Raw genomic sequence first — 142,884 nt, forward strand, 5'->3', positions numbered from 1 at the left:
ACTGTGATAGCACCTGCCAGAACCAGAGCTGGCCTCTGGTGATTATGTGGGAATCATTATCTCTCTCTCTCTCTCTCTCTCTCTCTCTCTCTCTCTCTCTCTCTCTCCAAAAACTCATTTTATACCTGCCAACATCTGAGGGGAAGGGGGCAAAGGGGCAACGGCTTCTATAACAGGTAACACAGGGGAAATTGTGTGTGTGTTTACATGTGTGTATCAGGTGAGAAAGTCTGGGTACACCAACTAAAACGTCCGGCCTTTTTTGCAATGCATGGATTTGAATTTGAAGTAAATGTGATAAGATTAAGATTATATGGGATGACGGGGTGATCACCTGTTTTCAGCGTTATCTATGTATATTCAACCTCCGATATGAGCAAGTGAGGGATGGTAACTGACTGACGATAAACTAGATCCACATGTAAGAATCGTGAGGGGGGAACTCTTTTGATATTTCATGAGTTCATTTGTTGCTTGTATGGGACTAAACATGCATTCAATCACTTTATCCTCAAATCTGTTGCTTTTACTACTGACATTATTTGCTCCCTTTGATTTGTTAAACTAAGCCTATTTTCTCTTTTCGTTCATATTTGGATCCCTCCACGCACAATTATCAAATCAGTTTAAAACTGTAGAACCAAATCCCTCTTGGCTCACATCAAGTGAGGCTAAATCAGTGTGTCCTCGAGTCAGTTTGCCCTTAATTTCTTCGTCTTTTCTGCTTCACCCCATCTTTTGCACCTGTATCTTGCCGTCTGTTCCCAAACCTACCACCTGCTGATGTTCTCACGCGGCTCACATTCTGCAATAAGTGTATGTTTTCATTCTCATTTCGCTGACTGCAACTGTAGCTCCAGTGCTCTCCGACTTAACCCCAAATGTTCTGCCAAAATGTAATTAGTTGCTCAGGGAATTCAAATATTGTAGGAAATGTAATTTGCTCTTTCACTATTATTGAGATTTATATTAACTTTAATACAAAATGTTGATGTCTTATTCATGAATACTTGTAATCACTTGCATGTGGGAAATCCCATTGGTTAAAAAAAAAAGCACCTACATGTTTTGTGCTACTCTGGTTGAAATCAGTTATCTCTCTCTCTCTCTCCCCCACCCCCCATACTTCCTCCCATACCAAAAGACAGCAACATAAGTTGCTCTCACTTCCTCTCTGCTGACGACCATGTGTCTGTTGGTTTCAGCCAGGCAATTGGCACATCTGTGCTCACATCCCCTCTCACTTCTCTCATCGGCACACTTACTTGCTCCAACAAAAATGAGGTTGTAGTGTGTATGCGTGTGGGAGTGCTGTCATACGCACAGACCACTCCATCAGGGTTAGGGGTTAATGAGTTCTGAAGGGTCAAAGGTCAAGGAGGAGATGACTACAATGTTGCTAGAGTTTCACATGCGAGCCCCTTTCAGCTGTCCAAGCGTGTAGTTTACTTTGACATCTTTGATTCTAAATGTGAGATAGCAGTGTTTCAGCATGTGTCTTTTCCCAGGACGGGCTCGCTTTTTCTCTATCAGACTTACGCTTACTGTCCCTTGTGTCGTGTGGCGAGGGGATTACATTAAGTACCAAATAACATTTAAAAGTCAAACTGTCATGATCAAAGTAACTACCGTAGACCCTAATTCTTGTCTATTTCTTCAGAACGACTTTGATGCGGAAAAATTCTGGTGTATGCAAGAAATAAGAAGTAAACATAAGTTGGTGGGAAGAACTATCCACACTAAACTCGAAAACCAAATTCTGGTGCACATTTCTGGTGAAATAATCAATGGGAATTATATTTAAATGTTTATAGGAGGACATTGTTTCAATTTGGTTGTCGATTTTGACATTTTGCTGGTTAGTTACATTGTTCTTGATCCCAAAGCTAGTTTTTGCTCCTTTTTTATCATTAAAGACATTGAAAATCTGTGCATATTTGTTAATAGTTTCAGCTATTGGGCACTAATAGTGAACAATCCCAGCAGAATGAATGGTCAGCGTTGCAGTTTTTAGCTAATTGTTTTGATTTCTATTGAATGAAAGGTTGAGTCTCCCGGCTCTCAGAAGCATATAACACTTTTATGAAGCTTCAACCAGCTTATTGTCAAACAGTGGTGGACCAAACTGAGGCTTAAAGTCCAATTCAAATTTGACTTTCATTAATACCAGCGGACAATTGGGACTTTTTTAATCCCAGTTCTGCAAAATCATAGGACAATCTAAATTTCCCTTTAAACTGGCAACTTTGATGCAACCGGTTTTATGTAAATGTATCTTCTCTATATACATATGTTATGTCTATAAACAAGTGCATGTGAATATATTGTATATGAGGACAATGCATCGTGAGAAGATGTGGTTGACGGAATTATATTTTAAATATTGGGGATCCCGGTAGTTTAACTAGTGGTAAATTAGTGGGCACATCAGAATTTAATTTAAGAATTCTATCCCAAAATCTAATAATTGTCCACATTAAGTCCAGGTTTGTTGAACTGGCACCAGCAATTGTCATAACTGATGTCAACCATGACACCTTCGGCTGAATTTCCTGTTGCACTTTACTATGAACATCATAGCACACCAAACATGTTAAATAAAGAACATTTAAAAAAACATAGAGATGTATGCTGGCAAAGGGGATTCAATTCAACCAAATACGAGATTAGGTCATTTCGATTTGCAGCTCTCAACAGAGCGATGTTAGGAAAGACTTATTATTACTCATTATTAGTGCTGTGAAAAATAACGCGTTAACTCAGTTAATTAAATTACAGGTTTAACTTCGTTATTTTTTTTAACGCATTTAACGCATGCGCAGAATTAGCTTCCAATCCGTCTGTTGTTGGTCGTCTCGAACCAGCAGCATGTCATTCTGTCTCTACGTGTCACGTTAACACGACTCCGATCCCCGTCTCGCGTGCCGCAGAGCTCGGATGCCGGCGTGTGTGCGCACATCGGGACGAAAAAAAGTCACTTGCACCAATGTTTTAATGCAGGGGTGCTCAATATGTCGATCGCGGTCTTCGCGCATGAAAAGTCACGAGCACCCCCCTAACTGTTACTCATAAAATGTAGTCAAACAAAAACGGAGCAAATCACCGTGTTCATGGCCCGGGCAAAGACAGCGCGGTCTCCTGGCTTCAACACGTTACTGTCAGGGAAGACACAGCGCACCAAAAAAAAAGTGTTTTTGTAAAACTTTTTACCTTTTCTGATTCCGCTAGCTCTTTGCTAACTTCCGCTAGTACTTCCGCTAATACCTCCGCTAATACATCTACTTAGAAAGTGTATTCTGTACGTTTTCTCCGTCGAAATGTTGCAAGACCCGATTTGCTGCATTGATCGCGACTTTAGACATTGTGTGTTAGGGCTCCTCTTGTGAAAAATTATTACGAAATAAAAGAAAATGTATATGTTCTTTGCTGGGATACCAAACATGCCCATGTTTATTGACGTGGTCTGCGTGAGCAAGCCGTTTAAAGGGAAGGGGAGGGTCTTAAGGACGCCGGCATCCTCAGTGGAGTGGAAGAGGTTAACCCTCCTGTTACCTTTACATTTACTAACATATTTCAAGTTTCAAGTTTCAAGTTTTTATTGTCACATCCCCTTTTATACAAGTATAATCGGTTCGTGAAATTCTTATGTGCAAAACACCCGACAGCAGTAGCAGACTAAAAAAAAGAATAAGAATGAGAATAAACTATACAATATCCACACACAAAAAAGAAGAAAGTATTAACAATATATATATAAAACAATGTAATAGAATATACATCATGACAATATATATATATAAAACAATGTAATAAAATATACACTTTTTTGAGACTATATATATATATATATGTATATACATACAATATATATATAAACAATGTAATAAAATATACACCATGGCCATAGATATTCACAGAATATGTTCTAGTGTGTAGTGTTAATGAGGGTCTCAGTCCTTGTTCAGCAGCCTGATGGCCTGACTGAAGAAGCTGTCCCTCAGTCTGTTTGTGCGGCACTTGATACTGCGGTATCGCCTGCCTGACGGTAGAAGGGTGAACAGTTTGTGGCCGGGTGGTTATTGTCTTTCATCATCCGTTTGGCCCTGGCCACGCACCGCTTGGTGTATATGTCCAGGATGGAGGGAAGCTCACCTCCAACGATGTACTGTGCCGACCGCACCACCCTCTGTAGTGCCCTACGCTCCAGGGCGGTGCAGTTCCCGTACCAGACGGTGATGCAACCTGTCAGAACACTCTCGATGGTACTGGTGTAGAATGTTCTGAGGATGCGGGGGCCATGTTGAATTTCCTCAGTCGCCTAAGGAAATACAGGCGTTGTTGGGCCCTTTTCACCACGTGAGTGGTGTGCGTGGTCCATGTGAGGTCCTCGGAGATGTGCACGCCGAGGAACTTGAAGCTGCTGACCTCTCTACTGCAACTCCGTCTATGGAGATGGGGTGTGCTCTCCTCTCCGCTTCCTGTAGTCCACGATCAGCTCCTTGGTCTTCTTGACGTTGAGGACGAGGCTGTTCTCCTGGCACCACTGTACCAGTGATCCAACCTCCTCCCTGTAGGCTGTCTCGTCGTCGCGGTGATCAGCCCCAACACTGTTGTGTCGTCAGCAAACTTGATGATGACGTTGGAGCTGTGCATGGCCGTGCAGTCGTGGGTGTACAGGGAGTAGAGGAGAGGCTCAACACGCATCCCTGAGGGGCTCCCGTGTTGAGGGTCAGCGGCTCTGAGGTGGTACTGCCCATCCTCACCACCTGGCGGTGGCCCGACAGGAAGTCCAGTATCCAGCTGCACATGGTAGAGTGCAGGCCTAGACCTCTGAGCTTGGTGTCGAGCTTGGCGGGAACAATAGTGTTGAACGCTGAGCTGTAGTCCACAACCAGCATTCGCACACAACAGTTCCTCCCCTCCAGGTGGGAAAGGGCGGTGTGAAGTGCCATGGCAATTGCGTCGTCGGTGGATCTGTTTTGACGATATGCATATTTTACCCTCGGGGTCAATTTGACCCCAGCAATTAAAACCTCCAGAAAATTATTAGAATTAATATTGTTTCCCAAGTTTAAGTGTGAGGTACTTTATGTTTGTTTGTTGACTACCTAAATAGCCCATTAAATATATAAAACAGTTGATATTTCTTATAAGTTTGACACAGTGAAAAACAGCCTGGGGTCAAATTGACCCCAAAGAACACCGACATTAAACATTGAATGGGGTCAAATTGACCCGAAAGGTAACAGGAGGGTTAAACATTCTGTTTAGGATGAAGATGTATTAATGTTCCATATGGAAGAAAACTGCTAAATAACTGCTGAGTTGCAGCACCATTTTATAGAAGAATGTATAAATGTATATATCCGTCTTTTGTCATAAATCTCTATGTTCTCACAAAATATACCGAGAATATCGGTAATATGTGATTAATCATGATTAATCCACAAAAACCTGTGATTAACCCGATTAAAAATTTTAATCGTTTCACAGCCCTACTCATTATATTAAACACACACAACAGCTAAGCATGGGCAGATGGATGGACACGTGTCATTATAGCCACTGAGGAGCAAGGTGCACAGAAGCAAAGGATTCTGGGAAAGAGGAAAGGGGGTTAACCTAGAACAGGGGCTGCAAGGAGGGAAGGAGTGGCTGCTGGCCGCAGACACAGCTGGTTCCTGACAGCGGAAGCCCAGATAGAGGCCCAGGTCCTGTTGTCTGCTCCTGCTGCTATCACTGCAGCCAGTTGTAGTGCCTGGCCTCCCCAGGGTAACATGCAGAAACACACACACAAACTGTAACGTACTGACACACACTTGTTCTTTGAGCTGCAGTGGCAGACAGGGCAGGAGGAGGGCTCAGAGGAGAGCACAGCCCCTCAGCCAGAGCCACGAGGCAAGCTGACCTGCCACTGACATACCCACACACTCTCACACACACTCTGCTGGAAGGGAATGAAGAGAGACCCAGAACGGACCAGATAAACAGAAAACAAGAAAGAAAGGTAGAAGGACACACGAGATGAGCCAAGTACATCTGAATTGGAGAGCAACAGAGAATTGGAGCTGAGGAGCTGAGGACAAAGACTGTTACTGATGGGTATTGATATGCAACTATCCTGCATTTTTTTCAAACACACAGTTGTGTGCAGCAATGAGGCAAATAAAAAGTACCAGAGGAATCCAGGAATAGTACAAGGATCACAGTCTTTAATTAAGAGGTGAAAGGAAGGAGAGGAAGCAACCACTGGCTGTTTCTTGTTTCTCTCTGTGTGGAGCTTTGACAACAGCGACGTCCTTGTCCTTGCATGGCAGTGGGTCATACAATGATCTACAGGGACCTCAAAGGCAAACTGGCTGGATGTTATGAGGAACATATGGAGAAGAAGGTCAAGCAGGAAAGCCTTGTAGCATTTTGGAGCTCATAGAGTTGGTTTGCATTCATTGTCCTTTGCTACACTGCTTGGATATTGTGCTGTACACGAACAGTGCGTCACCTCACCGTGTAGCCCCTCACCTCGCAAAGGAATTGGAAAGTTGAGACCCTTGCCGTGGCGATTTGAAGATCCGAACATGTCCGCCAAAGTCCATTTGGAGCGCCAGAAGAAGGCCGACCTGAGAGCTGGGGCTTCCTCCGCTCCAGCGTTTGGTCCACGTGTCCCCACGGTCACACTGGTGAGCCACAGAGAGCTGAGGGACGAACACACCGGCAACCGACTCCAGCCGGGAAGCCTCGATCTGAACCTGGCAACCAGACGCTACTACAGATGCAGCGAAGGTAGGAGCTTGTTATCTTAAAGGACCTGTTTTATGAAATCTTTTGGCAGTGTGTTACAGTGATGAGTGATGGAGGGTCCCGCAGCTGTCAGGTCTCCTCATTAAGTTGGAGTGATTGACGGATAATCAGTTTGTGTTGACTTATTGCCGCATGCTGTAAGGGCAATGTGAGGTTTCCTCATCTTGCGACGAGACCTGTTATTTGATGATTGAAACTGAGGTTTGAAGGTTAGAATGACATCAAATGTTATCATCTAAATTGGTTTCCTTACACGAAGTGATTATGTGTAGAATGTTCTCAGCTTTGTTTCTCAGTGCATTTACTGTATTTTGGATACTTTTATAAAACAAACTCACTTTTGAGATCAAATTGAATTATGAATCAGGACCAAATTGGTTACCAGGAGCAATATTTCTCAACGTCATCCTCTTATTGTAACGCATTATGTTCTTCACATGAGCTGTCAAGCACAAATAAACTTGTCATTATTGTTAACAAGCCCAGTGGAGCACGTCTGTCTCGTGGCACTGGAGAGGCAAAAAGGTTCCTGGAGCATGGGGTGGGTGGGGGGTCTTCCTCTGGGCATCCCCATCCAGCTGCAAGGAACAGAGCTAGATTCTTGAGTTTCACTGTTCAGCTTCAATGGCTTCATCTGAGACTCGTGCAGGTCATGAGGGTGCATCAGAGAGAATGAATGACAGAGAGAAAACCTACAGATGAGCGATACTTGAAATACATCCAAGGAAAAAAAAGAGAGAAGAAAAAACGTAATTGATTCTTAAAGCATTGAAACAGTGAAGTAGTGCCTTTAGAATAGAATAGAATAGAATATACACTTTTATTTATCCCCAAGGGGAAATTAGTTCTCTGCATTTAACCCATCCTTAGTTATTAAGGAGCAGTGGGCTGCGGTGAAGCGCCCGGGAAGCAACTGGGGGTTCAGTGCCTTGCTCAAGGACACTTCGACTTGCAACTAATGGGGAGAGCGGGGATCGAACCCACAACCCTGCGGTTGCAGGACGGCCCTCTTACCCCACTGAGCTAGGTGAAAAAAAGAAAACCTTCACTTCATCCAGCAAAAGGTTCGGGGAAAGAGAGATGCATTAAGAATCAGACATTAAAGGCCCGATTTTATAGACTATAAATATGTAGAAACTGTAAGCCAGAGCAAGGACTAATACCCAACGTAGTGAATTACCTGCAGCGCCTGCCGTCTCTTGGCAGTAATGAGCTTTGTGAACGTTGTAGCGATAAGACCTCTATAATTAGGCTTAGTCATAAGCATCCCCCATGTAATTCTGTGATAAAAACCCAGTAGAACTGTGGTGTCAGTGCTCCAGCGTATTCGTCCCTCTCTCGCACACACACACACACACACACACACACACACACACATATAAACACAAACAAATGCATACACTGAGGAAATCAAAATGTGTCAATGTGAACTGTAGACACATCTTTTTGTCTCAAGTAGTTCACCTGATGTTAGTAACTTCTATGTGTGTGTGTATGTGTGTGTGTATGTGTGTGATTTTCCGGCGAAATGTTCACACTATATGTAAAAGAGTCAGTAATGTGTGTGTTTGTGTGTGTGTGTGTGTGTGTGTGTGTGTGTGTGTGTGTGTGTGTGTGTGAGAGAGGTGTTGTGAGCTGCAGCATAGGCTTCCTGTGAGGGAGCAGATGTCGCAGAGCTCAGGCACAGCTGCGACGGGCGATAACCGTGGTGGCAAGAATATGTCGGCACGCTGGCTCTTCTCCCTGGGTCTTATCAGCCGCGCACAGCATACAGACACACACACACACACACACACACACACTCATATAGACACTCTACAATAAGGAACTGCCACCCAGCACTAGCACGCCCTCACAGTGAGCCCAGATATAGAGGGAGGAAGGCAATGAGAGAGATGGAGAGAGGAAGAAAAGGAGAAAGGACTAAATCAAGGGACTTTGAGGGAAAAGGTGCAGAATCCCTGACAAAGCCTTGGCTCATGTCTGCTGTATCATAGACTTTATAATTTTTTGCCAATCCTAATCCTGTATCGGCTATGAATAGGCTATTCTTTACAGGGTTTTTTTTCTCACAAGTGGAGATAAAGTACACAACCTTCCCTAAAATTCATTGTAAGATCAAGTTGATTTCTGTACCAGTGTCCTTTTAATCGTCATACTTTTTTTAATCTGATGTATCTTGTGAACTTGAAGTTCGCTGCCTCCCATATTGTATGTGAACTCACGTTGTTATGCTTCTGTACAAGATTTGACCATTTTCATATTCTTTTCATACCCTTTCTGTGGGTTGGATTGTCTTGCAGTTTGCCCTGTCACCATATCTCAGCTGTTAAGCCGATAAACAATGTTATCACAGCCAGAATGACTTTACACAAATTAGACACATTTTGTATCAACATATTTACGAAAAATTTAATTTGATCACTGAGCCATTGCTTAACGATTGCATCACCGTATCACTGCCACAAATACAAGCAAATACATGTGGCAGATATCCTAAAAAAATGTGAGAAAGATATATTTGGATGATAAGGAATGTAAAAAAGTGAGAGGTCTGTGTGGGAGGAGAGGCAAGGTGATGAGGCGTGTGTGTGTGTTTGTGTGTGTGTGAGAGAGAGAAGTTATCCTCTCTGTTTCCTCAGTACCAGCTTTGTGGTTTCTATGAGGAACAGATGTTCACAACATGATGCAGTGCCTCATCCCCCTCTACTCTCTATCTCCAGTACCAGCACCACCAACTGTCTGCACACGCACAAACGCACACTCACACAAGCGCATATTCACATACTCACACATATGGTCTCTTGTGAAAAAAATATATATATAGCAGTGACTTTCTCAGTGTATGAGGGCATATTCACCTGCAGACTGTGGATTGTTTTTAACTGCATGTGTTGCCTCTCTCTCAGGCTGCATATCCTGTTCTTGAGTCAACACTTGATATAATCAGGTGTCGCTTCCTCTTTTTTCAGTTTGCACATCTGTCCGTCAGCTGTGACCCCAGCCGCCGATCTAACTCAGCCTGGTAGTCTGGCCGAAGAAAACCCACAGATGCATTCACTTTCTGTACCTGTATGCATGTAGAAGTTAAAGGCCACACACATATAAAGGTCCCCCTGCAGATACACATGACCTCATCAAAGTGTCTCACACTTTTCACCTCCTGTTTCCTGATTAGTCAGTAGAACTATGAACGTACAATTGAGGAAGTATCTTTTTTTGTATATATATCTACTGTTCTACTATCTAAGTACATGGAACAGGAAAAGAACAGTCCAGAACAGCCACAGTAATGCATTGTGTATTGCTCTTATTAGAGTTGTTTTGTGGCAGAAAACAACCCTGGAAGTAATGTATTTCAAAGGACATTATTGTATCCAAAGAATGGATTGAATTTTAAATTCACATCATGTCTGGATGATTCAAACAACCCAACACTTTGCTGCTCGATTGCAAACAAAATGTCAGGGGGTCTATGGGTGCAATTTGTAAAAGCAGCATTCCAGCGTATGTGCTTGAGTGGGTGGGTCAATGATCCGTTACACTGTGCCGTATCACAGATAGACTCTCTCTCTCTCTCTCGCGCACTCTCTCTCTCTCTGTGTGTCTCATCCTCTTTCACAACATTATGGAGCAGCTTGAGGACATGCACATATTAAAGATATTAACATACAAAGTGAGAGAACAACATCCTCTGAAGCACATCAACGGAGGGAAGTCTGTGTGACTCAAAGGGAGATCTCTCAACACAAACCCAATAATTGTTTTTCATCAGAGTTTCTATCAGCATAACATTTACAACTTTTGTTTCTGCTTTGACCAATTGAGTTCTCTCTCTCTCTCTCTCTCTATGGCTGCCTGCAACCTACAATAGTGACTTTAATGGCAGCCCCATAAAAGTGTGGTCTGTTGAAAGTGCACGAGAGAGGAGAGGATAGGAGAAGCGAGAAGAGCGCAGGAACACAATGGGTCTCGCGCTCAGGGCCTTATCTCCTGTCAACACACTAGCCTGTGACTGCCGCTAAAGGAACGGATTTACAATGTGTGAGTGGAGGAAATGCTGCAAACTTCTCTCTTGCCTTTACTCTGAGACACACACACACACACACACACATACACAGAAAGAGAGGGAGATAAATGGTCATTTCCATACCAGCACAATGACCAAATCTAGTTCTTCAACCATCCAGGAGATGCTGTCGACATAACAGAGTCCACAGCATGTGTTTGTGAGGTGACAGAGAGATAGTGGATCGAAAGAAAGGGGGAAACAAAGCCGTTTTCGCCATTAATACCGTCAAAGGGATTTCCAGTCACAATTTTATGGCGCTGAGGGTTCATCGAAGCAAGTTCCCACCTTGCGTGCGTGTGTTTCATTGTGCAGTTTATCAGGCCGGCCACATGGAGTGTCAGAGCTAACCCAGTGACCGCTCAACAAAAGGCCAAATTAAGAGGAGTGAGAGGCTGTCGAACAGGGAGGCTGACAGGTTGACTGACGCCGTTCCCGAGGAGAATAGCATCCTGTCAATCTTAGAGCTGTCACCTTGACAGGAATCCTTTCTTTGGATGCAACCCCCATCGCCAACCTTTCTGTCACTCAAGGCCACACACACACACACACACACACACACACACACACACACACACACACACACACACACACACATACCTCTTCCCTTTTCAGTATTCTGCATGGGATACAAATAAGCCACCTACAGTAACATCCTGAGATGCACACACACACACACACACACACACACATTGCTGCATGTGTACACAGCCCCCTAAGGTCATAACTCTGAAAGAGAGAAATATAGAGAGTGAGTTTCATAAACACTCCGTCCATCTCCTTGACAATTGTACTTCGACCGTGGTACTCTACACAGAGCCTTGTTATGGTCTTTGCATCTTTTTATGAGTGTAATGTTAGTGGGTTTCACTGTGTGTGTGTGTGTGTGTGTGTGTGTGTGTGTGTGTGTGTGTGTATGACCATGTTTACAGCTACAGACTTACAGTAAGTTGGCATATTGTGGTGTGAATTAAAACACTGCCACTGGACCTGAGGTTACCTGAAACTATTCCTTTACATGGGCCGGCGGGGGTTTGAAAAGTTGCAATCAAAGAGCTGTGGGGCTTCCCCCTGCTTGCTTGTTCAAATTATTTAATCAGGACTGGAGCAGTTTTTGAAAAGTCCTCCTGGCTCCATATAAAGGCAGCGTTTGTGTCGGGGGCTGGTGAGGCTGGTGAGACTGCAGTCGGGGCAGAACAGCTGTCTGTGTGTACTTTACAAGCTGGTCCTGTTTGTTCTGTAGACACAGGAGAGGTCAGAAGGGTGTCAGCTTTGTCTTCTGTCCCCCTCTACGGCTCTGTGTGTGTGTGTGTGTGTGTGTGTGTGTGTGTGTGTGTGTGTGTGTGTGTGTGTGTGTGCGTGTGTGTATGTGTGTGTGGGTGTATGTGTCCGGCATAGGGAGAGAGAGGCCAGGTGGGTGAGGCAAAGGGAGTAACACCCAGTGTGGACAGGTGGAGGATTCTCACTATGGGAACTAGAAGTACCTTTTCTCAGTCTCTCTGAGTAATTATGTCTGCTTATCTGATATATTTCTGTATTTATTCATAGTTGTTTTAAATTCATAAACATTACTGTAAATGCACCAAATTCAGCCAAAAGTGTATTTGTCATTTATATTAAGGCTCAAATGATTAGTCAATTAATACGTTGATTGACACAATTGTTTTTCTAATATTTTTCTCGGTCTTGAATGAAGTGCAAGAGTTTGCTGCTTTCTTCTGTTTTCTAACATTCTTAGTTAATACTGCTCAGGCAAACTGAACTTGTCTCTGAAAACATTCGGTATTTTTCTGTATTTTTCGAATATGTTTAGTTTCATGATTAATTAATTTATCCAAATATAATTTGCAGCTTAATCTTCAGTATCCTAGACAAGATATGCATCTTTAAATGAATATAAAACCTTGAAACTTCCTATTAAATAGGATATAAACATGCAGCAATATTTAAAATGTAAATATATAAGTTAGTAATAGATGCTATACACAGTAGGACAACTACTCATTATCAGGTTGTAATTTTTTTAAAGCAACACAGAAGCATAAAAAAATAGTGACACAAAAGAAACAATATGGCAGTGATAACAATACTATTTAGTCCGTCCATCTTCACAGCAATCCACCAGCTGACGATGACAATACAACACAATGACAACAATAAGTGTTACAAGCTTTGCATTCACTGGCTCGTGTTCACATGCAGACAGATATATTATTTAGTTTTAGTTCAGTTCTTTAAAATCTGTTCTTGCAACACGGAGAGCACAGTCTCGTGAACTCAACCGTGTTGTCCTGTTATGAGGAAACAGCGGCCCCCACGGGCAGACAGCGGGACTCAGACAGTTGTCATTCTCTCAGCTCTCTGATTTCACCACTGTGGTAGCATCTGAAATAATTAGTTTTACGCTGCCCTCTTCAAGTCATACATGCGTATCATTCTTATTATTTATATATTTTTCAATGCATTTCATTGTCAAATAAAAAAAAAATATATATATTCAAGTGTAAGAAATATCGTCTTGTAATATTTTGCAATATATTAGCCTACAATGGCGTAATTGTGTTTCTAATATGGGTTATTTGTAGGCTACAATTTGGATGAGCTTCAATTTGGAAAGGATTCCTGTGCAGAGCTGCCAGCTCGCGCCTCTGATGGAGAGAGAGAGAGAGAGAGAGAGAGAGAGAGAGAGAGAGAGAGAGAGAGAGAGAGAGAGAGAGAGAGAGAGAGAGAGAGAGAGAGAGAGAGAGAGAGAGAGAGAGAGAGAGAGAGAGAGAGAGAGAGAGAGAGAGAGAGGTTAGGAGCTCCAGATGAGATAGGAGGAGGAGGAGAGAGCCGCGGTTACTGCGTACAGTGAGCTCGTGAGCTCCGTTCATCAGTGAAGACAAAACAAGTCTGCAAACCCCCACAATTGTGAATTGACGGGACAAGAAACAGTCAATTATGTTCAGCTGACTGTGCGTGTTTTATGCGGGAGAAGTGGTTCTCGTTCAAACAACCATCCGAAGACAGGTCGGCGGCGGATCGGCGCGTCGGCGGCGGAGGAGCAGAACCGCACAGAGAAGCGCGGTAGGAGAGGAGCCGCTCTGTGGCCGGAGAGAAGCGGTGTTGTTTTTCAAGAAAAGAGGAGCAGAATTGATCGGATGTATAAAGACTTGTTCCTGACACCACGGACTGTGGCTGGGCTGTGAACTAAAGAAGAGGGGTTTAAAGTTGTCACGGGAGGAATAACCGGCGCACCCTGCACACAACGGGATCCGCATCTTAATCATTTGCGCTTTTTACACGGGAGACGCGAGGATTTGTGGACAAAGTAGAAACCCGGTTATACTTGTGGCTGCTCAATAACGAAAGCACGTTTTGTCAGTTGAAAGTATATTTTTTGTTCATATGATTTTTTTCCCTTCCTCAATGTGGGGTGGTTCAAATGAGCACGAGAGCGGATTTACATGACTGGGACAAGTTGTGATTTTTTTTCTTTTTCACCGTCAACACAAGAAGCTGTTTGCTATAAAACACACACAGTTCCTCCAAAACCAAAGACATCAATGTGCTTAAGGATCCAAGAGACTTGGCGAGAGAAATACCTCATAATTTATTATACCTGGAAAGTCAAAGCCCCGTTTGACCTCCCAAAGGAAAGTTACACATTTGTGTGAATGTGTTAGACTGTGGCTGCTGTCTCTTTCCTCTCAATATTTAGAAAAACAAACAAAAAAGGAATAACATCCGAACAATCTAGCAACTATTCCTGCACTATCTAGCCAAGGCTTTATCATTTATCCCAAATAATGAGGATTGAGATGATATAAAACCTGTTTTAGAAGCTATCTGATGTTGATGATCACCGCTACAATTATCTCAGCTTGACCTCGACCTTCACCAAGTAAGTACAACCTGCAAACTGTTGAAGCAAATCAATGAAAACATTTATTTAGTTATTTGTGAGAATTGTGTTGAAATACACAAGGTCTTAATGCACTAGGAACATTTGATACAATGGAAGGAGTGTGTCACATTCAAAGGCGTATACGGCTGAAATATCTCAAGTTTAAACTTTCACATTCTGGTCAACATGATTGTAGCTGTTAGAGCGGCGTGTTAATGTAAAGATGAAGAAAAAACAGGCTACCGTTCATAGGTCTATTTATTTTAATTGCCCCTTTGCTGTATTTATCCTTTATTTCTGTGAATATATCTATATTAATTTAAGAATTCTACATATTAATATGCATTCAAAGGGTTTAAGATGTATAGTGGAAGATATTGAAAAAGAAAATGTCTTATTATTATTTAATTGTTGCTTGTAATATGGAAGGTATATTGGGACATGCAAACTGAAGAGCAGAGTAGAATGGACATCTAAAAGTGAGTCTGATATTAGTTATTATATCATAATTATCATAACCAAGATATCCGCTTATCTCCTTGCATTTGCTTTTTTGTCTCTTGAGCGAAACGTGGTGAAAGAGCTGAGGCGGAGGCAGAGACAGAGACTGGAGAGGGTTCATGAGTTGTTTGCGCATCAGTCTGTGCTGCACATCAAAGTGATATCTTTGGTCTCTATGAACTTGGAGTCCTCCCGGACTGAATGGAGGCGATAGGTGTGAAGGGATACACTTAGACATTTACACTGACCTGAACTCCATGGTGCCTCCGATTACAACCCCCACCTTTTGTAATGATACTGTGGTGCATCACCGGTGTCCCCTTTTGTGGGAACAAAAAGAAGAGCAATCCTTTCTGGAGAGTGCAGGGTGTTTTTATTACTGTACCAACTTGTGGAGACATTAAAGGAGGAGGTAGAGGAAGTGTTGAACAGGAGTACTACGGAAACCCAAGAAATGAAACACAACCGCAAGGGGATTGAAAAAGCTGAAATCATGGTAGATAATATCTAGTGAGCCTTTGTGACTGTAGGGACACTCCCTGAGAAGAAACAAGATCAGCCAAAGGTTTCTACCCCCACTTGAACAGCCTTAAGCAGCATGCTCCTCTGCCTGTGAGTGCAACAGTAAAACACTCAGGCCATTTTCTCTGCAGGACACGGCCCTGTATAATTGGCCCTGGTAAATATCATCTGAATAATTGAACAGTTGATAATAGTCTTGAACAATAGATGGGAGGTTGCAGGGGTGAAACCGCAGTGCAGACACCCTGCCTCACCGCACATTATACCTCCATCACCACCAAGCGAGCGTCTCCGGCATCTTCTAGCGGCGGCCGCCCCATCGCTTAGCTGGGCCCGGCCAGCCGCTTGCTAAAGCCGATGTCCCCACTTCATCATTAAGTAGCTCTCTTAAAAGGCAGGCCATTCATTATGACCCCAGCATGCCGAGTGTTTATTCAGTTCCCATCTACCACAGGTGCATTGATGGGACGTCCTCTGTTTCATATGCAGAAGGAAACATACCACAGGGCTTTAAAAGAAACGGCAGCAGGCTAATTCACAGGCCAGTGGAGAGTCCGCATAAAGTCTGCTATTTAATGACGAAAAGAAGCGATATATACTTCACTGCCATTCATCACGGAGGGATTTCTCTTTCTTCTGACATTATTCTGTAATTCATTGCTGCTATTTCAGCCACATCATATCTTATGTTTTACCATCAAGGTATCAAAGGCCCAATCATGTTTGTACCCTTTCTAGCGGGTGCAAATGTTAACAAGTTTATCAGGAGCTGGTGAAAGTCAGTGCTGTTCATCATCTCTGTGTGACGCCACTCGTTTGATACCTGGACTTGATGCCGAAGGCTCTTTGTACTGCTTAGGTGTTTACTGTGTTAGTGTGTGGGCTCATTGCATGGGCTCCTTGTGTGCGTGTTTGGTAATTATTGTGATTTAAATGCGGGCAGTGCAGGTGAAACTGGCTGTCTCCTCATTAATGAGGAGAGCAGATGGCCTCGGGTGGGTGGGAGCTGCGAGCCCACAGCGAGCCAGTCAGGTGGTCAGCACAACACAGACACCTGGGCCATCACAAACAAGACAAGCCAAGCGGTTGACACAAGCCGAAGACATCTGGCCTGTGTGTGTGTGCATGTGTGTGTGTGTGTCTGTGTGTGTGTGTGTGTTTATGTGTCTGTGTACGCACAGCCCTCCTGAAAGTCAACCAATGGATATAGTTTTTTATCTCATATCAGGTGACCCCTTAATAAGGGGCAGTATCTACTTGTACACGCATTAGTTTGTGAAAGAGAAAGATATTAAATTATACAGGTAAGAGAAAAAGAGTAGTTTTTTTTTAAAGCAGAACATTTATTTTCTTCTTCTGCTTTCTATTCAGTCAATCACAAACATATCCCCAAGTTGGAAACCATTGCTGTACAACTTTTCCTTTTACACCAGGGTGTTTTTAAGATCTGGCAATGACACAAAGCTGCACAGTGTCAATGTGTGCAGCCTACTTGTGTTTATGTTTGTGTGTTCATGTTATATTAAGTGGTGAGCCTAATCTCTACAACTGTGTTATTGTACATAGAGTGCACCAGATGCCTCAAAACAAGGTGATTTGTCTCGCTCATATTTGTCCCTTTTGACATGTGCAAATATGATTCATCCCTCAATTCAAAGTGTTTATCAGCATTTATTTATTTGTGACTGATTTAAGAACCACTCGGACTATCTTTTTCTAAGATCCACTGATTGTAGGCAGTTGCACAGGTTTTTACTTCCAGGGCCAGAACATTAGACTTTAATAGATAAAGATACTTTGAAAATAAGAGGGAATGAAGAAAAAAAAGGAATTAAATCCTCTGTTAAGTTTGTGTATCAGAGAACAAATATCTCCAGTAAGATGAGAACTGCAGAAAGTGAGGGAGCCATAATTGTTGGTTATATTAGTCTTACCATTGACCCCCTTTGATTGTGTGTGTGTGTTCATGATAGGAGCACAAAAAGACTGTCCACTAAATTAGGATGTTTGTTAAAGTGAAGACAGCAACTCGTTATGAAGGTTGTTTGACTTTTGTTAATAGTTTTTGGGTTTGTTCAGGATGACAAATGAATACCAGCCTCTATAAGTGTACTTATTGTATAGTTAAAGTGAGTTTAATAAGATCAGTGTGTAAATGTGTGTAACTGTGTGATATGGGGGTAAGTGAGTAACCTAGAAGTGATGAAGGGGCGTACCCGGTGTTGAATCTCTATGGTTTTTACTGTTGTTTATCCTATTACACAGTTGGAAAGATAAGTGTGGTTATGGCCGCCTCCTGCTCTGTCTTCTGTCCTGTGTATGTGTGTGTGTGTGTGTGTGTTCTGGTCTGCCCTGGTCTGTTCCACATGTGTTTGACATTACTGTGACAAGGCTGCCCAGCCTCTCTGGGGAGATGGAGAATGTCAGAGACTAGAGCGAAGGAGCAAACAGCTTCCCAACATATGATGGAATGAGAAACACACTCACTGGATGGCTGACCTGCTGACGCCACAGCGTGGGAGCAGAGCAGAGGGTGGAGGCCAAGTAAAACCCAAAGTGTGTGAGTGTGTGTGAAATATCACTCTTCCTCTATTTTCCACGTTCGCTTCCCGGCATGTCCCCATATCCTCTCAGATTCTCAAGAAAAATAACAAGCACACCAACAAATACACGCTCATCATGTATTCCCTGCGAGGATGGTCATTACTCTGTTTTGCATCCACTGGAATGATCAGGTCTCCATCTTTTCTCCACATTTCCCTGTATGCCGAGCAGGGGAATTTATCCTCACTACCTTATATGTGGCATTCAAGGATGAAAACTTAACATTTATTGCTGAGCATTTATGGAAATTATGTTTTGAATTGATTCTTCATTTTACTAAAATTAGTTCAGCACATACAGCTCTGACAAATTGCACCCTCAATTATGCATTTGCAAAAGAGAGGCACATTTCCAGTGCTCAGAAATGCTCAATCCTGAATGCAAAAGGAAAAACATGTCACAACATTGATGAATTCACATGTAAAGTATAGCTGAATTGCTGGTAGCTATAGAAAAAAAGGCACTTCCTCCTCCTCCCTTCCGTGTCTTGTGCCTATTTCACCTCCCGCTCTCCCTCCTCACCTTTCACTTCCTCACTGACCTCTGACCTTCTTTTGACCCTCCTCTCTGCCTTGTCCAATTCTCTCAGCAGTGCCCTCTCACCTCCCACTCCCTCTGTCTCACGGTGGGAAGTGTGTTCAAATCAGAGTCAGACAGAGGAAGCAGCTGGGCTAATCTACAGAAGCGTTAAACTAAATTTTAATCAAACCAAACGGACAGGCCAACAGAGAAAATAGGAAGTTCATATCGCCGCCGCTACCCGATATAATGAATCCCTCCCTTTCCCTTTGCCCCACACCAAGGCCTTTATCACAGGCGTGGAGCAAACACGCACACAGGAACACAGACTGAAGTTATTAAGGCCTCTACTCTAAAGCGGTCCTTTATGGACGACTAGGGAAGTGCTGCAACACAGAAGCATGCATGCAGAGATTGGGAAGGAAGGCATGTCTCTCTCTCTCTCTGTGTACAGTGTTTGTGAAATTATAAAAAGACGTTATCTCCTGGAAACAGATCCTGTGGCACACAGATGGTTCCGTCTCTTCAAATGGGAAGCTGAGCAACTGAGTGCCGTTGTGTTACCAGTTAGTTGTACAGACCTTAATCTCGGCTCCAGCCTTCCTTCCTCTGCCTCCCTGTACACACACACACACACACACACACACACACACACACACACACACACACACACACACACACACACACACACACACACACACACACACACACACACACACACACACACACACACACACACACACACACACACACACACACACTTCGTAGTTCCTCTAGGAAATGGACATTTTAGCATCTCAGAAGTATTTGAAGTGCAGAGAGAGGAAGGTCAGAGATTTACTTGATGTGTCAAAGAGCAGTGGTCACAGAGAAGCGAGTCGCCGCCTGGCATTTAAAGGAGCCTCAGCAGGGTGTCGGGGTTGTGTTTGATGGTTTGTCTTTCAAGTATCTAAAAATTCCTCTCATTAGTAATGGGTCTGACCTCTGAGTTATAATTCAAGAGAAGGTCTCTCGACAGACTTTCAGATTATCATGAGTGTTGTGGTTATATTTGAGACCGTAGACAGTATCAATTACAGGTTTGTCATGGACTTTTCTAAAATGCAGTGCTATTGTTACCAGCAGATATTCTAAGAGGATGGAAGTAAAGTTAAAAACATCCCTATTGCCCGGCCATGTAATAATTTAGTCTCTGACAATACACAATCTCCTCTCACAACACATGTTATCAAACAGTAGTCTCGGAAGATCTGACCGGGATTGTATGCAGGATTGACCACTTCTACTTGATTTGGCTTGTTTTCCTGTCAACATGATAGAACTGTCACTAATTGGTCTTATACTTTGTGGCAATGCCAATGCACATTTTGGGAATGAATTAAACTATTCATACACTTACATATTATAATATAATTACTCAGATGATCCATAAAGGGACAGTTCCTTAATAGTACCATTGTTTGCTGTCCACTTACTTTGACCATGACAAGACAGCGGGTCATCCTAATTTGCCAATTAGCTCACATAATCAGCATGTTATTGGCCTGCAGTCGCTCTCCTCCTTCCATCGCTCGCTCTGTTTTTGTGGCGGCGTCCCGTAGTCGGCTCGCGTCCCAGAGGAGTAGCTGGTATTTATTTCAGCAGCTTCCAGCATGAGCTGGCTGTAGGCTAAATGGAGAAACTGTCAAGCTTCTCTCTAACCTGTCACATGAATGCCTCCCCCCGTCCCACCCATCCTCCTCCGCCACATTCTGTTTCCCACCGGTTTGTGTGTGTCAATGTGTGTGTGTGTGTGTATGTGTGAAACCTATGGGGTCCTGCAGGATAGTACAGAACACCCTACCCATGCCTGGCTAATGTCAGCAGCTATTGTTACCGTGTCTGCAGGCCAAATGAAGAGGTATGAGAACGCTGGCAGACTTGGGAGCAGTTCGAGACAGTTTTGTCAGCGCTGACAGCTCCATAGTGACAAAGCAGACATTTAACACTGAATGAATTGAAATACATGACATCAAGCAGGAGAATGACTAATCTGCTGTTTGTTTTCTTATCTTAGCTGTAAGTGGCAGCTCAGTGTCAGGTTTTTAACGGTGCACAAAGCACATGAGCTAGAAATGTGGGGAGAAAATAGGACTAGGACACACACACACACACACACACACACACACACACACACACACACACACACACACACACACACACACACACACACACACACACACACACACACACACACACACACACACACACACACACACACACACACACACACACACATTATGGGGAGGAAGGACAGAGATGCTGCAGTAGTTGCCTTGGTGTGTTGCCAGGGTCAAATCTAAGTCTTTTGTGCTCCATAAATCAGCAGGCAACAGCGGTGACGTAAGAACAAACAGAGCTGCTCTCTGCTGCAGCTGGTTAGAAAGAGGGAGAAACAGGAGAGAGGAATACAGAGAGGGAAAGAGAGCGCAGGACAGCAGCTGTCAGGGCTCCATCGCACACCTGTCACACAGGAAGTGAGCTCCGGCCACTGTTTCCTGGCTACACCTCCTCAAACACTGCTCCTGGAAGAAATGGAGGGAGGACATCTGCTGTGAGGGGGAGACAGACAGCGAGCGAGACTGATACACTAGCAGATCAATGGAGACATTTGATAAGGATAAGGAATAAATGCCACATATTAAAGAGGTGAAAACAAAAGAATACTGAGTTTCCCATGTCTCTGTTGCCTTTCTAACATCAGCTGCCTTGTGGTCCTGTTTGCATGCAAGTGTGTGTCCAGATTACACAGTCAAGAGGATGTTTGTGTTATCGCAGAGCTCTACGACAGACAGGTCACTCTGAGGAGACTCCCACAAATACAATAAGCCCACATGCCCTAAACTTAGCAGTGGGACATTCCCACGCTTGCTCCTTTCAACCACCCTACTCCAAACCCCAACCCACCCGTCTCCCCCTCTCCCTGTGACCGATGTGATCTAATCCAGATGTAAAGTAGCAGCTCACAAGATGTACGCGTAACTTTTTTTTCATGGCTCCGCTCTTCTCAAGTTCTCCTCCTGCTCTATGTTTGTGCGACCCCCCCGCCTCTCTCGCTACTCAGCTCACAGTCTCCATGTCGAACTGATCCGAGCAGGACGTGATATCACTCGTGGTCACAGCACTGCTGATGAGGCAACTGAAGCTCCTGTCTCCTGTTTTGCTTCTCCACTCGGCCTCCAGAGTCGCTCTGTTGTCGCTGCTGTTGGTAGAAAACCTCCTCTTTGTTTGTCAGACTTGTCAGGCTGGGTCCTCAGGAGGCCCCCCTTGCCCTATTCCCAGGCTGCCCTTCATGCTGCCTGTATGCAATTAACAGTGTAATTAAAAGCCTGATGAGCTAATTGGTGCTGGGTGAGGCTGCAGGTGTTTGGATCGGGGAGCTCATTTATGTAAGTGCACTTATTGTAAACATCCTCCGACAGCTGATGACAGAGACAGTTTTCAAATGTGTTTTATTCTTTTATTGCTATTCATTATACATGTGTTTTGGGGTATTTTCAAATGTAATTCATTAAGAAATTCATATCTTTCTCCCTGTTACTGTGAAAATCATCTGGGCCTCTACATGCCATGTGTTGCAAGTAGATATGCTCAGATGGAAGAAGGAAACAGGCAAAGAGGAGTCAAAGCGTTACATTGTGAGCGGACAGTCAGTAATGGATGAAACACCATTCTCAGGTCTTAAAGACACATGCAACGTTTTAAACCCATGCAGGGCTCTATTTCATAACTGTACATAAACAGCGTACTGGATATTAAAATGAATTATGTTATGTCTGATGGAGCCCACTAACGCATCTCATATAAAAGCAGAATGACGAAAGAAATTCTGATCTGATATCGAAACATGGCAGCCTGAGGCTGAGCTGTCAGCTGGCAAAATTAGGCACATGGTTGACAGGATGAGGAAAAGAAAGAAAGAAATAGATGACAGGGAAGGAGCGTTATCATTCAGAGCAAAGCCTTCATGTAAGTCTGCCTCTATGCTCGGGGCCTGTCTTCTTTTCTGTCTCTCTGACCTATTCCCAGATGTACATGCACAGTCACCTCCTCATACAGGACTGTCTCAGAAAATTAGAATATTGTGATGAAGTTCTTTATTTTCTGTAATGCAATTAAAAAAACAAAAATGTCATGCATTCTGGATTCATTACAAATCAACTGAAATATTGCAAGCCTTTTATTCTGATTTATTGCTGATTATGGCTTACAGCTTAAGAAAACTCAAATATCCTATCTCTAAATATTAGAATATCATGAAAAAGTATACTAGTAGGGTATTAAACAAATCACTTGAATTGTCTAATTAACTCGAAACACCTGCAAGGGTTTCCTGAGCCTTGACAAACACTCAGCTGTTATAAATCTTTTTTTTTACTTGGTCTGAGGAAATATTAAAATTTTATGAGATAGGATTTTAGAGTTTTCTTAAGCTGTAAGCCATAATCAGCAATATTAAAAGAATAAAAGGCTTGCAATATTTCAGTTGATTTGTAATGAATCCAGAATGCATGACATTTTTGTTTTTTTAATTGCATTACAGAAAATAAAGAACTTTATCACAATATTCTAATTTTCTGAGACAGTCCTGTATAGCTGTGTGTGTGTGTGTGTGTGTGTGTGTGTGTGTGTGTGTGTGTGTGTGTGTGTGTGTGTGTGTGTGTGTGTGTGTGTGTGTGTGTGTGTGTGTGTGTGTGTGTGTGTGTGTGCGTGTCCCCTCCTTGTCTTCTACTTCCTCCCCCACATCTCTCTCGCTCTGTGGCAGCTGTGCTGGTGATGGCTGTGTGCCCATGGTGCAAGCTGGCTGTGGGGTCCCAGGTGGCCCACATGACAGTTATTGATGTTCAGGTGTTCAACTCCTCTCACACAGAGACCCTGGAGCAACACACACACACACACACACACACACACACACACACAGATACAAGCAGAAGCACAATGCACATGCATGAGATCCAAAGTAGTTTATATGCATACACAGAACACAGAATATACACAGTAAATAAAAGTAGTCACGAACTTGCATAATTATGCATTTAAACTGTGTATTCCTCTTTTGCTTCTGAGGAAGAGTAAACAACATAGTCACAAGTACAACCGATAGCTCGTGCATACAGCTGCTGGGCTGTCTGGCGAGCAACAAGAATTACTGTTGTTAACGTGAGATGAAAACAACAAGGTAGTCACTGTGAAAATGTATGCCGTGTATTTGAGTCCTCGGGTCCAGTCTTCGTGACCACTTTCTGTGTGTATGTGTGGTAGGATAGCCAGTGTTGGTACCAGAAGCCCAGTGCAGTCCTAACACATTCCAGATGTGTCTGGCTAGCCAGGGAGTTGTTCTTGGCACGGCGGCCTCGGCTGAATGTCACAAATACTTTCCTTTATTTAGGAATGGCTCTGGGTTAGTGGCGAGGATGGAGGGATCGTAGGGGGATGATGGAGGGAGAGAAAAGAGAAGTAGATGAAAAGAGCAAAATAAATGATTAGCAATGTAGAAGGAAAGGGAGGGGGAGGGGAGGGCTAAGAGAAGAGATGTTGAAGGGCAGAAGATGGAGAGGGAGGAGAGAAGCATGAGGGAGCGGAGCGGCGAGGGAGCAAGGTAGAAACAGCTCCAGTCTAGCATCTGGATTTTATTAGCAGCCGTTGGGAAAATCTGAAAAGGAAGTTTTTTCTCTGCTAGCACGTCGGCAGCAGTGATATGCTGCACATAACCACTTCACTGCCGACGAGAGGAGCCAGGCCCTCCCAAAGGAGAACAGATGGTTGCTAGAACTTCAATACAATTACATAAATAACAGCTTTCACAGATATAAGCACTGTATGACAGGATCCCTGCAGCTCAGAGAGACAAACGTACAACTCCTCTACCCTTAGCCCTGGATGAATTGTCTTTAATCTATTCTCACTCCCTGCCTGTCCTGAAGTTATCCTTGTTTGTCTGTCCAGTTTAGACCTTTTAAAGTAAATGATGAAGCTTTTGACTTGGAAAAACTGGTGACTTATCAATGACTTGCTCATGGGGGTCTGATCAAAGACAGGAAAGCTTTTGTCAGTGCTTATTAAGGAGAACCACCCCCCTCATCCAGTTTGTTTTTTTGTTCAACATGTTTGTTCAGCCGGCACTGCATGTGTACTGTCACAGGGATTCTCAAGTAACATAGGGTGAAATATGTGTTTGTGTCCGCAGCGTGAGCATATGCATTCAGCAAACTTGTGAGCATGTGTGCATACATCTGTGTATCTATTTGTGTGTGTGTGTGTGTGTGTGTTTTGTGTGTGCGGGCACTGCAGGCCTGTCTCCAACCCTGTCATTAGTGAAGGCTTTAAAGCCTCTGAACTCTAAATCAGCTCAAGATGAAGTGGAGTCTGGGATCTGTCTGCAGAAGCAGCCTGTGTGCTGACACGCAAATACACACACACACACACACACACACACTCCCATCCTACCTGTGACACAGTTCCGGCTTCACACATAACAAGGCATATGTAAGACAATATATATATTTTTTAATGTAGATTGCTCTAGATTAGAGGAAGATGAGTAATTGGTCATGTGCTACTGATGCCAGCAGGTTTTTTTCTTTTGATTGGCTTTTGGGCTGGTATTACGAGTGGAGGGTTCTGTGGGTCCTGTATCCCCAAGTCTTGGGTCATCGGCACTGGGCTACAATTCCCATGTTTTGATACGAAGGCCTGGTGGGAGGCTGGGGGCCAGGGGCTCAGGCTCTGTTTGTGTGGACTCCTCAGCGGCCTGATGGGGAACAGATGTGGGAAGGCAGGCGGCCGGGCAGCCAGCCAGAGCAGCTGGGAGAAATTAAAAACAACAGCATTCCTGGAGACATGGGGAATTACAGTGGGAGGGAGGGAGGGATGTAAGGAGCGAGAGACAGAGGGAGAGTTTTAGGGCAATGTGGTCACTGGTGAGAGTCTCTGTGGAGCACGAGAGATCGAATAGACAGGGGGGATTTAAGGGGACTGTTGTGCAGTGGTTAGCTAAAGCTAATACGTTGCAGCTGTATTCCAGTGGAGGCAAAAGCTCATTTTGACACACGCTCAGATATGCATACAGTCAAAAAAAGGACATATGCCTATGTGAAATGAGACCAAAATGTATCTGAGCAGCCCTCCAATGGCTTGTCATGACACGATGGTACTTATTTGTGTCTTCTTGAGGAGTTTAATGGAGGCATATGTCCTTGAATCTATAATGAGACTCCAAAAGGGCTTTAGAAAGTTAGACAAACCACTGTGCTGTGCGTGTGCAGTCGTACAGTACAGGATCTGTGGTTGTGTGAGTCTTGCAGTGAATTGTTTCATCATGACACGAGGGAAGAGCAGAAGACAGAGAACACGTTAGCTCAGCCAGCTGACTGTTTCTTTGGTGTGCAATCTTTAAGCCCAAATAACATCAAACGTGCAGACATCTGTTCAGAAAGCCAGAGAAACAGACAAACCGCGGCCGAAAGGGAGGTAATAACTGTATCCTATTGTTTTATTTTGAGCCTTGTTTTCAATAGTGACTGTTTGGGTTGGACGGTATCTGTATCCTGAGCAGATCTATTCTCGGCTCTATTGATCCCAAAGTGGCTCCTCTCAGAGAGACAGATAAAAACCTTTGGGGGGAAATAGAGCAGCTTGCAGACCGGAGCATGAGCATGGGCCAGACCTGGACCTTTAACCACAGGTCTATTTTACCTGGAGTGTCATCTCGCTCTTTCTCTCTCTCCTTTTATACTTCTCTCGGTTTGAATGTTTCGTCCTTCAGCACACAGCACAATGGGAGCACAGATGGCCACAGATGGGGTCGCAGACCTAGCAGACGTCCTAATGTATTAAAAGTGGAATCCAGAGCATGATGCGTATGTGTGTGCCCTGTGCTATAGCTGGTCAGATTAAACAGCTGTCTATAATCCCACAGTGGGAGCAGACAGACAGACAGGACGGCCCCCTTATTCCTCTCTCCTCTCCTCTCCTCTCCTCTCCAGTGCAACTTCAGAGTTCTCAATGTGGGGACAGTCCAGAAGTAGGATTGGTTATTATAATGCATATTGTGATTTTTTTTGTTTGGATATATTCTGCTTGTAAATCCTTCAACACACACTGCATATAACAGAACCGTGCATTTGCTCAAAGAGGATGTTTACTGAAACATATGGCCGCCTTGCTATAGGAAGCAGCCCACCAAATTGGCAGCAGAGATAGCCTGTTTGTGTGTTTAGGGTTCTTAAGAAGAGAATGGCAGCATCTATTTATACCAGCCCTCCCCATCTGCCTCTATCTACAACCTTGTGTGTTTATGTTCAGTGCGACTGGTATGGGGAAAACAGCGGAGTGCCCCTCGTGTTCTGGAGGATCACTGTGTCAATGGCCCTCGTACAGCACACTCCAGAGTGGCACTCTTTAAATACAGACACCAGCTGTTGAACGTGTCTCCATGAGCTCTCAGAAATAGGCTAACACTATGGACTGAGGCCAACTGAGGCAGGAGTCTTGTGGAGGAAAACACTGGGTTCACAGTTGGCTCACGAGGAGTGAAATGACAAAAAAACATGATTTGAAAGTGATTTAGCATGTTAGTTGGTGACTATAATACATTTGCAGCTGTAAAAGAGGTTATGTAACAGTGTTCAGACGTATGAAAGGCCTTTGGCTGTTTGGTTTGTTTTTTGTTATTGGTAGCATAACAAGGAGTAATCACTGCCTATAATAACCTCTTTCCCTGTGTCTCATGACAGGGCCACCCTGGCAGGGACCTCTACTCTATCCTCAGAAGGATGTGAAATGTGAAATAAGGCATTTGATTAGCTTTTGTTTTGATTTCACGTTTGAGAGAACAGACACAGTTATTTCTTTAATCCTATAATACATTTAGACAAAAAGAGAATTATTGAGAATCAATAAAGTCGACAATACGGTTTGCATCTGCTTTGAACCCTGAAAAGGGTTTTTTGTCCTCACTCTTTCATTATGAATGCACGTGATCACTAAATGTGGTAGTTTGTAGTAATAGTGCAAAAATACTCACATTTATGTTCTAAGACATAAACTGTGCTGCATATTGATTCGATTGCATCCCCTGCCAGTTGCATACATGTACACATACTCTCAAACTATCTTCTCACAAGGCATCACACCTAAGCTCAGGTTTACATGACAGAAAGATCTGGTTCCAGCAGCTGCAGTGACAGACGGACACATAGATGAAAAGACAGTCAACACTCCACAGATAAAGCACTAAAAAAACAGACCTGCTGTTTATTTATTAACTATATACAGTATATATATATATATAAATATATATATATATATATATACAGGACTGTCTCAGAAAATTAGAATATTGTGATGAAGTTCTTTATTTTCTGTAATGCAATTCAAAAAAAAAAATTGTCATGCATTCTGGATTCATTACAAATCAACTGAAATATTGCAAGCCTTTTATTCTTTTAATATTGCTGATTATGGCTTACAGTTTAAGAAAACTCAAATATCCTATCTCTAAATATTAGAATATCATGAAAAAGTATACTAGTAGGGTATTAAACAAATCACTTGAATTGTCTAATTAACTCGAAACACCTGCAAGGGTTTCCTGAGCCTTGACAAACACTCAGCTGTTATAAATCTTTTTTTTTACTTGGTCTGAGGAAATATTAAAATTTTATGAGATAGGATTTTAGAGTTTTCTTATGCTGTAAAAAATAATCAGCAATATTAAAAGAATAAAAGGCTTGCAATATTTCAGTTGATTTGTAATGAATCCAGAATGCATGACATTTTTGTTTTTTTAATTGCATTACAGAAAATAAAGAACTTTATCACAATATTCTAATTTTCTGAGACAGTCCTGTATATACAGGATATATACACTACCGTTCAAAAGTTTGGGGTCATCCAGACAATTTCGTGTCTTCCATGAAAACTCACTTTTATTTATCAAATGAATTGAAAATTGAATAGAAAATATAGTCAAGACATTGACAAGGTTAGAAATAATGACTAATATTTGAAGTATTCATTTTGTTCTTCAAGCTCAAAGGAAGGCCAGTTGTATAGTTTATATCACCAGCATAACTGTTTTCAGCTGTGCTAACATAATTGCACAAGGGTTTTCTAATCAGACATTAGTCTTCTAAGGCGATTAGCAAACACAATGTACCATTAGAACACTGGAGTGATAGTTGATGGAAATGGGCCTCTATACACCTCTGGAGATATTTCATTAGAAACCAGACGTTTCCACCTAGAATAGTCATTTACCACATTAACAATGTATAGTGTGTATTTTTGATTAATGTTATCTTTATTGAAAAAACTGTGCTTTTCTTTGAAAAATAAAGACATTTCTAAGTGACCCCAAACTTTTGAACGGTAGTGTATATATATATATATATATATATATATATATCGCGTTTTTGTTGAAGGCCCTTTGCCACAAATACACAGCGTAAAGCAACAGGCCTCACACACGTGTGGAACATCCACCACGTGTCATGTTTTCTTCTCATGTCCCTTGCTGTACCATCCATTCCCTTCACCCTCCACAGCCTGGCCTTGCCTTGTTTGGTGCTGGCAGGGTGGCTGGCAGAGGACAGCGAGGCTTCTGGTAGCAGGACGGAGTTCTGCTGGGAGTCCAGTGATGGACAGCAGCAGATCCAGCTGCACTTGTCACTGGCTGTCAAGCCGGCTGTCTGAACTAGGGGACAAGAGAGGACAGGCGGAGAGGAGTGAGGAGTGTGTGCATGTGAATATATGTGTGTGTGTGTCTGAGGTTGGAGGTTACAGTGCAGGGGCACTGATTGGGATGTCAGAGAAAGAGAGAGAGAGGGAAGAGATGGGGGAGGGGAGGTTCTCAGTCAGCAGCAGCTGAGCGAGTGAGCAGGTGTTACTGTATGTCTCCCAGGCCCATGAATCTCCAACAAGAGAGAGACAATACAAGTTTGGATTCCTTTCCAGTCTGTGCATTGATTTGTTTGGTCTCTTATGGTTTCAGGAAACAATCGATGGTTCCCAGGTGAAAATGTCAGTGTTCTCCTCCTTAACCAGCTTTCTCCACTCTGAAAGTATTATTTTGTTTTCATTCTGGGACTCCATCTAGATGACTGTCTTTTTTTTTCTTCAAATCACAGGTAGCAGAGTGCAGAAGGTTGGAACAATGCCAGATTCACCTGCGGATGTGAAAACCCAGCCCAGGTCCACCCCACCCACCATGCCTCCTCCACCCCCGGCTGTCAGCCAAGCAACCAATCGCAATGCTTCATGCACCCCGGCTACGAGTAAATCAAGTAAGGACCCTTTCTATTCCTTTCGTCTAAAATCTTAACCCGAAACTAATTAGCTGTATGAGACTCACAGTTTACATGCTGTGAGATTTATGTTTTCTTTGACTTGAAGTTGATCCTTTTTTGAGGCATCATGTCAGCAAGCAGTTAACCAGGCAGGTGTGAGAAAAACAGTGAACTGCTAGGAGTACTGAACAGCCTCTTGATTTCACAGAAAGCTCAGGAGAAGACAGCAATAGATATGTGAGCTGGGTTTATTGCAAATTCTCTACGGACCTGACATGGACATGTCGTCATATATTTAGTAATTTGTAGGTAAAATACATTTTGGCCTCCACGTCAAAACTTTAACAATAGATTAGGGCAACCAATGGCCCGAGAGGTAAAGATGCATCAAATACTAGCTTATCATACTTTTTTGTAAATTTTTAACTATCCACTCAAAATTAGTAGTGATATGTAGTTTATTCTTGTTACAGCAGGATTTCACTAACAATGTGTCAATGTATCATTTAGACCTGCTACATGTTCAAATAAAAGGATTTACTGATCAGTCTGTTATCACAACTAAATAAGCTTCTGCAGCTTCAAGGCATCTACAGCGGACGACACCGCCACGACAACTGTCACTGACACTTCATATGCTTGTGTAAAGGGAGAGAAATCTCAAATATGTGTTTCTTCCCTGATCTGGTGAACAAGTGTCACTTATGTCATGTGTGTGTTGCAACCATCTATTTGTGTGTGTGTGTGTGTGTGTGTGTGCGTGTGTTTGTCTTTCAGGGTGCAGAATGCCCTTGCTAGAGGGACAAGTGTGAGCGCATGTGCGAGTGCGGCTGTGGCATTGTGTGTGCATTCGTGTCCGCGTTGTTTACCAGCTGGTTGGGCGGCGTAGCAGTGTGTAGACTACTTTCTGCCCTATATAGCAATGACAGGCCATGTTGTTTCACCTGTTGTGGCGGGTGGTCAGCAGTGTAGCTCTCTCCTTGCACCTCTCTCTAAAACCAGAACACAAGTGCTGCCTGTTGGGATCACATGGGTTAGTCCATATGTGTTCAGGCCCTAGACCCACAGATTAGAGCAGCAAGCACGTCTTAGAGAAACCACAGGAACTAGACTACTGAACAACTAAACTGTACCTTGTCTTGTTGTCAAGAACGTGTACACGGTGTAGTGTTACACCACACAATGGTGAACTGCAGAGTCCTGGATACATTTTGAACTGATAAAGTTACTGCAGCGGTTATTCAATTATAGTTTGGATGCCGTGCTGAGTGTAAGTGCTTGCATATGCCGCTATAATGAAAAACAATCATTTAACCCCATATTTCATACACAGGCCACACTATTTGTTTAATCTAAGAAAAAAATGATGTTACATTTTCTACAGATATAATGGACATGAATGTATTTTTTCAAATGTGGAAAAAGGTTGAGCATTTCATAAAATAACTTTCTTTTCTGACATGTAAGTCACAATTCAATGTACTCTGCATGCCTGGCTCGGATATGAAAATATGAAAACAGGGGAAAGTTCAAATGTGTGTTTGTGAGCTATTTGTGAGTTTGTTTGTGCCGGCATTGCAAGGAAAACACGAGTGATTATATATGTGTATGAATGCTGATTCTATTCTGAACCTTGAAGCTGCAAATCTACTATCAGCTGGTGGACATGTGTAGGGCCAGATTTAGCTACACACCTGCTATTGGAATAAAAGTAACACAGGCCACAGGACTATTTTTGGCCCCTCTTATAGTTCCTCTTATAGTTGTGTTCTAGTGAGTGAGTGAGGGGGAGAGGGTGAGGAGGGTGAAATAGACTGATACATGGGGAGACGGGGGGGTCAGATGGTACCACTTGTGAGACAGCTGAAGCTCACGCACACACAAACACACACTGACAGCGCTCAGCCAAACTGGCAGAAATGTTCACCACTGAAGTCACGATGGGCATCATATGCTGCATGCATGGTGTTGAATTAGAGTATATTGTGTGCCTTACTCATATCTGATCTTAACCACACACTTCTCTGCCAGCAGGAAATAAGTGCTTCTGCCTACATCACGCCCCCCCCCCCCCTCCAGGCCTCTCCAAAACGACTTACCCAATTCACGTTGTACCTCCCTTGTGTCTGTTTATCTGCAGTGCTGAATGGGAGCAGCCACTCTCCTACATCGCTGAACGGTGCTCCGTCCACGCCCAACGGCTTCAGTAATGGGCCGGCAATGTCGTCGACGGCCTCACTTTCCAACCAGCAGCTCCCTCCAGCTTGTGGTGCCCGGCAACTCTGCAAACTGAAGCGCTTCCTGACCACGCTACAGCAGTTTGGCAACGACATATCGCCTGAGATTGGGGAGAGAGTACGCAGCCTTGTGCTGGGGCTGGTGGTAAGTTGTGATTATAGACATGTTGAATTATTGTAAGGAATCTTTCCAACAACACTACTCTATATCCAATCAGTCCTCCAGACTTTATTTAATGTTGTGTCTAGGTATTATACCTGATTATAATTTGACTTCATGTAAATTGGTCTTGTACAACAATCAGAAAGTACGATGCCCTTAAAGTCCGGAAAGTTCCAACTTGATCTTGTTCTCATGTGATACAAGATATGAACAAGATGGCGGCTCATCTTTCAGGACTTCAAAAGAGAGTGTTATAAAAGTGTGTCTCTTAGCGACTCTTTGTCTCACTTCCTGTTGTTTTGGGCAGAACTCCACTCTCACCATCGAGGAGTTTCACTCCAAACTTCACGAGGCCACCAACTTCCCTCTGAGGCCGTTCGTCATTCCCTTCCTGAAGGTAAATACTTGTGCACCTATTTAGTGTAAAATAAATCAAGGCTGATGTCTTCAATAGACACGCTCAAAGCTCATCGCTGCTGTCTAAATGGCTTTTTTATTTTTGCCCTAATCTGGCATTATTTCACTCCCACCCATCTATCTGTTATTCCATCATGAGCCTCTACCTCACTTCTTCTCTACATTACACCCTCCACATTTAGATCAGCTCAATAAATCTGCAACAGTTTATTTGATTTCTAATCCGGTCATGTCTGTCTTCCCTCTCTTTACCACTGAAGGCAAACCTGCCCCTGCTGCAGAGAGAGTTGCTCCATTGTGCCAGGTTGGCCAAGCAGACTCCAGCTCAGTATCTGGACCAGCACGAGCAGCTCCTCCTGGACGCCAATGCTAGTTCGCCCCTCGACTCCTCTGAGATCATGCTGGAGATGAATGAGCACGGCAAGAGAACGACCCCTGACAGGTAGCACAACTCCAAATAACACAAGAAAACACACACACACACACAGTCATAGATGAATTATTTGAGTATTTCAGAATGCCAAGTGACAAGGGGAGGCTATAAATCCTCTGTGCAGGAAGCGGAAGTCTGGATAAACCCAATGCCAGGCTGGCTCTGCCAGCTGTCTGACAGGGAGGGGTGAGATAAATTCACTGTCGAAAAAGAAAGAGAGACACACACACAGAAGAGAAGAATGAGTTAAGTACAGTAAATGGCCTCAGCAGAACAAAGACGGACAGAAAGACCAACAGTGAGCTACGGCTTGCAATTGTCCCACCTGTCCACAAGACATTTTTAGCTGGCATTTCCCTTTTCTTCCTACTCCTCCTACTAACACTGTCTTTCTTTTCTGATAATTTCTTCACCTCTCTCTCTCCCTCTCTCTCTTTCTCTGCGGCTGCCTGACCTGCGGGCTCCCAGCAGCTGTCCATATGTCAGGGATGTGTCCAGATGGTGATGTGCTGACCGTAACACTGAGCACATCCTGAGTGGGGTGCGGGGAGGTGGGCGGTGGTGGTTTAGATGGGACTAGGAGTTGGAGCTGTGCAATCCCACTGTAATCCGCACACCTCCGCCTCCTGACCTGTGGTTTATACACAGCAGGAGAGGCTTGGTGGAGGAGGGGGAGGACGGTGCAGGCTGGGGCAGGGCCGACATCGTGCCAGATTTTCCTCCGAGTTGTCAGATACTAGGGATGTGCACGAGTATAGCAGACACACACACATATACACATAGATAACCAAGCACAGACACACACACAAACACACAGACGCAGAAACACGGCATCTACATGGGGCAGCGTTGCATTTATTTGCCTTTGATCCCCAGGATGATAAAATAGGGATTTGCATCGGAATGCTTGGCTATTTCAATCCAACTAAACAGATAAAAAACACTCCCATTTAAACTGTCCAGATGGCTTGAAAAAACAGCCTCACACACACACACACACACACACCCCCACACACGCACACATACTCACTAAACGTACACAGACACAAATGAGTTCCACCAAACATCTGTCAAACAGCCCACATTGCCCTTTAAGCCCGAGAGCAGGGTGGGATGGAGAAATACTTGCAATCTAAGAGTCAGCTGAGGGATATTCAGATTAAGAGTTTGAGACGCAGGTTGTACAGTTGGACTTGGCTTTGTTTGATACATATGGCGTACAGCTATGCAAAAGCTTTGGAGGAGCACTGCCTTACTGTAACTGAACAACAGGCATCTCTCAGCAGGGATACGTGTGTGTGTGTGTGTGTGTGTATGTGTGATAAACAATACGTTTGTGTCCTTTGCCAGACACTCCTCAAACAGGTATAGTCCACACTTTTAAATGCTATAATCTTTGAAAGTAAATTGTGCTGATGGTTTATGGCAAACACAAATACAACCAATCAGACATCATGAAAGTCTCATCTTCGACATATTTGTACACATTTTTCTTAATCTGATTTCAACGGCATTTTGGTCTTTGCTTCGGTATGTTTTCCCAAACTATGAAGTCATACACTGGCATTGCACATTGAGCCTGGCAAAGCCATCGCACATTTTTCACATTACTCATTGTGGTTGGTCAAGGCCATAGACGAGCTGGAAAATGATGAAGTAGCCACCAACAAAGTTATTTCTCTCTCTTCAGGCTTTAATACGGTGTCAAAAATCTGTTTCAGAATAAAACTGGTGAGAAATGAGCCATGTTGTGGCATATTTTTCAACTAACAAAGGTCATGCTAGCATCAACACACATTTTAAGTGATCCAGAGTTCATGTGGAGCAGCTGAATGGATTCTTGGTTTAACATTTGTAGAATCATGGTTCATGTGGTAGTAGGAAACAGAGCTTATAGATGCCTGTGCAGGGGCATTACATATTTGGACATAAACACTGGATTTTACAACAAAGATATGTTATTGTTATAGATATACACCACATAACATCCCACTGCGCTGCAGGCCATAGTCTGTTATTAAATAGTACAATTTTAATTCCGTTTGCTCGGGGTCTACTTTCTGATACTGTATTGTAATAACTGCCTAGAGCTGACATTATCTATTCCCTGGCTTCATTTTCTCAAATGTACCAGTTGTACAAGCTCCTACAAACTGCTCATTATAGTTGCAAAATGAAATAGTATCATTGTAAGCCATGATGCCATATACTACATATTATCACTGAGTGTTTTAACATTCAATAATGTTTTAACCAACTCCTCTGTCCTCCTCTACAGGACCAAAGAGAGCTCAGAGAGAGATGGGTTGCACCCGGAACACATGGCCAAGAGGCCGTGCACCATCAGCCCCAGTCAACGCTTCAGCCCCAGCACAGGTCTTCCTGCTCAGCCACCACCCAACGGCCTTCCCACACACCCTCCCAACGGCCTCCCCACACACCCTCCCAACGGCCTGCCCCTCCCACCCAACCCCCAAGTGGGACCCCAACACTATCGCTTAGAAGACATGGCCCTGGCGCACCAATACAGAGACGCTTACAGACACAATGAACACCGCGACGCCCGGGACCGGCTGCGGCAGACAGGTAGGACGACTGCATTCACACTAAAAATCCATATATCTACAGTCTTCAGTCATATGATCAGACTATGCACTGGTGTATATGTAAGTGGGCTTTCTGTAGAGAACAAAGGCCAGTTGTCAGTCCAGTGTGATAATCCTCATGGCAGTTCGTCTATATAAAGACCACACACATACATGCCTATATCCTACTACAACTGTGGCAACCATATATGCCTTCCTTCTGCTTTGCCCAAAGTCTTAGCCAAATTGTCTTACTGATTAGATATGAGCTAATAGCATAGTTTTTTATTTTAATTTAAAAATATAACTTTGATAACTAACTTAATGATGAGTAAAATACAATAAAACAATAACACAGTGGAGAAGATGAGAAGAGAAGAGGAAAAAGTCCATCTGTTCCAACTCAAATATGGGCAGAAAATAGAAACATTTTTAGTATTAATGTTAATTAGTGTTTTTCTGCTTGGAGGCAGTAATACAAAATGGTGTGTATGTGCAGAATCTCACCCATGTGTTTGCCTTTTAGCGGTACATGGAGCACGCCAAGAGGAGGTGATTGACCATCGTCTGACAGATCGAGAGTGGGCAGAGGAATGGAAGCACCTAGATAATGTACGTATCAGCAGGAGGCCGAGTTTAATGCTGACCACCTCTTTTTTTTATTCATAAACATCGTGGAGCAGTGGGAAATGAAGCAGTTTATTCAAGTCAGTGGAACTGGAACTGTTGACAGACAGAAAAACCTCCACCCCATCCGAGTCTGACCATGTGATGCCTTTATTAGTGTGGGGAATTAACAACAACCAGACACCTAGCTGGCTTCCTAGCACCCAACAAAATCACCTTCACTAGACACACAGACATGCACAGACAGACACGCATACACAGAAACAGGGCCCCAGATGGAGCTCAGGACCCAGCAGAGCGCAGCTCCAGCTGGGGAGAGCAGCTGAGACAAGAGCTGCAGTCATGGAGAGAACCGGCCAGGCCTGGACCCCTGCCAAATTAGAAACACTTCAGTGAAATAAATATAGCTAACTCAGAGGGGAGGGAGGGGTGGAGAGACAGAGGAAAGAGGGCAGAGACAGAGAGAGGGGACAGTTGAATGAGAATAATGATATGGATTGAATGTCAACCATGCTAAACCCATTTAGCAGACCGGGCCGGCTGTGGAAACACAGGACACCGTGGAAAAAAGTGACACTGTTTAGGGGGTGGGGGCGAGAAAAGAGTGGAAATCTGTTGAGTTGGCAAAGAACGGAGCAGAAGGGTGGAAGGAATTGGCTCAACATTTTCATCAGCAGCCCAGCTGTTACATTATCGCTGTTGTAATGCTCTCAGATATTGAAATTAACTGAGAAGCACACAATCCATGAACTGAACCGGCCGCGACGGAAACACAGTCGCGTACAAACAGGCATGTCGTTTTTTTTATGGATTTATCAATTTGAATTGTTTAAAAAAAAAATCTATTACTGTGTTGTGGAGATGATCAAGATTAATTTATATTCTGTTAGGAGCTGTCCTGACCATGTGTTTGGGTGGTAAGGGTTTACATTTTCAACCAAATGGAGCATTGATGAACTTCTCCTATTGATTGAGCACAAAGTCCCTGTTGTAACTGAACCCTGTCCCGATGCAGCTCCTGAACTGCATCATGGATATGGTGGAGAAGACGCGCCGCTCTCTGACGGTGCTGCGCCGCTGCCAGGAGGCTGACCGGGAGGAGATGAATCACTGGATTCGGCGCTATAGCGACGTGGAGGAGATGAAAAAAGGTGGGAGCAACGGACAGCACTGCCTTCCTCCTCCTCTTCCTCCTCCTAACCACAACTCCTCCTCCAACACAGCTAGCAGCAGCGAGTCACTGCCCATAGGAACTCCCTCGGATGCTGAAAGGCAGACAGGCAGACAGACAGGTAGACAAACACGCACAGGGTATGCTTGGTAAAACAAAACACTCACAACAAGGTAGAGCTTATTTGACATGCTGAAACATTTTTTATTTCTAAATTTAGACACAAAAAGTCACTTAGATTATCCCACTCTTCTGCAAATGGACAAATGCATTCACGTCCTGCTCCCGTATTCTCATTCCTTCCCAAAAATTAGAATAGAAAAAGTACAACAAGTTGATAACAGCTTATTTACTGATAATGCCGCAAGTAAAGTGTTTATTGGTTCCAAAACTAGAATTGGAAAGACTTGTGTGTGTGTGTGCGTGTGTGTGGGAGTGTGTAATTGAGACTGAATGTGTGCCTGCTTGTGTGTTTCAGAGATCCACAGAGACTTCTTACACAGGCCTCCCTCAGGATACCTGCCAGAAGAAATCTGGAGGAAAGCTGGTAAGAGCCAAGCAGACCATCTCTCTATTGTCCTCATGATTGACCTCACACAGACTAACAAAACACACACAGTCACCGTCATCAGTCTTCACGGCCCTCACCCTGGCCACAGACAGACAGAGCAGAGGCCTTACAGCCGCAGGTCCATCAGGGCAGAGGGGTGGAGGCCCTCTGTGTCATTAGGGCTAAATGCCCTCCATCTGTCACCACTATGAAAGGCCACTGCAGTTACAGCTGCAGGGGAAATGCAGTCATCTGGCCTAACGCAGGCTGCAGCAGCCCACCACAGATTAGAGCTTAACTGATCTCTATTGACCTGAGAAACACTCAAGTTGTTATACTTATTTTTGTATTGTGTTTGTTTTCTAGCCTCATGCGCAGTATAGTAGTGTATTACTGTATGAAGTTAATTACAGACATTTAGATATACAGACAGAATAATCTTGACCATGGTTATTATTTTTGGCCCAGTCTGAGGTCAAAGGGAAGCAGGCGGGAGTGTAGCACTGCTTGGGCCTTCTTGTACGCTGCATGTTAGATAGAGCCCATCCCAGGAGTCCTTGTTGCTCCCCAGTCCCAGCACTATTATGTTGCAGTCATACTCCATTACCCCGCAGAGGAAATATGCTGGCTGCTGCTGTCTGCAAAATACTGTGCTGCATTTTCACCAGCAGAAAAGCTCTTTTAATTGCAGTTGTTTTTAATGCAGGTACTACAAGCATCCCACTCTCCCCAGCACTAAAGCACCTCCAAAACAGGCAGGGTGAGTAACATATCTCCCTCTCAGCATCTCACCGTGGTATGTGTGTGTGTGTGTGTGTGTGTGTGTGTGTGTGTGTGTGTGTGTGTGTGTGTGTGTGTGTGTGTGTGTATGTGTGTATGAGAGAGAGCATGTGTCGCTTCTATCTCAGCAGCCAGGTAGTCTGCCTGATGTAGTTGCTGCACCTCTTGCTTTTAATTAAAACCAGACACGTATTCTCTGGTCTGGCTCAGGTTGAGAGACTGCAGTGCCTTTGAAAAATAAGATCTGAAGTGTGAAAAAGCAGGCAGAAAATAACACGTCTCAGGGACTGCCAAATCCCTGTGGAATTAAAACGTTATTATTGCTGTCCCCGTGTTTTCCATTAAGTGCTAATTGCCCCGGCATCTGCTATGCAGCCTCCTTGATAAGAATTAATTAAATTTGCAAACTAATCTTAGTTGTGCATGCATTAGGCCAGATAATTGAGAAGCTCGGGATAATGCAGATAGTGTTTTGCAACAAAGAGAAGAAAGAGGAGGAGGAGGGGTATGAGAAGTAAAAGGAGCAGAAATGAAGGATAATGGTAGAGATGGAATGAAGGAAACCATTGACACATGTGTCTGAGTGTGACTGTATGTTGACAGAATTGACAGAAAATTAACTTTTTAGCATAGGAATCAAGCTGCAGACATGCACACACGCACTCAGACATACATGCACAAGCAGCCATGCACACATACACAGCAACATGTTGGATAAGGAACCCACTGCTGCCTATCTTTATGCACAGTCGTTTGAAAAAAGTGGAGTGGAGCGGCAAAGAGGAGTGACAGTTATTTATGAGTTTCCACTCAAACAAACATTGACTGGAGGAAATAGGGAGCGGTAGAGAGAACGGTGTCAGTCTCACCTCCGACTTGGTTGGCCTTACACACCTGGATAGCTATTTGTATGTGTGACATGTGTGTCTTAGTGCGTCAACTGTGCAAATCTGGTAGAGGTGGAGAAGGAGGGTAAAAAGTAATTTTCTTAAAAAATGTTGCTGTCTCTGATTGCAGACAAAATACCACATTAGCATTTTATTCAAAAATAGGTGTGTATTTGGAAACCTGCATCTCAGGTGTACAAAGCAACAAGAGAGCATGCACTATACATATGTTGTGCACCGTGAGGCCAAAAATGAAAGATGGCAAAATGTAATCACTTCTGCCTCTTATTGAGAGGAGACTGCGGGAAGTTTCTCTTTTTTGACTGCCATCTGGAAAAGAGTCCACACACCTGTCTGTTGTAAAAACACAGCTTCCTCACACACACACTTTGTGCTTCTGCTGGAAGAACAAAAGGCCCCATGATACAATCTACATCGTAGGAAGCCCTGCAGAGGGGATCCGGATGGCGACCGGCAGGGAAATTATTCTCTCTTCACTGTGAAATCTGTCTTACACATTCTATTAAAATAATTCTTCTGACAAGATGGCAATCAAGCAATCAGGGAATCCCAGGATGTTGTTCGAACAACCAAGTTAGAGACCAAACTTTGGAGACATCTGTTGTTGTCAGCGCTGGAAATTATTGTCGCCAGACGTGTTAGAATTAATTATTGAAGTCTGGCTGTTTCCCTTTTATAGCAAAAAGTTTTAAATCTTGGATGATGTACATCTGTTCTCTGAGATACAACAAGATGGCAGCTTAAAGAGCCTCAAAGGACGTCAGAGCAGGCAGGAAGGGATGATGGTCGCAAGCACTAACACCTCTTTCTCTCTCTCTCTCAGAGGAGGCAGTGATAGAGGTTAAGCGACAGGCAATGTCAGAACTGCAGAAGGCAGTGTCCGATGCTGAGAGGAAAGCCCATGAGATGATTTCAGCCGAACGCTCTAAAATGGAGAGGGCGCTGGCCGAGGCCAAGAGGCAAGCCTCTGAGGAGGCACTAACAGTCATCAACCAGCAGGAGGACTCCAGTGAAGTGAGTATCACAGACATTGTGCTTAGTTCTCCTCTCACTTGTTCTTTAATACCTCCCTCTGACTCTCGCTCTTCAACGTTGGTTTGCTCTATCCATCACTCTTCACTTTGTTTCCCTTATCCTCCAAGTTATGCTGTAACGTGTAGTCCATGCAGCTGGCTGCTCTTGGTCATGTTGCCATCGTTATTAGTAGAAGCAGTCCAGTTGTCTGTGTAAATAAAAACAGACGGATCCAGATGTTTGGAGCAGAGTGCCAGGCTGAGGTCATTACTGAGCAGTCGACCACCACCTGCTGGTTATACAAACCAGTGGCCTTGGATCAGGACTTAAATCCTTCAAATCAAGTCCTTGTGCAAAGAGTACAACATTGTGATCAGGCTAAGATTTTTTTAACTTTATTAAAAAATACTTGTTAGGTTCAAACGTATATTTACGTAAGAAAGAGAAAACTTTCCTGGGACAAAAAAGAGACTTATTTTTATCAACCCACTCTCTCCCCACTGTCTCAACAGAGCTGCTGGAACTGCGGGAGGAAAGCCAGTGAGACGTGCAGCGGCTGCAACACGGCTCGCTACTGCGGCTCCTTCTGCCAACACAAAGACTGGGAGAAGCACCACCATGTCTGTGGTCAAGGCCTGCAGGGGATGCCAGGGGGCAGCAGTGTCCCTCTAGGCACCCCCTCCAGTGCGCCCCCCACCCACTCGGAGAGCACTCCTCCAGGAGCCTTGTCCTTGGCAGGCCAGAGCAGTATTGTGGGAGGGGCTGGCAGCGGCAGTGGAAGTGTCTCTGCCAGCCCCAAGGAGAGCAGTTCCAGCAGTGCCTCTCGCTCCACAACTCCAGCTACCCCCGCCCTACTGGAGGCCACCTCTCGTTGACGACGGACCTTTGTCCCTTCCTGCATACTGATGCGACGGTGCCCACACTCCACACAAAACCAAACTGAGGAATCTTCATTGCACACTGCTCCCTTTCCTCCTCCCCTATTTCAGTCCTTATTTCCCTCATATCCTAAGCTCTTCTGAAAATCTTCTCACTACCTGATGATAGACTGACTCAACTAGTCACCTTCCCCCAAAAATACGTGTTATGTCTTTGTCTCCTTTACAACCACAGCCACAAATACAAAGATTCCTGCCTGGGGCTCAGTGTAGTGGAAAGCATGACACGTGTTTCCTATCTCTGTGTTCAGTCACAGAAACATATCACATGTGTTTTGCTGGAAACATGAGCTTTGACTTGAAGATGTGGCTAAAATGTGTCCTCAGTAATGTAGGCACGTTAAATACGGTCTGCATGAGGACACAAGACAAGGGCAACAGTGATGGGGGGATGACTAGGCTGAATAGCACTTGCATTGGATTTCCCTTTAATTTAGCACCAATGTGAATGCAGTACTCAGCCCTTAGATGTGCACTACCTGTGCAAACAGTTCACTGATGTGGCACTTCATTTGGAGTGTCCTAACGGAGACAGGCAAGGACAAAATATACTTTTTTTCAAAAGGATGATGGAAAGGGAAAAACCTGTGATGCGATTAATTCCTCAGAAACACAGCTTAGTATTTATTCAATGTTTCTTTCTGGCTTTAAGGGAAAATAAAGAAAAGTCCAAATATTCTAATTAAAGAATAGTAGTGGTGATGATGCGGATGATGATAATAACGATAATAATGATATGAAAATGAATTAATTTTAAACTGCTAACTACCTTGCTAGCGAGCCAAGAAAATCTACACCGGACTCACCTCTCTGCACCATTGTGAACCCAAATGAATTCAAAGATAAATGAAACATAACATGATCCAAACCTTTGTATTACACTGCCAAAGTGAGTAAGTAAGCGATACGGAGAAGCACTCATCGTATAACCAAACGCAAAGCAACATCACCTCCTCAACAGAAAAGCCAACCCTGAGAGGTCCAGGCTGCAGAGACGCTGCAGAACGGGACCCAGAGGTAGTCAGACTGTGACCTGCTCTGATCTGCAGCTGCCTCCTGTAGTCTGGACACAACTACAGCGATTCCTCAGCGATGGCCCAGACTAGTGAATAAGGAACATGCTGTGAACTTGCCTATAAGAAAGACTTCATGAAATGGATGGAAACCCTGCCACAGTGTAATTTTGTTTTTGTGAATTGTACCAGAGAGGACAGTGAGGAAAAAAGAAGAAAGGAAAAGCTATACAGCCTCAATGGAGATGATGATACATAAATGGCAAAAGAGCTGCCAAAAACCTCAAAACAAGCTTGAAAACATTGTCCAAGAAGGCTTTGCATACTATGGCTTATGAGAAGATTGTTTCTAAGTCTTTTTCTTTTTTTTTAAAGCTCCACAAGAAGGGGACATTTTGAGGAATTGGTATTACCTTTACATTCACTCCCTCCTTTTCCAAAGCATGACAAACAGATAAAAAGAGCCTTGTGAAGAGCGGTGTAGACTTGGTTCTCCTCTCTTTCTACCTCCCCTGACCCCACACCTCCCTTCTGGTGCTCTTCCCCAATGACTTGACTCAAGTCTGCCCCTTCGGACAGAGCCGCGGAGCAGTCCCGTGGGAAGGGTTCGGAACCTGCTTGTAGATATTGTTCTTCTTTCAAATTTCAATAATGTCTCTTGTCGCTGATGTCCACATGTGCTGCCCTTGTGTATATCCAGAAAGATAGACTTTGTTTTGGTTTTGTTTCCTTTAATTTTCCTCCTATAAGTTTGGGCTGTGCGGTAAGGTCAGACCAAGGAGGACACTCACTTATGAGAGGAAGCCCAGCATTGTACTTATTGTTTGATTTGTTGTATCTATATTAATGAGATGAAACCCCTCTTGTAGAATATTTTGTATTGCTCACATTGTAAGACAGTGAGAGGACGGAGGTGCAATATGAAGAGAATTCAGCTACTGAATGGAACCTCAGCAACTGCCCATAGGGTGTCATATAATATAGATACATATAAATATATTTAAAGTAACATCGGTAACTTAATGTGAATGTACATAGTATTTAAAGAGGTCCAAAAATGTGTTTGCCAAATAACAGAAACCGTTAAAGTTTAATGTCCAGATTATGATTTTTTTCACAGTACCTTTTATTTCTCAAATTTGTCAACCTTTTTTCTTTTTCTCACACAAATTAATCAATTTAGATTTGTCCTCAAATCAAAGTATCATGTGACTCTGAGCGGAGGGGACTGTTGGTAACAGAGGTAAAGTGGCTTCATACAATGCATAGCTGACAATGGATGAAAACAGATCAAAGGTGGATGGACACTATGTGACACTATATTTAATGAATTAGGTCTTAATTTACGATATTTATACCAAGAAACTATTTTTATGTTTCATTTTAATCTTCCTAATTTGTATGCAATGGTGCAATTGGGACTCAAAGTTGTGTCATGTGCTTCATTCACCCCAGGTCAGTTTATATCCTGCAGGAGGGGACTCAACAGTGTGTATTGACAAAGAAAATCCCAAATATATTCAAAAGTTTGAAACAAAAAAGGATAAAGTCGTGGCTCAGTTTCAAATTTAGCTCATTCACAACATATTCAATAATTGTCAAACTTGATATATCATGTCAAGTGTTCTGTCTCTGCCACAGCAGTGACACTCTCTCTCTCTCTTGGCCCTCATCAACCTCTGCTTGAGTGTGTGTGTGTGTGTGTGTGTGTGTGTGTGTGTGTGTGTGTGTGTGTGTGTGTGTGTGTGTGTGTGTGTGTGTGTGTGTGTGTGTGTGTGTGTGTGTGTGTGTGTGTGTGTGTGTGTGTGTGTGTGTGTGTGTGTGCATGAGTGCATGCATGCGTGAGTGTGTGAGTTTAGGAGTATTTGTTTCCCCTAAAATACAGGGCAAGCCATTACTGTAGGATTAAGTGATATGCCAGTGTTAAGCGGAAGTAAACCTAAACGCTAATTTTGATACCCAATCTTTGCAATGTTTTTTTTTTTTTTTACAGATTACTGTTTATTTATAAAAAAGGTTAGGCATGAGCTAAATATCTATTTCCAGGCCAAGAGAGTAGTATCACATGCTCCAGCAGTACGCCTCTGCTAAATACATAAATGCTAAACAGTCCCCAGGCCTTTACTTAAAGCAACAGAGGGCCTGTAACAGCCACGCTCACACCAATTTGTGTTTGATGATTGTAAATGCTACACAGTTGGCCTCACACCCACTTGGACCAAACTTGGAAACATGTTCATCAATAAATGGATGAAGTGAATCCTTTTATTTGGACTATCTGAGACACATAATTCGAATGGGATAAGCTACGCGGTAGCCCTGCTACTGTGTGTAACATTGTTTAATGTTTGTTTTGATCATTGTGATATGGTGTTGACCTCAGCCTTTTTCTGTCATTTCCTCTGTTCCCCCTGATGTCCATCTCCTCCACTACACCCAGACCATTGTTCACACTAGCTACCTCCTGTGACCATACAGCTAACCACCAGGAGAGGTTGACCTGGACTTTGAAAAGCTGTTGCAGACATGGTGGCGCACAATCAAACAGGAGTGTTCCGTCTAAAAATTATAAAAACTAAATTGTTGAAAGGAATTGCCATTACCCATGATGTAGAAAAGTATCTATTCTCACCAGGCCTCAGCTGTTTGATCCATAGTTATGATCACATCCCACTAACCAAACTGATACTGCCGGAATTTAGTAGTTGGTACACGTACTGTACAGTCAAGCTTGCATACTACCAAACTGAACACAGAATCAACCATGACATGTCATTTGTTGTCCAAAACCAATAAAAGCACAGACCAAAGTACTCTATTGCCATAATAGGCTTTGACACAGTGTGTATTGACAGACCAGAAATAATAAGGTTAGAGATCCACTACACCAGTTAACCAAAGTGTCTGAAATACACACAATCAGGGCACAAGAGTGAAGAGCATGTTTAATGAACTCGCAGAGTTTCAAATGTGTAGAATTTTTATTCAAGCAATCAAAGCGCTTGTTGTCTACATACTGAATACTGCTTCTGTAAAAATAATAGAAGCATCTTCGTTAGAAAAGCCTACTGATTGCCTGTTTTTACAGTTACAAAGCCTTGCAGAGATAAAAAAAAAAAAATAGAAAAAAATGAATGCATGTGTGTGTGTGTGTGTGTGTGTGTGTGTACATGTGTTTGTGTGACTGGAGGTGTGTTTGCTTTTGTAAGAAAAAATGAAAAATCATACCTTTTCTTCTTGTCTCTGTACAAAATACTTGAAAATTTCAGAGCTTTAATGAAACATCCCAGACGGACTATAGTGGCAGATCGATTCACAATATGTAGCAACAGCTTTTGTGCAGTAATCCGCATCAAAACAACATCATAATGACAGTTCCATTCAACTCTTTAATGCTTTGCGTGTGTCTCATGTCTGCAAGTAAGCCCTCAGATGAACTATAACAAAGCCAAACCCAGCAGACCGCTTATAAATGACCAAAATACAACCAAAAGCTACAACTTTCTCTTCTGATTTCACTTTGGTTATGTTTTTTGTGCTACGCCCCGGCATGAGAGAACGTCAACATGATCGATTGTGTGTTGGACATGAGGCTGTAGTCTGTACAGGACAGATCCAATTGTCTCCCACTCAAATTCTCCCTCCTGATTTCATTGGACAGGACACAAAAAAACATGTTCTGTTCCGCCGGGTGCAAGCTTCATTAAGTCGAATGATATTTGTGCCGAGGTGTCATATACTTTTCTCTGTGAAGATATCATAGATGGCAAACGCATAAGGGCTCTGATGTTGTGAATATCATCCATGGGGTCTCTAAACACTTTACATCAGCCACTTTTCTGTTGGTTTGACTATGTACATGATATGGGCAAGACGCATGTTTAGAAAAAAGGCAAATATTAGCAGGTTGGCATTTGTCTCTCCCTACCCCAACCAGTAACTCTACCAATGAAATTTCAACGCTCATCCAATGTGATGGTGACACGTCCTTCCTGTGAAACAGGCACTGATGAGTAGCTACAGTAGAAAGCTAGAGTGGCAAACAGTGGATACAGCACTTGTTTTCCCCAAAGCCATGGCTCAGGATGGTCCTGTTTTTACCTTTACATAAATTGAAAAAAAGGTTTATGTTTTTTTTTATGTGTAGGGAAGCATTCTATACTGTATTGTGCAATACATTATTACAGAAAAACATCTTTCTGTAGGAAAGTTTGGCGCTTTGAAGAACTTTCTCCTTTTGATTTATTTCCCTCTTCAAGAAGGTCCTGTTGCCGTTTTTAGATGAAGTTAACTGTGCCAGAAGAATTTAATTCTGATTTTTATTTATTTCTTGCATGCTTTCCTCCCTGTTGCTAATACCGCTCTTTAACTGTTCGCTCTGTTGGATGTGTGAAGCTGTAAAACATTCTAATTCAGGTTATTGTCTGTGTTGAACAATGTAACTGTGTAATTAAAACATGAAATGAAGTATTCATCACTCTTGTTGCTTTTCTTCTTTAAGTGCAGTCTTATTCTGATACTACATCCCCAGAACAGGACAATGATCCATTGTTATAGAATCAATACTCATTCAAAGGTATTATGTAGATGTCTTTCCCTCATTATTAATATGACAGCAGCAGATCTTAATAACATACTGATGTATATATATGTGTGTGTGTATATATTCCAACAGTCCGAAAAAAGTATGAAAGTATTACAAATAATATATACCACACATACAAATCTCAAACAAGCTCACTCTACTGTCACAATTTTAAAACATACATTCATAGTGTATATCAAGTGAGTTCACACATTATATCAAATGTAATCAAGTCCATTAAACATTCTGGCCCGGTTCTTTAACCTGCCCGGTAAGTCAGTCATTACAGGATCAGAACTGTATTCATACCACAGACTGATGTTTTAAATTCTAGTGGAGATCACAAAGTTTCCATTGATGCCAAACATGTAAGACTGCATTTGTAGAAAATGTTGTGTTGCGAGTTGTAATTCACTCAATATGCATCATATAGCCTCAATGAACTAACGAATACATGAGATTTTTTCGGACAAGAAAATAATTATTCCAACCCTAAAACTGGGGAAATGGACGGGTCAATAAACCTTGATCAGTGAAAAAGTAGCCTTTACTTGGCTCCTGATTCATCTGGCTTCAAAGTTGACATTTTACCATTTTTAAATGACACCCAATGATCACAACACATATTGTCTCTTAGAAATGTCCTCTAATTAAAGTCATTCATCCAAGATATTCCGTTATATTTTTGAGGAATCATAGTATTTACTGTAAACGAATGTAGATCTCAGGACTGTATTAGTTGCCATTCCACCAGCTGTACATCGTGGGGGGGGGGGGGGGGGGGCACCAGGGGGCAGAGAGGGGGATGGCCCCGTGTTGATGCGCCAATGAGAGGAAGACATCATCCAGCATCTTTCTTGCGTGCGCGCCGCTGTCAATCAATGCAGCGCGTCACGGGTCTCTTTCACAGGTGATATCTATTAGCTTACCTCATATGCGGTCAGGTGTCGCGTCGGCCATCAAACCGTTTCCTTCCTGTGGGAGATCTTTTTTTGTGTGTGGCTGTTTTGGCAAGCTGCGGTCCGCTTTGCAGATGCCATGTTTGAGCAGTGATCATGGCGGAAAATCATCTGGAGTACGGGTACCTGGAGGGCGAGTCCATCGGGCAGCATTACGCCGAGGACCCGGTGGGTATGATCATTTAACGTGAATGAAAAGGGTGCCGTCACGTTTGTTTGTCTGCGCGCGCGTAACATTACAGTAGGGCGGATAAAAAGTGACCACGGTGACGTTGGTCGAGCAGGCGCATAACCCCGGCTATGTATGCTATGTGGCGGTCGGTATTTCACTGATGAACGTGCTGTGCACAAAGAACGAGCTCAGTGAGCCACAGCCCGTAACCGTACAACATGCCGGGTGAATCGAGACAATCCGGTGCACCGCGTGACCTGGTGGAAGTGATCGCTGACACGACTGCTGGTGAAACCCTTATTCCCGTCTAGTCCTGAAAGCTCAAGCCAGAATGAGTCCATTTGGTGCTTGCATTAGATATTTACAATGTAAGTAGTAATGTGGCTATGGAAATGCTGTCCATGCCTTCTGGTCAGTTCATTATTCTCATATCCAATTTATACTTTTGTTTTATTCTAATCCAGAAAATAAAAATACAATATCTGGAGTTTTTTCACAATGTAAAAAGGGGAACACAATTCTACAGTACACATGATGTTTGGCCACCAGAACAACTGTAATGTGCCACATCTTTTTGAGTGAACACTGCTCATCTGAAACATGGTCCATTTTTGGTTTTGATAATGCAAAAATATCTAGTGTTAAATTGCATTGATCACTAAAGGCCACATATAATTCATATAATGTGTTTATTCCCAAATCAGAGGATGCCCTGTGTTGAGGCATCTCTTATCTATTCTGTTTCAGCACTTAATTATTCCCTTTTTAACATGTCTCAAATCTGATTTTCATTGTCAGTTCTTGTTATAAGCCACCGTGACTTCAATGTTCTGATTTCTTGTGTGTCTCAGGAGCTGGCGGCCATCAAGGCCAGAGTTCAGGAGCTGGAGATAGAAGAAGAAACTGAGAGAATGAGGGAAGATGAGAGGTTTGATGCAGTAGACATGCAGCTACTGACCAGCAGCCCTCGGCTTGGTGAGACTGCACGTGCGTTCATCCGCCTCCTGGTTTGTTACAGTATCTCATTGAGTTATTTAAACACTGTTTATGCATTTGGGAGGCCTCACCAACGTATTTTTAGCTGTGTGTAGCGTGTGTGTCCAGGCAGGTGAGGTAGTTGCATCTTTCACCATCTGGCTAACACCTGGGATGCTTCACTGTGGTTACAACAGTGTTCTCATGTGCCTCATCACTGCCCAATGAGACGAATCAGTGAGCTCCAGAGAGCCAGAAGCCTCCTCCTTGTTGCCTGTGGCTATTTTCTGCCCGTGTGCGTCTCCTCGTCCCTTTCAGCTTCCTCCCTTTTTGGTTCCTCTGTAGAACAGAAGTGGAATAAGATGCTTTTAAGTGTGTTAACAATGACTATACAAGAGATATGCTGGGGAAATGATCCTTATGTTCATTTCACCTTGAGTGACTCCCAATGTAGGCACTATTTCCTTCCTATTGCATGCACAACTGTGTATACAGTTTGTTTTTGTTTCTGCCACAGGTCCTTTCTACAATATGACTCCTGAAGAGAGGATGGACGCAGACAACAGATCTGTCTATGTGGGGAATGTAAGACTTTGTCTTTTCCTTACACTGAGCATGTTTTATTTGTTAGTTTCTCCACATTCCTGATCTGCCACACTGAACAAATCCCAGGTAGACTATGGAGCTACTGCGGATGAGCTGGAGATCCATTTCAACGGCTGCGGTCCGGTCAACAGAGTTACCATCCTGTGTGACAGGTTCTCCGGCCATCCCAAGGGGTGGGTGCAGTTTGTGCATAGTCTACTATTTTTATTTTTTTCTTCTCTCCCTCCGTTTGACCATAAAATACGACTCTTAAGCATGTCGGCATCAAAGTGTTTAAAAAATACTATTATTCGCCTTTTACAGCTTTGCTTACATTGAGTTCTCCGATCAAGACTCTGCGCAGAGTGCTATTGGTCTGCATGAGACCTTGTTCAGAGGAAGAGTCCTTAAGGTGAGGAGTGGTGCACTACATGAAACCCTCAAACTAGTTGACTCCTCAGAACGATCAGTCAGTATGAGAGTTTCCACACAGCCTACAGTACTACTGACAAGATGGATGGCTGGCAGATATGGTCATGTGTTTTGATATGGATAGCAGAGGTTTTTTTTTAAGTATAGAGTATGAATGGTAGAACCCAGTTTATGGCCATATTGTTTATAAACTGCAATTTAACACTTCCTCGTACCCTGAGAGTGACTTCACTCAAAAGGTCCGGATGTTTGGACCTCACTTAATTTCCTTTTTTTTATTAAACCAGTAACAGTCGAGTTAAAATTGTCTTTAAGCTGGCCTGTTATTTAAATTCATTGAACTTGTCTTTCCCTGCATCCAGCATGTCCTTTAAATAAATGCCATGTTTGCAATTCAACAAACACTGATCATTCTTTATAAATTGTTCACTAACAAAACTGTTCTTTGGCTTCCAGGTAATGCCCAAAAGGACCAACATGCCAGGTATCAGCACCACAGACAGGGGAGGACATAGAGGTGGCCACACCAGAGGCAGAGGCCGTGGTTACCGGCCACCTCGATACCAGAACAGCTCTCGAGGTAGGTTCCGGTACCAGACGATCAGGCCACAACACCAAACGCCCCACCCTTACTATGGAGGCCCCTCTGTGGGGAAGAGACAGTGGGGACACTTGGACTACCAGGAACAGATGCCGAAACGTTACCCGTGTCTTCTTCTCATCACCCCACCGTCGGAGGAGGCGGGGGCGAGTGGACAGCACTACCCTCATCAACACTAGCACTACCCACAGCATACATACTAATGTGGGCAAATGGAACTGATTATTTTAAAGAAGTTTTCAGGCATTATACTGAGTTGAGCAGAATGGACAGAAGAGATGACTTTCTAAGTTGCTTCAAGAGGATGAAGACTGAGGCCAGAGGTGTTGCGTTATAAGCTTTTGTTGCTATGAATGCATGGGACAATCCTCAAATTGTTATGCAGTTGCATCTCTTACTGTTTTTACAAACTGATGCGAATGTATTGTATAAAGCCTCCATATGTATAACTTATAAGTTCTTTGCTATGTAAGTGAATAAATAAATGATCCGCTGATCAATTGTGCAGCAACAATTATGCTTTATTACTTCTGTATTTAATCAAGGCAACATAATAGGGGTGGGGGTTCTATACAGTGGAGACTCAGACGATGGGGTGGAAGAGTAGTCAGCCAGTTTGCACCATCATTCCAGATACGATGCCATCGAAGGCCCTGTGAAATAGGATTTGTCAAATTTAAACACTTCTAGCTTAAGAAACAAACGGTTTGAATAACGAAAACTCACTTTGACTGAATGGTGTTCCCAGGATTGTGGAATGGGTTGCACATTACATCGGTAAAAGAGTTGTGCAATTTTCTGAACATCTGGGGGAAAGCAAACTAGCTATAAACTCTTCAAAGGGAACATCAACTGTGGGGTCATGTGTGCATGTAGTAGTCTGCACTTGTCAACTAAAAGCTGTGCACGAATCAGACAATACTGTAGTTTTCTATAAATGTTCCTTTAGCCTTCAGATCATAATAGTGAAACACATTGTGGGAGAAGCACTTTTGCTGGTTCATAAAATGTAAGTTGAGGCAAAAGGTGACTTGTTTAGTTTGGCACTTGATTCTATACTGTATAACTAGATCAACATCCGATTCCTAACTGAACATTTGTAGATGTTTAAACAATACAAATGTGGCTGAGAATTGCCTAGAGGGCTGTATTTGATTAGATGCAACAGGATCAATCGTAGGCTTAACTTACACTTCTAATTTCATTGTCCCGCAATGATGTGTTTGACGAGTCCACAACGATGACAAACTTCACCTTGGAGTTGGTTACATACCCATATCTAGTTCACAAGTCAAGAGACTTTACAGTATGTGCAGAGATACAATTTTACTTTTAATCGTACTATGAATAATCATACACTCTACATCCAGACATAAACCATTCAACAATAATAGTATATAAATACATGTGTCAACATGTGTAATATTTAAGTTCTTCAGATGCAATAAAGATGTGGCAATCAAAAGATAATACACAGTAAATCAGTCTAAACCCTGTCAAAGACGCATGATCTAATTAAAAGATGACTTCTCTTGTGGGATATTCCTGACCCTTAACCTTTAGAAAACAAACAAGGATACACTTTGTAGTCTTCAGTGGGGTAGAGCAGACCCAGGTACAGCTCTCTCTGGTCTCCCAGAGATTTGCCCACTGCTGAGATCTTCTCCTCCACCACATCCAGGGAGGTGTGCACGGTGTAGTGAAACTTCAGCTCATTTTGAGTGGGCACACTGCGGATGTACAGCGGGTAGTTCTGGGACAGGACACACAGTGGATGAGCCCTTTAAAAGCATCGCATTTGCACCACACAACATGTCAACATAGTTGCAGCACAGTGTACCAGCATTTAGTTCCGCTAATGTTGTTAGCTCTCTAACGCTAGCTGGTGAAGTGTTTAAACATCACGGACCTTCGGGCAAACAGAGAACGCAGACATTTGATGAGAGACGATTATAAGAAAAGGGAAACAAGTGTTAAGCATTACAATTCCGGCCACCGATAAACCTGGGACATTTAACGACAGTATTCATTACCTCTTTTGCTATCACTGCTATGCACACCGCCATGTTGGTGTTCCTCCTCTGAGCTGTCAGACGCTGTCACGTGACACGCTGCATTCATAGGCCGTTGGTAAAAGTGGCAATTGAGAGAATTAACAATTTCCTGACGCATGAGTTTTTTAATCCATGTGTTATTCATGAAATTTATTCATATTGCGGTATACTTGTATTAACCAAAAGTATTTTTTTATGTATGTGGTTCATTTATATATTATTTCAGACCGATTTAAAATGCTATGTCGTACATACAACGTTTAGAAGAAGTCCTTGAATCCACCAGCTATCAAGGAACACTGTTGCAGTTACTTTGTCACAGTTGAAAACCTAATTAACTACGCTATAATACAAATGCATAAGTACAATAAATAAAACAAATATTAAGCTAAAAAGAATGTAATGCGTACATTTCAAGCAAAAACACACAAAACAATTGTTCTGCTGTGTATGCGTAAGTGTTGCGCTGATGACCCGCATGAAAGCAAACAAACCACTTCCTCGAAGTCGATGCTCATATGACTTGAGCAAGCTACATCACAGCAATGCGACTGATGTCTACTGTAACTCTGACTCTCTTTTATGCAATAATATGTTGCTGCGTTTCAGAAATTACATCAAATGTTTCATCTCCAAACATTATCATCATGCTTATGGATGACGTAAGTTATTTCCTGTTTAGTTTGTCTTTGTGACTTTAGTTGATCACATCAGCAGCACAGTTTAGTTGGAGCAGTAAATCAGTTTTAAAAGTTCAACACTCTCTTTCCTTCTCCCAGTCTTGGTTTTCTTTATCTGTTGGTTATGAGGAGTACCATCTGACACTATACTTGCCATCAAACATTGCAGCTTGCACAATGTGTCTGTGTTTTACCTTTCTTGGTGTGAATGCATATGTATAAACTCAATTATTCCCCTCTGCTCCTCAGATGGGTTGGGGGGACTTGGGGGTGTTTGGCCAGCCTTCTAAAGAGACCCCTAACCTGGATGCCATGGCTGCTCAGGGCATGTTGTTCCCAAATTTCTACACCGCAAACCCACTCTGTTCCCCATGTGAGTACAGCACTAGAACCGGTAGTTCACGTTTCGCAAGATTTTAGACTAACTTCACTCTCTCATCATAGCCTTCTATCTCTACGTGTGTTCTTATTGTCACATCGATAACATGTTGGAATAACCCCTAATGAATGAAAGTATAAACTTCACACAATTGACCCAACTCAGAACCACACTTGTGATTTGCTAAAAGTAAGCTTGCCAGTTAGTCAGCAATTGAAATGTAGAGGTAGAGCAGTGATTAGTGTACATAACTGAGTTGAATCGCAGCCATTCATAGCAGTTGATATATAAAGGGGTATTGGTCTAGGTACAGAAAACTAATACTCACAATTGTATTCTGTACACATCAGAACTCTGATGCATTTCAGTAAACTCCATATATGACAATAAAGTACAACTGTTACATTTGATTTAAGTATTCAACCAAAGTTCTCCAGTAGTTAGAACAATTAATTTGTGAGACATTGGCGCAAAGAATAAAGCACATGTCCATTTGATTGTCAACAAAAACTAAATTTGGAAGACAGTTATAATGTAAGTATAATATATTATAACAATATATAAATTTCCATAATTTCAACAGCCAGAGCTGCTCTTCTCACCGGGAGGCTGCCTGTCAGAAACGGTTTCTACACCACGAATGGCCACGCCAGAAACGGTACACTCTCAATACATCTTTACTGTGCCAATTATCCAGCTGCAAATTATGTATTGCAAGCTTTCTGAAACACAATGTGCAATAAAGTCATGGAAAGTCTTGTACACTAAATATTTTTGATATTTCCTGTAGCATACACACCACAGGAGATAGTGGGAGGAATCTCTAAGGAGGAGATTTTGATACCCCAGATGCTGAAGAAAAAGGGATATGTCAGCAAGATAGTTGGAAAATGGTGAGCTTTATTATCTTTCTGTCCTCTCGTTTAGGCACCTGTTGATATGCAATCTTTTTTGTGTGGTATGAAGTTTGTTTGAAATAATTTGATCACACAATGTTATCCGCCTTTTGCTTTTGCTCTGCATGCACCACATATGTCTATGGTTCTATACTTCAAACGGCCTTCACAATATTATCACCCGACCAAACGCACAACTTTGCGGTGTGAGATTACAAACCTGTCTCAAAGCTTCAATTCAATTCAATTCAAATTCAATTCAATTCAGTTTATTTGTATAGCCCAATTTCACAAATTACAAATTTGTCTCGGAGTGCTTTACAATCTGTACACATAGACATCCCTGCCCCAAAACCTCGCATCGGACCAGGAAAAACTCCCAAATAACCCTTCAGGGGGGAAAAAAGGGAAGAAACCTTCAGGAGAGCAACAGAGGAGGATCCCTCTCCAGGATGGACAGATGCAATAGATGTAATGTGTACAGAAGGACAGATTTAGAGTTTAAATACATTCAATGAATGTGACAGTGTATGAATAGTTCATAGTAGGCATATTCCACGATGGAGACCTCCACGATCCATCAGGCAGATGGCGGTGGGGAGGAGGAGTGGGCGGAGTCTCAACAGTGGGCGGAGTCTCAACAGGACAGTGGCGTAGTCAGGAGCAGGAATTCCACGACCCAGACCTCGATGATCCATCAGGCAGATATGATCTATGCCGTCTCATAGGGTCCGATGACCCCATGAGACGTGAAGTCAAAAGGACTCCGGGGAGAAAGCAGAGTTAGTAACGTGTGATTAAGAGATGAAAATTCATCCTGAAGGAGAGAAAAAAGAGGAGATAGGTACTCAGTGCATCCTAAAACGTCCCCCGGCAGCTATAAGCCTATGGCAGCATATCAAGGGGCTGGACCAGGTGAACCTGATTCAGCCCTAACTATAAGCTCTGTCAAAGAGGAAAGTCTTCAGTCTACTCTTAAACGAGGTGACTGTGTCTGCCTCCCGGACTGAAATTGGAAGCTGGTTCCATAGAAGAGGAGCTTGATAACTAAAGGCTCTGGCTCCCATTCTACTTTTTAAGACTCTAGGAACTACAAGTAGTCCCGCATTTAGTGAGCGTAGCTCTCTAGTGGGGCAATATGGTACTACAAGCTCCTTAAGATATGATGGTGCATCACCAATCAAGGCTCTGCAATGAAGTGAAGGGAAACCAATGAGAGCCTATAGGTAGGAACAGCAATCAAATAGTAAAATAAGTATGATGTGCTTTATGTATGTATGTTGGTGTGTAGTAGCACACGTACATTTTATTTGGAGTAATGGTTTGAATTGTGAGTGCACTTTGTTTGTCACTGCAGGCATCTGGGCCACAGACCTGAGTACTTGCCTCTGGAGAAGGGGTTTGATGAATGGTTTGGTGCTCCGGACTGCCACTTCGGCCCTTACAACAGCAGCACCAGACCCAATATCCCTGTCTACAACAACTCTGAGATGATTGGCAGGTAGTTTCACACACAAGCACTCAGATATACATAACAGCAGACAGAAACAGTGGAAATCTATAACAATCTTCTTTCCCTGGTGACTCAGTAGAATAGTTTGGCTGGCTGCCCCTCTGGATGAGTTGAGTGTCTCCCCTCCTCTTCCTTCTCTGTACCAGCTGTGCTTGTGTATTCCATTTTCCGCCCATTTGTTTTCCCCAAAACATCCATATGCCTATTCAGGGTCATTGGAACTGGCAGCCGGGCGTGTTTTTCGCTTAGCCGTGGGTTTAATCAGCGCTGCATACCTGGGCCCTGGACAGACACACACACATAGACACGTATACACAACACAGACACACACTTATGCCCTCAAGAGACGGCAGGTTGCGTTGTCTGTGTGCGAGGACACCTGGAGGTAGTGAGGCGTAAGAAAGAGAGATGCCTGTCACTGCTTCTCTGTTCGCCGCGCCATGCTTCAGCAGCACCGTTCCCTCTGCTCAGCTCTGCTGAGACTTCCAGAATATATCTTTTACCAAATCTGCTGCGAACACAGTCCGCAAGAGGGACATTTTCCTCCACTGTCTTAATGATATAGTTGGCTGCAGTAGAGGGAGATTGAAAGCCTTGACAATACAATCATTTCATGTGGTTGAATAAGCACAGGAGAAATAGAATGGTGTGGGGTCAGCAGGTATTCAGATGGGATCATAGATAACTCATACTAAAGGCTTATTTAATAAATCATGTCAACCCCCTTGTTTTACAGATACTATGAGGAGTTTAAGATTGACAAGAAGACTGGAGAGTCCAACCTCACACAGATGTACTTGCAGGTAAGTGAAGGCTCACTAATCTCAGGTGATACAACCCTTTTCGTGGAGCCTGCCAGGTACACCCGGTTGTGTTTCACAGTTTACATTGGAAAGCAATTAATAGAAAAGAAGGAAATAGAATAACATTGTATTGTTTACCAGAGTGAACAATTGCCACCGAAATATAAATCATCTATTTCACAAATCAAAAGCAATTAAACCCTGATTTCGGCCTTTGATCATTCCGGTGCTTTTCACCAGCAGAAGTGGATTGTTGACATGAGCACACACTCGTCTTGATTATCTCTGCTGCCTACGTCAGCCTCTCCTGTTCAGTTCCTGAAAGGATCAAAAGCAGCGTGCAGAAACGCACTGCATGCTTTAAAGGTGTATTCTGCCATCACAAGAGCAAGATCGGTCAAGTAGAGCTTTGCAAAGCTCATATTAGCTTGATTTATGGAACTAGACTGGTTTCAGTGGCATTGTTGCTAATAGGGCTGATTGTTTGGGAAATTAAATAAAGGCAAAACGTAGAATTTGTGTGTAGTAGGAAAACGAGAAAGCGGTTACTTGCTTTGGACCGCGGTACTGTAAATCAAGGTCCAGTAAGTCATTTGACATCTGCACTGCCAGTGTTGTAACACTCTCTCACACCTCCACAGGAAGGTATGGACTTCATAGTCCGTCAGACTGAGGCCCAGCGTCCCTTTTTCCTCTACTGGGCCCCGGACGCCACTCACGCCCCCGTCTATGCCTCCAAACGCTTCCTAGGGAGGAGCCAGCGAGGCCGGTACATTATATCCTACCTTACTGGCTTTATAATTGTCCAGCAGCTGCATAAGGATGTAACTTAATCTACTTCATGTGGGGAATGATACAAGCTGTGTTTGTCTGTGTTGTGTAGATATGGTGATGCAGTGATGGAGCTCGACGACAGCGTCGGTCAGATCCTGTCGTTGCTGCAGAGTCAGGGCATCAACAATAACACCTTTGTCTTCTTCACCTCGGATAATGGAGCTGCTCTGATATCCTGTCCAAACGAAGGTGGGCGCTTGTGGCAACTCCATTGCCGTTACCTGTGGGTTTCCCCCAAAAGCTCCATGGATCAGCCACCAACACCATGCTTGGATTCATGAACATACTTTATTTCGGCAACACACAGCAGACCGCAAGCCTGCGTCTCTGCTCACTCTCCTCCCAACCTCCAGCTCTGCTGCACTTTTATATGAGCAGCATCGGCTGCTGACTGATTGGCAATCAGTCAGCAGCTGAGGCCAAACTGGAGACAGCTGCCACAGCGCTAAATTCAACCACACTCACACTCACACACACACACACAGACACAGAAACACACACACACACACCCTGAATCTTCCTTGTGAAACTGACTTCGTGCATTTTTGTCCAAGACACGTGTGTAACTAGAGTTTTTATGCATCTGATTCCTCAGGCGGGAGCAATGGGCCATTCCTCTGCGGGAAGGAGACCACCTTTGAAGGGGGCATGAGGGAGCCGGCCATTGCCTGGTGGCCTGGACACATCAAAGGAGGCACGGTGAGAATACCCCTGTGATTTAAAGCTTTTACCAAATAAAGCTTCCACAAGAAAATCCAAGACGATCATTCACTTAATCCCTACCATCTTCTCTAGAGACTAAACTAGACCCTGGATCCTGAGCCGAGTTTTCCCCCAAGCTCCTTAATGTTCTGCCTCTCAACAAGTACCAGGAGCTGATACGTTCTCTGTGAAGCTGCTGGGGATGTGCAGGACTGCAAAACAGGGTTGAGAGTAAAGGGAACATAATTTCACTAATCCTCTCTTTTGAATGATTGTTGCTTTTTGTTCAAATTGTCGTGTATCGTTTACCACTTTAACACACACACACACACTGACCTAGTGGCGCTGCACTGCTATCGAGGGATTGAACCCCAGAAACTGTAAAGATAAACTGTGTGATTGCGGCCACAAAGTGTGTGGGCGCTTTTTCCACTGTTTCCTCAAATATTTGTTGGCTTGAATTCATGCTCCAAACTCTCACACCCTCCACCCCCCTCCCCAATTTAACCCCCCACCCACACCGCGATCCTCTAAGCCTGTGCGTTCTGCAAATGACTTTTAATTGTATTAGGGGCAGCTGTGACACGGGGCTGTGACGCAGAGGGATTTGGTGGAGGAGCGAGCGGAGGCTGCAGTCTGCAGTAAGCCTTGCCCCTGGCTCATCTCACAGGGGTGTGCTGCGGCCTGATAGCACAGCAGAGTAGCGCGGGAGAGGGGGATTGGGAGCGTCTTAAGCGGCTAATCTGTTTGTGTGTTTGCTGAGGTTGGATTGAGCCGTAATGAGGACTTCAGTATCTGAATATGCCAGGCGCTTAGGATAAAGGGGGAGGGGGGGGGGAAGGAAGGAAGCAAGGAAGAAGTAAAAGTGGTGGCTGTTCTAGAAAAGAGAAAAGGAAGAGTGCTAAAGATGCTTCCACAGGGCTTTGTTGCACCTGTGCCACTTTATAATTGACCAGTGTGTCTGTGTGCAGATCAAGTCTCTGTCTTTGTTGTTTCAATCTACATGCGCTCATATACTGTGTATGTATGTGTATATATGTATATATGTATATGTATATATATATATATGTATATATATATATGTTATATATATATATATATATGTGTGTTAGATTAGTTGTGACTTGGTTGTTAGAACGAGGGTCAATAGATCCTCCCTGAAGCTCTCTGATTGCTTTGTTGGAGCTACTGGACTCTACGGCTCTGGTCTCATCCCTCTGGATGGGAGGCCAGGCACATGGATTCCCCCTCGATTTCAGCAGGTTTATTGTTGCATCTGAGAATAAATGCATCTTTACAGTATTGAGATGAGAAGACACGTTGTTGTGGGAGTTTGTGGTAGAAAGACGACTTTGTCTTAAACAGACGTCCATCTGAAATTGCATCTGAGGGAAGAAACTCATTAATGGAACTGACTTGTTCAGGAAAGCGTTTTCACTCTCTCATGTTTAGAAGGATAGCTGGAGGTGTACTGGAATGAAGGAGCGTGGCCGGACTGAAGCAGATTCAGCATTCTCCTGGTGCCAGTGGGGGGTTTTATCAGGCTGCCGACAGGGAGAGAAGACCCGCCTCCTCCGATATCCAACATCGCCACTCACAACACAGAAATGCAAGAACAAGAATGTGACATTAATAGAGAGGAATGAGTCAGTCAAAATGAAATAGAAAAGAACAAAGGGTGAAGAAAGAGTGAAGTTCAGCATGGACTGCAAAAGGGCACAGAGCCAATAAAGGACAGAAATAAAAGATGCCAACTCTGTAGATAAATTCCTGTCAGAGCAGTCTTAGTCTAAAGTTGGTTGTGCAAGTTATTACTAAGTAAATGTCAGTTTTGCCTCTTTGTGTCCTTTTGTCCTGTCTTCTTTTAATGTTTTTTGTGTGTCTGTGTGAGAGGGACTTTAAAAAAATGAAGTGAAGGACTAAATATATCGTGTGTGTGTGAGAGAGAGGGTGAGTGTCTGGATGTGCAGATAGATCATGGAATGCATTGCAAATCCTTTTCTGTGGCTGCTTCTGTGGATACAGAAGAAAGGGGAATTCATTTCAGTGCTAAGGAGCTTGTGTGAGTGTGTGTCTGTGTCTATGTGCGTGCTGGCTGCCGATAGGAGCACAGCGGCACACGGCGGTGCAGCTGCAGAGGCCTGATAGCGCTATCTGATTGTGAGCGTCTCCCTCTAAGGCTCGCTCAGGAGAGAATGGAAGAGAAGATCAAGGATGACAACGGAAAAATGTCATTTTATCTGAAAATAGTTCAAAGTTTATAAATAAAATAAAGCTTTTCACTGGGACTGGTAGAAGGAGATAAAACAACGGCTCGCTCCAGCCGTCTGCTTGCCCGGGCCTCGTGCTCTCCCTACTTTCTCTCCTCCTTTTTCTCCCCCTCCCCCCCCCCCTTCTAATTTAGAACGAGAGGCATTTTGGAGGCTCTATAATAAACCTGCAAGCAGAGATTAGAGAGGAGACTGAAGAAATGCACCTCTTTCCTACATGTGTACACAGAAGTACTCATACACACATCCTATCATGACTATGCATTGTTGACTGCATCGCCGTCCTGAGGCAAATGCAGCATAAAAGAGCATGCGTCTGATATTACTGCACCATAACAACAGTTATGTCTTCATTTGTGAGAATGTAATTATTTGCCATCAATGGCAAACAACCAAGGACCAATGAGGACCAGTTTATGTTTTAGTCCTTTTTTATGACATATGGCTAATCCTCACTTCTTCAAAGTTCTTCACTTTTTCCCAATCCTAACGCTTCTGTGAAATTGCTTACCATAGTCCAGATGGTGATTGTGGATTTGAAATCCTTTGTCCTTTTCCAGGTGAATTACCAGTTGGCCAATGTGATGGACCTGTTCACCACCAGTCTGGCTCTGGCCGGCCTCAGGCCTCCTGATGACAGAGCCCTGGATGGACTGGACTTGACACCAGTCCTGCTAAACCACTCACACGGACTCCAAAGCAGGTACTCGCACACGAGCTGTTGCTTTTAGATGTTTGGTGTTTGTGGCCTTTACTTTGAGGCCCAGATCCTCTTCATTTAGTTTATGTTCATGTTCACATCCCTAACTGGGAGAGCAGTGTTTTGACTTTTCCTCTAGTGTCATCATCAGGTCAAAGGACCAAATACCTGCCTAAGTGATGACATTGCCCCCAGCTATACTTTGAGTTTAAAGCTAAAGTCCTTGTATGCTAATACTAAGATGGTGAACATAGTTAGCCTTAAAGCCTCCAGATGATAGTAAAAAAATGTCAATGACTTTGTTTTTTTACGGAGTTAAAAAGTTAATGTTGCTGGATGGCTAAAAAGCCTGCCAAGAACTTTTTTCTTTTTTTTAAAGAGCAATACCCAAAACCCTCTCCTCACCCATATTCTAACAGGCCAATCTTCTATTACCGTGGGAATGAGCTGATGGCTGTGAGGCTTGGACAACACAAGGCCCACTACTGGACCTGGAGCAACTCATGGGAAGAGTTTAACCACGTAAGACTCCCCTGCAACACAGCAACTCTGTCCCCGACTCAGTTCTTGATTTGCACTGCAACATCCTCCCTCTTTGTCTCTCCTAATCTTACTCAAACACACAAACACTTTCACTGTTGTTGTTATCTTGAAAATGGCTCATCAGTTGACTGCTGTGTACATCAGAGCGTAATGAATATTAATGAAGAACCCCCACATCAGCGCACTTACATCATTCATCAACCGGTTGACTTGTTTGTTCTGACTCCATGGAGATTTTCCTCCTCTTCATTTACATAGCGACATTCCCTGCTGTAGAATTGTTCTCTTGGCACCACGGAGCTCAAAAAGCAAGAAGGAAAAGCAGATGCCAGCAGTATATCTCGGCCGTAATTATATCAACTCAATGCTGATTAAATGCATCAGGAGAGATGGCAAATCTGACACTTGAGAAGCAGGATAGTGGGGTCCTTCTTCCTCTCCTCTGTCCACATAACCATGTCCTCCTGTCCTCCCATCATGGCTCTGCTTTTCCTGTTTTCCAGTTTGTTTTATGCCCCATCGGTCGCTTAAATTGCTCTCTCCTTCAGGGCCGCTGAATCAATAGCAGCCTCCTTTATCAACTCATGTGAACTGAAGTGGAACTTCACAAATAATGGCATCTGATTGCCTATGAGTTGCCTATCGATTGGTGTGTGTGTGTGTGTGTTTGTATATGAGAGAGAGATGGGATGAGAGAAATCGTGTCCATGAATGTTCAGTCGTCCATAGATGTCTGTGTGTGTTTTATGGAGTGACTGTTGAGCTCCTTCGAGGGAAAGTTAAATTCCCAGTATGCTTGGTGCCATTATGGATGAATCCTTAAATATTGAATCGGGTCAAAATGACCTGAAGGCAACACAAGGGTTAAACTGTCCTTCATGTAACCCATAACTCATAGTACATTTTATAAACATGAGAAATGTAAACAAACTGACTTATTGAGCTGTTTGACACGGTCAGACTATGCATGCCATGTTTGGAAAATTAGCTTCAGAAGGACAGTATGTTTCAAGGTCCCTATTTAGGCCTTCACTTGCAGTGATTATTGATTATTTCAAAATGATCCTGAGAAGACCCTTAAAACTCCTTTACAGGCTGCAATGTTATCTGTCTTGCAGCATAAATACACAATCAATCCTCTTTTTACTGAAATAAAAGTAATCTTTTCCTGCTTATTCTTCAGCTTTGTTAATGCTTTAAAATATATATTTCCCCCCCTGGCCCATGGTAAGAAAATAAACAAGAGAGGATGTGCGTCTGTGAAGAAGAACAACATTACAGGTTAATAGTCGAGAGACGTATCGCTCCGTCCTGGCCATGTTCAGCTCAGCCATGAGGAAAATTAGAAATTTCACAGGCCTAAATTACCCTCATCAAATTCTGTTTGAGGTGGTGTTAATATTGCAAAATGTAGTTTGTCGTGACTGGCCCTTTTGAATCTGGATTGCTGAGTAACCTCCGATACAATAGGAGCTTTATGGCAGCACGGATCGCTTTTTTAACCTTCTTGGATATTTGAAAAATCCCTTTTTTTCCCAGATATATATTAGTTCAACACTTGTTATATCATCAAATGATGCAGGAATTGTGTTGCAGGAATTGGCATGAGATAGACTGTGCAGTCCTGCTCTTGACTCCATACCCTAGCTAACTAAAGAGCACCGATTTACTGACTGCGGCAAAAAGGGATGACGTACATTACTGAAGTTTGCAGAGCATCCTTAGATGAACTGCATTCTGTACATGGAGTCAAATTCAGAAAGTAGATATATTTACAGCTTATATAGTTTTGAATAATAAACCATATATGTAATGTGATTATTCTTTCAAATCTAAATGTTTCCCTTTTTGATCTAAAAGACAAAAAATACTTTATTTTCCAAGACCCATCCTGCCACCGCTGGATGCTCCTGCACCTTATCTTGTCATAGTGACTGCTCCGCTCCGGTTTGAAAGTATCCGTGGTATTAATGTCAGAGGAGGGATGGAGTCCTTGCTGTTATGTCTTATGTATGAGAGACATAGAGACCAGCACAGCAGGCCTGCTCCTCTTTTCTGCAGTTCTAAGCTTCTGGCTTCAAAACACAGGAGATGTTTGAATCAGAGGAGGCTGTGCAGGGCGGGGGGGCATCTATCCTTTTCACTTTCTCTCTGTCTTCTTTATGTATTTTTGAGGTGCTCTGTTGAGCGATCTCAGAGGGGGGCAGCAACAGTGTCTTACAGATGAATGCTTTCTCAATATTAGTTGTGCTCATCAAAAAGAGTCTGTGTGTGTGTGTGTGTGTGTGTGTGTGTGTGTGTGTTGAAGAAGGAGCCATATATCCAGGGGGTTCTGGAGGAGTGAGTGTGACTCAATCCGGCTGTGATCACCGCCACGAGAACGGAGTCGGGGGAACGAAGGCTTGGAGAGATGAAGAGGGGGGGGGGGGGAAAGGAAGGAAAAGAAGTCCTCTATTTTCCCAGTTACTTTTACCCCTTCCCTTTTGTACCGACTGTGGCTCAATGGTAGAGCAGGGTCGTCCTTCAATCAGAGGATCGGCGGGTCAATCCCTGGCTTCGCTAGTCCATGTCGATGTGCCCTTGGACAAGACACTTAACCCCAACTTGCTCCCGTTGCTGTGCCAACAGCGTGTGGATGTCAGCTTGAGTACTGGCGGGCAGGTGGCCCCTTGCATGGTGGCCCCTGGCCCCCTGCCAACAGCGGGTGAATGGGTGAATGATGACATGGAGTGCTTTGAGTGACTGGAAGAATAGAAAAGTGCGAAACAAGTACAATCCATTCACCAATCATCAATAGTATTTGCAGAAATAACACAACGGATTAGAAGACGTGCATATGGGCCGTACTCCAATGAGATTAAGCATTGAGCTCAGAGTAGCAGGCAAAAAATCTCTTTTGCTGACTTGAAAGAATCAAGAATAGACCACTGAATGTAACCATTTTCGACACACACAACATGGCAAAAACAAGGAAGGAAGAAAAGTAACTCATTACAGAGGGTAACATAATATCCAGAATTGATAAGACAATGGGATTTAAAGGATGTTTTATTTGTATTTTCTCGATTTTACTTGTTTTGCATGAAGAGTAAGACGTACCTGTAGGACTGGCTTCAAATATGATGTGAGGTTGCTCTAGAGAAAACCTGAGTTTTTGAGCCATAACAGGCTGCTCTGCTCTTTTCTATATGGAGGGTAATTATTCATTATGTTAAGATTATTTTAATCTCGATAGTTTACTGTATTATCAGTCCCTAACCTAATTCATACTCTACTTGAGTTACATCATGTCAAATATACAAATATTGTGCAATCAAGGCTATGTTTTTTTCTTCTTTTTGTGTTTTACAGGGCATCAACTTCTGTCCGGGTCAAGAGGTCCCGGGTGTGACTACTCATGACCAGAAAGAGCACACACTGCTGCCAATCATTTTCCACCTGGGGCGGGATCCTGGGGAAAAGTACCCTATCAGGTTGGTTCCCTGGAAACTTCAAGTCTGCTTCCAGCTGATTTCCAGTAGGAGAGGGAGGCAAAACAATTGAGAGCAGGGGGGGAGACGGGACTCAACCATGCGGGAGCAAATGAAGAGGTGCTGGAAAACGAAGGGGAGAGGCTTGAGAATAGGAACGCAGTTTTCCTTTTGGTAGCGCTGAATGTGTATGAGATCAATGTTCAGCGGCATGAGAACTAAGGCGTTGGGATTGATCCGCTGAGCCAGAGCACACCTGATTGCACCCACTCTCTTTGTGATTGCAAACAGCTCCTTAAAGATCACTATCTGGCACTCAACACTCCGGTGCACAGCTGCAGGTTAAAATGGTAAAATAAATTGTCCGGGTCTAAATTGAGAGCGAGTGCTGTTTAACAGTGTGTGTGTGTGTGTGTGTCTCTGTCTCTGCCTTCGCTCAAAGGAGAATTAAAAATCACCGAGAGGAGAGAGCGACGCCAGGAACACAGACGGCCGAGGCTGAACTCAGACCATTACTAAATAAGGGTGCAGAGATGGATTAGCGTTGTGTTTGACTGCGTACCATCAGTGCAGAATATTGATGAGATCTTTATGACGAAAATATGACGGAGGATGACATCATGACTAATAGATCAAGATAATTTCAAGAGCGCTTTGATGAGAGGATATTCTCTCGTGCTCAGGGTTCACTTTGGCTCCATCCTGCCACAGAACCTCGTCGATTGACCTTCCTGTTCGGCCTTCTTAGCTCTGCCTCTCGCATTCTGCTCCAGCCTCATCTCCTCTTTGCCTCCTGCTCCAACCTCTTTTAGCTCTGGAGTGAGATTGGATGATAAAACATTAATGTTGTTTTTCAATTGCTCACCTTTTTAGCATTGCCATCCACTTGGAAGAATACAAAAATTAAACGAAAGAAGCAAAAAGCAATCAGTATGCAGCCATGTGTTGGGCTGAGTGCTAGATGTGCACACAGACCAAAAGTAGTGCCCACTCATTTTTCACCTCTGCAGTAGTGTTTGTCTTTACGGTCACTCTCCAACCTGACTGACCTCTTCACTGGTCTTCTTCTTTCTAATCAGCACTATACATTTCCCCTTCCTCCAAACTTTTGTCTTCCCTTTTCCCTTGTTACTTCTCTCTCTCTCTCTCCACCTACTGCTGTGCACCTTAACTCACTTCTCACCAGTCAGCTGCTGTCCCTCTGCATCCACTGGGACCGTTCTCCTCCTCCATCCTAGTTAAGCGTGTGTTTGTGTGTACACATGTGTATGTGTGCGTTTTGTCCGTGTGCTCCTCGGTCCCCCAGCTGGACTGGCTGCCTGGCCGTCATTAATCTCTGTCTCCACCTAAAGAGCCACTTAAGATGATGTAGGGCCTGTCTGCACACATACCTTCACTACTGTCGCAGGATGTGATCTAGCAAAGAGCACACTCACACAGTCCCCAGTCCACAGTCCACAACATTCAACCGTGAAATCAGTAGATCATAATTATGCAATCCAGGAGAGGATGTACAAACAAAAACACAGAGGCCTAGACACATTGGATTGGAGTTGGAGGTCCTGCGTGGATGGCCCATCATTTCAGGATGAAGCACAAACCCAGCCCAGTCTCCAGCCACGCAGCTCGGTGAGGGTGGACCCCCACTGGTTTCGTTCAAAGCCTTTTTGCTGCCTTCCACTTTGCCCTCCATGTCTGTGACCTCAGGCCCTGAGGTTAACACATCCTTCTTTTACACCACCTACCTCAGCTCACGTCCCCAGAGCCTCGGCCATCCACAGTGTAGCCCCGGCTGCAACACTGCAGGCAGCCGTGCACAGTCTGGTCTCATCTGCTGCCTGCCACGAGCTCTTGTGTCCCCAATCAATAGTCCTGACTGAAGTGCTCAATTTCCACCGGGGTGGAGAAGGTGGTGGAGGGGAGGGGTAGGCAGGACAGATGTATTTGATTGTCTCCTCAATTCCCCCACCTTCTGCCACTGTGTGTGTGTGTGTGTGTTTGTATGTGTGTGCGCGTGTGTGTGTGTGTGTTCCAGCAATAGTGTTATGAATCAGTAATCAGAGTGGTGACACACCTGAGCAATGCCCCCATCCCCCGTGGGTGCCATACATTATAAATCAAAAGACTCCATTTGCATAGAGCCTGCTTATTATTCCAGATTTTTTTGTCTCTACACCAGTAAGCTAAGGGTTATAATCATGATAATGAGCGTAGCTGACGGTGGGCTTTTTGTTATTTGTTTGCAGCGGGGGCATAAACAAATGATATTATTAGTTTTTGATTTAGAGGTCTGCAGTGTGAGATTTTGAGTGCATAGACAAAACAAAAGGAAATGTAATGTCTCGTGCAAGTTTCTCAGTGCATGGCGAGCTTTGCTTTCAGACTTGTGTGGGGAATTGAATTCTTATAGCAGTCAGATAAATCCCCCCTACATTTACTTTGATTAAGTTATTTCGTCACTTATCACAAAATGAATCGCAGCAATCAGTAGCGGGCACAGATAGGAGGGGAATGAAATATCCTTCTTGCTGATCGAGATCGGGCGAAAGCAGAATTTGGGATTTTTAGATAGCTGAAGCAATTTTATCGGAACGTCTGATTTGTAACCGAGGGGAGTAATCCAGCCAGGCTGACAATGCGTAGATAGTTAGCTCATGACGAAAAAGGCGCACCAGGAGAGAGACTAATTGCAGCCAGTGCACTACCAGTCGAGTAATTGTAGGGCAAAGTAAAGACTGCGAGTATCAAGGAAAGGAGCAGGTGCTGGCTGATGGAGGAAGCCTTGCTGCCCTGTGGGAGATCTAAGAGGGAGGGTAGGTGTGAGCTGGACAGGGCCTGGGGTTATTACTCTAATTGACACTTCACCTCACACACATGCACATGTTCCCCAGGGGCCAATCAGAGGGCTGGGTTCGCAGTGGAGGGAGGATGGAAGGCTGGCACAGGTGCTGCCGGCGAGTGTATCAGGGGTGTAATTGCACTGCTGATATTTGTCTATCTGTGTGTCACGCCACCAGACGCCCACTCCCCCAACACACACACAAGCACACGTAGCCCATTAACCCTACAGGTCCTATTGAGACCAGCGTTCCCTTGAAAGCCTTCGGGGCCCCTGTGTTTTACACACTGAATATAATAATGCACAGAGGTGCTCGGGCTGACTGGTGTCCAACTGCAGTAATTGAGAGATGGGATGGGAGAGAGGTTACATAGTTCAGCCTGCTGAGTGCACTTTCCCAAAGGGGGCCTGAGTGGACAGCCTGTGTGTGTGAGCGTTTCTGTTTCTGTTTTTGTTGTTGAAAGCTACATCATGTCCCCTCTCTGATATAATGAGTGACGCTTAGACTGGATACATGTGTGCAGGGTATTTACTACTATACTTACAAATATACGACAAAAAAACTGAAACAATTGGGCAAAACGAAGTGAGAATAAAAACAGACGAGAGGTAGTGAGTGAGTGAGTGTGTGTGTATGTGTTTACTTAGTGTCATCTTTGTTGATGGTAAAGCCATCGCTTCACTTTTTTATTGAAAACTTTTAATTCTGATCTTAAAATGTTGTGGATTAATTGATTAACAGAAAAATAAGCAACTGTTTAAGAAAAAATATGAATTAATCGATTTTTTAAATAACAAACATCCACTGGTTACTCAATTTTTATATGTGAGGAAGTTCTGCCTGTCTTTGTCACTGTCAACATTTTTTTATTTTGATTGATCCGAAAATGAAGATGAATTGTCAAACAATGGATGATGAAACTACGTGTTGGTTGTATTCGACTGAGTCCGTGCATTGTGTGCTTGCAGTGTTCTGACTAAGGAGTACCAGGAGGTGTTGAGCAGGTTCTCTGCAGTCGTGGAGCGGCATAAGAAGACCCTGGTGCCGGGTGTTCCCCAGCTCAACATGTGTGACCTGGCGGTGATGGTGAGATTGACCTCACTTCATAATGCACTTTATTCTTTAAACTGTAAAAATGAATAAGTATGTCCTGAAAAGAAGCTTTGTTTCTTGTGTCATATGCACTATTTTCCCAAGTGATCCGGAGGCAGTGGCCAGTTCAGTTTTCACAGCTTCCTTGGGGCCATCCACCTTAAGTCTCTGTTCACTCCATCACAGTTGTGCAATTAATACATAATATAAATTGATGATGCCTTTTATTAATAACTGATAATCAATAACAGTCTCTGAAAATAAATATTTTCTTGGTTGCTTTCTGTTTTCAGTCTGCTTTGAGTCTGCAGAATATAAATGATCTTCTACTTTAACAGTTTGAGCTATTTTAAGAATTGGCTCATCATTGTTACAAACTCCAGAATGTGTATTACGTTTGACATAATCAGATGTTGTCACCAGAATCTGGTCCTTTTCTCCTCGATTGTGTCATCCTTTGGTGAGGAAAAAAAAAAAAATCTAATTTAGGATTCTTTAAAGGAGCTAAATTGAAGCTGCTTTGTGAAAGCAGAAGCGCCACACATTGGGGGCTTCAGGCTGTGGATTCATTTGTGGCATCACACTGCCCCCTAGTGGCGAAGAAAATGAGCCCAATTTTAAGTCAGGTTAGAATTAGTTTGGGTGCACTGCTGTCTTGTAACATAACGCCTTAATGTTAGTGCTCTAAGAATTTCTTCTGACTAAAGTGTATAATAAGAACAATTGTGCAATGTGAAACCCAGCCTGTAATATCTCCACTCTATGATTATGTTAAATTATGTTTACAATATAAGATACACTTTGTTTAATACATTAAATATGTTATATATATTATATATTATTTTAAATTAATACATTAAATGTGTTTAATACATCTTAAACAAGGTGGGGCAATATCTTGTTAAGTGACACAGTATACATGCTATTGCTTAACCAGAATGAAATACTTTGAAAAGCAGCATTAAGGGCACAGGACAGTACACTGTGGCCTCCTGATAACCCACGAACAGGTTTACTTTCTATCACAAATATCATTGGTTACGTCATAATGTTGTTCTCACGTGATGGCCGCTCTTTGTTACAGAATTGGGCCCCTGCAGGCTGTGAGAAGTTAGGAAAGTGTCTCAAAGTGCCCAAGTCCGAGCCCTGGAAGTGTGACTGGCCCCACTGAGACGACGAGGAACCAAAACCTAAAGATGTGCCTTTCTATAGAACAACAAGCAACCGTGAAAAGATGTCTTTACATTCTTTGTAACTGCTAAAATGGACTTGGTCAAATTGAGGGAATAATGTTGATATAACAAAATTATATTAATCATGCAAATAGCTTTTACATTTTTGGTTTTAATGACACAAGTTTTACCTGTTTGGAAAAACAAATGCATTACGAGCCACGAGGACTCATTTAATGGAGCAGATAGGGAAATGTATTTATTTTTGATCATACCGAATTTAATGAATTATACCATGTTGGGCTATTAGATTAGTTTTGTATCCTTCTTTCATGCAGACTGCCAAAATAAAAAATATATTTTTAATAGATTGTATCATGACTGTTTTTGAGCCTAAACACTATACTAATACTCCTGGTGGAGATTATTTGGTGGCCCTGTGTGTCCTTGTAAAAGTCAGAGCACATAATTAGTTTATACGGTCTTATTTGAGCTTTTTTCAGTAGATATGCCAAGTAGCTGCTGGTGTGAAATCATTGCGCATAACACACAGTCATTTCCTACAGCTAAAAGGAAATTGCTTGTTTCAGGAAACAGTAAGCTGACTTTTGCAAAAGAAAGCGTAACATGGAGGATGAAAATAGAATAACAACCCTGGGGGTGAACATGGCTTTCATCAAACCCAAGAGGGGGATCCTGAAAGTAGCAGAGATGGTGAGTCATTTTACACATCTCCAAAAGATTGAACGTTTGTTAGTTTCCAACAGAAGTCCTGACAGAGCTAATATGTGTCCTGTGCACATTAAAGGGCAGCAGATACAAGAGGTAATAACAAAGTAGCATCACCAATTAGCTTTAAAGGTTAGTCAACCGTGTTAGAACTAAATTGTTGATAGCAGTGACCCACATCGACATACCGAGACTTTAAAGAGGCTGAAAAAGAGACTGGATTAAAACATATGATGTGTGATGTGGCAACATCAGCCGAGGCTCGGTTCCTGTTTCGTATGAAGGAAGGCAACGAGTGCATCCGAAGAACTGATGTGCTCAACGCTCAACAGTTCAACAATGTGTTCATATTTAAATGTATGAGGTTTTCAAATGTATTTTTCCAAGCGTTACATTTCTAAGTATTTCTGGTGTGTCTCTTCTTTAGGCTTCAGGCGACTGCTTGTGGCTTTTGTGTGTTTCGCTGCAGCTTCGAGACCAAAGCACGTCACAACCCCAGTGTGGGAGTTCGTGATCACTGCTGTACGCGTTCAAACTCAACAAAAGACTGACCTTCTTCTTTGGGCCTTCGCGTGGCCCGGTTATGATATGTGGATTGTAGTTTCCCCCTAGCAGTCAATAAAATAAATAGCCACGCTTTGATTTAGCATGTAAACATGTGTTGAAACCAAACAACATTGTCAACGTGCATTTGTCTTTAAATATGTTCTTTATTTTCAGATGGTTATTGTCATGCTGGGCTGCTGTGTGTGGACTGCTTCATGCTTTTCAAGAACATCACATTCGACACGCTCAGAGTCCAGACAACCAATGAATTGTTTCAGCAAAGCTTCATCTCATTACTTTCCCTTTGACTTTTTTGATTCAAAGCTCGCACCAGTTGTTAGCCTTATTATAATTCCAGTTGTAGTCATTTGAATTGATAATGCAACTTGTTTCTGAAAGTTGTTTTTATATTTTCTTTTTTAATCAATACACATTTAATGGAAACAACAAATATCAATAAACATTGCGCATTTACCCTGTGACACCATGAATTGAATGTTTCCAATGAGTGGCTCGGGGTTGCGTTGCATCTGCAGCTGGGGGCGGGGGGCTTATCGCATTTCACATCTGGAAAAAGCAGATGTTACACTTTTTGGGAGCTCGCGCTGCGTTTCCGCGCTGTCATTGTTTCCGTTTCCACCAACGAGAAGCCCAACGCCTGCGCATATCTTTGTTCGTGTTGAATCCGTTACGTTGCATTGTAGTCCGGACTACTTTGGAGTTTCAGGAGAGTTTCTATCTTTTTCCAACCATGGGGGACATCGAGGCTCCCAACTCGAATCGGCCGCGCCAGAATGTCCTACTCTCTGTTCTCCCGAGCAAAGAGTTCGCCTCCTCAAGGAAAGGAATGCTGCTTATTGCTGAAGTGGTAAGAAATTACCCGAGGGATCACTTAGGAAACAAATGGAACTCTTACTGTGCCATTGTTTCGCCAAATACGCACAAACCCCCAAAGCGCGCGACGTTTGAATACGTGTGTGTGCTGTTTTCTAAGTTGTACTAGCAATGTGTTGCTTTCATGCTTGGAACGTTTGGAAATAACTGTAATGCACTGTTTCACTGTCATTTTGAATATGGATCAAGTCAGATAACTTCACGGGGGTTTCCATGTGCAGTGAGAATCAACGATGAGGTAAACGTCTCAAACTGGGAAAGAACATTTCTAGTGGATTATAGACCCACTGGAGAAGACCACTCTGATCATCCTGTCCATTGTGTTCAAGCTAAACAACGAACGCTACAGTCACTTAGTGTTTTAACTATAACTATATTTCAAAACAGATTCTGTTAACGTTCATATCGTAGTATACTTTCTTAATTCACCTTTCAAGTGGGGGAACTGACTGTGTGTGATGGTGTTAGTGGTGAGGGCTGGGAGATTACCAGCATCAGGCTTTTCTCAGAGGAAGAGTGTCACTGCACACTAACTGTTGATGCCCCCTTGAACCAGAGTCATGTGAGAGAGCAGTCACATCCTTCACTCTGTAGCCTGGAGCACAGTCCTGTGTGTGTGAATGCAGAGCTCAGCAGCCCCCTGCACACACACGCACGCACGCACACACACACAAGCCCCCCCCCCCCCCCCCCCCCACACACACACACACGCACACAATGCAGTATTTTCCCCCCAAGGCTAAAATGCTTCTGCATAACAAAAAAGCCAATTGGCCTCCATGACAGCAGGCAGCACATGTGTGTGCTGCTGTGTGTTTGTGGTAAGCGTGTGCGGTGGCACAGGTTCTGATCTATCATAATTCATGTTTTGTTTGGTTGAACTTTTATTTAAGACATGAAGGGTCCATTTAAATACCAAACTCTAAGAACATATTTTTCATTTACCTATCGTCTTGCACATCTTGTTTTTATGTCTGGATGTTTTGAGATTAGTTTAGAAGCTCACACTGTTGAGAAATTGCTTCTTTTTCTTCAACAGCAGCGTTTATTTACAGAAACAGTGTCCCTGTTACTCTGGAAGATATACAGAATTGAAAGAAAACATATCTATGTATTGATGTCTGTGATGTAGTACATTTTTGGGAGAATTAAGTGACATACTTATGACCAGAAGAGTTTTAAATCTGGCGAATCCATCAAATGAAATACCTGACCAAAAAAGGAACTTACCCATAAAGTACATATAAAAAGCCCAAATTGCCATAAAACAGTCTTTGCTCTAGGTTTGCAACATTGTACAAATGATGTGACACAACCAGAGATATTAAAAGGATACCACAGTGAAACATTATGGGGTATGCTGACGGCTGACGAGTCGATGTTGTCTCACAGTGTGTTGTCATCGTACAACTCAAACGGGAACTACTTTTTACATTTTGCTTTTTTTTTTACTGAACTCATGTTTATTGTTATTGTACAGTAGTACATTGGGATTTATTTGGTTTTAGCTTTGAGGATTTCCCAAGTTTATCCATGGCCTTTTTACCATCCCTAGTATTCTACTGTAGTGTATAGTACTGTATCTTGAACTGCAACCTCCGCGCTGCACTGTGTCCTAGAATATAGTAGCATAGCTGTGTTGTATTTCTGATATAGTTAAAAGCTTACAGGTAGTGTTATATGAGCCCACATTTAATGAAGTCAACTCTTAGATGTGAGTAAAGTGAACACAGCCCTGTGGGTTCTTCCATTCTTGGGAGGATTAGTCAGACACAGATCCTGCTGAGCATGCATTATCATACACAGTGTGTCAGTCAGAGCTCTGTGTCTTTCTCATTAGGATTCTCAGTCCCAGCCAGCAACAGGCCCAATAAGGAATGTGAAATCACAGGGTGTAAACTTAATGTTGCGAGAAAAAAAAGATTTTTGTAGCGTTTGAAATATTTCCCAAATGCAAACAAGCTGTTAATAAAGGGAGCATGGTGCGGTAACTGTGTGCAACGTGTGCCTCCTGCCTAGGTGGTGTAAACTGATTGGAATGTCAGAATCCTGAGCTCAGTGTGTGTGGCTAATGTGTTTGTGGCCTCAGGATTTATGATGTTTTTGTGAGTTTAAAAGCCCCCAGATGCACTCCCAGCGAGTGTCACTGCCTCCAAGACTCAGTAGACTCATTGCATACCTTAAAAGGGCAATGCTTTGAAGACTCGCTCTGCCCCGTCTGACCCCACCTCATAGTATAGTTTCTTATCGTGCAGTTCATTTTGATAGAGTTTGCAAACCAAACGATTCTATGATCAGTCATTTGATGGAAAATGTATCACAGACAAAAACATTTTTAATTATTATCAAGCAAAACTGCAATTCTAATGAATGTTTCCAGCTTCTTCTGTTTTATTTTATTATAAATATTATTTTTTGGTGGAAATCAAGAGATTTTCAATGTAACCGTGGGGAAGTTGTGATGGGCATGTTTCTTTTACTATTTCCACTATTTTCATTGACCAAATCATCAATTCATCATAACCTCAAAAATGATTGGAATTACAAAATAATTACAGTTTCCAGCCTTAATGCAGTGGCACTTACCAGACATGTGCCTCTCTGATATGAGGTGAGATTTGTTTTTGACAGATTATGTAAAGCACAAGAAAAGGTAGAGACGATGCCAGCTGCTCAGTTTTTATCGTGCCTCATAGTCATCCCAGACCTTATTCTCCTTAAGCCAACATGCCCGAGCATCTACTGAGGAACTTAAATAAAGGCCTCGACACACTCAGCCCAAACTCGTTGACTTTACTTCAAATGCGAGTGGAAACTTGTTGCCTCAGACCACTTCAGTTTTTACCCATGGAAGAAACTAAACAGGTCAAGTGGGGTAAACTTAGAACCTTAAAAGGATGCAGTAAACATATTTAAGTCCATATTCGTAATCTTTACTCCTGAGTCCTTAGTTCACGAAAATTATTTATTTTCTTTAGTCTAAGTATAATAAGATAACTATATATAGGCATATATAAACAAATCACTAATATAACATTATGTATTGCTGCTTAAGATCATTAGTTTGTTTAAGTAAACGTAACTAAGTTATCTCTGCTGAGCATGATCGTTGCACTCAATATTTCAGCTGATTAGTGCAAACAACTGAATACATTTAGTAATGACACCGTTGTTTTACAAGTCATGAATGTGTAAGTAATGACCACTGAAAAGTTTATTTTTAAATAAATGGGGGGTTTACAGTGTAATCGACGTGTAGAACTCGTATCGATCCCGGACAGGATGCGGAGGAGGAGGAGGAGCAGCAGCTTTAAGTCACGGCAGCTGCAGCGGCTGGCCTCAGTCCGGGGGAGCAGCTGACCTCAGGCCAGTAGACTGACTGACCAAGACAAGATGGCGGGCCTGCTGAGATTACAGTGTTTGGACTCGCTTTAATCTCCATTGATATAATCTGTCCAGCACTTATAATGGAGACACAGGGCAGGCTCATCTACTCACATCCTGACTACTTGTTACAAGCACAGAGCACTTTTAGACGTCCTCTTTCATTTTAACAAGTTTATGTTATTTTGTTTTGCACGTCCATGTTTGTGTGAGAGAGAACGAGAGGGATTCAGTGTCACACTGTACAAGTCGCTCCTCTTACAGGAAGTGAGCCTGAAACTGTTCTTCGCATAGATTTCAGCTTTGGGACAGTTTTACATCATACATTTGATATTATCGATTTACTTTCGGCTTCCAACAGCTGACTTGGATAATTATAAATTCAAGACAGAAGGGACTTAAATGTGCCTTCCTCAAAAGTTTTTAATTGTCTTTGATCTAAAAAATAAACAGTGCCTGTGTTTAAAGCTCCAACTCTTCATTGATCTAAACCATGACTTTTTTTCAACATACTATGACATTTTTTCTCTACACACCATACTATGACTTTTTTAAATCTTTCTCTACATTACTTTTTTTGACATTTGAAATAGCCGCTGTTCATTTTTTCGACATACGATACTACTTTTTAAGGACATTTTTTGAAATACTATATTGTAAAATTTTTCAGCATATGGTATATTTAAGACCTTTATCAAAATGCTATATAAATACTATATACATTTTGTTATTTTATTTTCATACTTTAATTTGTATTTTTATGACCGTTTTACCTTTTATAGTTTGACTTTATTACGAGTTTTTTCAACATACTATACTTTGACTTTTTAAATATTTGTTATACATACTGTTGTATTACTATTTGGACATACCATGCCATTTTTCAATATACTAAAGTGGTAAATGTATAGTGTTACTCTTTCTTCGACATACTGCACATGTTCCATATCTGTGTCTCTATTTGTCTCTGTAGGCGCTGTCCTTTGTGTCCTTCGTGTGTTTCGCGGCGTCCACAGCTGCAGCCTTTGTGACCGTCCCTCTGCTGGAGTTCCTCGCCGCTCTCTTCTTGTTGTTCGCTTACTCCACCAAATTTAATGAGAGGTTTAAAGGCTTCCTCTGGCCTCTGATGGTAAGAGCAATTTTCACATACAATTTAAAACTCAAGTCAGTGTGCATGATTGTAAAATTGTCTTTCAGTGCTGAAATAAGAAACATTGTAGAGTGTTATGAAGTTGGATTGTTCTTCTAAATCATAGTGTTTCTTGCTTTTCTCTCGAAGGATTTCATGAGATGCGTGTCTGCCTCCATTATCTTCTTCATCATCTCAATCATTTCAGTATCCAAATATGTGGACAGTTCCTCTAAGGCTGCTGGGGTAAAGTCGACCTTTGCAATAGTCTCATATTTATGTTTATGTATTAAGAACAAACTTACCTTCCTGGACTCATCATCGTTCTTGTTTTAAATGTTAGTTTTTCTTCTTTCCTCTTTTTTTTCCTGATTTTTTTCCGCAGATATTTGGGTTCATTGCCACCATCGTTTTTGCTTTAGATTTTTACCTCATTTTCAATGAGCTGGCTGCTTTCCTAAAACAAGGAGGAGGAGGAGGAGAGTCCAATGAGGAGCCATCAAGACACCACGGTTATGACCTTTTTATGACATTATTATGACGTACTGTACTGGGACATTCTTTGTGACATAAAGCACTACTTTTTGGCATACTATATATACTATGACATGTTTATGACTGCTCTATCAATGACTTTATGACATAATATATTATTTTAAATGACTTCTTTTTATGACATGCTTTACAGTGACATTTTAATATTTCTTTTGATGGCAGACTATTTTATTAGATTTGTGTCATACTGTCCTACAACTTTCTTTATGGCATATTAGATTTTTACAGATTTCTTTGACAACCTCCTTTACTTTTTTATAGCTTATTGTTTTAAAGGTTATTATACTATGACATTTTGAGATTATTTAGACTATAGTAACTTAACTTTTTGGCGTATTATATACTATGATTTTTTTGGTGACACTTTTCGTGACATTGTAATAATTTTTTTCTTCACAAAAAGCAGTAGACTAACCAACGTTTTAATTGTTAATCTAACACATTTTCATTTTTTAGATGGGCTTTCAGACTCTGATTCGGACTGAGACCGGACCACCACCACTAGGAGATCCACCAGCTGACAAGATCATGTAAAATAAAACTTTGCAGGAGAATTTGTCACTGCTAAGTTAGCATCATTGTGTCTCAAGTTTACTTTGATACTGTGTACAGAAATAACCACAAGGTCACTTTGCTTGTTGGTTAATTCTAATAATGATTTACATGTATTGGTAGTTGGAAAATTCTGACCTTCTTTACTTTCTTACTTTCCTCTTTGAATTTTTCTGTTTAGCATCCATTCAAGACACGTCTAGGCTGATGTGTCAAATATATTGGTCTTTTTAAGTTACTAATATAGTGGTCATTGAAAGGAGTTTATAAAATAATGCAAAAGAAAAAAGCTCTTTTTTTGTGCCCACGTGTTTATAAATCACATGTCTTAGATGATTTAGAGAAAATAGAACTGCCATCCTCATACTTTAATGATCATAACGCTGGGAGATTGATTGGTCTCATGACATTGGGTTCTCAGAAGCTGTTTGTATGATCCGCACGTAGAAACTACAACACTAATGACATGCATTATTACTATTGAATACATGTTTAAGTGTGCCAAAAATTAAGCATCTAAGTGGGGCATCATCACCATTTATACATTTTTAGTACTATCAAAAAAACTATGTACAGTACATAGACAAACAGGTTGGCTGGTTACAACCTCTAAACTCTACAAGAGTGCATGTTTTATAGCTAGAGGGTGATATGATCCTACCTTCCGATACATTTAACTTTTGGTACAACATAATTCCTTTAATTGCTTTCCCTCGACAACCTTTTCTGGATCGTTAGCTCTTAATATGACCCTGTGACTCGCATATAAAAGTCGTCATGAATCCAAGTGACAGAAATGATGCTATTTTAAAATCAGTTCAACTAACCCAGAGTTTGAGTTTGAGTGCTCCTTTGTTTCAGTTTGTTCTCTGTATGCGCTTCACAACCAATGTGTGTGTGTGTGTGTGTGTGTGAAAATAACAGTGCATTGTCGATACTTAATGCATTATTATACTGTTAAATTCTCGATATCCTATATGTGAATCTTTTTTTCTTTGAGTCTTCAGTTCTTCTGCAGCCACTACTGAAGAATGACCCGCACTAGCCACAGCGACTGTTCATGTGATGCACTGCACGAGTGCTCCAACAGCACTGTGAATTGAAAGTGGATGAATCGGTGGCCTCTAACTTCCATGTGGAATGTCAACTGTTGAGAGCAATTGACATATTAATAGTAACCAAAATACTTCCAAGGTTTGCCTTTCATGGGAGAGTTTGTTACTTCTGGGACGTCTTTTGTTTGAATGTTGCCCTGCAGGCAGAATCTTTGAGGCAAAAATCCTTCAGTTTATCTGAAGATATGCAATTTCACTGGATAACTACAAAACTCTAGCACACCCCTTTGCCCTTTCTGAACTATTGTTGGTGAAATATGAAGATATCTTTTTTTACACTGTTTTGCCATTTTATGAAAAAAAAGTTTAAATAAAAAAATAAAGCTACTTTCAATAATGTCTAAATTACTTTATTTAATATTTTCACTATACACTGAGGTGAAGCCTTTTGTAAATGTTTTGAATGCAATAATATAGCTTTGTACGTCTGCATGCTCAAGACGTGCTGTCGTAATCAAAGCAGGCGGAATAAAAAAGAAACAGAAGAGCGTCTAACTAGTGGAAAGCATCGCTTATCCTCCCCATTACAGTTGTTCTCCGTTGCTTTGGCTCAATTCTTGAAACAGAAATGACATTCTCAAAACGACTCATGCAAACCTCCAAACCACTGGGCACTTGTTCACAACAGATTTGAATTTCTCATTCCTTTAATCAAAGTGCAATTGTTTTAGAAACTCCTTGCAAATGACAAGTACAATTGCCTACAGCTTGCACACATTTCAAATGATTTAGCACATCTGTGCAACCGGTTAGGTACAATTGCCTTCAGTTAGCCCAATTACCAATTGAATACATCTTGCTGGTCTAAACCGACTGTTGCTTCTCAGTCAAGTGGTTGGTCTCCGCAAAACATCTTGGCATAATTTCCTTGTGTACATCATCACCTGCACAATAGTTCACTCCACTGTCAAAATCGTTCAGGCACATAATACCATGAAAAATATCATGGTATATTCTGTAATATGGATCTCTTGGATCATCGGCTTCATTTTCAGTTGCAACTAGAACTTTACTAATCAAGGGGGAGTTTCTCACATCCGATCACCAATCACACAGTAATTTTAGTTAGCTGACAGGTGCTATCCAGGAGTATAAATGCTTCCATCAAATATCTAGGGCGTGACAAAGTTCAGTACAGTTTACAGTATGAACATGGAAGCACCTGGCCAGGTAAACGAACAAGGGCAACTGCCCGTTCGAGGAAGAGGAGGAAGGAGAAGAGGAAGAGGAGCAAGGGTGCGTGGTGGTGGAGGGTGTATGAGCATCGGGCTCTAAACCAGAGGTCCCTTCTCCAGGCAATGGATGCTGCTTGTGCCGATGTCACGGCAGATCAGTGCAGGGGATGGTTGCGGCATGCACGGCGATTCTTCCCCCGTTGCATCGCAAGGGAGAACATCAGATGCGAGGATGAGCAGGAGAGTGAGGATGAACTCCAGCTTTGAGCTCCAGCTTTGCTTTACTTCCCTACTGTATGTTTTGTTACAGTAGTGTAGGCTATACTTAATTTTATTTTTGATGTGCTTTTTGTTTGACACTATTTTTTGCTGTACACATTTTCTGTTTCTTTTTTGCAATTACTGTAACAATTTCCATGGCAGTATAAGTGCATTACAGTATGTGATGTGAAACCTTGTTGGCTCCTCTTGAATTAATCTTTTTTCTGTTTGATACACATAGTATTCTGGAAAGAAAACATCTACTACAGTAACCATTCAGTGTCAAAGGACTAAGCCAAGATTGAAATGTGCACATGAGGGATATTTCTATGGTCCACTGCCATACTGACAAAACATCTAAACATTTTGACCTGCAGTGTTTATACAATGACGAAGGGACTTTTCATTTTGGGGGCACTGACTATTTGTATGAGAAAATGAATTAGTTTTGACTGATGAGTTGTCTGTTTTGGGAGAGACATAGCCCTAGGGTAACCCTAACCCTAACCCATCTAAGTTATTTTGGCAAATGTATTTAAAGCTTTTTTCAAGAGAGATGAGCCACAGCAATCGAGAAGGAAGTTTTCATTTTGGGGGCACTGACTATTTTTATGAGAAAATGATTTGGGTTTGAAGCTTGAGTTAACTGTTTTGGGTGAGATATGACCTTTTGAAGGTGATCTATGTAGTTGTGCTGAACCATATAGGCTATTTTACCAAATGCACTAAGAGCTTTGAGAATGTAATTTCTGTTTCAAGAATTGAGCCAAAGAAAAACTGTAATAGACCATAAGACCTTGCAGCAAAAACTTATACACACACACACAGGGCTGCAGCTTGATAGTTTTGGACTGATACGATTGTCAATTTATATCATCAAATATCATAATGCATGATTGTCCTGCAAAGTGTGCATATTTTTACATTACTCAAACACAAATCCATCCATGTAAGAGAAAAACAGAATGTAAGTTATTGTCTCTACATAAAAGTAGTTTGGTCACCATACCAGGACAAATGGCAAAAACATGAGAAAAACCAGATTAATCAAACTTTCTGTATAATGTGGAAACTTCTGAGGCAGTTTAAGAAGCCATATGGTTTTTATTTTCATTTAAACCCACAGTCAAACACAATTCTGGTCCTTCTCTTGTACACACACACACACACTTATCTGGCTGCACTGCAACAGTCCTCTAAAGTCACAATGAATACAGATGACGACCAGCAGGTGGCGCCATTGAGTCGATTTAGACCCAGCACAAACTGTCTACATTATAGGTCTTAAAGAAAACGCACACGTGTGTAACTGTAGTGTAAATTCAATGCATTCAAACGATATTAGACAACAATTCTGTCTAAATTTCTTCTTCAAATAAACAAATGTGATTTTAAGATAAAGCATTTTTAACCAGTTCGTCAGGTACACTAGCCGACAGAAAGACATTTAAAATCAGTTTTGCGTTCTGCATGTATGAGCTTTATAACAGCTGCAATGTGGAATGATAGTCATTTCATAATACATGAAGTGTGATAATATACTGTCGACACATGTGCACACATTTTCATAAAAGCTGTGACAATAATGCTAAAAGTACCGCAATTTCATCCCACCATCTCTACTTTCAATTTACTCTTAATTTTTAAATTAGTTTTCACTTCATGAAAGAATCAGTTACAGTATTTTTTATTCTCTACGATAGTCATATATTGTCTAATAATTAGCAAGTCATTAAGAAATACAGCGTTCAGTTCGAGGCAACCTGTGATTTCATTTCAAATCTTATTTGAAGTTTCAAAGACAAAAAGGAGTGTGTCAATACCTGAGAAACAGTCTTTTAGGCTAAGGGCATTGATCCAAGGTCACCTACTGATTTCTAAGTTAATCTCACTGATGCACGGTCAACATTTCCATTAGCTGAAACTGTGGATATGTGCAAAAGTAACAAGCTACCAATGACTTCCTCACTACTGGCTCAGTGTTGCCCGAAACACGGACCTTGAAATAAAAATGTTAAGAATGCTCGTGTGAAGATTTTTGGGATAGTTAACAGGGAGAAAACAAATGGAAAGAGGTACTTTTTAATGTTGCTCAGATAATTGTGTCAAATCGAGTGGATGAATTTGTGTTGCAATGAAGTGGATCCTTTTCACTCATTTCAAAATGTTGAGCCCTTCTTGTGTCTTTATTGCAGTTAAGAATGACCTTGTACTGTTACGGTATAACTGCTGGCAGGAGAGCGGCTAAAGGTCACATAGTAAAGGCATTTATAAAGTTAGTCATCATCAGCGTGTGTAATCTTGAGATTAGAATATCTACAGCTTTGCTCACAGGTCAAACCAAAGGCTGATGTCAGTATCTAAGAAAGAACCGTATAGTGATGGTGCTTCTGTTGTGCGGCAGGTGAACTGGACGCTTCTGGTCCAGTGGGTTCCTGGACCCACGGTCACATTTATTACCACAGGCTTTTCGGCCAGCGGCGTGAAATAAGCAAACTGTACAAAAGTTGACCTTCTTTAACGCGACGTCTTTCACAGTGAAACACAAAACCTTCTGAGAAGTCAACACAAAGTTAAAGCACAGTTGCAGTCAGCCTTTTTTCTTTCTTTTTCTTTCGGCTCTTCGTGGAAGTTATCCTTCATTCTGACTTGGAAAGATATGTGGATGAACAGTTTTACAGAGAATACCTTACATTCGGTCTGGATCTCTTCACTTTAGAGTCTTTATGGGTCACTGAAGACAGGGCGCCTGATGAACAAAGCCTCGGAGCTCAACTGTGGCGTCGACACTGGCTGGGCGGGCAGAAAGCACAGCTGAGGTGATATCGGGAGAAGTCACGAGCGTGTGGTGAGATGGATGGCCCTTCCACTCAAGACGTGAATGGAATACTTTCATTTAGTCCCAGTGTCTGCGAGCACTCACGCAAGCTCCGGCCTTGCCTCCATTTCTCCACGAGATGCTGTGCGCGCTCGCATGTACTCGCTGGTCGGTGCCGCCCCCTGACACCCGTTGCCACGGCGCCACCTCCGTACCGCCAGGAAGGTGTTTATACCGTACACACCTGTCACCAGGAAGCCAAAGATCTGCAAACAAGTGGAAACGGGAAGTAAAATAACGATGTCTGACATATGCTTGCATGGCCACACAGATCCTAAACAAACTCGATTTAGGTACAGAAATATGTACGATATGATTAGGCTTACAAGTTTGCGTGTTTCAAATAGCAGGAATAGACAGAAAAATTACTTTAATCATGCTTGCTAAAACTACAAACTCATGCACACAAATGGTTTGGCACTGAAGAAATGTGCATTCAAGTTTGCTTTGGCAGCACATGCCATCTGCTCGGTAAGCAGGGAGCATGTGACTCGGATCAGAGAGCAACTGTAAGGGACCGGCGGCAGCAGCAGGCGGATAATTCAATGATCTGCTCAGAACAAAACAGAACCAGGAACAGTTCCTGCACTCTGCTCGGCCACACACGTGAAAGAGTCTGGAACCTAAATGAGTATAAATTATTAATTATCCGTCTTGATAGGAAACTTCATGACGATAGGAGGTTTGTAAAGGTGTCTGCCATGTGTTGCATCTGTACATCTTGGCAGAAGAGGACGGTTCTGAGCACTCACCACTGCAGCTATCTCCGCTCCTGTGTTGTGGTTGATGCAGGCCAACACGAGAGACGACAAGAAGAAGAAGAAGGTGCTGGTGGCCGTGTTGACCAGGTCCTACAGGGAGACACGGACCGGATTACATTAGAAACCAGGTGGTCATCAGTACTTTTACATGACTTATGTTGTGGAATATATACACAAGTATTTTTAAGGAAAAAACAATAAATCAGGAACTTTCTGATCAAAAGATTTTTTTAAAGAGAACATGTGATGCTAGTTTCCAGTATTTCTTTTTTTCGTCAAAACGGTTCAAACCACAGCACCACACAAAAGTATGTAATAATTAAAATTCACAAAGTCAACTTTATTAGACGTAAAGTACATATTCATACAGTAGGCTTAACATAACAATTATTATTATACAAATTCAACGTGTCTAAAGCACTCAAACCAACAATGTTACAACAGTGGCCTCCTGTTTTTAAATCATTTGAATCTTTTTTTCCTCACAGCAGATTTCTATTTTTTTTTAACCCCAAAGCACATGAATGAAGGTGTTTGAGTATTCATGGAATCTGAAATCTATTAGAAAATGAATGCTGCACATTAATGCAATGAAGCTGCACCAATGATAATATCAAAGATACAGATGAATGAAATCCCATTTGAGGCTTTTTTTGGGACAAATTTCAAACCTGTACTCGTCTCAGCAACAAGGCGGAGGCCACGTCCTGCTAGACTTTCAACTTTAAAACGACAGGAGGGCAAAGAAGCCAACAGCATATACTTAAAAGCCACCTAGCACCTCATATTACCCACACACCCACACACACACATTACTCACTCCATCCCCCACCTTTATTTTTTTACACATGAGAAGAAATGAAAGAGATTCTAGCCCTTGATGTGTTCCTCTCTTGTTCTCAGCAGTACAGGCCGTTAGAGGGAGGAGGGTGGGGGGGGAGGGGCTCTTTATGACTGGGGCACGGCCCTTGTGATCAGATGCGCGGTGGTGATCGTGACAGACGTGTTTTCTCATATACAGAGCGAACGTCTGAACCAGACACAGGAACAACAGACGACGCAGCGGGGAAATAGAACTGCAGCTGATTGTGCAATTTAAGTCAGGCACGCATTAATATGCAACCATACCACCTCCTGCTAACTGGCACTTTCAATGTGCAACACAATCATAACCCCACCCACCACACACACACACACACACACAAAGATGCACACTAACAAACACTGCTCACAATACAGAACACACACTCATATCTCTCGCCCAACTGGTTGGACAGGAAATGCTGTTTAACATTCCCGTGTCCTTTTCTCATGTGAAGAAAGGATTTTCTGCGGTTTTCAGATCCCATTTTCATTCAACATCCAGTTAGTTCAGTCCCTGAAGTTGACTCTAGAGCCTCTCCCCAATTCCACATTTGAATCAGGCCAGCAATCTGTAAAACTTTAAATAACACAAGAACAGACCCCTGGTTCCGTGGCTCATTATTGGCCGGTGGAATCGTTTTACAATATTCTCTCGATCTGCTGAGATTCACAACATTGAACCAAACTAGTATGCTTTAAAAAAAAAAGCTATACACTATATATACACACACACACGTCAATTAACTGAGTTTAAGTTGAACCCAGGTCGAGTCCAACTGGGCTTCTCTCGCCCCCAAAAAGCAATATTTTACCCCGTTATCAGTGACATGCGGAGATACGGTCCTCTATACTAACAGGGAGAGATCTAATACTTATAGCAAGCAGTTCAGGGATTAATTTTACATAACCACAGTGTTCATATAAATTCATGTGGTTCTATGTTCCGGTTGCGCTCTCAAGATAGAAGCTAGAAATAGTCATCGGACTGCGACTATGGAAACCCTGGGGGACGCAGCAGAAGACTCATTATGACGTCTATTCACTCGACGGTCCCACAAAGCCAGAAAGTGTCATGCAAAAACACAACGTCTCTCAAGGCTTCTACATCTCTGCCCGACTGTTTTTGAAACACTAATAAAAGACAGTAGGGAAGTATTCCTTTTGTCTGCTTGGCTGGCAAACTCCAGCTGACACAACCAAGAAAGCTTTTATTGGATTCCGCTTGTAGGTAAAGTAAATACAACATGAGCAAAGTGGCCGATGGGCTCCACTGATGATAGATTCATGACTATGGCTAATAATAACCACAAACCTCAGCTGTGTGTGCAGATTCAGCAGAGAGATGTCGACGTATTACTGGCGGAATAGCGAGTGGCCGTCCGAGAAAGGATTTACAGACAACATACTGGGACTGCTACTTTATGATGTTGAAACCAAACGGGTATCTTTGCTTGCTACATTGACCAGTATGTGTCGTGGAGGAATGCTTTGACAATGATGCGTGCGTTCGTGTCAATGTTATACAAATACATCATTTCAAAAATGAAAACAAAACAGAGAAATCTGTTTAGAAATAACCGGAAAAAGGGACAACTGATCAGCTCTATGGGTCCAGTCATTTATTCCCAATTCATTCAGGCATGAACTGTGATGTCTATTCATAAACCGATACAACAGTATCCCTCTCTCCCCTTTAGGCTGTGAATGCTCCTCCCTCTGTGTCGCCCCATTTCTGTCCAACAACCCCTCAGCGTGGCCGTCAGTTAATGCAGCGAGTCGTGTGCCCTCATGTTTCACGCGAATGAAACTTAAAAACTAAGAAGTCACTGAGTGGCTTTCCAACACGATCCCAGGACTGTATTCATGTCCCTGTTGCAGGGGAGGGAGAGGCGGTCAGGACCGGCGTTTTCCCCTCTGTGCTGCCAAAGTCATCACAGAGGGAGAGTTGGAGGAGATGGGATCACATTGCACACAATTGTACGATCAAACCCTCGACCGCACTGTGAAACAGCTCACTTCACAGAGGAGGAATGGTTAAGTCCCCGGTTAAGTCCCCGGTTAAGGAAACGGGGGAAGGCAGCAGAGGGGTTAACGCTTGGTTCACACTGTGAAAAGCTTTCCAATGGTGGAATTCCCAGAGGCTGAATGTGACTGGAGCAGCTTTGAACTTGATAGACACAAACAGCGTGGGGTACCGCCTCCAACTGGGAAGTGGAGCTGAGCGTCATGTGCCTGCTAATTACACCAGTTTGGAGTCAGGGCTCACACTGGGACATCAAACTGGAAGTCGGTCTTTGCGACAGTTCACACACCAAAAAGTGAACAGGGGTTTTGTGTTGGAACACAGAATTAGTTCATGTCCAAATATATGTAATTATAGAAATTCTTTTTTATTTTAGATTAAATATGAAGGACTTGTATAACCGGATGTTTCCAGCAGTAACAATGAGCCAACCAGTCTAAGTTTAATTAACTTGAAGAATAACCTCCTCCGAGTCTCATGGCAACCGATGTACTTGTGCACAGGCCTGTGCACACAAATGATACATGTTGACAAATTGCACATTTCTTGACAATTAATAACCGGGGAGAATAAATAATGAAACTTGAAAAATGGCGGTGAGCCTCGGGAGAAAATTTACAGAACTAAGAAAACCAGCAGTAAAATGTGAGTTTATAAGGATCGCCCCTCCGAGACTGTAAAATGGTTTTATTTGGTGTCATTCCACCAAAAGTATGAGCAAGAGGCCCCTCCTCCTGCATGTATGGAGGTGGAATACTGTATGAAGGATGCCATGAAGCAATCTGATATCTAGGTTGGATTTGGACATCTGGCTGACATCTTTTACTATGGTATGTACAGTGTGTGGCCTCTGGAAATACAGCTGAAGACATTTGTTCCATCACTCCTCTGTACACACCGAGTGTGTGTAGGCACATAACCGACGGACGACCAGCATCTGCTGCAGAACACCCACCAGCTCATTTGCCTACAGCCATCAATGCATACACTGGAGACGCTCAAACTGGAGGCACTTCCAACCAGCTCCATACTGACGATCGGTTTACAGTTTTGGTGGTAGAATGAGCTCGTCTTAAGCCTGAAAGCTACTTTATAAATAAGCAAAAAATATATAAAAATGTGTTAAGACTCCAAAATAACTGAAAAAGAAATATATACAGACAGAATACAAGGGTATGATGCTCTGACATTTTGTTTGACTTTTTATGGCATACTACGGATGTATTAACTCAAGGAGTTTGGTGCAATTTGGACACGCAAGATGTACAATATTAATACACAGGGTTTTCTTCTGAAGTAGAAGTACACAGTAAGGAGCTTTATGGTTTAGTAGCATGCTTTTGACATTTGGTTTAATTTCGGCATGTGCCCCGTCAAGTACTAATATACTTTGATAACCAAGTGAAAAGCAAAATCAATAACCTGTTGTGACCTCTTGGATAATTACAGCTATATGGAACTTTTCAACCTGGCTTTGGGTACATGGCCAATAAGGGGGTTCCTGAGCACAGCATGGATTGGGGTTCCTCAAGGCCTTGGTGTCCTATTGTGGTATTATAGAGTGATTTAAAAAATATCATGATTATCAATTCTCGTGTGGTAATTAAAAAAAAAAGAATGTAGCATTGCCTGTGTATCAACCTCAAAACTGTTGCAACAACATATGCGATATAAGCATGGGAATGTGGAACATACATCCGCCATCATAATACGGTTCTGTGCGTTCTGGTGAGGGAACCTCTCACGCAGGCCAGGCATACACAGAACGTCGTTACCGTCGGCCCGTCGCTCTCAGACTTTTGTCCCATCCCTCAAGAAGGGATTGTTCTAAACCTAGTAACCCATATAGTCTCGGGTCCTACGACACATTGGGTCTGCGTGTGCCTACCGTGAGGCTCCAGTTGACGTGGGGCACCTTGGTGTGCAGGTTGAGGCTGAAGATGAGGAGGAGCACTCCCGTCACCACGATAGCACTGCAGCTGACAAACTCAAAGAAGTACACTCCTCCACAGGGAGAACACATCATGATCGTCTCTATGCAGATGAATCCGATGAGCGATAGGACCTAGAGTGAAGAATAACAGGAGAAGAGCATGTTGAGTCGACTGTTTATGTGCATGTTAAACAGTCAAAGCCATACACCCTCTCACACGTTGGGTTTGTATGGCTGGAATCTGTCCAGTCAGACATTTGTTCTGTTGTATTATAATAAAACAATAGATAATATTCCTGGTGTTACTGCTCTAGAGGGTGAAGGGGTACTGTCGTCATGTCTGCACCTTTCAGTGAGTGTCTTTCCAGATGATGAAGGGATTGTCCTATGAATTGACCAGAGTTCGTGAGCCCATTTCTAACGTCTCACTCCGGGCAGCCCGAGAAGAGGCCTTCCGCCAGCCAACATCCATCAACAAACCGCAGTATGGGAAGAATTCTGCTTTTGAGGTGTTCCTCTTGCCATCTAGCCTCCGACAAAACCACACACAGATTACCTACTGGCTCGGAGACATAACAGAACCAGGAGAACGCCACTGCAACATATTACTGACCCGAAGCAGCCAAATTCAAACCGGTTCAAACCAGATCTGCTTGGTCTACCAGAGAGGGGCAGGTTTGACATTTTGTATTAAATGTTGATACAATATATTGTAAAATGAAGGGTATGAGTTGAGGGCTCATTGGAGGTTAAATTATAAGAAAATAGTCCACAGCAACAGTTTAAGCTTTTTCAATTGGCACAACATTTGCTGCATTTCTTTACTGCTTGTATCTAATAAATCCTGCACATGTGCCCAAAAGAGCAGGTATGTCCATGAAAGCTTGCCTCGTGTCTTATCTCTTATCTGCGTTTATTTCTCCTCTGCTTATTTCGGCTTCTCCGGCTTCACACTCGACACTCCAGGTTGCTTTGATGACTCTATATAAATTAGTGATGCCGTCTCTATGATCTGTATTTTTTTTATCCATTTCATCAGTTATTAGCATGTGGACTGTACGGGTTGGCTCTGTGGTTTGCTGTAGAGAAGGAAGAACATTAGAGAGATGATCACTAGGGTTGGGTACCGAAACCCGGTGCCAATATGGTACCGGTTCCAATACAACCGGTATTACCCGGACCGAAACGCAACGCACATTTCGGTGCTTCCTTCTGGTGCCTGAGCCGATTAAAATTGAAAAAAACTATTGTTGTGAACTTCTCTGGTGACTCCGCCCTGTCAGCAGGTTACGATAGCCTATCATTTAACTTTGACAGCGGAGGCTGCGCCGTGTGCAGTGTTGCCAGGTCCGCGGTTTTCCGCGAATTGGGCTACTTTTGAAGTGTTGCCGCTGGTTGAATTTTTGTACGCTGGTTCGGTGAGACCTATTTTGCATGCAAATTACATGAATATCTTTAAATAAAAATCCATATTTTAAATGAAATAATTTATTTATACCCAAATCCTACCAAACTGACTCCAGATCAGCACGTACACGCCGACACATCCGCGCAGTGCCTTCGATCTCCGTGACCTTGTCCGTCACCATGGAAACATTGTCACGTGACATCTAAGCACTTTGGTGCTAGTGACGTCACGGAGCCCCGAACCAGAGTCTGTAAGTAGAAGTGATTTCCAGCAAAGCAGCAGGGATTTGTGAATCTCACAGGAGCGGTGGGCGATAGGCGGTTCAGAATCGCCTACACGGGAGGAGCGATTCATAGGCGAGTATGATTCTGAATCGCCGACCTCCCCAACGGGTTGGGACGGTTTGGCGAGAATCACCTCGTGTGATTACTCCTACACCCCATCCCGGGGTGGGTTTGGTTCTGTGGGATTCACAAATGGGGCCCTTTTAACCCCTTAGTTTAGTGTATTTTATTTCGATCAGCAAAATATACAACAATCATAATTCAACAAAAGAAGAAAGTGGCTGACCGAAAGGGTCGAGGCTGAAGCTATCTAGCTTATAAGTGCCCTAACCTATGATTTCTCAAAAAAACTTATTTCAAAGAACCATATATATATATATATATTAGTGCTGTGAAAAATAACGCGTTAACGCCTTATGATTAAATTACAGGATTAATTAGTTAATTTTTTTAACGCATTTAACGCATGTGCAGAATGAGCTTCCAATCCGTCTGTTGTTGGTCGTCTCTACAGCAGCATGTCATTCTGTCAGAGCTCCGGTGCCGGCGCCTGACGAAAAAAAGTCACTTGCGCCCCCCCTGCCCCCCCCCATCATGAAGGAGTTATGCTTAGGACACCAACATGGTTAGCAGCGGTACTGGACATGGACTTTAAAAGCAGTGTATGGTTTGGCACGGGCATATTTTGAGTTCTGATATTGGGCTGGTTTTTTCACACAGACCTGGCAACCCTGGCCGTGTGTGACTACGTGAGCCCGTGTCGAGCACACCAGCGTCAGGCTGGGCGCGATGGGGAGACCGTCACCGGTCCCCCTGAGCACGTGGAGACCGATTATGACGAGCAGCCTGAATTTAGATTAGTACCGTAACGTTGACTGCAAGTCTTGCATTCATAAAAGTAGGCCAAGAAATAATAAATTAGCCATTATAACCATGCTTAAGCTAGCTCGTAGCTAGCACGAGCTACGAGCGTGACAGTCTGCTAGCAGATGTGTTGATGTACAGCGGTCCCGGCTGGATACCCGGTGTTACCGGGAATATAGTGACGGAGGAATAAAGACCGTGGGGCGTCACTTTGTTTCAGGGTAACTCTCGCTGTCAGAAGCAAAACTTTATTTGTCACGTGTCATCTTCAGTACCTCTGATTGGTTGTTCTCTTTGCCCATCAAAACAGTGACAGGATTAACCCTATAAAGGCTGCACATGACAATACATATCACATCATATATTGGAGAACATATATTGTGTATGTTAACAGTCTGATATCCATTGTTTGTCAGTGCTCCATGATAACGGCTTCTACAGGGAATATGGCCAAAGAGGTTTTTAATGTCCTCATTGTGCGTTTAAAAAAAAAAAAGTATCGGTTCAGGCACCGTTTAGGCACCGGTATCGTTTTAAAAGTACCGGTTTAGCACCGGTATCGGGAAAAAACCCAAACGATACCCATCACTAATGATCACATGGCCGCTGTATGTGTCATGGGAATAGGCATCGCCATGCATTTAACGCTAAAAAGGTATCAACATTATTAGACATCATTCCAAAAGACATTATTTTAAAACCGTAACACTGGGAATGTTTGAGAAACCCAAGAGAGATTGTCTTCCGATCTTGAATCCACCTGCGCTTGATGCATTGCTGGACAAATACATCGAGCAAACACACGTCTCATTAGCAGGAGACCCCTTCTCTCAGTAGCCCAATAGTCAAGCCCGTTATCCAGATTAATGAGCACAGTCTACGCTTTCTGACCCTCCCGTTTGGGTATTTTCCAGCTGAGACATCCCCTCATTGGAAAACACCTAAAGATGTACAGAAGATGTCGAGCTTTCACAGAATCAGCGACACACCACGACAAAGAGAAGGCTGATCACTGTCCGGTCAGCATTAGGGCAAACGTTTCCGTTTGTGCAGCTGCTGAAGGCATATTAGAGCGTGTCGTTGGATAGCAGTCCCTCTGTGACAAACCAAAAGGGTTACAACCAAACGGAAGTGAAGGGCTGCACGGGTCTCGGGGTGATGTCATATCTCTTGAAGAAAGCATATTGCTTTTCCCAGGTCCCTGTGCAGCAGGTATCAGGCAGCCACAGGGGAGGGGATCCAAAGCACTAGTGGATAATCTCATAAGTAATGATTTTATGTCATCCTTCACCCCTACACAGCCTTTTAATCAACTCTCTTTCTCCCTCCCCCCACACACACAAATCCTTATCTTTGGGATTATGCACATTATTAGCTGCCTTTAACAAGTCCTCTAGAAGTGGTGCTTATACACCATCTGTTCTGAACAGACAATGAATGAAGGAGAAAATAGGACTCGCTGCAAAGACTGCCAACGGTAGATGCTGCACTCCAAGTGCCGCAGGACCTTGTACACGAATTTATTTTAAAAGACCGACAATTGTTGAATATGCTTCATCAGCCGCCCACAATCATGTATGTGATGGATAAAGCCATAATGCAGGTTCCCTTCCCAAAGGGAATAAGGTGAATGCGTGTTTCAGCACGTCTCCCTCACATGCATGCACAATGTCCTTGTCTTCATGTCTCCCAACAAGCCCAGAGTTAGTAATGTTTCGGCCAGAAAGAGCATATGGCATCTTTCTTAGAGCAGGAAGTGCTCGCTGACATTTGGGAGCATCTGTTAACTTCATTACAAAAACATCCACAAACTGAGAAAAAAAACCACCGTACCAAAATATTTAATTGCCACTTGTTAGAATAGGAAAGCGTGGGTCCACATACCATCGTGAGTGAACTACAACAAAGAGGGGTTCATTGGTGTATCAGATTCCTGTCGACATAAGGGGCATAAGCTGAATATCAGTTGGTCTTTGTTGACTCAGTCACAGTAGAGAGACAAAAGATGGACACACCTCGCTCAGGTTACATCCTACTGGCACGATTTCTGATCAGTATATTCATCCAAGGAATGAAAAGTTGACTCGCTCTAGACAATCCTGTGCAAAAGCATTTTAGTGCTCGTGTAAAAAATAAAATACAACTTGTGGTTCCTAGAGTCTTAAAAAGTAGGATGGGAGCCATCCTTCTGTACACATGACATATATTGCATCGGTCCATCCGGGGAGAGGGGTCCTCCTCTGTTGCTCTACTGAAGGGTTCTTCCCTTTTTTCCCCTGTGCAAGGGTTTTTCCTATTTTTTGGGAGTTGTTCCTGATCCGATGTGAGGTTCTGGGACAGGGATGTCGTATGTGGACAGATTGTAAACCCCTTTGAGGCAAATTTGTAATTTGGGATAATGGGCAAAACAAAATAAACTGAATTTAACTACACAGCTCAAGTAGCACCTCAGTCTGTGTGTTGGGAAACTGAGAACTGACATCAGCATTTCATACAGCAAAGCTCCATGTGTGCAGAAATATATTTTGAGCTTTCAAGAAGTGTGCGGCACAATGCAGCATGCAGTGTGCCAGTCAATGGTGCATCGGTGCTAATCATTACTCCACAGACCTCATTGCTGTCCAAAGATGATCTATTAACAACACAGACTGCCCTTTGAGCCACGGAGCAACTTTCCGCTAACGCAGTGATGTGAATCACAGGCACCGAACCTCCCTCACAGGGTTTCCAGATTAAGCAGAAGCGGTCACGCATTCGGTCCTCGTACAAGTACATCACATGTTTCGCCATCGATCAGTTCTAAAAGATCATCGCACAGCCGGGATGGAGTTAAACAATGAGAGGAGAGCGCAATACAAATGCGAGCCAGGGAAGCTATTAACGCTTGGCAGCGAGTCTCTGCCGAGGTACAGCATGTCGACTTGGATGCCTTTCAGCGGTCCTGTCCTTGGCGGGGAGATTTGATTAGCTCGAAACTGGAAAGTCAGTATCAGCTCTGAACAAACCAGTCAAGCAGAAAGTTCCTTCTGTTTGTACCTTTCTAAGATAATGCTTAAATACAAATATGTACCTCAGCTGCGCCAGAGCTAGAAGAAGATTTGACTGCACAAATACATGACCCATCGGTCAGATACTCCAGGAACAAAGAGAGACGGATGTACACTTGTTTTTTTTATCGTTGCTTTAAAACGTACATTACAAGAGTTGGAATATTTGCATGGCACACTGTCTTCCTGTTTTACGTTGTGCTGTTTTGGCTGCAGCATTTACTTTATGTTTGTATCAGGTTGTAAAAAGGCAAAGAAACTGGCATCAAATGTCTGGTCAGCTTGTAATCTTAGGCCGAACCTTAATAAACGTATGTTACCAATTAGAGACTGTACTGCATTTAGAAGTCGCTTTGGGGATATAGAAGAAATACATAATTTAAATAATGATCTTCCGTCATTCAGCAGAAAAGTCAAAGACAGGGAGACATTATTTGATGAAGACTGCGAATATGAATATTCTTATTTGTCACCGCTTGCTCCAAACTGCTCCCACACCCATGACAGATGGCTTCCTACCCTCCCTTCCCATGAACACGGAGGTAAACATCACAGGTGTGTGCAACCGCACAGGCCGACTGTGTGCACTGCTGTTAGAAAAGCCACAAGCCTTTTTTTTTCTCCAAATGTTCTTTTTAAAAACACAAGTGAAGCCCGAACTCTGCAGTTTGTGCTCCCACTTTGCTCGGCTGTCCACAAACACTGTTAGAGGTAATTGCTAGCTTCCTCAACTCCCTGGTTTTTCCTGTTGTGGACACACTGCATCACGAGTGTGAGCATGCAGGCCTGTGTGGTTTGGCACCAGAAGAGAAGGAATGACTCCGGCTCGAGAGATATTTCCTCCTCTGGTGATTTGCCAGAGCTTTTTGGGGAGCCCTCATCTCACTTTACTGGTTTCCTCTGTCCCAGTTCAGACATCTGGTTAAGACGTATTGATTAGACATAACAGTGAAACTGTGTTTGTACCCCACCCCACAGTAACCACTACATCCTGACACATGAATAAGTGCCGAGCTAAGCATTTTTCTAAATTGACAGTTGTGGTCCAGCTACCTCAGCCTGGCACCTCTTCATACCATGGAGGCACCCCGTGTATGGAACCTGACTGACCACCACAGGGGATGTGGCGCAGAGTAAACCAGGACCTGTGGAGCCAGATCCACCTGAATGAACATTGCGGGACTTCCTACTTCACAGATAGACAGGACTCAACTGTGAGGAGTATATAGTTTTCGAGGACAGCTGAGTCCTGTCGGCCATATGTGTTAGCGGCTGCTCGGTGGAGGTGATCCACCAGCGGTGCGTCATCGTTTAGTTGTACTCACTTTTATGTGCAGGCTAGCTGTAGCTACCATCTGTGTACGTTGCATTAATGTTATCGGACTTACCACTTCGACCATCTTTAAAATGCCAAAGTACGACTTCAGGTACTCCGTGTCGCAGCGTATCCCCCCCAACACGCTCCTCGAGTGGACGGGCTCGGTGGTGGGCTGGTACGGGCTGCTGGCCCCGGAGATCATGGAGGTGTTGGAGGCCTCGCCGTCAAAGCCCTCTGGCTCCTCGGTGGTCCTCATGATGACGGTCGTCGTCGGGAGAAGCTGGACGACGTTAGGACGCGCAAACCACTACGCGGACTAGGACGCGCAAACCACTACGCGGACAAACCCGCCTCGGACCCACCTCGCGGGCGCAGGTTACGCTTCAGAAAGCACACGTTGTCCCGTGCAGCCTGGACGTGGATGGAGGAAAGAAAAGCAGGCGGTCCACTCTTCATGGCCACCCGGCGGGCTGCTCTTCAAACACCAGACTGGAATCCGGTTTTTTTTTTAATGTAACCTTGCCGTTTCCTCCTGAGTCTCTCTAAAAAAACAGCCGCGCTTCCAACTATGTTAGCTGGGGTCACTTGTTCGAATCCCAGTGTCACGTTCACCGTGGACGGTTCTGCTTAGTTCAGCAGCACCGAGACAATGCCCGCCCGGCAGCGCGACTCCTCTCCGCGGCTAGAAAAACAGCCGATCATTGTGGCCCAGAAGAACCGAGAGCCCCGTATTGTTTCCTATTGTAAACTTCGGCTGGTGTCGACGGCAGCCCACGGCGCGGCTTGTGCCCGTGCGCCGCTGTGCTCGCTGTGGATGCGGGGCGAGCTTGTCTCCGCCCCTCTGAAAAACGGCACATTCTTGTGTTCCGCTGTGCGCTCGTTTTAAGTGTTCCCAAACAGCCACCGATACGAGACGAATCCAGCCGGAACCACGCCGAGGGGACCGAGCTCCAGCCGGACCTGGTGGCATTATTTAAGTTCTCCACAGGATTGCAGTGTGGACTTCATACTGGAGCTGCTTTATTTTATTATATTAAACGTGTTGGGCTGGGTTACCTTTAAAAGCCTACTGTCACTCTACAAATTAAAGATTACACATCAAAATATATGGAGAAATAAATATGACTGATTGGCTCCAGCTGTCTTCTCTAAATTGATTGTTGCGACAAAAAAAAATTCTGGATTTATTTTCTTTTTTAGATGTCAGGTCGAGTAAACTTTCAGAATTGAGACGTAGGCCTAACTTTCTTGAAATTGAATGAACTGCGAATGAGTGACTGACGCCCTCTTGTGGTAGTTCGCGGTATTAGGTTGCCTCGTTGATTGCAGAAGGCTAGAGATGCATCCAAACAACCATTATTTATCCTTATATAAAGAGGTGCAACAGTATCCAGCTTTATAAATGGCCCTGCTGGGCAATGACACAGAATAAAGTACTACATGTACAGCGTTGCACATAAAGGTCATTAAACAAGAATAATAGCTTAAAAACAAAGCCTAAAGTTCAGTTGAATTTGTAGGACTTAAATCAGAAATAATGTTAATTAAAGCAATTCTAGTGGTATCTATTGGGACTGAAGTGGTTGTATCTTTTACAATAGTGATACATACAGAAGGAATTATTCTGGCTTAAGACCATTTCACAGTTGTAAATGTAAACGGATCCCCAGTTTATTTCCTGTTAAGTCAAGTGAATGACATCAGCTAACAGGAAGTAAACATAAACCCAAGCTGTTGTCAAGCAATGCAATTCCGTCAAAACGGTCTTTAAGCACATTTGTTAAACTACACAACAAATATCTACGCAAATTGTGAACCGATCAAAGTAAATAAATCAATTAACATTTTATAGAAAGACACACAAATGTGAAAAACAACCAAAGTTTGGATTCTTGATTTTATTTAAGCCAGGGGTCTGATAAACATTTTCCTTATCTTTGTCAGCGTACGAAGCGAGAACCCACATGGCAGCTTAAAGGCTACAGAATTGTGTTAAAAGTCATACAATCAAACTTCTGAATTAATTCAGGACACAGAAATGCAGCCAGCCATGTGCTTACAATGTCTCGCTATGCGGAATACAAAAGGACTGGAAGCAGAAGCCCAGAGTCTCGTATAGATGTAGACTGCCAATAGTGGTCGAAGGCAATTCAGTTAGGGTGTGAGGCGACAGTTGCGTTCAACTGACGTTAGAGTAGAAAAGTTACAACTGTTCATTATTATATATTTGGAGCAACATCCAACCGTCACAAAGAGCGAGTGCAACTTTGAAACTAAGCAGCATGAGAGCACTTCAGTGAGCGAGTGTGGACATGTCACATGAAGTATGATATATATGATATGACATCAGTGTGGTCAGTCTCGGCAGCGGGGCATTCCAAACTTATTTTAAACAGAAAGTGTCTATGGGCAAAGCCTTATTTGACAAAACAAAACATGCCTAATTCAGATGTAAACATAAATGGGCAAAAAGGTCAAACCTGAAAATGAATAGACATTTATTTGGTTTGTTTAACATCTTCACAACATCCTTAGCAAAAGGTGTAGTTCTAGGTTCAGGAATAAATGTTCTAAAAAGGCAAGGCAAAAAGGAAAATATGCATTCTGTATCTTAAACTTTAGCAACAGGGAATTGATACAAGTGTCCAAGGAAAAGTGCTTATTTCAACATGTGACGGTACTGCTTCTGGCTGTCATTAAATTGTGCTTCATCCACGCGGGCTTCAGACCCTCAGGCGCACCCACCCACCCACTCAAAAAGGAAAAATAAAAACAATAACAGCTTCAATCCAAGTAAATCCAGAATAGAGGTGTAGCATCAGTTTGATTACAAATCAAACTGTGCGTGAAGTTAACTGTACACCGATATGATCCGATGGTTATCCCTTTACAGAGCCAATTTAAAGTGAAACACGAATTGCATTTGTAGACAGACCGGTTTAGAGTTCTGGTATTTGTTTTCATTTACAGATATGAGTGGAGTATGGTAGTTCTAGCATTTTTAGAGGGCGTTACTCAAAAAAAAATAGTTCATAGGCAGTTCTTAACTTGAACTGTAAGGGCGGGACAACATGGCCACTGGTTAATCTTATGGATAAATATCAACTATCAAAGCAGAACATGGTACCATGATCAATATGCATCTTTGGTTCCATGTCCCAATCCACTCCAGTTTTCCTCTTTTGCCATCGTTTGAGTAGCACATAGCTGCCCTCTTCACACTTGCCATTCATTCTATGAATTCTACTGATCAACACTTTCCATAAGATTAAGTAGGGCCACACAGCTGTTGATAATGTACACTTCGATCATTTTGATTAGATTATAGTTTCATGAAACCATAACATATTAGATTATTTGATATGGTACAGTATAATGGTTTGATTTAAGAAAAACTACAGAACACAATTAAGCAACCCCTTAAGGACACACAAATGAAGTCTGAGCATTCCTGTGAAGGCCGGGTGCTCAGTGTGACTGGTAGCTGGAAGGTAAAGGCAAAGGTCGTCAAGTGAAAAGGGCACTGAAAGAGACCGAGCCAAACAGGTGTGTGTTTATACAGCTACTTCATGTAGACACTGGGAATGTTTTTAACCGACATGCGAATTACAGTGTGAATAAAACACGTGAACCCCCCCGCCCCAAAAAAAGGAGGACAGTGCCGTCAACCCATAAAGGAAAAAAATCTCATTTTGTTCAAACCACAGCAAAAAGCAGCGTGCGTCTCGACTGAAAACCCAGCGCTTTAAAACCAAAGTAAGCGATCTTCTGGGGGGGATCCAAAAAAATCCATCATGTGGTTTCTTCGTAATATCAGCAGTCTTTACAGTTTGTATGGAGTCATCCAATCTATCGCTCTACTGAATACTATCAACTAGGCCACAGAAATCTGAACAGACCAGGCTCCTTGTACATTAACACAAATGTAAAACAAAATAAATTATTTGGACGACAAGAAATGGACAAAAACCTTTTAGCCGATGGTGCTACAGTGCATCTCCTCGTGTAGACGAACACCTCCACTATGACACAAACCGCTAACTGTGCGAGGCACTTCGGAGTTATCGTAGGAAAGCTGCTGCCCAACCCCGATCCCCAAATATACACACCTGTAGCGAAAGGTTCCGTTGCAAACTTTAAGTCCATCAAATCCCAACCAGTCTGATTTAGTCAAACAAGCGACTCAAGAATTTGGACAGAATTGCATTTTATACAAAATCAAAGTTAACCTGAATAGTTTTTTTTCTTCTTATTTATATTTACAGAATCATTCGAGATGAATAGGGCAAATTATATGCTATCAGCGATTCGGACGTGTCGTATTAGTGTCATGACGTCAGTGGCTTTTTATGTGATACAGATGACCGCTTCCTTAACCCGATAAATGGTGCGCAAAATAAAATGAAAAGGAACTTTGTATAAATACATCAGTATCATATCCAACAATTTCTTTTTGCACATACTACATATGTTTGAAAGTATTTCAATTACTTTAATAAATGAATATATGTCAAAGTTAAATACCTTTCCAATAGCAACCAAATTCCTTCAGTGAGATAATCTGAACCAGTGGCCACATGACTAATATGTGTCCACTCTTAAACCCATGAGGAGAGGGCGTCTCCTGCTGGGAGTGTGCACTCATTTCTGTCAACTGACATCCCTCACAGAACAACATTTACAGCAAAAGAGTGGACAGAAATAAAGCCAAGCCGTCAGCACATATCATCTCCATCTCCGTTATCCGTCTCTCTCCTCCCATTTCAACAGAACACCAAAATATCTGATAGCATCTGAAACTCGTTTTGGTGAAACCACTGTGTGCTCGCTGACTGATATAGACATTGGGAATTTGATCAATGTTTTATGCTCACATGTACATGTATATTTCCAGATTTATTAACGCAGTGGACGATGCAGCTGTTTCTGTTGCCTTCACGCTTCATTCTCGGTCGGCGCTGGTATGTTGTTCGTTGAAACCATGGAGTCTTGTTTGCGAGTCATCCGGTCCAACTCCGCCTGGACATCAGTCAAACCCGGCTTCTGCCCTTGGGAGAAACAGGAGACAAAGTCCAAAAGTAATCTCCTGTAGCCTCTGTGTGTATTCATTAAACTGTTGATCTACGGCCAGCAAGCAGATGGGTGGGGTGCTGTGGAGGTCCCATGCTGGAGTTTGCCGGCTCGCTGCCACAGTTAACACACATGCACAACTAATCGTGAGACATAAGGAACATATACTCATGCAGGAGCCTTTCAGCTGAGTCTCAAATACATCCCAACAGTGATGAGCACTGGGAGAGGAAGTGGTCCCAGACGGAAAGATGAGTTACGCAATGTTTCCCCTTAATGTCTCCCCAGTTACATTCAGACACTTCACAAAAGAAGCAGTATTTGACTTTGTTATATTTACCTGATATAACAAAGTAAAATAAAAAAACAACAAAAACATATGCCGTAGTTGAAAATAAGAGCGGTTGACAAAACAGCTGCGGTTACTCAAGCCAAATGAATGAGTTGAGAGAGTAAAGGGATGGGACATGGAGTGAGAGACATTAGTTGGATAGGGTTGGTGCATACAGGCCTGTCACACGGTTCTTCAGATGTCAGAAGTTCAGTCAAAGAAAAACCTCTCTTTTTCTCCCATGTTTATATTCTCTCTCTCTGGCTGTGGAGATGAAACTCCAGGCAGCAAAGCGGTCAACAGAAGGCCCTGTTTCTAACTCTGCACTTGACTCAAGTGTACATGAAGCTCATGCTTAGAGATGGCTCTAAATACTAAGGATTCTAAAGCCAACAGTAATGCTTTCTGACCAGTTAAATAAAATAAAGTCCCAGTGGCCTTGACCTTCGACCTCCAATATCTCATCAGTTCAGCCTTTGAGTCCTGCGTCCTTTCTTATTACGCAGTTTGTAGGTCCTTAGTTCCTTTGTTAGCCCCACACATAGGACCTCCGTCCTTTTAAAGCGACGTCATATCGACATGACACGTGGCACAGCTGCATCAAAGATGCTCTATGATAGTCTCCGGCTGCATCAGCCGTCCATTGTGTTGATATGCCGCTGTATTTGATGATCTGTCAGACGAGCATAACAATAATCATAACATATACATTTAATTTTAATTAAATTTACAAAGTGGCATGTGACCACAATGTACAGATGGCAGACATGGTTTTCAGCACACACACACACACACACACGGCATTTCCTTAGCTTAATTGTATTGCTGTAGCACCATGCCAGGTGGACATTTGAGCCAAATTTGATATTATAATATTGCGTTCATTAGCATGGACGGACAACATGAGATAATGGCCATGTCCAAGGCGGTTGCCAGCACAGACCTATAGATAGTGAGGCTGTTCCGAGATCACAGCCGAGAGCACTGGAATGAGAGATTGTACCTGTTTTCTTGGCAGACCCTTGGACTCCAGCTCCTACTGCTGCACTTCCTGGGCTCCCCGGGGCTCCAGTCTTTTTACTCAACAGGCTGTTGAAGAAGTTAGCCAGCACTCCTTCATTGGCAGCCCCCGCTGGAGGAGAAACATGGAGTTCAGAATAAAGTCTGCTTTAAGGAAACTCCCATTCATGGTAAACATTCAAGTCCAATATAACAAGATAAAGAGCAGTTCTTCGTAGGTTGATGTATATACAATAGCAGCCAACACGCACCATACTTATACATTGAGTTTCTAGTCACCTTCTCAGGACCGATTGAGAACAGATCCTTGAGTGCTCAACATCTTATAATGTTAGGATTCGCAGTCTGGGATATCCGAACCTTTCTGGCAGCGCTGGCTGCGGTATCACACAACCGTGTTAGATTGGCCTAACTTTACTGTAAAACTTTTGTACAACCCTTAATCCTGCAACTCTTTTTCCTACACCAGCTGAAGGAGATCTGCATATTTGAGTTTTCTTCTGGACACTGACCACACACTCACTCCTGCTAAAGGCATCGTGCTTGCGGACACAGGAGGAGGGTTGGTTGGGGTCTTCTGTGGTTTCGTTATACGACACTGCAGCGCTGAACTGGCATCACACTTTTCTGCTCAAGCTGCAGAACTTGTCCTCTTACTTGCAAGTTTTTTTAACAACTGGCAAAATCCCCACCGTCTCGTGGCCGACTTGCTAGAAGCCATACTGCTCCCTAAAACTGTCGGTTTAAAATGTGATTCTGGCACTGAATCGATACCATTTCAACAGGTAATGCTGCAGAATAGAAGAGGCTTATTTAGGTTTCTCTTTTCAGCTCACAACTCTTATGCTACGTGTGCCTTTAGAAATATCTTCAAGTATCCAATGCAGGTTGCAATGCTTTTGTTCGACTGGACATTCAAATGTAATGTAAGGTGTCAAAGCAAATAAAAGCACTTAAATACAGATAGTAGAAATGGTTTATATGATATCTGTCAAGTCAAACATGATTTTAATGTGATAGAAAAAGTTATAAAAACTAAGAAAAAAATATATAAATAAGAATAATTTCAAACTAATAAAGCAATTAGGAACATGGAGAAGTAATCACAAATTAACTAATAAACAAATCAATTGGCAAGATACTTAGTAACAACGATCCGACATGGGAAACGGGACGAAGTTAAAAAGCCACCGGAAGTAACAGCGGGAAGCTTTTGAAAAGACCGATCAGGGAGAGCGACGGATCGGAACAAATGCGAAAGAGACATCTACAAGTCCGGGGAGGCAGCCGGGAGAGCGTCTCTGTACTTGTACCGACTTACTACGTCACCACTGGTTAGCGCGAGCGCGACACCCGTCACGGGGCTTCACAGCCTGCTCATGTGTGACAACAGGGAATTGTTTGTTGTTGGTGTAAAAAGTATCTGGTTTTATTAATGGTTGATTGTGCGGTGACTTTTTATATTATTTGCTCATCACATGGTGGTGGAGGCACAGCTGGGATAACCGAGTGTGGTGAAATGGAGATAGAATGCTTTATCACAGTTTGAGGAGAGTACTTTTGCATTGAAATGTGTTTTTGTTGTTTAGTCATTTCACCTCTTTCTACTTAATGGAGCTTTGCTTCGTTGTAGGGAATGATATAAATGGCTTGAAGAATAAACCTACCCAATAAAAGGAGGACAAATAGGAACAAGTAGTTTTGAGTGAAATCCAGTTTAAAGCTGTGTAGATGCATCTATTCCTATCAAGTTGGGAAACTGCAATGGTTTAAAAAACAGAAACTTAACAGTATCAAATTCTCAGGAAAACATTCAATAATATGAATATCAGAGTATTCAAATTAGTTATTAACTGATACTTAAGGGAATGTAAAAAAGAACAGGAACAGGAAATTACAATACGATGCTGGTTCACTGAAACAGTATAATATGACAGGAGAGATTTGTCTGAGAATAAACTAACGCCACCCAAGTAACGCCGATTGACGGCAGATGTCCAGCACCATGGCCTAAGAAGTGCAATGTGTTTTCTGCTCTTCTGTGCAGTAACAATTGTGTACCACCAGACTGAAGAAATGATTTGTGAACTGGCAACCAGAGCCGTGTTTGTACCGATAGAGCACACATCAGTGTACGCCAAAGATCCAAAACACTTTAGACATCGTTTCGCTGTTTTTCCAACTCGTTTTATGTTGAATTGTTCAAAGATGAAATTGTGGTGGAAATGAATCAGTATTATTCTAAATGTAGTGTATTGCTAAAGTCTGAAAGCAGAGACCTCGCCTGATCAGTGCCATCAAAATGGGAGAATAACAAAAGTTATGTTATCATTGTTTGGGTTCTGTCGGCTATTTTGTCTTCTGTCCCTCAGTCTTTCCTCTCAGGGCCGCAGTCAAACATGCACCAAGGCCTTAGTGCATGAGGGGAGGAAGGAGGACCCCGCGAGAAGGCGCAGGGGGGGAGGGGCAAACAGAATTATCTGTGTATAAAACTCTAATAAAACTATTTTTCTGGGTCAGACCTCCCAACCATTTGTGGGTAAAGAGCTCGGTCCATTCAATTGAATTACTCCAAGTATCTGTTTGATGAACACTGAAAGGCATTAAAGTGTTTCATATCGCATTTTTTTCTCTAAAGAAGATTCGAAAGGTTAATTTACATAACACAAAAAACTGTCAGGGAAGAAAATGTGTTGATAAACTTGCCATAAACACAGAACTTTAAAACTCTGATTACCTTCCCTACCATTGTAATTCCAAACCACAATAGGCGGGAGTTAAAAGACCCTCTATTAAATATGGTTAAACCTACTTTCTAGTTGAAATGCACGAGCCCAGCTCCCTTCTGCACTAAATGAAAGTCAATATTTCTGTTTCAGGGATGTCAGCTCAGGAAGTGCGCAGGAATCTGTTATGCGATTCTTTGAACTTTTGTGGGAAATATTGCAGCAGTCAGAACAGTTTGATACATTTCTGACTGATCTGATAAGAAAAAACAGAGTGTATGGAGCTCCTACCTTTCATGTTTGGGTCAGGCTTTTTGACCGCAGCCATTGGTGAGCCGCTGGTCACGTTGGATTGGCCGGTGCGACCCGCAGGCCTGGGAGACCCTGAGGCTGTCCGGCCTGGAGACTCCTGCAACACAGAAACCAGGTCAAACAAACAACCTGGATAGTCCAGCCAGGAGAAGAAAGTATTCTGGACAAAAACAATCGAGTAAATCCATCCATTATAATCAAGAACCCACATTGAGGGATGTTAAGAACACTTACTGTTGCTACTCTTGTTGGAGTGGCCGGCTGCTTTGATAACAAAGACTGAGGAGAAATAAAGTCACACAGTAAATGGCTCAATTCAAACTCAAAATTAGTTTAAGATGTTCACCAGAACACAAGTACGGTAAAGAAATGTGTTTATTAGTGAAAATGCCATTTCAGGATGCTATGGAGCCAAATCCAGGCCAATAGTTTTGATCCTTTGAAAAAAAGATTTGAACCTGAAAATTCAAGTGTTGGTCTTGAACTTTGAAAAATTAAACAATGTATTTGAAATAAAAATAAGTGTATGAAAAGTTTTCAGGGGCGTGTTATTATAATTGACAGCATAACAGAGAAGGCTGAGGACCGACTTCAACTACGTTGCCTTCAGGAAGCATAGGTAACACGAGCATTATGACTCAATACTTTCTATATGCGATATTGACTGGATTTGACACTTACCTGTTGTTTCATCAGGAATACCTGCTCATCCTCTGCATTGATCTCTTTTTCATGAACCAGCTGTGAAGAAGTGCAAAGGAGAAAGGATGCAGTTATGTAATTGTCTCTTTAAGTTGTAATGTCGTCATCTAAAGTTCACATTTCCTCCGTACATTGCCATTACCTTTCGTACTGGAGGCTTCGTGATAAAATCTTCAAATGGATCCTCGGGTCTGACTGTTGATAAATTTTCATGCAAAATCCCAATTTTCTTCTCATTATCCCATCCAGAAGGACTGAAAGGTAAGAAACGCTATTCCAATTACAGTAATAATAGAGTAGTACCTTGGAAGAGTTATGGTATATGATTCACAACAAATATAGAAAGAAAAATGGCATTTGGCAACAAAATTACCTAAATGTTACAATTATGTCAGACGGACCAAAAGAAACTAGTGCATCTCTATCGTCACTTACATGAACACTGCATCCTTTTCCACCACTAAGGCCGGTGTGGTGAACTGGAACTCATACATCTTGTGCACTAAATATTTGTAAAGCAGATCCATGTTCTTCTCCTCTTTGACTGAAGTGTAGATCAGGCCAGCTCCATCTGTTTGATTCAGTTCAGGCAACAATTGTTGGGGTAATTACACATATGATGGATTGATGAATTAATTGATAATTTATCAAATATGGGCAGTTTCTAAAAAAAACATTTCTGTCAATGTTATAAATATAATGACCATTGTGAGAGAATAACAACCAATTATATATAAAAAGGATACGCTGCAAGCAAAATTGACGAATGTGGGACTGGATGAAATCAAAGTGCTCTTCTCTGTAGTCGTGTTCCTTCTCCAGTACGCTGATTGCATCACACTGAAAGATAGGAGATTGAGAGGGAAAGAGATTCATATTTCAAAATGTTTCGACATTCACAAACATGAACAAGGTTACTGCCAATTATATAATGATGGTGTCTTCTCTTTGTCATACCACACAAGCTGAGAGCGACACAGATGCAATACACAAATCCATATCCTCCCCTTCAAGGGCTTTTGTTCAGACATTCTTTGCGACGAAGAGTAAAATACAGCACAACATTTTAACAGACCGATTTTGTTGTTGTTGTTGTTGTTGTTGAAACTAGTCTGCCTGGTGAGAACCTTTTGTCCACCCACAGACAGTGCAGCTGGTGCTGAGGACAGGGACAGCAGATGACTGAGGTAAGAGAAGTCGGTGGCAATTGGAAGAATGATAACTTTGGCCCTGAGCAGAGCTTTCCATGCATGGTGGTGTGGCGATGACGACACTGAAATACAGTACTCTCTGTCCCTGGGTCAGCAGTGAAGATTCCATGATTAGACATGGAAGAAGAGGATGTTCTAAAGACTGACAGCAGTTTGAAGAGTTTTTTTACCGTAAATAATGGTCTTGAACAATAACCTTTTGTGCCATTTCTTTTCTCTTACACGGGCTAGACAAAAGAGGCACATTCTAGACAAAAGCGGCACATTCACCATTTTCTTGTCACGGCTAGCATGTGTTTTTTTAGTTTATGTTTTTCAGCACTCGTCTTTGCCTGGAGGGTTTACAAGCAAATATAATGACGGCTTTGTATTATTAGTCCTGCTCATTAAGGAGCAAATAAAGAACCTATCAGAAGTGAGGATGGCATTAAAGGAGTCTTTATGTTACGGCTGCATCTTACCGATATGCTAACATTAATCTAGAAATGTTTAAGCTATTTGCTATGTAACATGTGTTTATTGGCTCCAAATAAGAATGACAATTAGGCATAGATTAATTCAGTCAGTGGCCTCGTAACAACTGTTGTTGCTGCTATTTTGAGTTGTGAGTGAACTGCACTGCGGAATTTCCTGCAGCTCAGCAATAAAGAATGATCCGAAATCCATGTTGTGGAGGAAGATGACTCAGGTCACCGTGAAACCAGTGTACCGCCCCTACTGCAAAAGAGGGGCTGCAAAGGCAAGAAAAGCAGAGCCGTGGGTGGTGGAAGGGCAGTTTAAAGAAGTGATTTCATGGCTGCAGGTGGTCCAAAAAAGGTTCCGGATAATGATGAAGTGAATTGATCTCAAATTGGTCACAAATGTACATCACATAATCAAAACTAGAATGGGCACTCGGTAGAGCGCATACCTTCGCATATCACAAGATTGGGCATTGAATTATGAAAATTTTGGCATTAGTTGCATGCCAATTGGACAAAAATGTATCGTGCTATGGTAAAAAAAGTTTGACCTTTCCATGACCTTGACCTTTGACCCGATTGATCCCAAAATCGAATCAAATGGTCCCCGGATAATAACCAATCATCCCACCAAATTTCATGCGATTCAAGAACATTTTGACCTGTTCATGACCTTTGACCCGATCGATCCCAAAATCTAGTCAACTGGTCCCCGGATAATAAACAATCATCCCACCAAATTTCATGTGATTCGGTTCAATACTTTTTGAGTTTTGCGAATAACACGCATACAAATAAATAAATAAATGGCGATCAAAACATAACCTTCCGGCATTTTCAATGCAAAGGTAATAAGTGTAAGTGTATTATGTGTAAAATGCGATTTACAAAAATTAAGTCTATGTATTGACATTACCCATCAGATGAACTTCCTCGCAGTGGTACCTTATTTAAAACAATTTTTATTAAGCCATTTTAGATTTAGTCTTAATAATATGACGTTGGACACCGTGGCTCATTCGGTGAAAATAGATGGTATTATAAGTATCCTTTCTAAAAATGTAATTGCAGCGGCTGTAGGTGGGATTTAGGAGGAAGTTGGAATGTTCAAGTCGTCAGCACGGTTCACCAATGTAATGCTTTATGACAACTGCCAGAAGTATTTGGATTTGAAGGATTTATGTTTGTCGTATTATCCAGAGAACTAGCAAATGTCCCTCGTTGGACACAAGTACCTCTGAAAAACATTGTTAAATCGAAATAAAATAATAATAACGCTTATAGCAACAGCTGCGACCCCAAAACATTACTCGTCTCTATATAGAGTTTATGGCTTCACATAATACATGTTGGGCTGTAGGAGTAATTTACCTTTGTGCAAACTATTAGCACTGGAATGCCCAGGTTGTGTGTGAGTGTGTTTTCCCCGAGTGGTAGCACAACAGCCTCGTCTTCGCCTGCCGTTTGGGCACGTCTCTGTGGGGAGGATGGGGAGGATGGGGTGGCCTCCTCCGGTTCGGTGTACTCTTGGAACGCTTTCACCACTAGTGGAGAGACAAAGGGAGCAAACAACAGGAATTCAATGTCAAAAGTTGTTGCACATCATCTTTGGTGGGACCGTTGAAGTTACATAACCATTCAGAGCCTTTGCTTTAACAGTCTGATGCAGAACTAAAAACTTGGTTTGTTAGAATAATGTTAATCGTTAGGCTCGGCTTGTCCCGCTGTCCAGACAATTGCAGAGCTGTATGGCAGTGGTCAATAAATAAATAAAAGTAAATGCACCATACTTTGACCTACTTCCTCAGGAGCTTCAGAAATGTAGTTGGGGATGGGACACAAAGCCAGATTGACTTTACTTCTAAACATGGGGATTTAGTATTTGGGGAGAGAACTGGCATTACAAGCAATCTTAAGGGGATCCCTCCTGGATTACACACATTCAGTGCATAGCACAAATGCCGTTACGACACCAACAAAAGTTTTTTTAATTTTCCAGTTGAAGTGTATATACAGAGAACAACTAAACCTAGTTTGAGATAGATTCAAATGAAGGCTAAAAATACTTTCATCTAATACTTTCTCAAATGAAAAGACATGGCAAAATATTTATTGAATGGAAACAGAGAAAATAAAAAAATATAAAGTGAAAGACCAAGACAAATAGGTATTTAGGACAAAGTCTTTCTGTCCACAAATAAAAGGTGGGGTCAAAATACATCGGCACACATAATCGAGGATTGATACGCCCAACGTTCTTCAAGTGCTGACCTCACAGAAAAGAAAAGCATTCGTTATTGAGATCCAATAGGTACATCCATTTCTAAAAATAGGTCAGTGATCTCAAAGCTATTTAGTTAAGAAAAAAGGTGGTTTCTGGTCAACTAAAAGTAAAATAAGCAAATTTGGTCTCACTGGCTTTTGTAAGAAAAGCCTCTGTTCCCTAGTTATTGGTGTTATCCTTACTTATTTTTAAAAGGTGAAAAACAAAAAAACTAAATGTTTGTGTTACACCTTTCCCAGATACTGTGGGCAAAAGAACAACGGCTGTGTCTCGTCTCTACCACACAATTAGGTTTCATTTCGAGGTGTTGTCCATGCAGCAATAGCTTGAACCTGTAATTCAACTTGAGACGACTGCAGCAGCCAGACTACTTCAGTTAAAGCGTAACGGGAGTCAGAGTGGCCGGCCCACTGACTGAATTCAGAACCACTCAGTTTTCTCTGACGCTGCAGCTGGAGGGGAGGGAACCATGATGCAAGACGCCTGCAAGACTCCCTGGAAAAGAGCACACACTGCCAGTCTGTCTGTCTCACACCACACTCAAATACAAAAATGTAATCTGACTAGGGCTCACCAATCTACTGCTGACATCACCACTGACATGCTGGAAGATACTTTGTTGATGTGCCTCAGCTGAACTGGAAATCCGACCATGTCAAAAGGCCAGCGAGACTAAGTTGTAATGTATAAAATGTCCTTTCAACAACATTTTATAATCAATGTCAACTATGCTTAACTAAAAAAAACACTTGAACCTAAACAACTCCGTAAAGCAAGTTTAACATGTGGCCCCAATAGAAGTCATTATATCACTTTAGTTTCTAATTAACAACGTGCTTTAGTCATCACTTGGCGACCAGCTTCCCTTTCTCACGTTTGCCAGCAGACTTGTTACAACCCGTTCTGTCAAACTCTTCTGAAATCATTAAACAGTTTGACAGTCGTTGTGATAAGTCATTCCAGACTTGTAAGAGCAACAGCAGCAAGCAACATTTGGTGGCGAACAAAAAATATTCTGTAAAACCCTGCCGGCTGAACCAACTTGCAACCTCCAAAAGCATTTTCCCAAACACAAAAGAACCGTTTGTAAGTGAGAGACAACCAGTTCTAAAATTAACAGGAGTGCATCACACACACATTGATCTGCAGAACTCGCCTCCAGCTAGGAACACACACGGAGGATCATGATGATGACCTAGAAACATCCATGATAATGCGCTTGCCTTCCATGCTACGCAGCTACCAATGACTGGTTTTTTTCCTTGTGGCCAGTCAGCAAGGAGAGTGGCTCTTATTATTTAAGACTCACGTTGATTCCACCCTGGGGTGCTTCAGGCAGTGCAGTGTCCTTTAAACCCTTTATCTGGACATAATTCAACAATATGTATACTTTCTTCTTTTTTTTGCATGTTGAGAAAAGATAACATAACAAGTAAGCAAATGATGTCAGTCTTAACTAACTGACTGCTTTAACAAATGAAAAACCTGTTTGGAAGAGATTCGCAGCCAATGATAACATTTGAACACTTCATCAAACAAATTAAATCTTCAGTCTTCAGTCTTGTTACATCCATGTTTACATTGGCCAAATACTCCACCAGGAAACAATCAATACCTTCATAATAAAAATGTATATATATTCTAAACTGGGGGATTTAAGCTTGAACTCAGACTTCTAGAAGTTGGCACATGGTTTTGAATGTCCACCTAGATCCAGCAGGAAATCCCTCTACAAAAAACTAAGATACATTTTTTAAATAAATGCCTTTTTGATGTTTTGTTTTGAGACCCTCCAGAATACAAGTCACATACAAGTAGATTAAGTCAAACATGACTTACTCTTCTGCTCCATTTCTCTTGTGTCCTCTGGAGAGATCTTTAGCTTGTCCAGGTGGTCACGTAACACACTGGCCCACTTCTGCAGTGACTCCATAATGGTCCAGGGCCGTGACATATCCACAACAAACACAGCTAGACAGTCAGCTAGTGACTGAGCTGAAACAGCAAACTTAAGTAGGCCTTTGTGGTATAGGTCTCCATCCAGGATCCACACATTGCAGCGAGTAAGGTCTTCAAAATAGGGGAAAACAAATACTAGATTAATACTAGCAATCTTATCATTGTTCTAAATTACTGTAATTTTGTAAAACAACCAGAAGTAAAGCTACAGCAGGTAAACTCACCGTCTCGGTCTTCATCATGGACATTTAAGTACAGATACTCCAGTCCTCTGCCTCTCTTGTTGTGATCCGCTCCTTGAAGTTTAGCCATGAGAGACGTTTTTCCCGATCCATCCTCACCTGTAAAGACATTTTATTAATCAGCTTACATATGATGTTATTTATTATTATTAGTAACAGGTGTGTAATAAATAAATAATAAATATATATATATACACACACAATTATAGACATTTTGCAATGATAATTAATGCGATGTGCTAAGAAATACTCTATACAACTATATCTTGACATTACAAAATTTCCACCTCAAATGCAAAGGGACTGCCCTTGTGTTCTCATTACTGTCAAGAGTCTCACAAATAGTGTTGGTCAACAGCAGTATTTCTCACATTAGTGCAATGCCAAACCCAAATAAGTATGTCCTCACACAAGAAGACCTCTGTATTTTAATAAGTATGTCTTTCTTTCAAGAGTGTGGGGGAAAAGAAGACAAAAAAGTCAGAAAGGTTTTCATTTGCAATCATTAGCTTTTGTTCGGTCGGTGTTGTCTGCAGGGCCTCCTCACCCTTCAGGGTTGACCACTAAAAATACACTGGATAAGCATAGACTTTTACACATGTGGAACACGCTAAACTTACCAAATAGCAGGATATTTTTTCCTGACGGTAACTTTGAACCTGATGTTGAAACTTCACTCAGTATCGAGGTCCTACGAGAAAACAACAAGACAGACATTGAGCACAACAGAGATGACCGTTTCTTGACATTCAAGCGACACGACAGCTCGCGGTCTCAAAACGGTACCGTCCGTTGTTCAGCGAACGTGACATGACGTAACTACAGGATGCTTATTCAGTCAGCTAGAGACCAGTGATGTGTCCACCACAACACAATCAGGAAATGATAAGTCATTTCCACTGACCGATAAAACGTTAGCGAGGGTTGTGAAAACATGAAACCTGAGCAGCTCGAGCCTCACGACAGTGACATTGCGAGCCCTAAAGACACCAGGATGCATCACGTCGAGTCGTTCGTGGCTTTATAACGTTAGCTTGTTGAGGTTCCCGTTAGCTTGTGCTCCTGCATTAAGAAGCTCGTATCGAGGTTGTGTCTGGACGTGAACGTGTCAACGTCCCGGCTACTATGAATGGCTCCCTCAACACTTCCCGTCGATTTGAAAACCATTCCTCGCACGAGGGAACATGACAGTCTTGGCTCGTCAGTGTGCGGAATCAGAAGGAGCTGAGCAGCTAGCAGCAGCTAGCAGCAGCAGCCTCAGCTCACTGACTAATGTTCGCTCGGTGCTAATGCTAATGTGTGTGATTGGGAGCAGCCGTCAGTGACATAGCAGAACCGCAACGGGTGTGTTTCTCTAAGAAGGCCCCGGCAGACACGGAGTCGTTAGAAACTAGAACACAACTTGCCATAAGTTTTGTCCTTCTTCATCTTCGTTGTTGTTGTCGCCTGCCCTGGCTGCGCGCGAGAGCTGTTTCTCCAGAACGGGAGCCATCTTCTCTTTCTATAACCACAAAGGCAAGGCCCTGCTGCTGCTTGGGCGCCACCACTAGCACCGCCCTCATCCAAGAAGCCAAGGGTACGTTGCATTCATTGACTGCTCCGCCGCGCCGGGGTGGGTGCGCGCCTCTGCACATCAAACTAACGTTTCTAAAGTAGCAATGAAGTGTCGTTATTTATCGCCTTGATGATGACCATAAGTATAGAAACATCCATTTATACAAATGTGATTGGGATATGTGAATAAAGGATGTGAGTATTCTGTGTGGTTCACAGCGTCCAGCACTCTGGCCACATGCCAATAAGTGATGTCATTGCAGGTTTTTTTAACCAGCTGAGAGAGAACACTGTGTGACATTTAGCAATTGACTTGAGGCCAGAGATTCAACATGCTTAATGCCAATGTCGTATGTGTAGCCTTCAGCAGTGTTCTGTGGTGCGTGGTCCAGTGTGGTTGTGCCTTGTTAACCCTAGAAACTTAGTTTTACCGACCAAGTTAGACTGGTGAGAATTGGTCCAACTTCAAGTCCAGCTAATTAAGGTGTCATAGTGTTCCCTTTCTTAAAGCTTGTGCGTAGGCCACATCCTATACCTGTCTTCACTGCATGCAATACAAAGTAAAACAGTGGGCTCTGAGGTGGATATATCATGGTTGCCCAGCAGTCTAATAAACACATACCAGGATGGTATCCATAGATACAGTTGAACACACGTTACTGATTCAAGACCTACTTTTCGTCACAGGCTGTTGATTTGTATAGGTAATCTTGACCAAGAATATTGAGAGGAGTAGTACAGGGATTGTACACTGTTCGAAATGTTATTTTTCTAAGTATGGCATATATAGATGGCTATGCACTTGTATTCAAAGTCATTGCAAGGAGAACATACGAGTGTGCAAACCAGCCCAGATGCTCTCACAACAACTGCACTAGTGCCACCATCAATCCAATTGTCAAATCCTATTTTAGACTAAATCACCTCAGGCAGTGCACCCTGGAACATGGTCACATTAAAAGCATCCATTGGATTAATATGTGTGAATTGAACCAATTAAATTAGAAACCATACATTTGGTCAGACATTAAATCCATTCTGAATCTACCTTTAGCATCCAAAAATAAGGCTCTGTGGTACATTCATTTTCATAAAAATGATTTCATACTAATAATACTGTTGTAAGATAATGTCTCCAGTAGAGGGTAGTATTTATTTGTCTCTCAAACTGAATGTTTAGAAATGATAACCAAACCAGTTAAAACACCTCCTCCATTTTATTCCAATTGCTAATATCTAACACATTTGAACTCGCATCATATTTAGATACAAATCTATAACTTCATTTTATTTTACTTGTATGGCATTTATTTATCGTGAATTATGACAGATCAAATTATTTAGAATTAAATGCAGATATCCACAAACAACAGCTTTTATTTAGTCATTGAAAGACCAAATCGGCATCAGGTCAAAACTCCTAGTGGATATGGGTTAATGTGCAGGTGTAAAACTTTGATTAATACTTTAACATTGCACATATTACAATTGTGTATCGTACCTTGCTCTTGTTGACACTGCAGATATTTCCAGTTGGCGAACCACAGTATGCCACACAGCACAGTTAATAACTAACAAGCAACTCTAATGATGAGCGTTATGTGCGACTTTTTACAACTCCTCTCAAAATCATTCATTTAAGGCTATTGCATAAATGTTTTGAGAGTTGTGTTGAAAACATGTTCACGCTCTATTGAATGAATTTGGGAATGTGGCTGTGAATTCTGAAGTCAAATTTCTGAAATAAAGTTATTGATTCATATATCAATAAAATGTATGAAAGCCTCAACCAACACAAGCCCTGTTTTCACATTCCTGCACACGTTAAGCTATTGGCTGGTCGTGTGTTGTCGCACCCAACACCTGTTTCTGTATTTATCCACCTCTTCAGTCTTTGGGTCAGTCTAGTCCAGAGGGTCCAGGACTTGTAGACAGTGCTTTTGACATTTACATTAAAGCTCTGGGGGATTTTCCAAGGTCTTGGATATGTCTGTGAGTGCTCTGTCTATGTGGAGCAGCCTGGTCTGCTGGAGTGGTGGTTGTACTCCTGGGAATGCATTCCAGAGCTTTTGCATCATGTGAAATTCAGCCTCTGTTGCCCCATTGTCACTGTTCAGCTCTGCTACAAGCAGGGAAAACAAACAAGGTGGATCTTATAACAGATAGAAACTCGAACTTCGTGTTAGAAAAAGTAGATAGCAGGTCTAACAAGATCAACTCAAACAGACATTCCTGTGACACTCATTCCACATTGTTTGTGGTGACATGCTGAATGAACCAGGAATGTTATTAATTTATCATAGACAGAGTGTCATATGCAATTTTAATGGATATATCACAAATAATATCGATAACCAACTAGATATTTGCATTGTGCATAGTATCTTTTACATCTAAAAGGTTTATTGTCATTGATATCTTGATGCACAACAAGACTTCTCCATAGTTGCTGTGGACTCGTGTAACAGGAGAGGGTGCTGTCTCCTCAATAATATTGTCTGTTTAGCATGAATAAAACATGAGTGATATATATATATATATATATTTATTAAAAACCTCAAGGAAAACAAAACACAAAAGGGGAAGAAACTACCAAAACTATTTGGATGTATCACTTTCTGTAAGCTAACATATATTATGTCTAAGTAAATCATTCCTTGTGTTGAATCAAAACATATAATAATATACAATGTCATGAAAAATATATATATTTTTGATATATGTTGATGTACTCCAATGCCCCCTGAGTAAAGTAACCGCTATTCTTTAAATTGTATTAAAATCTCCTAAAAAATCCCTCAACTATGCCAAAACCAGGACGCCCACCCACCAAACAAAAACAAAGAAAACCTGTCTGGCTGCTCTCCAATGTGTTTTGGTGATTAAATATCAGGTTGTTGAGTTTTGAGTGATGTAATCAGATCGTTAGTCCCATTGTTGTGTGATTGGTAATGTCTTTCTTCGAGTTTCACCGGAAGGGAACTGTATTTGTAAAGGAGAGAGCTATATCTCGTCTTTCTTTTCACTGTGGAAACAAATGGACTGAGATATGAGATGTTTGTATTGTTGGAGAAAGATTAATGTCTTCATTGTTTAATGAACATACCCAATCAATGGTTTTCAGATGCCTCAACCTGGCAGTGGGTCAGTGGCAAGCTTGTCAAACTCTTTAAGAAGACAACATGTTCACCTGGAAGGGCCAGTTGTTGAATTTCATTAAGTCTCACCCCCGACCAACTTGTCCTATAACACATGGAAGGCAAATAGCAACGAGGTGCAATGCATCAAAATACTTCACAACATTAGAGTGAACTTTTGGTCCTCAACCAGAACCCTGAATTCATTTGAAGCAGGTATGGGATTGCATATAAATACTTTCACAGCCTGCTCCTGCAATAAATGTGGCATGATTTAGATGAGTTGTTCTGAAGCCCACATTGATGTCCATAAATCATGCAGTTTATTGCAGTTCAGAAATAAACCACATTTTGCAATCATGTAGATTAATTTCCCCATATCCAAGTAAAATCACTTTGCTTTATACATTATATGCATTAAAACATGTTTAGCTTTCTGCCGAGGTTTCTGATGCAAGTAGAGATGCATATGCATATACAGAGGGAACAGACCATCGAGGAAGGTGTGTGTGTGTGTGTGTGTGTGTGTGTGCTGCACAAGTGACTTTACTGGCATAATGCCATATGCATAATTTATATTATAGCTATTGTAGTCATACTCCTGTGGAGAGGAGCCTGACATCAAATCCTATGGCATCATATTCTGGCAAAGCACGAACAGAGGATAAATGGACATTTTACAATGTGAAATTACTGCAAGCCTGCTTTAAATCTCCCTCAGTCCGCAGATGTAACGCAACAGAGAAATACGCTCTGAAGTGGGTGTGTGCGGGAGAGGAGGGGTTAAAGATTGGGAGGGTATAGATTGCAGACGGGGCAGAGGGTGGGCTGGATTGTGATAGCGACAGATGTCTAGAAAACTGTGAGGAGGCACTCCTCAGTTTCTACACAGTCCCAGACTGCACCTCGGAGGCAGGGGCGGAATCTGCAGCTGTCACTCCAAAGGTTTACCTCCATTATCACATCCAGCCGGAGCCTGGAAAAAGAAGAAGTGATCACTCTCGAGAAATACAGGTCGGTCTAATGCAGAGCATTGCTTCCGTTTTTTTATGCTTATTTGTTCAGTTCCAAGTGTATGGATCTATGTGGGTAAAATGAAAGAAAAGATGTGGGTAAGAAAGACAAATGCGCACGAGCAGCCGCTTACCCATTGTTCTCTCTCCCCCACTCTCTCTCTCTTTGCCTTTCTCCTTTTATGCACATTTGCATAATAGGACATTTTAAGACCGGCATAACGGAGACAGGATTTTTTTGTCCTCTTTCCCGTTCTAAGTGGTCGGATTTGATGTAGTGCGTCTTCTGAGGTAGCTGGTTTTTTTCAGGCTTGGATATGTAAATAAAAAAAATGGAATAAAGCGCAAAACAAAGTTAGGAATTTGTGGTGCTCATTATGTATCAACGCGTTATTGTGGTGGATTTCGTTTTCTTTTGCATGTTCGTGTGAGTAGCCTACGACGTTTTCAATTGCTCGTGAACAAAAAGGGCAGAGCAGCTGAGAGAAGCAGCGGTGGGCGGGTTGAAATGGGGGATGGAGACCTCTACAGCTTTTATTTCAAGTGTTCATAGCCAGTGTATAGTGTAATTCCCCTGTAGAGTATAGCGCATATATCGTTCAATATATCGCAGATTAGCATCAGTGTTCTGCTGGCAATTCAGCCCAACCCATTACTTTTGGTCAGTGGGGATCTATGGTGAGGAATCTCCATCCTTTGTTACCGGCTGGCACATGCTGCCGTTCCTCATGCGTGTCTTTCTCTTTCCGAATGAGTGTCAAGCTCTGTGTAGGCCTACTGTACATTCACGTATTTTATCTAAAATGTGTTGAAAAAAATTCCGCAATGATTTGATTTAAAAATGTCAGGGCTTTTTACCTTAAAATATGGCATTTCCGCTTTGTGCCATTTTGAGGGCCGAATGCACCAAAGACGGTTCGGCGAAAAAAATAGACATATGAGAAATCAATCACATAGAAAGATACAGCCGGATTAGTTTGCATTATCCATCCGCATAATTTGGTTTTCCTTGGTGCAAAATCATACAAATTACAAATGGCCTGTTCATTTTTATTGTAAAGTAGTGTAACGGATGTGCAGCTTGTAGGCCTACCCCATTATGGTATATGGCGCATCTCGTCTTGATTGCTCCATTGCAGCACTACGGACAGTTCCCAGGTTGTTCTTATTTCTGCGGTGCTAAAAGTCCTATACTTGTTGCATTTTGGAAATAATCACTTATTTTTAGCATTCTTTTGATTAGTCTCTCAAACCGAAATAGGCAAATTCAATTATCTGTGGCATTTAAAATAATTATAACCTGTAATCTCAATCTGTTTAGGGGCTCTCTTATTTTTAAACAGCGTCAGCTGTAGCATTCATTATCAGTAAGATAAAGTTGAACTTCCAGTTCTCTATTCTGTCACTGAAAGGAAGCTCTATGCTGTTGCAATCTGAAACTCTTCCTCTATACAGCCACACATTCACACGAAGAACTAGCTGGCTAGTACACGTTTGCTCTATTCACAGTTTATATTAGTTTTATTATTATTGTTGGTTTTCTTTACACTGATCTTAAGTTTATACAGAAAATACACTTTTGTAATTCATATATTGTAGGTTGTAACCGCAGGCTTGGAGTTGCATATCTAAACTAGTTTGTAGCTTGTCATGCGGAAAGAGGGATAGTTGTACATCTACAGCATAATGTTCAACTAAGAGTTGTGGATTCATTTGGCATTGAACCGTACCCAACATTCCTGAAAGGTTTGACTCTCTGTGGAGTGGTCTGATCTAAGTAAGGTTCCCATGCATTTACATTTGTTCTCTAGCCAAGCCGTTTGGCTGGGAGCCGATTGCTAATTGAACATCTTGTTCACTTCTAGACAATAGACTTCTCTCAATGCTGCTTTCTGACAAAAAAACTGTTGCCTTTCGAAGGAAATGCATTTTGTAAAGCATGACGGAAATACATTCCTAATATTCACATGTGGTGTACATATTTTAAATACCTAGAAGAAGTACCTCAGTAAAGTAGGATCATCTCAGTGCTTGGGTGGCACACTGTTGGTTAGCACTGTTACCTCACATCATGCTTGAACCCAGCCAGCTGGGCCCATTTCGCACAATGTTTGATCTCTCATATTAAAATACACCTTCATCTACTTGTTCCTAGGAGACATCATGGGAGGCAAACTGAGCAGGAAGAGGAAAGGATATGACGTAAGCGATCCAAAAGAGACAAAGGATGAGACCAAAGCAACTGCTGGTGGTGCGGAGGAGTCTGCTAAAGTAGAGGACGGAGCCCCGGCCACAGAAGCTAAGTTGACAACTGAGACAAGCAATGTAGTGGAGGAAGCTGTGGGGTCATCTGTGGGGTCATCTGTGGCAGCAGTAACTGAAGCTGTGGAGGCTCCAGGAGAGCCCAAATCTGCAGCTCCAGAGGAGACAGCGTCTGTAGCTCCAGTAGCAGAAGAACCAGCTCCTGCAGAAGAAAAGGCCGTTTTTGTAGCACAAGAACCAGTTATTGCAGTAGAAGAACCAGCTCCTGCAGCAGAAGAACCCACTCTTGCAGAAGAGAAGGCAGCTCCAGTAGCGCAAGAGCCAGCTCCTGCAGTAGAAGAACCAACTCCTGTAGCAGAAGAACCAACTCCTGCAGTAAAAGAACCAACTCCTGTTGCAGAAGAACCAACTCCTGCAGTAGAAGAACCAACTCCTGTAGCAGAAGAACCAACTCCTGTAGCAAAAGAACCAACTCCTGTTGCAGAAGAACCAACTCCTGCAGTAGAAGAACCAACTCCTGTAGCAGAAGAACCAACTCCTGTAGCAGAAGAACCAACTCCTGCAGTAAAAGAACCAACTCCTGTTGCAGAAGAACCAACTCCTGCAGTAGAAGAACCAACTCCTGTAGCAGAAGAACCAACTCCTGTAGCAGAAGAACCAACTCCTGCAGTAAAAGAACCAACTCCTGTTGCAAAAGAACCAACTCCTGCAGTAGAAGAACCAACTCCTGTAGCAGAAGAACCAACTCCTGTAGCAGAAGAACCAACTCCTGTAGCAGAAGAACCAACTCCTGCAGTAGAAGAACCAACTCCTGTAGCAGAAGAACCAACTCCTGTTGCAAAAGAACCCACTCCTGCAGTGGTAGAACCCACTCCTGCAGTAGAAGAACCAACTCCTGCAGTAAAAGAACCAACTCCTGTTGCAAAAGAACCCACTCCTGCAGTGGTAGAACCAATTCCTGTAGTAGAAGAGCCAACTCCTGCAGTAGAAGAACTAACTCCTGCAGTAAAAGAAGCAGCTCCTGTTGCAGAAGAACCCACTCCTGCAGTGGCAGAACCAATTCCTGCAGTAGAAGAACCAGCTCATGCAGTAGAAGAACCAGCTCCTTTAGCAGAAGAACCGGCTCCTACTGAAATAAAGGCAGCTCCAGCAGCACAAGAACTAGCTGCATCAGTAGAGGAACCAGCTCCAGCAGCAGTGGAGTTAGTCTCAGTAGTAGAGGAACAGGCCCCAGTGGAGCTCCAAGAGGCTACAGCAGCAGCAGCAGTGGAGGAACCTGTGCCCATTGAGCTTGAGTCTGAAGCTGCACCTGAAGAGCTCCTTGTAAAAGAATCTGCTTCAGCTGTAGAAATGGTTTCGGAGCCAGAGGTTGTTCCCGTCAGCAAAGAGGAAGCACCCAAGGACCAAGAGCCAGAGCCAGAGCCCATCCCAGAGACTGTTACTGAGCCAGAAGCCACTTTGAAGGACACAGTGCTCCCTGCTGCACTCCCTGAACCCGAGCCAGTGGCTGAGGCAGCTGCAGAGCCAGTGCTGGAGCAAGTATCAGTGAAAGTGTCTGAGCCAGAACCAGAACCAGAGCAAGTACTCCAGCCAGAGCCTGAGCAGGTGGCTGGTGCAATGGAATCTGAAGCAGATGAAGAAGTCAAAGACGTTACACCGGAACCGATTGTAGCCACATCTGAGATTACCGAACTTGAGAATGCGGAAGTGGAATCAGCTGAGGTCTTGGAGACTGCAGCAGAGAAGGTCCACACTGAATATCAGTCCGTAGAAGAGAAATCAGTTGCAACTGAAGCCCCCTGCACTGAGGCAGCAGCTGAGCCAGAAAGAGCAGAACCTGTCCCAGAGATTGTCATCTCAGAATCTGTCTCTGCCACCGAAATTACGGCTGAGTCCGAAGAGGTAGCTGAGGTCCCTGTGGAAGAGCTGCCTTGCGCTGAGGAAGAGAGCAAGATGGAAAATGGAGATATAGAGAGCCCTTCTGGTACAAAGGATGTGGCAGAAGTAGATGTACTTCCAGCTGTGAATGGAGCGTGCACACATTCTGCTGCCACACTGATAAAGGAATGTGTTAATGGTAATGAAAAGCCGGAGGAGATGCCTATCAAGGAGCAGAGGGACTGTGGATTGAAAAAGGAGGTACACCTGAGCGGGAACATCCAGGAAGTTCCCGACGCAGTCTCTGACATGGCAGAGGGCCTCAGCACTGAGATCACCCAGGCAGTCTGAAAAAGTGGCCATCTTTGAAACCAATGTGAATTCAGTTTAATCCTCCGATGGTGTGAGAAAACCATCAAGGTATCACAAACACAGCTAGGCTTTCTGGAATGCTGTAACCACTGCAATGTCTTTAGTGGTAACTCAGGCATAAGGAAGTTTTCTTTCGAGAAACCAAAAATGAAATGCAACCACTTCAGGATGTGAACAGAGAGAGATAAATAGGAAGAGAGATGGAAGTGCAGAGAGGAGACTTTTGGTTTGGAATTGGAGGGTGAGTGCAGAGAGAGAGTGAAACTGGACAGCAGAGCAACACTTTTGAGTAGTAAATATGATATTAATGAGTGGAAGGAATAAATCAGCCTTTGTGTGAGCGCCCGATGAATATTACAGAGTGGTTTATTGGAACAGTATTCATTATTAGTATACTATCTGATTTAGAATGTCATATATCCTTTCTATTACTGTATGCAGAGACATGACATAAATGTTTGGCCTTTTATAATAATGGTACCTGTGAGGACTGTGCATTCCCAATTGATTGTTCGGAGTAGAGAATAAAAAGAGATTGTTATAGCCTACAGTGATCTTCCTTTCTTTTCCTACATTCTCCCAGCATTAAGTGTGTTACAAGTGTCTGAGGCACATGGGTTATTAGGACCATTTATCGTACATTACTCTAAGCTATGATCAGACGTTCTTATTATCGTAAATCGTAACTCATTTCAAACCACACAATCAAAGAAAGAGTTATATAATTGGTTTGTACTGCAAGAGAAGCAGAGCAACATTTGCAGAATATCTGGTTATTACAAACAACTTGTTGGCATCCACTGCCACTACAGCTCATATTAGCTGGAGTGGGTCAGAGTTTGACTGACGGAGAGCAATGGCCTTTAGGTCACTGGCCACAATACACATATGTTGGTTGGTGGAACATGGCAGCCTGCATGTCACGATTGGGCAAACAATGATTTAATTGTATCCAGTCTACTTTCTGAGATAATCTTCCTCACCTCTTTCTCTTTCACATCCTCATGCCTACTGCGGAGGCTCTATGCCATAGCAGCACACCCTGCCAACATTTCACAGATCCATACCGGCCACAGGGACGAAAGGGGGGAGGGGCAGGAATGCTTACAGGAGGCAGGGAGAAGAGGGAGGGGGTAGGGTGCTCTGGGAGAAAAGCAAGTGCTGTGATGCTGCACTGAGGAAAATAAGACACATACCCTCCCTTTGGGCAACACATATTGTCATATTTTTTTTAACAGATTGAAATTGGACAAGCAACGGGTGTGAGTTGGATAGTAATTGGTGGGGATAAACATGTCTTGACACTGACCTCATACCTCCTTATAGAATGCTGCCACGCCTGCTGCTCACACTAACATCAGAGATGAGAAGGCTCTGTCATGCAGGTGCCAACGCACATACACTAGCAAGAGGGAGTTTCTGTGCATCTGTACGTGTGTAGAGTAATGGACAGTGGGTGGGTGAGTATGCAGTAAGTACATTGGAGGGTTGGCCCGAGTGGAGTATTGTCATCCAACCTTGAAATAACTACTGGGCCATGGGTCAGAACATAAGAGGAGATCTGATAGTGACAAAGGTAACCTCGAGCAGAAGTAGCTCTATAATGGGCCCATCCACATACCAGCTCACTCGGGTTTCTTAAAAGAAATACTCCAGTACTGCACATTTATGAAAGGAATGTTGTGGAGATGGTTTTGGGGCTGGGAGGATGAACTAACTAGCATGTTTTCATATTTCTAGCTGAATAGTATTGCCAAAATGGCTCACTTTGTATGCATGTGGGTTGTTAAAATACAAGACGACAACAACATCAATTCTACAAAGAGATGATACCAGAACATGGTGTTTTTTATTATTATTTTGAAACACAAGTTCAGTTCTACTTTACTTTATTTTTACTCTCAAATTGCTAAAAGGTTATCTGACAGGTCTTTCATTATTTATAGAATTGCACCTCTGAAAAAGACAGTTTGGCTACATCGTGACCTGCATATGAGTCGGTAGCAGAGTCAAATAAAAACCCTTCAAATGAAGCAGAGAGATAGTTTTACAAGCATGTTAAAATAAAAATAAATGTGTTGCTGCAGCTATTTATTTGAGCCATAATGTACCTTGATGGAGCTACTAGGTCCTGTATTGAAGGCTCATCTTTTCCACATTTCCCTGTTCCGCTTTCCATCACTTTCTTTTCCTTCTATGTGTGTGTTCATGTGGGAGAACAGGGTTCTTGTCTTGTGCATCTTGATTTAAACACTGCTTTAAAGTTGCATAGTTGTGAAAGGCCAGCTGCACTGCCTGGTTACCCTAACACTATGTGCTCTATATGCAAGCCCCTGCACAAAGCTCGGACTGTGTTCCAGCTTCTTTTTTCCCTGTGTGAAAACCAGCCTGCAGGCTTTAGCTATCCCCGATTGATGCCTTTGAGAAGCAAAAGGAAAAAGAAAACGTGAACTAAATCTAAAGGCTATATTTTGAGGAAATTCATGAGAAACTGACCTACTGGGTCAAGTTTTTTTCCCTCGAATACACAGATCTAGAAGTCACTGTATGTCTTTCTTACAAACTCGTCCATATATTAAACATTGTAAATGTGTTGGTGTGTGCATTAATGAGGCATAAAGGGGGAAAGGAAGAACAAATTAACAAATGAACAACACAGATACAGTACCCACTATATTTAATGAAACAGCTATTTAAAAGAACTTGGATTAAAATCCGAAGCATCTGTTGCTGTGTTCCAAATCACTCCCCATTTACTAAATTCACCCACTGACTTTTTTTTGAGTATCGAAATTCTCAGTGTAAAATTGCTTTCTCCTAATCCCACAATGCATTGCTTTCCATTTCAAAGATGCATACATGACCTGTGTTGTGTGTGACTCTACACCTGTTGGCAATGCCAACATATTTGGATGACTTGTGTAGAAATCTTAATTTACAGATGAAAATTGAGTAAACTGTTGAGTGCCTGTTTTTGGGAGTAGGACATGAATCAGTGAGGGATTTCAGACAAAGCAATAATCTAAATCAAAGAGAAGCCCCTTAGTTATTGAGAGTTTGAGTCTCAAACACTAACTGTGGCGCCTCGCTCTGTGCTGAATCAGCTTTACCTCATGACAAACTTTCTTTAGACAATATTTAACACGACTGTATTTACCCACCTTTCCCTATCTAGGGGGCTGTTATATTAAGCAAATCTATTGCCTTATGTGCTTCTGGAAAGGAATCTTTTTGTTTCCTCTTAGTTATTACTGGGATAACAAACAGGGAGGATATGAGCATGTGAGGGACGACTTCTCAGACTTCTCAAATGCTTTCTGATAAAAGTAGATACTTTCTGCCTCGCTCCATACACTCAGCAGGCTGAGTAGTTAATAAGAGTCAGGTGGCTAAATAACAGTAACAGCTGATCCCTATTTATTATTCAAGCAAGAGGGTGTCAGGGGGCAGGAGAACAGACACAAGACACATGGCCAAAAACTCACTCTTCCCTTTTACTCTCTCTCTCGTCTGAGACATACATTGATGTCAAATGCTTTTACTATGATGGCTGTACGGGGACTTCCTCTCTTTCCCTTTATGTTCTCTAAAACGGTCAGTCAGGGGAAAATGCACCAAGTAATTGATATGCTGAAAGAGCTGTATTGTTGCTTCATGGATCCTGGTTTAGACTGTGTCTGCATGAAAAATCAAGGATTATTCTATTAAAACATCTCTGTTAAATCTCTTTCTGGCTCATTTTCTTTGGCTCTTAGTGTCTGTCTTGAACACATGATCTACCGTATTGTCGCCTCTCCTTTCGCCTCTGGACCTGTAAATCTTTCTAGTCTCCTTATTTCTCTCTCTCTCTTTTTTCCTGGTTTACCCACCCACCCCCAAATCCATCCATCTGGGTAGGTGCGCTAATGCTGTCATTTTATCAGGGCGTGCAGGAGCCTATTAGACAGAGCTCTGTGGTAGCAAGGATCAATATTGATCAATAGGGTTAGTCTAATGGACGCTGAGAGTAGCAGTGATTCCCCTTTGTCTGCTCAAAGCTCCCGTCACCCATAACTCCTCACACATGCGCACTCTCTTTCTCTCAACCACACACACAGAAACAAAGACACTGCTTTCTATTCTGTCTTATTCTGCTGATGCAGCTGCTTCGCTGAGTGAGCACTTTACAGATGCCCATTTTGTCTGTGTGTTTGTGTGTGTCAGAAAGAGAGAGAGAAAGAGATGGGTAAATGTGAACATTAGTGTCCACATAAACATATAATGGCCTGTGCTTGCTGCCGTACCTATCTGTATTTCTCTTTCAAAGCATTCCAGCCTATTAAGACAAGAACTACCAGAAGATTTAGGGCCACACACACACACACACACACACACACACACACACACACACACACACACTTAACAAAGGTTACAGAAAAACTAATTATTTTCAGAAACCTGTTTTGGTTTTGACATCACAAAAGCAGGTGTCAGTGTCGATGTCATCTTAGTTTTTGTTTTGGCTCAACACCTGTTGTTGTATCAGGAAGTATCCGGAGACCCGATGTTTGCTGGGTAGCACCGAAACGAATGTTGGGACACAGTCTCAACTGCTACATTAATTCATTAAAATTCAAAAACGATAGGTTGTTTTCAATGCAAACATTTTGACTCGTCATAGCAGGAAGGACACACAGGTGTTACCATTAACGCTCAAAAGTCCCAAAATAAATGGCATTGTGTCTGGAGGAGGTAATGTATGGAGGACCTCTAAATCTCAAATAATGTTTGAATAGGGACATCTTTTTAAATATCATTAAGGCACCCTCACTAGACAAGGAAGTGATATTTAAGATGTTAGAGTCATTCAGAATTTGTTTGAGATCCAATTTTCAAATTCAGCAAGACAAGACATAATACAAAAACTAATCGTGGGTACCCGGCTTTCTTGGGACAGACCGTTACTTATCATTTGCTAAGCAAGAGCAATTATGTATATGCATGATTTGCCCCAGGGGTAAGCATGGTCAATAAAGGGCATCCAGATAGATCCCTGGGGCATCCTGTAAGAAAATGCAAGACCCTGAAGGCTATAGTGTACAAGCCCTACACTACCTATTTGTGTTCCACTGGGATTTTGTGAGGACAATATGTTTAGTCAAACATAGATTCACATTTGTTAATATAATGTGTTATTTGGTGGGTGGTTTCAGATACAGCCCTTGGAACTGAAGCAGCTTGATGGAATTTCAGCCATCCTTTATTTTATTATTTACCGCTGTGCTTTTCCTATATGTCAACATGTCCTTTGTGAAAACTCCCTTTGGTAGTTCACACCCCTATCTACACTTGTTTTAGTGTGATCTTCCACAACACACCACAAGGTTTGACTCTGAACACACAGCTGTTATCTTAGCTTAATCAATGAAAGAGAGGTTGGTTACGTAGAGTGCACACGTGTGTGTTTTAGATTAGAGATGGAAACTCATTCTGTGTGCAGTCACCTTGATCGAGCCTCCGGGCCCCGTGAGTCTCAAGGAAACATGCAGTGAGAAGTCTATTGCTCTCTAGGACTTCTTTAGCCTTCCACTCCCCGATGTTTTAAATAATAATATCAAATAATACTTTTTTTCTGAACTCAAGCGCTCACCTTAGCAATATTAATTTGATTTCAATGAAGGAACAATGACACAACCCAAATCACACAGATCAGAGCACATTGTACTTTCTTCAAATGTTCAACTTTATTTTATCTCAAGATTAATGAAGATTTACAATAAAAAACAATCTGAATTATAGAGATACGATTGTTATAAGAGGCACTGTTTGCTTTTAGTGGCAGCTTGTCTAGACCTATGGGAAACAGATATCATATCCCTCAACCTACTTTTGTTTTGATAACAAATGAAGACAGAGAGCACTTTCAGCTGTTCTATTTCTATATCAACAACTACTAAGACAGTGTTTGTGGCCTGATAATGCAATTCCAGCTGTAAATTGTTTCAGCCCCAGCCACCATGGCTGCAGAGGAGTGTTCATTGGGGAGAGATGACCTTCACTGGGCCTCTGGTGACAGAGCTAAATCAAAGCCGCTGCTTGTTTAAGACAGCCACCTCACACTGGCTGCATGGCCCCTTGTGAATTATTTATACATGAAATGAAATGACCTCTGGCACTTTAAAGACAGAGATAGGGCAAGGACAAGACAGATGGAACGAAAGGTAGGGGGTAGGAAGAGAGAACGTTGCAGAGAAAAAGAGAGCTTCTGCTGTATGTTTGCCAATGCATGACATTTAAAGCAGAAAGGAAGATGAAGATGAAGAAGTGCACAGAGAGAAAGAAACCGATAGCTAAGCTCACAGGAGGAACCTGCAGGGATTCATGTTTAAGGTCTTTTCCAACCTGTTGGAAAACTCTCTCTCTCCCACGATGAGTGTGTGTGCTTTTGAATGCCTATCTTTGGGAGGACCATTATGACTTTTAAACCTGGAAAGTGCGGGTGTTTATGAAACATCACAACATGTTCGCCAGTCATCATATCTTTACAGGAATGGTTCAAAGCAAACGCCTAGTTTTGAGTAAAGATTATAGTAAGGGACTTAATCAGGAATAGTTGAGATAAGTGTTGGGGGTTAGGGAATGCATTATGTCAATAAGGGTCCTCACAGCTATAACATGCAAACCTGCGTGTGTGTCTCTGTGTGTGTGTGTCTGTGTGTGCTTGAAAAAGCGAGAGCCAACTTCCGAGCAGAGTAGTCAACTCTAATACCATCCATCTGAAAGCTATTCAAGCAGGAAATTCTGTTATGCAACACACACACACACACACACACACACACACACACACAAATACATACTTGTCCTGCTTCCTGTAAATTCCATTTATACGTGTGTTGAAGGTGAGTGAGTGTTCAGTTAGGGGCCAGTGCAGGAAGTTCAGGAACAAGTAAGACAACATAATAGAATATACACTTTTATTAATCCCCAAGGGGAAATTAGTTCTCTGCATTTAACCCATCCTTAGTTACTAAGGAGCAGTGGGCTGCGGTGAAGCGCCCGGGAAGCAACTGGGGGTTCAGTGCCTTGCTCAAGGACACTTCGACTTGCAACTAATGGGGAGAGCGGGGATCGAACCCACAACCCTGCGGTTGCAGGACGGCCCTCTTACCCCATTGAGCTAAAGCCGCCCCGAACATGGACGATGGGTGAGTGTGTAAGTGTGTGCCTTTTGCTCTGGATTCCTGTGTTTCTTTAAGCTAATCAGCCATTTTTGTTATTTCACCTTGACCCCAAACATGTTCTCGTTGTTTGAACTCTAACGCTGTAATTTCTATTCATAACTACTTTAGGAATAATTTAGTGTACTAGGTAGGTTGCCTATGTATGTAGATATAACGCTGTAAATAGTTGCAGAATAATAATTACCCATCCAATCCTTTCAACCAATGGAAAACATTCTGAATGACTTACAGCTTGTCAGAGCAGCTGGCTGGTAAGCTGTGTGCTGGACCTGGTTGAATCGCATGCTGAGAATACGAACCTTCCCATCTGCCTGGTAACTCTCAGAGTCTAACTACGCCTGCCACTGTTTAGTTCCACATTGATGAGAGTGTCCATTCAGTCATTATGGGAAGTTCCACAGGTAAAGAGTTCGGCAGGTCGAATTATGTTGAACATTAGCACTAACTGCAACAGGAAGCCATAAAAAAGACAACAATTTGACTGGCAAGTTGACAGGACAGTTGACATTTTTCGTCAATTAACTCACACACAAACGTATGTGTTTTTATTGTATAAAATATATAGCAATGCGGAAAATAATTTAATTACAGATATGTAGGTGTTTTTCTGAACTCTCTTTATCTTTCTCCATACACACCACTTCATACTCCAGTAGAGAATATAATATTTGACACTGATGATTGTTCTGTGGCAAGTAGTTGTGAAAAGTGATTTTCTTAGCAACCAACTGCAAATAGCAGCTTAAGCATCTGTCACCTACAGTCCAGCATGCTGCGGGCACATAGGTAATGGTCACCGACCTACAGAAGTAGACTAGAAGACCTTCAATGATGGTTACATTGTCCATAACCTTTACAAAATGCTGGAGCTTTTGTTAAATTTTTCATTCTTTTTCCTCCCATTTTTAGCAAAATCTCACTACGGCACATCAGTGTGTTTTAGCACATTGGTTGAAAAGTGCCAGCAACGCATACAAACTGGAGGGAAAAGCTAATGAATCCAAATAATGTTTTACATCAGCCGAAGAGTGTTCTTTGAGTTCCTTTAATCTTGGCCTGTCAACATTTGTTTAACTGTGGAGGGCTCTAAAGTGCTGTGGCAGATTTTCATCCCAGTTGTTCACGTCCAGTTAAGTCAACAGAGAGGGAGAAGGATAATAGAGTGAGATGTTCGTGGAAGCAGAAATTTGTATTTTTTTCTATTCCAATTGGTAACAAATAAGCATTAACAATTTTGAGGGGGATAAGAACATTGCAGAAATGTTTGTCTGAGAGCACAATGATCATTTGTGAAATAAAACTAGCTCTTCTATCCAGCAAGGCTCCATGAGTTGTACCACATTAGGCCCTGCGATTTCTCACAGACAAGCCATTATATATATACACCATATACCATTTAATTGATTTTCTCATTCATTCAGAATGATGCAGGCAGAACTGCACTCCAAATTAATCCCTCCAGTTTGGATACACAGCACATACACACATAAACACCCTCACCACCACCAACGCACGCAACCAAATTGAGTTCCTAGTCTTTTCAGCCTACTACCTGCACTTACACATATTTAATAAATCACTTATAGAAGTATTATAGAAGGTGCCTGCACTAGTGCACTAGTGTCGATGAAAGAGAAACTGAAGTGAAGGCGCTGAACAAAAGGACTGAGACGGAAAGTGTGGGTGGGGGGGAGGGGATGGGGGTTCTTATTGTATTAAAGTAAAACAGATTTCAAACTGGCCCCTCCTTCAGATGCACTTACAGAGAATCACTGGACAAGTGGCTGGATGTCCTTCTGTCGTTGACCCCCTGCACACCTCATTAAACCCCCTAACTTTGTCATAGATTCATCCAAACAAGCAAACACATACACACACACACACACATATGCACACATATGGTAAACACACACACACACACACACACATACACACACACACATATAATACACACAGTGCCCTGTGTCTCCACCCCCCATGAAGCCCCTGGCCCACGGCACTGCCATATGTCCACCATGCAGGCACTGGCAGCGCCTCACTGCTTTGTACCCTCTGCACACACACTCTCCAAGATACTGCAACATGTGAGAAGGACCCTGCACAATGACTGGCAGGCGAGTCCAAAACACCCCAGGCTTTTGTGAAGGATGGTGATTCAGTCGATCCCACTGTCGCCTGACAGAAATACTTTTCTATTGGTATTGACATGATGGAGCATAATCTGATGTAACACACTTATCCGCGAGAAACCTTTTATGTTCTGCGGCAGTTTTGGGCAGTTTTCTCTCTTAATGGATGACATATTCCCTTTTCAGTTGGGACATTTCTGCAGACTCTCACTTACCATTGAAAACATGTTGTATGTTTATTAGTGTAACAGCCCAGAGTTTTCTTTATGGTACATGATACATGTTTTAGATGTTTTAAAATGTGTTTGTTTTTTGCCTGACAGCAACAATATGTCCACCGTACGTTTTGTTTGTGCTGTGGAAAGTACTTTTGATGTATCTAAAAATGTACCCAAAACAAGCTCATTTGTCACAATGCGTCTCCCTTTTGAGTTTTTGGGGATTTGACACGCTATTGGTGTTTTAATGTTTAACCCTCTCTGACCCTCACTGAGCCACTTCTACCTCATGTGTAAGTTGCACTCAATGAGAATCACCACTGTCTCTGATGGGTTACTGGGTGCAGCAAGGTTATCATTTGACAGTGTTGATTTTCTATAATCTAGGTCATTGCAACCATTGACAAGACTCTAGTGTGTGTGTGTGTGTGTGTGTGTGTGTGTGTGTGTATATACATATATGTGTGTGTATATATACACATATATATATATATATATATAAAAACATCACTCAGAATCTTGTTTTTATAGAAGGATAAAGAAACTTTTTGTCTACTTTAAACCCTGTGAACTGTTCAGGGTTAATGGTTAGCATCCAGGGGTCCATCGTGAAGGTGGGCAGCGTCATATTTCACAAACGACCGTAACATCTCAAATTCCAGATTCATTTTCAAAGCATGCTTGCAAGAAGGCTGTTCATTTTGACTCGTGAAATGGGACACAATCTTTGGGAGAGGAAATGATTCATGTCACAAATCACAGCTTGCACAGTATGTTGCAAAGTTGGTCAAACGGGCCCCTTATAACATAGTTCAACCGGATGACGATGCTTTTTTTGTATCAGAGAAAATTCCAATTCTACAGATATCAGAAATAAAGTGACTTTTTTACAGAGATGGGAAAATGTTGACATCGACATGTCAAATAAAGACATATAAAGCATGACATTTTATAAAAAACAGACATCCATGTATATATCTGACATTGAGAGCTAAGTCCCTTCCATAAATAGTGATAAGTGCAAGGAAAACCAGAGGAGAGTTTTGAGGGGATGTACAGAAAGAGAGACAATAGGAAGTGAACAATGAAGATGAGTCTCCCTCCCCTCCTTCCCTGGACTGCTCTGACAAACCGGCCTGGCAGGAGGCTGTAACAGGTAGAGCCAGCGGAGTGACTCAGCACGGGGGGGTTGTGACGTGACCCAGATCCAACACTGCCGTGCATTTCTGATGTAGAAGTGACAGGCGAAGCAGGTCAGGAACCTGTCAGTCCAAACTCTTACTGACATTCAGAGGCATCGAAGGAACAGCTTCTCTGACGACTTAGCAAGACAGCCAAGTCAGCTGATGCTCAAGGGAAAGCAGAGAGGGAGTGAGGTGGGGGGAAAGCTGCCTTGTGTGTGTAACTAAGAGGCAACTCCCTAGGAAGGTTCCCAATAACTTTCTTTCCAAAAAACAACAACGACTTATCCCTCATATTTGTGCTGTACAATTACACACTGCTGACTTTCTCCTGACCCTCAGTGCATTGCTTATTGAACACAGAAGCTGAAGGAGAATGATAAGATTACACAAGTGCATGTGCCAAGTGGGCAAGCAGCATTACACCCAGCGTGCATTTGAAAATTCACACTAATATGAGATTACAGCCAAATTAACCTTCTTACCCGTTAACACAATCTTATTGTAGAAAACTTTGCAAACCAAGGACTATTATTCCGTCGCAGCCTGATACAGGACATGGAATGTCAAACTCTCCTTTGAGATGAGACGTCCTGTGTTTTTCTTCAAAGCGTGCCTGTAAGAGGGGAAGGGGGGAGGAGAGGGAGGCTTGTGGTGGGAGAGGGCGGACAGGCAGAGACTGTAGACAACTCAAGAGGAGGTACTGTACTGTGCCTGAACAAAACTGGCTGTTTTGAAGACAACTGTGAGAGAGCAACATTTTGAGAAATACACTTATCCACTTTTCACATTCCAGTTAGCTAAGAAAGTGAAACCACCTTCATATCTGTAATTATATATGAAGCTAAATCAAGCACCCGACTGGTTTAGCTCAGCATTCAGACTGGAAACAGGGAAATCAATAACATGGCTGTCTGAAGAGAACAAGACCCGCCTACCACTACCTGTAACATTGGTAACTAGAATGGGCACTCGGTAGAGCGCATACCTTCGCATATCACAAGATTGGGCATAGAATTATGAACATTTTGGCATTAGTTGCATGCCAATTGGATATAAATTGACCGCGCTATGATAAAAAGAAGATTTTGACCTTTTCATGACCTTGACCTTGACCTTTGACCCGATCGATCCCAAAAACTAATAAAATGGTCCCCGGATAATAACCAATCATCCCACCAAATTGCATGCGATTCGGTTTCATACTTTTTTACTTATGCGAATAACACGCATACAAATAAATAAATAAATAAATACACGGCGATCAAAACATAACCCTCCGCATTTTCAATGCGAAGGTAACAATCCCTTTAGTCTGTGTGCAAACTGTAATGGATGTTTCTAACATGTTGCGTCAAAGTCTGTTTCTCCATTGATTATTTTTAGCCCTTATCTTAACCTGACCCCGACCAGTTATCTCTGCAGGGCCGGACCATAGGCCCAACCATGGAGGGTAGACGGGTGGGAAACTGTGCTTGTGTGTAAAACACTATTCGAAGGGGAAGTTTGTTTTTATCGATGTTATTAACCCTCCTGTTACCTTTCGGGTCAATTTGACCCCATTCAATGTTTAATGTCGGTGTTCTTTCGGGTCAATTTGACCCCAGGCTGTTTTTCACTGTGTCAAACATATAAGAAATATCAACTTGTTTATATATTTAAAGGGCTATTTAGGTAGTCAACAAACAAACATAAAGTACCTCACACTTAAACTTGGAAAACAATATTAATTCTAATAATTTTCTGGAGGTTTTAATTGCTGGGGTCAAATTGACCCCAAGGGTAAAATATGTCAGTAAATATAAAGGTAACAGGAGGGTTAACAGTAGGAAAATCCTAAATATACGATCCATATTGTAATACACCTGAATTATCCTTCGTATGGTAGTTTGAGATTTTGGGACATATATGGCTTATTTGCTTTCTTGCACAGTTGATTTACCCACTCCCAGTGTGTGGGTGGATGTGGGAGATTTTGACCTTGGTGTTAGCCAGTGCCATGTTTTATAAATGACACCTTTTCCTAGAATCGTGTATCACAATAAATCTATACTACTCCTTAGCTTATAGCTCAACATAACGACTGGGAAAGGGTGAACAACTATGTAAACCCAAACAACGAGCTCACTAGTTGGCACATTTTATCTTGTTGGTTTAATCTGTACAAAGTAAAGCTGCAACCAGTTGTATTTTTGCAGGGACAGTAAATGCTGCACTGTTTCTTGGCCATGAGCGATAACTTAAATCATAAACGTCAAACTAGAACCTAAGCTCTACAAGGCCTGGCTCAACCAAAAGTAGCTGAATACAACACCTTGTTAATCATTAATTCATGTTTAAATATATGACTGATTTTTGAGTGTTGTAACAGGACATTTGTAAATAATCCATAACTGTTCAACCTGGAGAGTGAAGGAGAAGGAGATGTCGGGGAGATGGAGAGGCTGTGGAAACAAGGTGACTTTTGCATCAGCAGCACAGAACCGCTTGTCAGCATGTATTTTCAACTCAGTATTTACAGAGAATATTTTGGCTGAATAAAACATGGTGTGGTGTGTGTGTGTGTTTGTGGATTAGATCATATTCTTACAGCCACAAATATCCTCCCCAAGCACTTTGCCAGGGCTCGATCTACCAACATGGCAACGCAACACTTGAATCTGATTGCAGCCACACCCTAATGGGAGGATTAGACACTAGATATTTGTGATAGCCCGCTGTTGAAGTCACCCCTCCTCCTCCTCCTCATCTACTCTCTCAGGCACACTACTGTGTTTATGGCTCTCTGTCGTTCTATAGAGTATAAACTGGCCTGCTGACACATGCAAAGCACAAGCATTCACACACGTGCAGATCCAACCTCTAAACGCCTGCACATAGACACTCATGTGGGCACATAAATTCATGTGTACACTCAAACAAACCTAGCTTCACACAGCAGAGACCATATTTATCCTCAAAATGTTTTGGTTTCTAAAAGTGCAGTAAATGGTTGGGGCCTCAGGGGGTGGTTGTTCTCTACAGTCTGTTAATGTCATACAAGCATTCGAGGATGATCTGCACCATCCTCCCTCCCTGGAAGGGTTGAAACCGCACACATTAATATAAAACTGAATCAGATCTATCATCTACCGGTATAATTACAGGCAGAAATGTGAAGAATGCTGTGATCTGACCTGAGCCTGACACCATGTACAGGGCCCCATGCAGCGGATTTACCCACTCCCAGAGTGTGTGGGTGGATGTGGGAGTTTTTTACCTTGGTGTTAGCCGGTGCCATGTTTTATAAATGACACCTTATTCCTAAAATTGCCTGTATCACAAAATAAATCTGGTAAATCGCTAACTGGTTGATATTCAGCTGATTTTTCTTTTGGATGCTGATCTTGCAACAGTGGCGTTCCATCACTCGAACACATGTTTACAACCCACTTTAGCACTGCACACTGTGAACCAATGGGCTCCGGTTTGTGTGCGCATGTGTGTTTGAGGTTTACCATATACAGCCTGTGGTGTGCTGCGTTCTTCATCCAGAACAGAAAGAGGCCATGTCACTTATCTGAGGAATTCACCCTCAACGTCTTCTCTTCATAAACACTTCCCTGTGGTGCTCATCCTCTCTCTCTCTCTCTCTCTCTCTCTCTCTCACACACACACACACGGCATGCTTTATGGATAGCAGAAAACCCAACTTACACATGAGGGTGTATAACTCAAACAATATCCATCATACACAAGCACAAACACTTTAAAAGTTCCTTAAACTGCTCACATTGCTTACATAGTTCTCCGTCTTCCTGTTTTCAGTGTCCTGGCTTCACCAAACAGGTGGTCCTCATTAATGCTTGTCTTGAAAAATGAGTCGAGACAAAGAGAAGCACGCGCAAGCGTCTCCCCGGTTGTGTGGTTCACGCTGGTGGAGTTTTACTTTCCTGGGAAAGAAGCAGAAATTCCTCCTGGAACAGATCAAACTTCACACATCTTACCCGTAAAAAAAAAAGGAACTGACAATAGTTGGTTAAGGAGAGGACATTATTTGTATAGATGACTATCTGACAAAAGTATCCTACACTAGACATGTAGACACAGAGGAATATTGTGTTTTACTCCAGAATGGAATTCCAGGCGCCTCGTTACCCGACTGATCTCAGCGATGAGAATGTCAGACGACAGAGATAAGAATGGCACCTGGAGAATGTACTCGAGAGCACGTTTATGTACTTCTGAAGGAAAGCATATGAGCAAACATACTTCCACTTACAATGCTGTCGCAGACCTTTTTACACAGCTTTGTTGAACATGAATATGAATATGTCTAAAATATATCAAATATAAAAAACGTTTTTATTGTTCTACTCGTACCAGGATGTTGGCCAGACTGCCGATAAATCATTTAAATATTCTTCTCCCATATTTCAGAGTGGCTGTCCATGCCCCTTTTCTGTACTAATCCAGGCGTGTGTGTGTGTTTGTGTGTGTGTCTGTGTGTTTGTGTGCGTGCGTGCATGTGTGTGTGTGTGTGCCTATAAGTGTGCATTGGAGGAGTGTAACGTGACACCAAGGTCTCGCATGGGGGACTGAATCTCTGACCCCATCTGGAGATGCCGACTTCCAGACTCTCTGAAGGCCCGGTTGCTAATGGAACATGAATCCAGATGAATGGAGGGTAAATGTGTACAGACAATAAGTCAATTAACCCCCTCCCCCGACCCCGCCTGTGTTGCCCCAAATAAAATAAAAAAGCACAAAAGGAGAAGATGGCTAATCTATGAAGCTGAAAGAGACTCCAGAATCAATGTACGGTTTAGGGCATACTGTGGTTAAGGTTTGATGTCATTAGAGCTTCCTAACAGCTGACATTCTGACTTCTCATTGCAGGAAACAGGTGGTACTAATAACTCTAATACCACAATGTTTTAAATCTGTGTGGTTGAAGAAATGTTGACGGGAACCTCAAAAACATAGTTTTCTGCCTGTCCTGTTCTGACTCACTCACAATCTTGCATCGTTGTTAGCCCACATGGCCTGCACATCAAATATGTTGTACAGTACATCTTACACACAGATAGATGCATGCCGCTCAAACACACACAACTACAGGTTTGGGTTACTTATGTCTCAGTATTGTTAATGTTTACCTTTTGTGTTGTTAATTTACAGTATATGAAAGGTCTAGCACAAACTGACACATATACCATCTGACATGCCCGTATAAATAATGTTTTATAGTTCAATGTTGTTTTCTCAGACCACCCCCACTTCAACAGCGAGTCTTATGAAGGCAAAACACATAACTGTATGAACTAATCAATGAAGTGCGCAGATTTACAACCGTCTGTGTGCGTTTACATGATGGCGCTGTTTTCATTACAACTCGAGGGAGGAGGGCGGCGGGATCTCAAGCATGCGCAAAGACGCAAAGTCCAGTTCCTAATCCAATTCACCGTTACATGCCGCGATAGTCGAATTATCAACCGCATCGGATCGAGTTATCCAGGGGTGTTAATCAGATCGTAGTCGGACCGCACATAGTCGAACAAAGGTGTTTACATGAAACGGATAATTCAATTTCAGTCCGACTAAGCCAGTTATTCGAATGCATGTAAACACGGACCGTGTATACACATGCATACAGTGAATTGGATTAGGAACTGGACTTTGCGTCTTTGCGCATGCTTGAGATCCCGCCGCCCTCCTCTCCCCTCCCTCCCATGTCGTGACCCGGAAGTCGAAAGAGACGATAAGTTGTCACTGCCGGGAGCCTGGCCGGCAGAAAACAAACAAACAACGCCAATAGCGTCATTTGCATTCGCTGTACTCCTATTAACATCATGCAAGAATAGTAGAGGGATGTAGCTTCGCCTTGCTCTCTGTTCGCCATCTTTCTCGAAATGTTGATGTTGTTGTTGTTGGTTGTTGTTGGTAGTGGTGAAGAGGTCAAGCGGAAATGGCTGTATCACCACGAGTTGTAATGAAAACAGCGCCGCCTATCGTATCGGATATGACATGCTTTCGGCCAATGATTCGAATTACTCACTGCCATGTATATTGGGATAACAGCAGATCCCCCAAAAGATAGCATAGTCCGACTAAAGCAAGATTCGAATCATACCATCATGTAAACGAGTGACACCGTCACAAGAAGGTTTCGTCAACAACGCGATGATCTGAGCCCCTCTGTAAGCTGTTGGTTATCCTGAGCTGCGGACACAGGACAGACTCTCTTCCCTGCCTGCTTGTACATGCGTACTGTACTGTAATGTATGCACACTGTTCATTACATTGCATTCCGAACATATTCTAAATATACCTTCAAATACCTTCTAGTTGTGGCAGAGATTATTCTCATACCTCCTCCTCAATCAGTGGATTGGAAACCAACTGTCCTTTGCATCTGTGTTACATGAACTCATTAACAATGCATCTGGAGAGCATATAACCATTAAGATCTGGCAGCATGGGACAGCCCCACGCTCACAGACTCTGGCTGCTGGACCAGTGTACATTAAAGGGAAACATGTACAGTGGTACTCATTTATTAATTATAAACACAACTTACATTTTCACTCAATCAGGCAAATCATTTGTATTTATCAGGTTTAATTGTAGATGGTGTTATGCTCCTTTGCAACCGTTACATTGTCCGTGTCTTTCCTTCATTTCCAGAGGTCTGTATGTATTGTGCATGTATATTCCATAGTCACAGCTCCATCTGTTTGTAGGAAGAATGGAGAGGCCCTCAGCAGACCCCTGAGAGGTTTAAAGTATGCCGGCCTACTGCAGTCTCCAAGCAAACACTGAATGCTCCACTCGGCTCTGGCGGGCCGGTTTTAATTCAGCCTGGGCCTCATGAGGTGAACTAGTTGGATCCCAGCCAGGTAAAAGGCTCAAACTAACAGCTAAGAGCCATCAGAAGACACCACCGTCCTCTTTGTTTGTGAACTGAACCCTTTTATCCAGCGACAGGGTGTGACGACAAGCGGAGTTACAGACCTTGTCCTTGTGAGAGATATGACCAGCAGTCTGCCACCTTTACTGTGCAATTTCCCTAAGATGACTCATCTCCCCCGTCGCCCCCCCCCCTTTTTTTCTCTCTCGTTATTGCTTAAAGCTTCTAGGGAGAATCGCAATTGGCAGTGTTGCCCTTCTGCAGGCTGTGCTTCTGATTTACTGATTGATTTTAGCATTAACGATCAGCCCGCCTTCCCAGTAACCCGAAACACAAACCCACACCAGTGTGGACGCACACATTATCTATTGTCAGACCTCTCCTGTGGCTTCAAGATAAAGCCGTTACGAGCTGCGCCTGGAAGCTGAAGTCTTGATAATGAAAGGATGCAACAGACGAGGCACAGTGCATTTCCATCCAGTTTCTATTAGTGGCATTTTTTCCTTCCCCATTTCAACTTCACAATAAAACTCATTGCTCAAGTAAATCTAGGAGTCATCGTGTGTAGAGGTAGTTGTCGCCTCTGTCTCACAATGACACATTTGGTTGATGAATAGTGAGTTGCTTTGGTTGTGGTAGGATTGGCCTTATAAGTACAAGATTACAGAACAGTGGATACTAATAATCTCTTCTGAAGGTTCCCCATATCAACGTAGTTAGTGATATTTAGAAGTTGTGCTGACATCTGGTATGTTTAGAGACGATGCAACCTTTGGAAGACAGCTCCAGTCCTACTTGGTCTGATATGACCAGTAGCTTGTGGCTAATGGTAGCTGACTTAAGTATTTTTTTAGCATAAAGTGGCTCTTACTCTAACTAATAATTTGAACCAACCCTCCCACTTTACTGTTAACTGTGTTGCTTTTTCAGGAGAAACATGAACGTACTGAAGATTTGTGTCCTCAAGTCCTCGCCTACCGAGCGGCATGCGATAGCCACGAGGCGAGCTATGACAAGAGGCACATGTTCCACGAGAGTTTAAGAGAAATAAAAACATGTTCATGTTGTGCATGTACAGCACAACATGAACTGAAAAATTTAGAACAAGTCAATTTTAAATGACAAAATCAATTCTGCATTACGATAAAACTGGCAAGGATAGAAATACAATTAGGAGCTTAAATATATTGTAAAAGAAACTCTTTATAAAAGTCAATGTACATTCATATGTGCATAACTTCTATGGTAATAAACCACGAACCTGCTTACTGAAACATGACATGTATGTACGCTGCCGACTTACAGACACATTTCCCTTTTTTTGTACCGCCTGAAACAGGAATGTCTATAAGCATGACGACTCTTGTGAACACACATTGTCTGGTAAAAGGGATTTTTCATGCAAGACAAATGCTTTTTACAGACATGGATTATGTCTGGATGTTACACTTTGCATTACTTGCATTTTAATTACACAATTAATTATTTATGTGCAACTTTACATGAAATACAAGTGTGCATTATTTGTGTTGTGGTTTGTACTTGATGCAATATGGCAAACTTCATATTTCCAATCTTTTAATCTATCTTCTATCTACCTTTTATACAATCATGCGTGTCCTCTCTCTACCTTTATGTCCTTTTGACTTTGTTTACCGTGTGAATAGTTCAATA

At 42.5% G+C, this 142,884-nt stretch overlaps 8 protein-coding genes across 17 annotated transcripts; 5 read left to right on the forward strand and 3 right to left on the reverse strand.

Annotated features, from left to right (window-relative positions):
• The first annotated feature begins 5,886 nt into the window (after positions 1 to 5,886).
• Positions 5,887 to 47,534, forward strand: cbfa2t3 (CBFA2/RUNX1 partner transcriptional co-repressor 3). 4 transcript variants are annotated; one of them, XM_056412653.1, is made up of 13 exons: positions 5,887 to 6,780; positions 30,068 to 30,223; positions 32,367 to 32,608; positions 32,934 to 33,023; positions 33,304 to 33,485; positions 35,755 to 36,062; positions 36,588 to 36,673; positions 37,704 to 37,839; positions 37,912 to 37,980; positions 38,338 to 38,406; positions 39,116 to 39,169; positions 40,921 to 41,111; positions 41,624 to 47,534. In XM_056412653.1, exons 1-13 carry the CDS (start codon positions 6,576 to 6,578, stop codon positions 41,984 to 41,986), a joined length of 2,151 nt encoding a protein of 716 aa, XP_056268628.1. In that variant the 5' UTR covers positions 5,887 to 6,575; the 3' UTR covers positions 41,987 to 47,534. The 4 variants fall into 4 exon arrangements, with proteins under 4 accessions (XP_056268628.1, XP_056268627.1, XP_056268629.1 ...); XM_056412652.1 differs by having other exon boundaries at positions 37,704 to 37,980; XM_056412654.1 differs by lacking the exon at positions 5,887 to 6,780 and adding an exon at positions 13,708 to 14,750 and having other exon boundaries at positions 37,704 to 37,980.
• Positions 47,535 to 48,509: 975 nt separating this feature from the next.
• On the forward strand, positions 48,510 to 51,872 carry pabpn1l (PABPN1 like, cytoplasmic). 2 transcript variants are annotated; one of them, XM_056412503.1, is made up of 6 exons: positions 48,510 to 48,774; positions 49,630 to 49,765; positions 50,271 to 50,338; positions 50,426 to 50,532; positions 50,663 to 50,750; positions 51,227 to 51,872. In XM_056412503.1, the coding sequence occupies exons 1-6, from the start codon at positions 48,703 to 48,705 to the stop codon at positions 51,548 to 51,550; spliced, it is 795 nt and encodes a 264-aa protein (XP_056268478.1). In that variant the 5' UTR covers positions 48,510 to 48,702; the 3' UTR covers positions 51,551 to 51,872. The 2 variants fall into 2 exon arrangements, with proteins under 2 accessions (XP_056268478.1, XP_056268479.1); XM_056412504.1 differs by having other exon boundaries at positions 49,630 to 49,753; positions 51,227 to 51,871.
• trappc2l (trafficking protein particle complex subunit 2L) lies at positions 51,868 to 53,465 on the reverse strand. Of its 2 annotated transcripts, none has more exons than XM_056413597.1 (5): positions 53,405 to 53,465; positions 52,952 to 53,124; positions 52,563 to 52,650; positions 52,098 to 52,177; positions 51,868 to 52,024 (listed from the first exon to the last, which is right to left on the reverse strand). In XM_056413597.1, exons 1-5 carry the CDS (start codon positions 53,435 to 53,437, stop codon positions 51,979 to 51,981), a joined length of 420 nt encoding a protein of 139 aa, XP_056269572.1. In that variant the 5' UTR covers positions 53,438 to 53,465; the 3' UTR covers positions 51,868 to 51,978. The 2 variants fall into 2 exon arrangements, with proteins under 2 accessions (XP_056269572.1, XP_056269573.1); XM_056413598.1 differs by lacking the exon at positions 53,405 to 53,465 and adding an exon at positions 53,212 to 53,391.
• A 505-nt stretch (positions 53,466 to 53,970) lies between these two features.
• On the forward strand, positions 53,971 to 71,687 carry galns (galactosamine (N-acetyl)-6-sulfatase). The gene is made up of 14 exons (XM_056413397.1): positions 53,971 to 54,087; positions 54,355 to 54,478; positions 55,068 to 55,142; positions 55,275 to 55,377; positions 56,738 to 56,881; positions 57,630 to 57,696; positions 58,338 to 58,465; positions 58,580 to 58,719; positions 59,126 to 59,229; positions 62,063 to 62,205; positions 62,622 to 62,724; positions 66,097 to 66,218; positions 70,024 to 70,141; positions 71,232 to 71,687. The coding sequence occupies exons 1-14, from the start codon at positions 53,971 to 53,973 to the stop codon at positions 71,316 to 71,318; spliced, it is 1,575 nt and encodes a 524-aa protein (XP_056269372.1). The 3' UTR covers positions 71,319 to 71,687.
• Positions 71,688 to 73,175: 1,488 nt separating this feature from the next.
• Positions 73,176 to 80,562, forward strand: LOC130193195 (CKLF-like MARVEL transmembrane domain-containing protein 3). Of its 2 annotated transcripts, XM_056413619.1 has the most exons (6): positions 73,176 to 73,462; positions 77,846 to 78,001; positions 78,152 to 78,247; positions 78,387 to 78,513; positions 79,013 to 79,086; positions 80,116 to 80,562. In XM_056413619.1, the coding sequence occupies exons 1-5, from the start codon at positions 73,346 to 73,348 to the stop codon at positions 79,039 to 79,041; spliced, it is 525 nt and encodes a 174-aa protein (XP_056269594.1). In that variant the 5' UTR covers positions 73,176 to 73,345; the 3' UTR covers positions 79,042 to 79,086; positions 80,116 to 80,562. The 2 variants fall into 2 exon arrangements, with proteins under 2 accessions (XP_056269594.1, XP_056269593.1); XM_056413618.1 differs by having other exon boundaries at positions 79,013 to 80,562.
• Positions 80,563 to 82,500: 1,938 nt separating this feature from the next.
• cmtm4 (CKLF-like MARVEL transmembrane domain containing 4) lies at positions 82,501 to 98,100 on the reverse strand. Its single transcript, XM_056413095.1, has 4 exons — positions 97,110 to 98,100; positions 90,074 to 90,250; positions 85,290 to 85,388; positions 82,501 to 84,743 (listed from the first exon to the last, which is right to left on the reverse strand). The coding sequence occupies exons 1-4, from the start codon at positions 97,293 to 97,295 to the stop codon at positions 84,579 to 84,581; spliced, it is 627 nt and encodes a 208-aa protein (XP_056269070.1). The 5' UTR covers positions 97,296 to 98,100; the 3' UTR covers positions 82,501 to 84,578.
• Positions 98,101 to 98,918: 818 nt separating this feature from the next.
• Positions 98,919 to 114,896, reverse strand: dync1li2 (dynein, cytoplasmic 1, light intermediate chain 2). 2 transcript variants are annotated; one of them, XM_056412840.1, is made up of 13 exons: positions 114,764 to 114,895; positions 113,978 to 114,048; positions 113,340 to 113,456; positions 112,996 to 113,226; positions 110,244 to 110,416; positions 107,947 to 108,040; positions 107,636 to 107,771; positions 107,343 to 107,454; positions 107,180 to 107,239; positions 106,733 to 106,777; positions 106,478 to 106,595; positions 103,444 to 103,572; positions 98,919 to 102,087 (listed from the first exon to the last, which is right to left on the reverse strand). In XM_056412840.1, the coding sequence occupies exons 1-13, from the start codon at positions 114,847 to 114,849 to the stop codon at positions 101,975 to 101,977; spliced, it is 1,485 nt and encodes a 494-aa protein (XP_056268815.1). In that variant the 5' UTR covers positions 114,850 to 114,895; the 3' UTR covers positions 98,919 to 101,974. The 2 variants fall into 2 exon arrangements, with proteins under 2 accessions (XP_056268815.1, XP_056268816.1); XM_056412841.1 differs by having other exon boundaries at positions 101,974 to 102,082; positions 114,764 to 114,896.
• A 3,986-nt stretch (positions 114,897 to 118,882) lies between these two features.
• On the forward strand, positions 118,883 to 124,121 carry si:dkey-56m19.5 (cell surface glycoprotein 1). Of its 3 annotated transcripts, none has more exons than XM_056412555.1 (2): positions 118,883 to 119,062; positions 121,217 to 124,121. In XM_056412555.1, the coding sequence occupies exon 2, from the start codon at positions 121,225 to 121,227 to the stop codon at positions 123,550 to 123,552; it is 2,328 nt and encodes a 775-aa protein (XP_056268530.1). In that variant the 5' UTR covers positions 118,883 to 119,062; positions 121,217 to 121,224; the 3' UTR covers positions 123,553 to 124,121. The 3 variants fall into 3 exon arrangements, with proteins under 3 accessions (XP_056268530.1, XP_056268532.1, XP_056268531.1); XM_056412557.1 differs by lacking the exon at positions 118,883 to 119,062 and adding an exon at positions 119,140 to 119,160; XM_056412556.1 differs by lacking the exon at positions 118,883 to 119,062 and adding an exon at positions 119,604 to 119,739.
• Positions 124,122 to 142,884: the final 18,763 nt, after the last annotated feature.

This window comes from Pseudoliparis swirei, chromosome 4 (assembly GCF_029220125.1).
Source record: "Pseudoliparis swirei isolate HS2019 ecotype Mariana Trench chromosome 4, NWPU_hadal_v1, whole genome shotgun sequence".
NCBI lineage: Eukaryota > Metazoa > Chordata > Actinopteri > Perciformes > Liparidae > Pseudoliparis > Pseudoliparis swirei.

What these genes read in the sequence shown, in the direction of transcription:
- cbfa2t3 (XM_056412652.1), top strand. Translation starts at nt 6,576, where the DNA reads ATGTCCGCCAAAGTCCATTTGGAGCGCCAGAAGAAGGCCGACCTGAGA. An exon ending in CTACTACAGATGCAGCGAAG is followed by an intron (nt 6,781 to 30,067) that starts GTAGGAGCTTGT and finishes TTCAAATCACAG; the next exon opens with GTAGCAGAGTGCAGAAGGTT. An exon ending in TCGTCATTCCCTTCCTGAAG is followed by an intron (nt 33,024 to 33,303) that starts GTAAATACTTGT and finishes TTACCACTGAAG; the next exon opens with GCAAACCTGCCCCTGCTGCA.
- pabpn1l (XM_056412503.1), top strand. Translation starts at nt 48,703, where the DNA reads ATGGCGGAAAATCATCTGGAGTACGGGTACCTGGAGGGCGAGTCCATC. An exon ending in TTCTCCGGCCATCCCAAGGG is followed by an intron (nt 50,533 to 50,662) that starts GTGGGTGCAGTT and finishes CGCCTTTTACAG; the next exon opens with CTTTGCTTACATTGAGTTCT. An exon ending in TCAGAGGAAGAGTCCTTAAG is followed by an intron (nt 50,751 to 51,226) that starts GTGAGGAGTGGT and finishes TTTGGCTTCCAG; the next exon opens with GTAATGCCCAAAAGGACCAA.
- trappc2l (XM_056413597.1), bottom strand. Translation starts at nt 53,437, where the DNA reads ATGGCGGTGTGCATAGCAGTGATAGCAAAAGAG. An exon ending in TAGCAGTGATAGCAAAAGAG is followed by an intron (nt 53,125 to 53,404) that starts GTAATGAATACT and finishes GTCCTGTCCCAG; the next exon opens with AACTACCCGCTGTACATCCG. An exon ending in GGGAACACCATTCAGTCAAA is followed by an intron (nt 52,025 to 52,097) that starts GTGAGTTTTCGT and finishes CCTATTTCACAG; the next exon opens with GGCCTTCGATGGCATCGTAT.
- galns (XM_056413397.1), top strand. Translation starts at nt 53,971, where the DNA reads ATGCGACTGATGTCTACTGTAACTCTGACTCTCTTTTATGCAATAATA. An exon ending in GGGAGGAGCCAGCGAGGCCG is followed by an intron (nt 58,466 to 58,579) that starts GTACATTATATC and finishes TGTGTTGTGTAG; the next exon opens with ATATGGTGATGCAGTGATGG. An exon ending in TGTGTGACCTGGCGGTGATG is followed by an intron (nt 70,142 to 71,231) that starts GTGAGATTGACC and finishes TCTTTGTTACAG; the next exon opens with AATTGGGCCCCTGCAGGCTG.
- LOC130193195 (XM_056413618.1), top strand. Translation starts at nt 73,346, where the DNA reads ATGGGGGACATCGAGGCTCCCAACTCGAATCGGCCGCGCCAGAATGTC. An exon ending in GCTTCCTCTGGCCTCTGATG is followed by an intron (nt 78,002 to 78,151) that starts GTAAGAGCAATT and finishes TTTCTCTCGAAG; the next exon opens with GATTTCATGAGATGCGTGTC. An exon ending in GGAGCCATCAAGACACCACG is followed by an intron (nt 78,514 to 79,012) that starts GTTATGACCTTT and finishes TTCATTTTTTAG; the next exon opens with ATGGGCTTTCAGACTCTGAT.
- cmtm4 (XM_056413095.1), bottom strand. Translation starts at nt 97,295, where the DNA reads ATGAGGACCACCGAGGAGCCAGAGGGCTTTGACGGCGAGGCCTCCAAC. An exon ending in TTTTAAAGATGGTCGAAGTG is followed by an intron (nt 90,251 to 97,109) that starts GTAAGTCCGATA and finishes TCTTCACTCTAG; the next exon opens with GTCCTATCGCTCATCGGATT. An exon ending in ACGTCAACTGGAGCCTCACG is followed by an intron (nt 85,389 to 90,073) that starts GTAGGCACACGC and finishes GTCTCCCTGTAG; the next exon opens with GACCTGGTCAACACGGCCAC.
- dync1li2 (XM_056412840.1), bottom strand. Translation starts at nt 114,849, where the DNA reads ATGGCTCCCGTTCTGGAGAAACAGCTCTCGCGCGCAGCCAGGGCAGGC. An exon ending in TGCTAATAGTTTGCACAAAG is followed by an intron (nt 108,041 to 110,243) that starts GTAAATTACTCC and finishes CCTATCTTTCAG; the next exon opens with TGTGATGCAATCAGCGTACT. An exon ending in CTCCAACAAGAGTAGCAACA is followed by an intron (nt 106,596 to 106,732) that starts GTAAGTGTTCTT and finishes TCTGTGTTGCAG; the next exon opens with GAGTCTCCAGGCCGGACAGC.
- si:dkey-56m19.5 (XM_056412555.1), top strand. Translation starts at nt 121,225, where the DNA reads ATGGGAGGCAAACTGAGCAGGAAGAGGAAAGGATATGACGTAAGCGAT.